The sequence below is a fragment of the Pinus tabuliformis genome, chromosome 3_2 (genome assembly GCF_031772625.1).
Source record: "Pinus tabuliformis cultivar Carrire ecotype Pingquan chromosome 3_2, CPIR1, whole genome shotgun sequence".
Classification (NCBI taxonomy): Eukaryota; Viridiplantae; Streptophyta; class Pinopsida; order Pinales; family Pinaceae; genus Pinus; species Pinus tabuliformis.
This window is the reverse complement of record NC_142302.1, coordinates 160311877-160456055: the sequence shown is the minus strand read 5'-3', so window position 1 is coordinate 160456055 and position 144179 is coordinate 160311877. Positions and strand designations below refer to the sequence as shown.

The 144179-nt window shown below is 38.5% G+C and overlaps 1 pseudogene across 1 annotated transcript; it reads right to left on the bottom strand.

Moving 5' to 3' along the window:
• Positions 1 to 45840: 45840 nt before the first annotated feature.
• LOC149180298 (ketol-acid reductoisomerase, chloroplastic-like) lies at positions 45841 to 111317 on the bottom strand (annotated as a pseudogene). The gene is made up of 10 exons (XR_016256909.1): positions 110777 to 111317; positions 110568 to 110660; positions 81619 to 81684; positions 58726 to 58866; positions 58343 to 58570; positions 58104 to 58221; positions 57873 to 58012; positions 57524 to 57691; positions 57231 to 57386; positions 45841 to 46032 (listed from the first exon to the last, which is right to left on the bottom strand). The product of XR_016256909.1 is annotated as a ketol-acid reductoisomerase, chloroplastic-like (transcript).
• Between the last annotated feature and the right edge of the window lie 32862 nt (positions 111318 to 144179).

Sequence of the window (144179 nt, the reverse complement as noted above, 5' to 3'; positions counted from 1 at the left end):
GGCCACTTTACTGGCTTAGGTGTTTCCTTCCATCCCATGGTACTTTTAAAATCCCATTTCCAACAATTGTAGACCCATTCATACATCAATTGTAGACCCATTCATACATCAACCCCAAAGGTTTGGCTTAAATCTGAATCTTTTGTGTTGTTTCAAGAAAAATTTCCAACTCATTCATGCTACTAGAGTGAAATGTCGAGCTCTCAAACCCAATTTCCAATCATGACTAAAGATCGGTGTTCTTCTCAGATCCAAAAACTCATCTCAACACAAGCTCAAACTTTTCCCTTATTCCTTAAACCAGAACCACCACAACATAAACATTATTAGCAGAACCACCAAAGTCAATCTTGGTATAATAGCCACCGAGACCAAGCATGCACATATATTAGCTCTCAATGCTTAATATGTTCTTCTTGTCTCACACAACATGACCACAGCACAAGACCTAGTCTTTCTTCTTTATTTTTGTTGGTGTGTACGTGTCAACCTGGGCCCTTATGTTCATGCACAATTCTTTTATTGCTAAGACATGTCATCCCATCGTTTACATCACCCCAGCCTCTACAACTATGCTTGTAAAGGGAAACCTCTAAGAGACAGATTCCGGGAGTTTCCCATCAAGTGTTGATCCCAGCTCCTGTTAACTATCATTCGTGGCACCTTTTTCAATGCGTGTGATACTTTTGCTTTCGGGCAGAGTCAGAAACAATCATGGGCCCACTTTACTCCGTTAATTTCACACAAATACTTCCACGTCATCCCATCTCTTTCCTTATAGGCCAACCTCACACATCAACCCAGCATCCAATCAACTTGGCTATTCTCATAGACACTCCTCTTTTTTACCTTTTAGGATAGAATCTTCTAGCTTGGCACTATCAAGTGTTGGCTTTTCCTAACATAACTCAAGTTTCATCTCCTAGCATTATTAATTGACAGACTCTCATCAAATTCTAAATAAAATTAAGTGTTGGTTGCCCGCCTCTATAGTTCACCTTCAACTCTATTAATTCTCTTCGATGCTCCTTGGTCACTCTTGAAACCTCTCACTCATGCAGTCATAATACAACTTAGTTGCTCTTTCTCTAGTTACGGGAATTTATACAAGTTTGGGCATTATATGGATCCTCTCCATGCTTTTGTTACGCTTACTCTAATCACCTCCACTGCGCGACTCTGATCACTTTGGATCGTTGATCCTATATACTGATCAATGATAAATAAGATATTTCTTTCACTATAAAAAGACTCTTGACCTTATATTCATAAATCGTTCTCCCTCTTGAACTTTAGTAGATTCCCTTGTTATCTTTGTTGATCCACTACAGGCCATTGTACACGATATCTCCTGAGATTAACTTTGTCTGGCATGCATCACACTTGTATATGGAAATAAAATTCAAATTGACATTATCACAACCAATAGACAAGAACTCGTTTACACAGACTTCAAACACTCTAATAGAGTTTCTCCATAAATGTACACACATACAGGGATTTACAAAGGCCTCTCTTGGCCCAATTTACATTAATTTGACACTCATAGCCTCGTGGCCTTACTTTGCCTCTAAGCTTCTCAACTCTCTCTCTTTTATCACTCTTCTCTATCACACACTCATTCTTTTTGGCTACAGAATTATACAAAGGATCCTAAACTGAATTATGGTTCAGATCCACAATTTCCTCAACAGACTAACCACTATACCTCTTAGATATATTTTTCCCCAAGAGATCTAACTAACCCTATGATCCCTCTAACTCTCTCAAATATTCTCAAGAATTGTCCTATTTACAATATTCATCACTTATATACATTTTATCATGAAAACATAGGAAAATACAATTAAGTAAGCAATTAGGGAACAACTCCCTTGGTAAATGAAATACCCTTATCTCTAGTCAAAATGTATTTTGACTTGGAGGTAAGATGCTCTTGCATCATACTCCCAAGGTAGAAAAATTTCATGGACTCTTGACCATGTGCTGATATGGACTGATGAAAATCCTCATGGATCCCAAATTTTATTTTGTAGTTGATAATTTCCGTTGTCATGTTGTTGCTACTCTTTTGTTGTCTTCTTCATTCTTCCATACTTCCATACTTTATGTTGCAATTCTCCTCCTTCCTTCTTGACGTAGACTCGCTTAGTCATCTACAACCTGTTTTCATCCATTCCTCTCTATCTAAAATACCTCCTTTGAGGCCCTTTCAGCATCAACTTCCTCATTTCTTCAATTTCGCTGTCCAATTTTTCCTCTGACTAGTACAAGTCATCGCTTCCATGCTAAATTTTGTTGTTGTTGTTCTTTACTGCCACTGAAGCATTCTTGGTCACCACTTGTGTTCCTTCATCCTTCCAAAGATATCATATTTTTGTTGGTACTTATTATCGTTGTTGTCCACTAGTTGGATTTCCTACATGGAAAACTTGCCCTTATCTTCCTTTGAACTGTTGCAATCAATCATAATTTCATTTATTTCGTACTCCATCTTCGGATCATTCAACCAGTCTTCTGAAATTTCAGTTATGATGCAACATTTTCCATATCTACATCTAATCCTTTTATTCAATGGTCCTTTTTCATTTCATCTGCACCATTACTTTCTTTCACAACAAATTTCATTATTTGTCCATCTTTGACATCTTTAGGAAAAAAATTCTTCCTTTAGCAGCTTCATTTCTTTACCAATTTGTTGTCCATCATTTTTGCACACAACAAAGTTGATATTTTGGTTATCATCAACAAAAAGTCTTGCATCCACACACCAATTATCATATTTAAAATCAGTATGGCATTTATCTTCTATCAATAATCTAGCCATCATATATTGATCCTCTGAATAATACGTAAAATTATCAAATGGTTTCTCCTCATCATCTTCATCACTATCACTCTCCTTAATGATTGATCCTTATTTTGGTGCACAAATATGTCCTACCTCTTCCTCATATTTAGTTGTTTTGAGATTCCTTAAGAAGGTTTTGATCAAATTCCTCATCTTTTTCCTCTCTTTCCTCCCATACAATTTCTTCAGTGGCCATTGTATTGGTTTCCTCCTTAATATCCATCCATAACTCTACTCTCTTTCTCTGTCTTGAAACCACTGCTTTATCCTGTTAAACTCTACTCTTATCTCATCCATTTCCATTTCTTGTTTACTCCTTTTCTTTCAAATTACCTTGGCATTCTTTTTCTGATTGTGACCTTCCTCTGAATCCTTCAAATAACTACCAACAATGGTCTTCATTTTTATTTCAGTGAACTCTCTCCTTGTCCACTTTTGAGCTGCAATAACCCTTCTCCATCTATGTAAAAATTATGTTACTTGTCACCAATACCAAGCCCTAGTCCTCCTTCTTGGTATCCTCTGCTTTCTTCTCTTCCCTTGGAAATTCTACCCATACTCACTACGAAATTTCCTTTCGAAACTTCTACCCAACTTTTTCTATTGGAAGTTGTCCTCTTTCTGGTCCTTTGTAATATAACCTTGTCTCGAGCACTCCTTCTCCTTAGCTTTCAAATCTATTAGGCTTCTTATTCTTCGATTGATCACTTCATTTTTTGACAACTTAGGTTGTCCTCTCTCCTTTTGCAATTCAATTTGCTACTGGGGTTCTGTCACAATTCCTCTTCTCCTGAGAGATATGCCTACTCCCTCTTTCTCTTTTAGAACATTGTTGGTTGTTTATCTAATGTCAACTTTAGTTGTTGATGTCTGCTTTACCCTGCAAACATATTCTTAATCCAAAGTTATCATTAAAACATTAATGTTGACTACAGTCCTTTTAAGACTTTTCCCTTTGAAAGTCTTATGCCTCCTCCTCGTATACTCTTCTATCCATATTCTTCCTCTTAAATAACAACTCAATTTGTTCTAAAAACTTCTCTTCAATCTCTATCTACGAACTTCTTCCTAAACTTTCCACTTCTACAAATCTATTCTTCATCTTAAAGAAAAAAATTTCCAACCTTTCTTGCAAAATTCTCTCAAACCTCTGCAAAAGAAAAGAAAAAATTACCTTTGTATTTCAAAACTCTTCATCCACTGGTCTTCCTCTATAAGTTTCCTTACTACTACCTGGGTCTTTTATTCCTCTTCCAAAATTTATCCTTTTTTAGTTTCATGGTTCAGAGCTTTTAAAAGCTCGGATACTAATTGATGTAGGCCTAACCACTTAGCAGTGATAAGCTCGCTTATTTGTGCCTAGGGTCACTTTATCGAGGCTTAGGTGTTTCCTTCCATCCCATTGTTCATTTGAAGGCTTATTTCCAATAGTTGTCGACCCGTTCCTACATCAAACCCAAAGTTTTGGCTTAAATCCCAATCTTTTAGGTTGTTCTAAGAAAATTTGTCAATTCGTTCATACTGCAAGTGTGAAATGTCAGGTTCTAAAACCCAATTTCCAATCATGATTAAGGACCAGTGTTCTTCTTAGATCCCAAAAAACGTCTCAACACAGGCTCAAACTTTTTCCTTAAAGAATATTAGCAAAACCACCACATCCCAAAGAATATTAACAGAACCACCACATTCGATCTTGGTATAATAGCCACCAAGACCAAGTGCACATGTATATTAGCTATCGGCACTTAATATTTTCTCCCCTCTTCACACAACACAACCACACCATAATACCTACTCCTACTTATTTATTTTTTCGGGTTGTACATGTCGGCTCGGGCCCTTTCGTCCATGCACAGTTCTTTTATCCATCATGACACATCATCCTAATGCTTATGTCACCCCAACCTCTCCAATTATGCATGCAAAGGGAAACCTTTGGAAGATAGACTTTGAGATTTTTCGTCAAGTGTCAATCGTGGCTATTGTTAACTGTTGTTTTCAACCCATTTTTCAACATGTGTGAGCCTTTTGCTTCTAGGTAGAATCAACAACAATCATAGGCCCACTTTACTCTGTTAATTTCAAACATAGACTTCCACATCATCCCAACTCTTTCTTATTGGCCAACCTCGCACATTAGTCAAGCATCCATTCAGCCTAGTTGTTCTCGTAAACGCTCCTCGTTTCGACCTTTCAGGATAGAATCTTCTGGCCCAACGCTATCACGTGTCATATTTTCCTGACATAACTCAAGTTTCATCTCCCAACACTATTAATTGACGAACTCTCATCAAATTTTAAAAAAAACAAAGTGTTGGTCACCTGCCTCCGTACTATGGCTTCAACTATGTTAATGTTATTTGACACCCCTCTGTCACTCCTACAACCTCTGACTCATGCAGTCATAATACAATTTAGTTACTTTGTCTTTGGTTACAGGAATTTATACAATTTTGGGCATGATCTGGATCCTCTCCATGCTTTCATTACGTTTACTCGGATCACCTTTGTTGCATGACTCTGATCTCTTTGGATCTTTGATCTTGTATATTGATCAATGACCAATAAGAGCTTCCCTTCCATTGTAAAGAGACTCTTGGCCTTATTTGCATAAGTTTTTCTCCCTCCTGAACTTTAGTTGATTCCCTCGTTGTCTTTGTTGATCCACTACAGGTCAGTGTGCACGATCTCTCTAGAGCTTCATTTTTATTGGCCTGCATCACTCTTGTATAAAGAAATAAAATGCAAATACACATTATCCAAACCAATATAGAAGAACTCATTTACACCAACTTCAAACACTCGATCAGATCTTATCCATAAATATACACATATACAGGGATTTGCAAAGACCTCTCTTGGCCTAATTTACATTAATTTGTCCCTTCTTGTCCTCGTGGCCTTACTTGGCCTCTAAGCCTCTCGACTCTCTCTCTCTCTCCTATCACTCTTTTCTATCACACTCTCATTCTTTTTGGCTACATAATTATAAAAAGGATCCTAAACTAAATTCTGGTTCAGATCCACAATCTCCTCAACAGTCTAACCATTATACCTCCTAGATCTATTTTTTCCCAAGGGATCTAACTAACACTATGATGTCTCTAACTCTCTCAAATATTCTCAAGACTTCTCCTATTTACAATATTCATCGCTTATATACATTTTCTCATGAAAACATAGGAAAATACGATTAAGCAGGCATACAGGGAACCAACTCCCTTGGTAAATGAAAGACCCCTATCTCTAGTCAAGGTGTATTTTGACTTGGAGGTAATATGCTCCTGCATCACAAGATATGGCCTTTCATAGATTAACCATTTAATTAATGTCACCTCACCAACCTGCCATGTGGCACCCATGTGGCAATCTCAGTCAGTCTCTATGCCATATGGTTGTACTACCATAGTTGTCGACCCATGCATACACGTTGAACCCCCTTATGAGGCCCAATGCACAATGCACATATAATATATGTGCATACTTCTAATACATATTAATGGGCCCCTCTCCCTACCACCTCATCCTGGAACAACCGTCTTGGAAGTTTATCTTGTCGACCCTTGCCTTATCTTCTAAGGACGACCCTTATGGGATTACATGGAACCCTGGCGGTCCCCTCTCCCACCATGTCCTCGCTTCATTGGCAACTTCTTTGCACATTTAGTCCCACTCTTGCCACATCCTCCCGGAGATAAAATCACGGGAGTTCTCCTCAGTGCCCCATTTTAAACCTCTAAGGTCTAAGGTCTAGGGTGACATCTACTAATCTTGGTCCAACCTAGTCCTTTGAGGCATGATACACCCGCATCCCGCATTATAACTGCTTTGGAGTTTTTCACCACGACAAATTGGCAATGAATGACAACCAATCCCACTGCCATGTTTTCTCAGCTCTTTTATCCCACTGGAAATTTCCGCACCTCCCTTTGAATTCTCTAGGGAAGAAGTTCTGGGGCACATGGATTGTTCTCATGCTTCCTCTTCCCTACAACCAAGATCTCTTTGCTTCACACTCAATTATAGCTCCTAGCCACTTGGCCTATCGGGCTTGGGTCTCCCAATTCTTCCAAGCCCTAAACTTCTAACTCCACAACATAACTAATATAAGGATTACTTGGGCCCTTCCACCCTCATAAATCAGTTAATGTGGATCTATTACACAAGGGCCTGTTACGGCTTAGTGCCTGATCCCTTATTTCCATTGAGTCTCAGCCCCCGCCTGATGCATGTGTGCATAGATATACTCAGGGATTGAACCCAATGGTTTTTCAAAGGACTTAGTCCAAGTCTTTGCTATGTAGGCTCTGATAAAACTAGAACATGAGGCCAATATCTAGCACATCATATACATGGGCTTGAAAGCTCCTCGACCTGCAACCTACAAGGTATGCATGCATATATATATATATATATATATATATATATATATTATATATATATATATATATATATATATATATCAAACTTTTATTTCTCCTCAACTTAAATGCAACTAATTAATAGAGGTGTTCTACCTCTTCATACATATATCACATAGGAAACCAATAGACTCAAGATAATTTTATAAATAAACTATTCATGAAGGTGGATATTCTATAGCATTTCAACACAGGAATGTTACATTCCTCATTTATGCAAGAGACAACACTCCTCAAGAATTAATATAGCAGTAATTTGATACAACAGACATAGATGTAATATTAACAAGCACAGAACATAAGAGTGTACTTATCTTATAAGAGATCTAGCAACTGAGAGTGGGACTCTAACTCTCCACCCAACCATAGGAAATTTACAGTCATTGTTACTTGTGGTTGTCACCCCCAAGCCATATTCCATTGCTTGAGGGGAGTGCTTAGAGAAGAGTTTTAAATGACACCACAACTGAAATAGGATGCACAGGGTGAAACTACCTTCATCCACCAGCTACACATGCCTTCACCTAGCGTTACCTGACTTTACAAGCATGGTTTGCCTTCATGCTAGGATATTGCAATATAGAGATTACAACTCATTGTCAAAAGAAGGGAGTTCTCTTCAGGGGGAGGTTCCTCCACTTTTAGGCAAGCCACTACTCTCTCTATAATGTTCACCTAGCGATCCTTCTCAGAGTTCCTCAGTTTATTAACTCTGTAGAGATTTCACCTGCTCTATGTCCTCTTACTTGCGTTTCTCTAGAGGATATTTATTTTCTCCCTCTTGCTCGAGCACATGTGTCTACCCACAAACCAATTGTCTCCCTGCATGAGAGCGTGAGAGCGTATATTTGCCTCTATCTATCTGTATATGCATGCTCGTGTGGGAATTCTTCCCCCAAATAAACTAATCATTTGTCCGCATCCCAGTTCCACTCCAGTCAACCATCTAACATAGTGCAACCCATGTTATCTTTATTATTTTATCCTTTTCCTTGCTTATGGTTTGAGCTAAAGGACACCTAGGTTTGTCCTCATTTATTCAGTTAAACGTGTTACACAGTCAACTCATTAAACTTCTCAGCTAACCAGGATTGTTATTTAAAACAACAATTCCCTCAAGAAATCTCCCTCCTAAAGCAACTAGAATTTGTGTCCCTTTCTATCGTCCCTTTAATTAATTACAATTTATTTGTAATGAAGGAATATTAACCAAGGGATGTCACATTATGCATATGAACCAAATTCCACTACAAATGTATTATTTGGCTTCTTTCATGGTAGGCATACGATTATATCCAAAATACTATTTGTAAAGGAGTAGTATCCCTTCCCTACTACCTCATTCAAGATATCATCCATGAATGAAGTGGGGAAAGGATATGTCATTGTCGCCTTATTTAAGCCCCTAATTTTATATGTATTATTAAAAATTTTGGTTCCTTATTTGGTTGATACCCATTGCTCTTAACCATTGTCATTTATCCAATGGACTAATAAAGTAGCATCCAACATGCTTTTAATCTCTTGTTTCATTATCTCTTCATCATCCAACATGTTTTTATTTTATTGTTTCATTATCTCCTTATATTTGCAAACCATTTTAGTGATTTTTCATTGATCATTTTGTCACCTAGTGTAAGTTCAACCGTGATATCTCCCATCTCCACATCAAGGTATTTCAAATATATTTAATCTGGGATAACCACATCTTAATATTCTTTTAGTAGGTTCATGATTCCATGTCTCCTTTCCACTCCAATAATCGATGATTGAGACCATTTTTAGTTGATTGTTGGTTAAAATATCACTATTTTGTTTTAATTTGTGCATCCATCAACAAGGTCGATATAGTGTTGAGAAAATTTGATCATGTGATTTTTACCTATAAGTACTTTATGTTTTTTTTTGTGTTCCTTCTAATTTATACAATATTTTAAGTGATTTTTACTTCTACATAGTTTTACTTCCAACAAAAGCATTTTCAACCATACCAAGACTCAATATAGAATTGAGAAAAACCAATCATGCAATCTTCACCTATAGATGCTTTATGTTTTTCTTTTCTTTTTTCCTTTTACTCTATATAATGCTTTTAGTGATTTGTGCTTCCACATGTTTTGCTTCCAACAAAAACATTTTCCATGTAATATTCCATCTCATCCACTATGTCTTAATGATATTTCTTCAACTCCCAACTTCCCTTTTTGGTTTAGGTCATTTTTGATCGATTATTCAATTTACTTCTTCATGTTCTCCACCATTCGCACAAATATACAAGTTTTCATTTGAAATAAAAACATTTTTATTAAAATTGTTTCATAATACCTTCTAGTCGCATGTTTTCTCTTTATCTTCCTCAATTGTCTACCATTATTACTAGCTAAACTGATGTTGTGAGTGTTTGTGTCATTGGATGCTTTGTCATGGAATAGATGGTTTTAATATTCACATCAAACCTTCAAATAAAGTTATGAGTTACAATTTTGTATATCTATAATCACCCGACGTGGATTCCATCAACGAGTTTCTTTCCCTATAAAGGTCACTAACAACAGTTGAAGTCTTCCATGAATATGTGTGTGTTTTGTAACCACGCTTGTTTCATAACCATGTCTAGATGCACTATAGTTGAATGTGCTCCATAAACCTCCTAGAAAAAATAGTAGGTTGGCTCAACCTTGTGGGATAAAAGTTTGACTCATAAAATTTGCCTTACCCTCGGTGCTATTCTAAGAACAAATAGATTTTAGGAAATATTTTAATGTTTAAGTAATTTTTAATTCTTCAGTAATTTTTGTTTACTAGGTTTTGAATTCATTGTGAATGGGTGTATTGTTATGGCATTTCTTGTGAAAGGTCATCACTATGAATAGTCCCACCTACCTAACCTTACCAAGAAAAAAATTACTCCACTAATTCTTAAACCTCTGTTTCATTATTTTCTTGTTTCCAATCCCCCTCGCCAAGAGAGAATGGACTCTTTAATTTCAACTATGCACTTAATTAGATTCATACTACACATATTTCGAGTGCATAACTTGGTACATATTAGTTATCAATTCTGGAAAGACTCATCCAAGTTTTCTGAACAATGTTTTTTCATAGTCCGCTCTATAGAAACAATGATTTTTTGTATCCCCTCTCGTCGTTTTTCTATCTTTCAACAAGGATATGGTGGCCTTCATTTTAGCATTTTCCTCCATCCACCAAAATATAATCTCTATTATCTTGGTCTACACGCCTTTGAAAACTCCAATTGGTTCTACAAAAAATTGGTATGAAAATTTCAAATTCTTTCTAGAGTTCATTGAATTCAGATGACCTATGGCAACCATGGGGTCTTCATTTAGTGAACATGTATTATAGTAGAATACCTCTTTTTTCGCTATTGATTAAAAAGTCCCAAAATCTTTTTATTGAACTCCCCTCCCAATATATCTTTCTAATAAAAATAACCTCTATTTTTAATAAGTATCCCTTATTTTTACCAAATATCCCTTTTTATATCCCCAATACCTATAAATCTTCCTTATATGACATCTCCAACCCTATATTTTCAATATATCGACTTTATCATTCACAATTTTAAATTCTCTTTTATAAATAAACTAGGTAAGATATTGATCAACAAGATGAAGCCTCATGATTACAACCAAAGCCTTTTTGACAAAATGTAAAAAACACCATTCCAACATTTAAACGAATTTGCAGGTCTTGATAGTTGATCAATCCATCAACATGCATCAATCTCCAAATGCTTTATTTGTGTCTTTTAGTTGAATCCTTTAGTAGCATTGTGTCTTTCGAGAGACGTTTAACCAATTCCTCAATGAATTTATCCCTCCTTTCTAAATAAGGTGACTTGATTCTATACTTCATCCACTTTATTTGCAATCTCCTTGAACATCCTTTATTATCATTGAATAATCTTCATTGTTACGTCGGTCCTAACCACACAATGGCATTTTCTTTTGCTATCTTTTAATGATTGTAGGAGGAGATTTGTTTAATGGTGAGTCACCACATTTAGATTCTTGAATGTATGCACTTATGTTCAAAGTGAAAACGACAACGTATTGGTTGTCAAGTTCTATTTGATCTTCTAAAGCATGATGGAGCATTCATCAATGAAGTGTTTTTCAATGCTACAACAATTGCAAATTTTTAAGCAAGGTTATCTTTCCAGTAGCACTGTAAGTTCAGGTGGTTAGTTTTGTAGCATATAGATTATAAGGGTTTCAAATTCCACGGGGACATCTCTTTGTCCCATTATAATAAGGCTCAAGGTGTAGGCTCTCCCATCCTCATGGGTTCATTATTGTTAAGTCATAAATTACTTGTATTTCTGGCTATTGGGTTGCTAGATATACTCTTGGTGTTATAGTGCAGCCCCTAGGTTTGATCTTGGGCATTGCTCAAATTACTCTAACAAATTACCAATTCACCATGATAAAAAAATAAAAAATCAAAAATCAAAAAAATCATATAAAAAATAATATTTTCCAACTACCACCTTTAGTTTATCATTTTAGTGATAAACTCTTCCGATCAATTTAATATGACAAATTGTTTTGATATTAAAAAATTTATAATAATAATTACAATCTAATTTAAAATATAGCTAAATTAAATATCAAATTGATATATGAAATTCCTTATAAAATTAACTTCAGAAATGATATACCATTTCTTTTTATTTTTGAAGTTGTGAAAAATGCTCAGGAAGGTGGTTCTCCAGACATTCGCTCACAGCAGCATTCTGATCCATTTTCAGTGCATGTTTTGTAGTTGTACAGGTCAAAACGAAAGGTATCCCCTGTATGGCCAATCGAAGCATGCTTGGTGTCCCATAATTTCTCTCTTCTTGATTACAGTGACGTTTCTTGTCGTAATTCGAACTTTTGCTCCAGTGAATAATTTGATGTGCTCTCTACCGAATCCTAGTTCCCCTCCAGCTGTATCTTCTTTAAGTTATTTTTCATATAATTTCGCATCGTCCTCACTGAGTGGAATTCTAGTTTTAGGAACGAGTCTTGGAATGAATAATAGCAACAAGTCTTGACCTATACTTTTTTCCATTCGACTCAATAGGTTCTTAAATTTCACTAGGAATTTCCTACATACTCATGTTGCTAATGTCAAATATATTCAAACTTCATGCAAGGTGCTTTTTAAACTGTTTTAAAGCAGAAGCCAAAAATAGTTTTTGACAAGTTATTATTTCCTCTGTAGATGCGATATAATACATTTATTTTTTCGATGACCTAGTAATTCGTGTTGATTGTTTCTCATTTTATGATTTGTTTGTGTCTTACTTTATGATCTTGTAAACAAACCAATGTCTTATTGGATATCCATTCACCTCCAAGTATGGGTAATGTTAAATAATATAATTGTTCTATATATGTTTAGTCGTGTTATAGATGGTGCATTTCAACTTGCGATCTTCTAATTTTAGGTTAGTTTCTTCCTGGAAAAGTTTTGATTTCATTTAGGTTAATTTGACAACATACATCTATTATCTTTATAAAAGTAGTATATTTTATTATTAGTTTATTGTTTGTTTTTATGATGTCTTTATCCGATTTCTATTATTGTTACTTTTTCATTTAGTGAATTCAACCAGAGGAGTACTTTGCAAAATTTTGGATAGATTATTATTTTTTCATCCTTATATTTTGTTTATATACTCTAGATCATTGTGGATCATGTAGAGGTAACTAGATCATGATCTCGTTATAAAATTCGTCATTGTTGTCCAATCCACTCTAACTCATTATTATATCAAATTCTATGTTTAGTCTTCGTTAAATAATGTCAATTGGTCTTCTTTGTTAGGCCTCATCAAAAGCTTCCTCTATTCTCGTGCACACTACAAATGAATTTATATCAACTATTCCCCTCTTCTGATTATTGTTATTATTGATGCCAAGCACCTCAAACCTAAGCATTGAGGTTCCATGCTCCAATTCATACATCAATGTTTCAGTTTGTCCATGTTGACCATCTCTCAGTGAGTCTTCATGTGCCTCATCAAGTTCGTTGATAGGAACAAAAGGCAAAACATTATTTTTCACTCATCAATTCAACATGTCATGGTCAACATTGATGTACTCAATTGGTTATCAAATGAAAAATGGACCTCTACTAATGTACTCCCTCTAGTTCTTTGTGTAAACACAATCTTCAAGGATTCTCTTTGTTCACTTCTCTTTGACAAGTTTTTTAACATTGAGGTATGATTTATATGGTCTTTTTTATTGCTTTTATCTTCTTTTATATTCATCATTCATCAAGGGTTTTTCTCCTTTCGCAAGTCCATTCTTCTATCCTCATTTACAATGTCTCTCATTTGAATCCTTGCACTATTGAGCATTCAACGACGAGGTGACAAGGATGTGCAAACATTTGTGTATCAAAATGTCTTTAGGTTCATTGTATTCAATGCATTGTCGATCAAAAGGTTGCGTTGGTTCCTTCTATGCAATCACAAAATGTAGTTTCTGTAATGGAATTCCATTCTCCACATTGTGGTCAACACCCCTCTCAATTAAAAGTTTATACCATGATGTTAATATAGTACAAAATAATTTAGTATATATACAAAAGAAAACTTCATACAAATTCACGTAAAAACTTCGTGTAATGTCGTTTATCGATGTTCTCTCCTCAATATTGATCTTCACAATATTCTTTCAAAATTTACTCCTCAATGTTGATCTTTGCAATATTCTTTCAAAATTTCCTCCTCAACATTGATCTTCACAATATTCTTTCAAAATTTCCTCAACTTCAATCTTCACAATATTCTTTCAAATTTTCCTCAAACCACTCATAGATATTTCTCCACCCATAGTCAATTAGGCGTGATTTTATCTCATATTCCTCTAACGTATTCATTTAGCATTAACATTCAACAATTTCTTGATTTCCTCTAGATTTGATTCAAGGAACTTCTAATGGATTCATGAAAGAATTTTTCTCTAGCATGTCCAAGAGATATTATTTTTGTGTGAGATAAGTTTTATATAATTTTCAACTTTTTTATTCCATTACTCTTCATCTCTCTTTCACCACATATATAAATATATACATGTTTTCTCTTATTCTTTTCCAAAATTATCTTCAAATAATCTCATATATACCAACAGTTGAACCAATATTGTAATTGTATAAAATCCAAAGAGAACTAAACATCAATAATATAAATGATTCTCTATTATACAATATCATACACAACTACATTCAATGCACATAGAATGCGCAGAGCAAGATAGATACAGCGATGAATTGCAACATTGTCGTATCAACCCCAATATTAAAAGAATATCCTCTAAGTATGAATATATGTGAATATTTATAGTGAAGAACATGAACATTGACCAAGTCATTTGTCGATGTTGCTCATAGCAACCATCCTTACAAGGGGACATGTCAATGAGAAGGCTATAGATAAAATATGACACTAGTTATAAATTTAGGACCATATTGGTGGAATGTGGTTGTAATTTATTTATATAATATATAACTATTTGAATCCACGTTGACCCACTTGGATGTTGATGTGTATCAAAATTGCATCAATTATATTTTTCCTTCTAAGTAAAATGGCTTCCAAGTTGGAAAGAATGGAAGTTGGAGAACAAATCAAACTATAACACAATTTTCCACAAAGAAATATGACATGATACACAAAACAAGTCATAAGTCATAATCCTTGACTTTGATGGTGTTAATAATGTAAACTTTGAAAGGGGAATCGATAATGTTACCCGTTTTGTAGAGATAGCAAAAAAGTGACCCGATTTTGAAAAGGGGTGATGCAGAACACACATGTTTTTTTAGAGCATAGTTTTTGGCACTATAAAAAAATTTTATGCACATTGCGTTTTAGATTGGTAGTGATTTTGATGTTGATTTTAAAAAGTGGTAATTCTACACCGGACCCTTTTTTTAAAAGGTTTTTTTTTTTTTACTTTTGATTTTCTAATATATAAAATGTAAATAATTATTTTGTAAATTTAATCATTTTGAAGTGGTCTTCTTCATATTTTCTTGTTTTTATTTTAATTTTTTTCTTTGTAGTGAGGTTTTTATTGTTTTGCATATTTAAAGAAGAAGGTCGATATTTTGAATTTTCGATATTCTACATATTTATACATTGTTAATTAATTTTTCAATCCACATGAAATAATTGTCTCTAAAAAATAATATTTTTTAGCAATTGACATAAAAATAACCATTTTTTAACATAAATATAACTAAAAAACTACATGTTTTGATAATATTTTGCTAGAAATGACATGTCAAAATCACAATTTTTATAGGAAATTTTTAACTAAAATGGTTAAATAATAGTTTTTTTTATGAATTTCATGTCAAAAAAATAATAATAATCACTTTTTTTCAAAAAATAATGATTAACTTAAAAATTAATGCGAAAATCACATAATACAAATATTGAACGCATAACAACCTTAATTGAGTGTATATTCTTCTCATAAAATGTGAAAGTCAGAACATTACAAGTATAACTAATTAATAGTTACAAAAAATGAGCTTGATTTCCAAGCATAACTTAAATTTAATCAACAATGTCACGTAATCCAAACTCTTCGTCCTCCAGAGTTTCATCATTGTCTTCTTCCACAATATTTTCTGTTTCATTTTGCTCATTTTCCTCTTCTAATGGATCTTTGATGTCTACGAATCTCCCAATGTATACCTTTCCAATCATTCCGTGTAATGGTGGTTGGGGTTCCTTTACCTTTTTTGCCACACGTGATTCACTAAAGTCCCCTTTATTCAACCCAATTTCTTGCATTGCATGTGGAAGAAATTGAAGAGCATTAATTCTTTGCTGAATGAAATTGCACTGTATTGAATCTTTTTCAATTGCAATGCAATTTTTCCTTTTTTGAAGGCAGCATGCTAGTGTTGTACATAATTATCAAGCACAAAGGAAATAATGAAGTAAATTAGTACAATGACATATTAATTAAGAAATAACATATTGAAATACAATTCCATATAATAAAACTTACCTGAGCCAGAAAATAAATCCAGAACCCAATCTCCTTCATTTGAACATATGTCTATAAGATAGTTAATCAATAACTATGGTTTTTAATAAATGTTAACTATCTCGCCTTTTGCTTCTTTGTCTTCCTATGTTAGTTTTCTCACAACAGCATCATAAGTCAGTATTTGGCTATGACTCTTTCCATCTACCCGATTAAAAATCATAGACATATAGCTATCATCTTTTGCCCAACTATCAATATGGATGAACTCACAATCATTTATAAATAGTTGATCTTCACGGTTAAGAAGATTTGACTTTTGCCTGTAACATGAAATAGTAAAAGTTCAATTAACTTGTACATAAATGAATTTTTCAACATTAATCAAATATACATTTTAAACGTCTTACCATGTAAGTTGCATCCTTGAATTTGTTTTCCCCTTGAAGCTTGACAATAACATTGTCAATTGTGTGTCTGAATGAAATGTCACAAATCTCCATAATGGTGATGACGTGACTTCTAGAAATCCCGCAACCACTTTACTAAGAGCTTGATAAGTATAAGGGTCACTATCATAGTCAATGTTTGGAATATTGAAACCATGGGGAATATCTGCAATAACTAGGGAATAATCCCTTTTAGGTATGAGTTTAGCAATGTCTTCACAATCACCTTGTATTACTTGATATTGAATAGTGTCTAGCCCATTCCAAATGAAATGAGTAAGAGTTGGATCAAGTTCAACATTCTTAATATGTTGCTTCTTTAGTCTTTCGATCTTTATTTTTTCAATAAAGGTTCTGAAACTATCTGATGCTCCATTATCATTTTTCTTCATTTTTTATAAAATAAACAAATATATGTGTAAGTTATAAATTAAAAATAGTACACAAATGAATAAAAATGAATGTATAAATCAACATACCATTTTAAATGCAAGATAAAAAACTTTTAATGTTGATATAGAACTTGAATCTGGATAGTTGCGTATAACATCATCCCAACTATCTTCATTCAACAATTTAACCATTTGTTCTTGAATTTTCATGTAAACTTTGTGACTGCATAGATAAAGTAAAAAAAGTTAATATAATGATATGTATAACAAATACTACCAAGAAAAATATGTTATATTTAAAAGAAAATTATAATCTAGAAATAAATAAAAATAATTCAATAAACTTACTTTTGAAATTCCTCGGACATTTCCTCCAATGATAATTCCCTTGACCTCACACGAGATAATATTGCTTTGACAATTTTTTCATCCTTCACTCCTTGTAATGCTCTCCAAGGTGTGATAGTCATATCTTTTGGAAGTTGCTTCATTTCAGGACCTGATTTACTGTTGCTACATATCAATGGCTTAGACTTTTTGACCTTCTGGTTTTTAATGCCAATGTTTTCCCACATGCTAAAAATCTCATTAATCAACTCCCATATCTCTCCAGTTCTAAATGCCAATTGGAAAATGTTATCAACACCTTTGAATAAATCACTAAATTTGCCGCCTTTTTCACCTTTTGAATTGATTTTTCTTCAATTGGATAGCCTATTTCCATACAACATTCCTTTCGGAAATCTACAGTAGCATTTATCCTATCCCCACCAAATTTTTCTTCAAATTCACTATGAATAAATCTAACCCTCTAGCTGAAAGTCATAGACACACTATATTCATTATCTGAATTATGATCCCATGCTACTAACTTTGCTTCTGTATCTAATAAACGAACATAAATGATACATTTCATTGTTTCAAAGCGTGGGTTATTGGGATATTCCTCCATCAATTTCCTTTGAGCTTCTACAGAATGGTTCCCCCCAAGCACATAATAATTGTATTCAAAACATTTTGACTTATCAAATGCTTCTTTGTTGGGAACTTGAACTAGATCAACAAGAAGCACATAACTAACCACATGAGCATATGGATTGTACCTCATCAATGTCTTCAAGTTGTGAACATGTAGATGATGTGGCTCTCTGATTTGATATTGACATTGTCCTTCACTTGCCTTATAGATTTGTCTGACATTAAGCTGAAATGTACGACCATCCTCAATTAAGTTTCTCTTTGCCAAAATTTTTCGAATGGCATTTTGTTTTGTTTTGATAATGCCATCCTCTATATCAGCTCCTGGTGTAATGATTTCTCTGATTTCTTTTGAAGTTTCACTAGGTTCTTAATTGTTGGTAATGACTACTTCAAAATCTTCAACTTTACTTTTCTTCTTCATAACATTCTCATCATTAACTGTAATAGATTTATTCTTGGGCATTGTTACTTTTGGTCTTTTACGGCTCTTCTCAGTTCCAATGTTATCTTCAGTAACAACAACATATTCTTCACTGTCAGTTTAAACTTCATCGTCTTCAAAAGTAATTTGTCTACCCTTGCTAGATTTATCCACTAGAGGCCTTTTTTTCTGATCCCTTAGATGTAGTTTTGCAGCATCATCAATTACTACATTTTACTTGTTTTCCGTATCTTCTTCTGACACCAAGTAAAAACTGCTGACAACTTTCATAATATCATGCTCTATGAAATGAATGCCTCCCAACCTAATTGAACAACTTTCAACAAAATGTTACCAAACAAAATATCATATGTCAATAAAAACAAAGTTAAAAAATATAGTGAGACAGTTACAAGAACGCAAAACACAAATATAAATAACAATACTTATGATATTTTGTTTCATCTCATTTACAATTTGTTTACACAACTTTGTAGATACCTCTTTCGTGTCATACAATGAATATGATAACTGGTATTTAATCCTTTCATGTGACTAGGGCGGTTTTGTAAGTATGTAAACAACTTCACTATCCGGTACCGAACACATGTCTATGACTCTTTCCATCACGTCATAAATTCCATTATCATTCGGTATATCAATATATAGATATATATTCACATTTTGGATTTCTCTTTCTTTCACACCAGAATCTTAATGGAAGTTTCACTTCTTTTGATTTCTTCCAGTATGAAATCATCTTCTTATCATTTGAGGCACTTGAAATATTTGTAGCCATCAGCTCAGATGGAGTTCGTTCACCAATGTTTTTTGAAGATCCACCTTTAAGAGTCTTTGGTCCAGAAAGATTCACAGAAATCTTCTTTGATGCCATTTTCCTGAAAAAAAGAAACACATAAATTAGTAAATGACGAAAACATATTAACTTAAATTAACAACGAAAATGATAAATGATAATTAATTTTATAAATCATAACAATTTCGAAAAAAATAAAAATAAAAAAATACATCGCCTTGCCGCCGCACCTTGAAAATCGGTCGGCCAACCGAGCCAGTCATTGGGTCCGGCCCCCTAGCCCACCATAGCGGCCCAACCACTGCCCTCCGCCCAACCCCTCCCGTGCCACTCGGGTGGTCCACCCGCCATCCCCGCGGGCCATCGGGGTCGCGCGAGGGGCAGCCCCCCCCCCCCCGCCACCCCGCGGGCGGACGAGTGTCCGAGGTGGCGCAGGAGGGGGCTGCCGCAGCGTCCCCCCATGCCACCCCAACGGCCCGCCTGCTCGCGGGGTGGCGAGTCGACTATTGAGTTGCCCCGCCACCCCACAGGCGGGCGGGTCGACTATTTAGTCGCCCTGCAACCCCACGAGCGAGCGGGTCGACTGTTCAGTCACCCCACGAGCGGGTGGGCCGTCACGGTGGCACGACGGGGGCTGCGATAGCCTCTGCCCGCCCACCGCAACCCCCGCCACGCCACCCCCCGGCGGGCGGGTCGACTCAACAGTCGCCCCGCCACCCCGCGGGCAGGCGGGCCGCCGGGGTGGTGTGTGGGGGGGGGGGGGATGTTGCCACGCGGGCAGGCGGGTCGTTGGGGTGGCGCGATGGGAGGCTGCAGCATCCCCCCCCCCTCCCGCGCCATTCTGCAGCCCGCCCACCACCCCGCGGGCGGGCGGGCCGCCAGGGTGGCGCTAAGCGAGGCTACGATAGCTCCCCCCCACCCCCCCCACAACGCCACCCCAGCGGCCCGCCCGCTCGCAGGGTGGCGTGGCGATTCTGAGAATTGCCTTGCCACCTTGCGGGCAGGCGAGCCAGCCATACTCATCACCCCTAACCTATGGGCCTGTTTGGCCGTCGTGAGCATTACCAGTCCCGTTTGGTCGACGTGAGCTTCACTGAGCCCACCATGCTCACAGCGGATGTAGTAGGTAAATTTGACACGCAAAAAGTTTTAATTAAAAAAATAATAATAATAATAATAATATATATATAACTCTACTTCATTAAACTTATTTAATATTAAAATTTGTAAGGAAAAAAAATTTAACTAACATTTTAATTGCGAGAGTTCTCCGTTGAATATGTTGTTGATAGCAATGTAGCTGCTCCACAAATTCACTCCAAGTCTTTCAACGAACCTCAGAAAACCTTGATGTGATGTGAGTAATAGTGATAATGGAATTTATTATATAGGTGAAATTATGGAGATGTTTTACTGTACGGTTAATGTGGGATTAATTTGTTTTAAAAAAATTAACATGTTAATTTTTTTATGGCGATATAGGAAATTATGATAAAGCGAATATTATAGAGTCATTTTACAGCGGGGTGAATGTGGGATTAATTTATTTTAGCATATACTATAAAAAATTAAAAAAACATTCAATTGTTTAGTAATTATTATATGCTTTAACTATTAAAATAATTTAGGTAAAAGTTGTAGTTTACAATTTTAACTTTAATTATCTATTTCATAAAAAAATAGTTTACATTTTTCAATAAATTGTAGAATAAAATAATGAAGGGAAATAAATCTAACAAAATTTTTGGAGGGAAATATTTTGGCAAAACTTTTTGGAGGGAAAATTTCATTCTCTAAGCTATATAATATCTTTAGGAGACTCTGCATTTGTATCATTCAACCTCTTCTATTTGAAAGGGATGGATTCTCCTGATAGTGAAGTTTCGCTTTGTACAGCATCAACATCTTCATCGCGTAACAACTCTATTCATATTGATGAATATAACGGGAATTCTTCCACTATGAATAGAAAGTCAATTCTTCCACTTAGTCCTAATCCTAAGGACTATGAGAGCAGCACTAATGAAAGAGGGGATGGAGAATTTCAAATAAATAAAGAGTCATGGATTCCACTTAGTCCTAATTCTAAGGACTATGAGAGCAGCAGTGATGAAGAGCATGATGACGAATTTCAAAAGAATGGAGTGTCACGGTGTCCACTTAGTCCTAATCCTATGGACTATGAGAGTAGCAGTGATGAAGATCATGATGATGAATTTCAAAAGAATGGAGTGTCGTGGTGTCTACTTAGTCCTAATTCTAAGGACTATGAGAGCAGCAATGATGAAGAGCATGATGATGAAGTTCAAAATAATGGAGTGTCACGGTTTCCACTTAGTCCTAATTCTAAGGACTATGAGAGCAGCAGTGTTGAAGAGAATGATGACGAATTTCAAAAGAATGGAGTGTCATGGTGTCCACTTAGTCCTAATTCTAAGGACTATGAGAGCAGCAATGATGAAGAGCGTGATGACGAATTTTAAAAGAATGGAGTGTCATGGTGTCCACTTTGTCCTAATTCTAAGGACTATGAGAGCAGCAGTGATGAAGAGCATGATGACGAATTTCAAAAGAATGGAGCGTCATAGTGTCCACTTAGTCCTAATTCTAAGGATGACGAAGTTCAAAATAATGGAGTGTCATGGTGTCCACTTAGTCCTAATTCTAAGGACTATGAGAGCAGTAGTGATGAAGAGCGTGATGACGAAGTTCAAAAGAATGGAGTGTCATAGTGTCCTCTTAGTCCTAATTCTAAGGAATATGAAAGCAACAGTGATGAAGAGCGTGATGAAAAATTTCAAAAGAATGGAGTGTCACGGTGTCCTCTTAATCCTAATCCAATGGACTATGAGACCAACAGTGCTAAAGAGCATGATGACAAATTTCAAAAGAATGGAGTGTCATGGTGTCCACTTAGTCCTAATTCTAAGGACTATGAGAGCAGCAGTGATGAAGAGCGTGATGATGAATTTCAAAAGAATGGAGTGTCACGGTGTCCTCTTAGTCCTAATTCTAAGGACTATGAGAGCAGCAGTGATGAAGAGCGTGATGATGAATTTCAAAAGAATGGAGTGTCACAGTGTCCTCTTAGTCCTAATTCTAAGGACTATGAGAGCAGCAGTGATGAAGAGCGTGATGAAAAATTTCAAAAGAATGGAGTGTCATGGTGTCCTCTTAGTCCTAATCCAATGGACTATGAGACCAGCAGTGCTAAAGAGCATGATGACAAATTTCAAAAGAATGGAGTGTCACGGTGTCCACTTAGTCCTAATTCTAAGGACTATGAGAGCAGTAGTGATGAAGAGCGTGATGATGAATTTTAAAAGAATGGAGTGTCACAGTGTCCACTTAGTCATAATTCTAAGGACTATGAGAGCAACAGTGATGAAGAGCGTGATGATGAATTTTAAAAGAATGGAGTGTCACGGTGTCCACTTAGTCATAATTCTAAGGACTATGAGAGCAACAGTGATGAAGAGCGTGATGATGAATTTCAAAAGAATGGAGTGTCACGGTGTCCTCTTAGTCCTAATTCTAAGGACTATGAGAGCAGTAGTGATGAAGAGTGTGATGATGAATTTCAAAAGAATGGAGTGTCATGGTGTCCTCTTAGTCCTAATTCTAAGGACTATGAGAGTAGCAGTGATGAAGAGTGCGATGATGAATTTCAAAAGAATGGAGTGTCACGGTGTTCTCTTAGTCCTAATTCTAAGGACTATGAGAGCAGCAGTGATGAAGGACAGGATGATGCACTTAGTCCTAATTCTAATGACTATAAAGGTAGCAGTGACAAAGGACAGGATGTAGCATTTTCAGTAAGTAAACAATCACATTTTCAACGTAGTCCTAATTCTATGGACTATGAGAGCAGCACTGACAATGCACATGAGGAAGAATATCCAATAAACATTGAGTCAAATTTTCCATTCAGTCTGAATTCTAAGGACTATGACAGTAGCACTAAAGAAGGGGAAGATGAAGAATATCCTCCAAGTCAGTATTTGAAAAGCACAGCTAATCATAGTGTGGATAACATTCCTCTTAATGATGATGAAAACCCTTATATAAATGATGATCCAATGATGGAGATGTTGCCAATAAATATTATATCAAGGAGTAGGAGCAGACCTTTCCGTATCAATGCTAGTTATACAAGGGGTAGAGCAGAATATCTGACGAGAAGAAGTTCTATCAGCGCTCTCATTTCAAGTGAATGTTGTCAAAAAGATTGCTTGAAACATATGTATTTCAAATTTTCATTAGAGAGTAGGAAGAGATATTTGTCAATGAATAAAAGCATGCAAAATTCATATTTAGTTGGGTGCATGCAATCTACATTGTCAGGTTATGATTATCATATTGGGTCTTTATTTATCTGTAGAAAGGCTTTCAAAATGTTTCATTCGATTGGGAATTTTCGTCTCTTGAGAATTCAAGAAAATTTGGAAAATGATCCCACATTTTATTAAGAAGTACGTCATAAAAGACAGTTTGAGCCATTATCAAATACTGCAATGTCATGGATGAAAGATTTCTTTTCAAAGCATGGAGAGTGTATGCCAAATAGAGAGACAATACATATTCCAGATAATTTTTCAAGACGAGAAATCTACAACTTATACAAAGAATATGCAGAAGGTGCTGAGTGACATGGCCGGTTTATTAAATATCAATATTTTGTGAAGGTATGGAAGAAAGAATTCAACAATGTCTGTATTCCTAAGAAGACAAGGATGGGGATTTGCAGTACATGTGCTTCTCTTAAATCAAAAAGGGAAAAATGTGAAGGGTCAGAAAGAAGTAAGCATTCATAACTTTAACTTTTAAAATTGTATAGTCATCAAGTATGAAAACATATTTCTTAATGGATTTCTTTTATGTTGTGTAGATTCAATTGTCAAAGAACTTCAGGAGCATCGCGAACAACAAACAAGTGAAAGGAAAAAGTTGTACAAGCATCGAAAGAAGTGTTATGATAATCCGAATAAATATTTGGGTTTGATAATTGATGGTATGGACCAGAATAAAACACTTTTACCATGTTTTGTTCGCATACCCAAAAATTTACAGGAGGAAAATTTTATTCAGTATCACTTGGAAAATTTTATTCAATATCACATGGTATTTTGTATGGCCTTCAATGGGAAAATGTTGCCAAGGGTGTACTTCACAGCTCCAAATATTCATAATGACACAAATCTGACCATAACCATAATTCATGATGTGCTTTCTCATTCGTCTGGTAATCTTCCTAAAGTTTTGTATCTACAATTGGACAACACTTGCTGTGAAAACAAAAATCAGGTTGTTTTTGGATATCTAAACATGCTTGTTGAATTGAGAATTTTTCAGAAGGTAAAGGTTGTTTTCCTTCTTGTTAGGCACACTCATGACCATATTGATCAAATGTTCAGTCGTTTTTCAGTCACATTGAGGAGGAAGGAAGTTGGGAGCTTGCCATCATTAATCGAATGTATTAAGAAATCATACATGCCGGACCTACTTTTGATGTGTTAGAAGAAACTATTAACATGCGAAGGTTTATTTTGGGATCACATGGTGAAGGGAAATGCATTGAACAACTTAATGACATTATCTTCCAACATCAATTTCGTATCAAAAAAATTGATGGGAAAACACTAATATGGGGCAAGAAGTATTCAACTACTGCAGAATGGGCACCGTCATCAGGTTTGGAATTTTTGAAGTTCATCCCAGATCATCCAATATTTGCATAAAAAATATTGCTATTAAATTAGTTGGTGAAGTTCATAATGCACGCAGACAGAATAGAGATATAAATTATTCTGATTGCCTAGAAGAAATTAAAAAATGTATTAGATATACATATGAGTACTTTGGCATTGCTGATTCAGTTTGGTGGGAGTCATTTTTCAATAATCAAAGTGATATCATTTCAACAACAACAAATGAAGATATACCTTTGAAAAATCCATTTATTTGGCCACAAAATGTGTCGAATGAACATGAGGAAATAAACATTGTTGAACAGCAACAGTCTCAAGGTATTATTAATTCTTCACAGGCAGAGGAAAGAGAGATGTATATTGGTTCCAAAAGATCTCGTGCACAACGTGAAGCCATGAAAGACCTTTACAGGGGTTCAGTACAAGATATTAAGGAGGGTTACATGATCGCAGTGCTAGCAGATGGAGATCCCAAGGGCTATCCATTCTGGGTTGCTAAAGTTATAAAGGTGTTTACAGAAAATGAGAATGTTACAGGTGTTGAAGTACATTGGTATGCCACAAATACACACCCATTTAATGGTGTGTATAAGCCAGAGATGGTAGTTGACAAAAAAAAATGGCGGAAAGAGAAAAAAAAAAGGGTACAAATATAAATCATCGCCGCACAGACATATTAAAATTGGAGGATGTTGACATACTTGTTTATGACTTCAATTTAACAAAGAGAGGAACTCTTCGCTTCAAGACGATAGAGATTCTGAAAAGGTTGTTACCAAAAGGAACAGTGTTGAGATGGGAGTCTGCTGAAACCAGTCGTAGATCTAGAAGAATTTTGAAACCTGAAATGGTGGGCATGCATGTGGACTCAAATGGGGCACTAGTTGATGAAAGAGAAGAATATGGAACATCTTCGTCAGCATCCAGTCACTCATCTGAAGATGTGAATTCTAATGGTGTGCAAGAAAATATGAGTGATTTTGAATAATTGTTTAATACAGTTTATATAACTGATGTTTGCATCGTATCTTGAAATAAAATTTTTGATTTCCATATGGTGTTAAATGAGAAGTTATGAGTCATTTTTATGTTGTTGGATTATATGTCTTAATTATGATAATTTTTATTGTTTAGAATATCTACAATGCAACATTAAATTAGAGATATAATGTATGTTTCATTCAATATACAAATAATGACATTTGAATTCATTTAGTCATGTAATTTGTTCATAATGTCATGGTTTTTTAATTTTATGGTTGAAAAAATTCCAATTTCTTTTGTATCTAGCATGTTATGATTGAAAACATGTTGAATTTATACTTAGGAAAGAAAAATGTTATTCTACCAAAAACATTAGTGTGTTTTTTTTTTCATAAACAACTTTTTTGACACATAAAAAATTCAGTTTTACTAGCATTTTTTAAAAATGTTGAAAATTGACCCTAAAAAAATCATCGTTCCGGTATCATCACTTTTTCGTTTTCAAGGTGTTTTGTGAACGAAAATTTCGCTTTCACTGCCATTTTTAAAACATGTTCAAAATTGACCCTAAAAAAAAACCGTCATTCCAGTCTACACACTTTTCGTTTTTAGCACTGTTTTTGATATTTTTTCGGGGTTTTTTTTTGCTAGAGTTTCCATTTTGAGTTTATAGTTCTCGTTTCAAAACTTACATTGTTTGTTGTTTTCTTCACATATTTTATGAATTTAAAATAAAATTAATTAGAATGAAGGTCAAATACCCTTAACCTCCCCTTAAGACACAAGGGCACAATTCAAACACTATATGCACTAAACTTAACCCACAATGAATTTTCAATACATAAAAAACATCTTGTATGTGTAAAATATTTGTGATTATACAAAATAAATAAATATGTGAAATTGAAAACCTTTTAAGAAATGGGAAGCTTTATTACACCGTAACACAATTTAAAAGGTTTGGAAGCTATGTTTGTCCCACAATTAATTTTGATTGTAGAAACATCTTGTATTTGCAATAAAAATGTGCTTAAAAAATGCAGTTGAAACTTTTTAAAAAGTGGTAGGTTTCAATACTAAAGGTTTTATTGGGTTAGTTTTCTAAATTGTAAAGATAATATTGTAAAAATATGCAAATTAATAAGACGTCACTTATAACATATACGCTAATGACATGAAAAATGATAAAATTTTAGGTCAATGATGGTTATTTGAAGTAATACTTGATTCATTGTGTTGGTTTTCTTAGGAGTTTTCATGTTCTTCTCTTTCCTTCTTTTTCATATTTTTTATATATTTAAATAATTTTTTATTTTAACTTATTTAGATTTTACAATTCCAATATACGCAAGAGCATTATCTATCAATAAAGGTAAGATTCAAACTCAATTCATTTACTCTAAAACAAGTACAATTTAATCAAAATTGCAAAAATTTATCATGTTTACAAATTATATCAGGTTAGATATCTCAACAGAACTTGCATGAAAGGTAGATAAGTGTAATAAAGCAATAGAATTTAAAACAAGTACAATTTAATCAAAATTGCAAAAATTTATCATGTTTACAAATTATATCAGGTTAGATATCTCAATGGAACTTGCATGAAAGGTAGATAAGTGTAATAAAGCAATAGCTTCCCTTTAATGACATGCACTTCAATAAGAGACTTAAGTATATACATTTCATATTAAAGATAATTTTTTATGGCTATAGATACTAGGTTTGTTTGTTTGAAAAAGTGAAGAAAATAATATTAGGATCATGTGCACTTTGGTTATCAATAACAAGAATATTAATATTAATTGTGTTTGAAACCACCTCTATATATAGGCAATCTCTAGACTTCAAAGTATTCCAATTTTCTATGAAATGGAAACAAGGACAAAGTCATTCCCCAAATAAATTGGAGAAGATTCACCAAACCCAAAGCACTAGGGGTCTAGAAATTATAAAAATTCACTTCTTGGGGAAATCCAAACTATGGAAATTTATGGTGATCACTTAAAATTCCAAATTTCTAGAAACTGGAAATTAAATCACAATATATTTATTTGCTATGTGTTGAAAATTGGATTAGGCGAAAGACTAAATATTATTAAAATGCTTTCACTATAAGGAAGGTTTTATTTCAGGTCTTTCCACTTATAGGAGATAGGATGGTTTTGAAAGTGGAGAATGGAAAAAGTGTTTAGGTACAAATATATCTATGCGTAGGAAGTGATGATTCATATAGAGTAAATGAGGGGCTTGTTGAAAAGTTGAGAACAAGAAATTGTATATTTTGTAGAGGTAGCAATGTTGGGCAAAGGAAAATGGATGGAAAGAAGTAGAGAATTTAGGGCTATAACTACATCATGCAGAGCAATGGAATTCCTTAATTAACGTATTGAAGATTAGCTACATATACTTTGATAAACAAAAAATGGCTCACCAGTTTGATCGTGCAGCCCTAAGGTGATTTTCTACAAAGTTTAGGATAAAAACCATTTTTTTAATTGGTGTAAAAATATTGGTGGTGGGAGCTATTGTAGAACTTATAATCTCCTAAAAAATAGGTTGTTTATTTAGCTACACCTAAACAATAAAGAGTTGACATGGAAGGTTTTCAAAAGAGAGCTTACCAAGGACCAGTTGATCTAAGCTTCGTTAGTGGATATGCATTCACAAAGGAAGTATCAAAGGAAGCAATGACATTGTCAAGGGTCCTCGGCAAATAGGATGGACTTTCTCTACTTGGTTAAGGACTACAAAGCTATTGTATGTCTGGTGTCAAAAACACTCTAGATTACCAGAAAGACCATCTTATTTCAAGGCATGTATTTTTCTTCCTTGAAGAGATTCCATAAGATAAAGCATGTGTTTGAAGATCTAAAACTATCTCCCAAATAGAAGCTAACATTAAATCCCCAAGCTCTAAAATATATAATAAAGTTCCAATTTTTTTGATGGAGCACATCGTGTTAACCCCAACCCTTAATCAAAATATTTCTCCTTGAAATTGATTTTGGTTAGATGCATCAACATTTGAACCAAATTTATTGAAGATTGATATTGAAATTGTAGTTTCTGGTATAAAAGTGCTTGGAGATTCAAACCTTGTAATAGAATGGGTAAAAGGTTCTTTCAAGGTAAAAAACATTATACCAAGATCAAAGTTGAATCAGATTCTAGCATTGGTTGATCAATTTGAGGACATTTAGTTTTCCCATGTAAAAAGGACTTCTAATCACAATGTTGGTAATCCTCTCATAGGTGCCAAAATGTTTTTAATGTAATAGGCTAAATGCGAGGAACCTCTAGCACTCATGGTTTTAGGTTTATTAATATATATTTTCACTTTTATTGTAATGCAGGGCATCTTTAAAATGTACTAAAAGTTGACATTTTTCGTATGAGTTGAAAGAAATATCAATGGACTAATATTTTTATGCAAATAAATGGTACTTCTCTTAGAGATATCATAGTCAATGAAGACCACTAAATTTGATAATGATCCATTCGTAAAGTTAACTTAGGCATATTGTAAACGATAATATGTATCAAAATGTATATAATTAAATAAAAACACTCTAAAAGCATATTCCCCAATAATGGGCTCAACAATATAGCTTTTGAAAACAAACTCTTTTCTCTCAAAGTCACCACCTATCTCACATACCATTGGTTATGGTGTGATTATTCGAGTACATCCCTTAACAATGCATCAAGCCACTTGGATGATTGGCTTGACAACATGCCAAATGATAAGGGAATGACATCCAACTTCATTCCCTAATCTCCAATGTCGAGACTTGAGGAATCGTAACTTGTGAAGTAGGGGGCACTTTCTCTTATAAGCTAATGTGACCCACAAAACCATTAAACAAAAACAAAACCTTCATTAAAAAAAATAATAATAATAAATAAATTAAATTAAATTAAATTAATATATATCATTGAAAATATTGAAACAATTTTCCCTTATTTTAATATTTATTTATAATCACCCCATTTTTATAATATATATATATATATATATATATATATATCATTGAAAAGATTGAAACAATTTTCCCTTATTTTAATATTTATTTATAATCACCCCATTTTTAATCATGTTTTCTTTTCATATCATCAATCTTTACATAATGTTGCATTCTATAATAATTACCCTAAAAAAAAATATTTTGAAACAAGGTCGGGTAGTTGATATATTACCAAAAGTTGTATTGGAGCAAGCTCCTATTACAATCGACTATAGCATGATAGTAAATTAAGCAATGAGATGGGAGCGCAATCCCCTCTCCTATGCTTGAGTTCAAAATTTCATGTATTTTTATGACTATTCTTGAATACTGCCTAACAAACTGACCTACTAGGAAAGTAAATTTACAAATCATAGATTCACTGTAACTTCTTCATGGCTTGTAGATTGATTGTTCCTGAGTTGGCTGGTTCTTCTTGTCGTAATTGACCGAGTTCTCTCCTTCATTGCTCATTGTGTTATTTTTGTAGTATGCCACTGCTTCTTCTGAGATCCTTGAGTGACTCTTGCAGTCGATGAATCATTCTTGATCTTCCTCTTGTGATGCTTACTGTTCCTTTCTCTGTTGTGCTTCCTGAGTCTTATTTTGCCTGAGCTACTGCTTCCTTCACTGTTGTTGTCCACGCTTCTTTTGTTCTGCGCTTTCCTGACTGCTATTCTGAATGTGACATAATAGAACTGAGGTCGAGTTCTACTTAATGCCTTCCGTGGGAGCGCTGCTCCTTCGTATTCTCTGATCTCTGATCTGCACTTCATCGGCCATCAGAGTATCGGCCCATCGCAAATCGGCACATCCATTCCCTGCCAGCTCTCCATTCCGACGGTCCAAACTTCATCGCATTTCCCTGCGCCGCTCTGATCTCTGCCGTCCATTACTCCATCGGATCTAACTCTCCGTCGTTGATCTGATTTTAGATCCGACAGAATTGACTTCACCCGGTCAACAAAATGTTCGGCGTTCCTCCACCATTGATCATCACCACTGGATCCGACGATTGACAGTGATTTCAGGTGGACCACTTGCACAGTGGTTACCTGCCCGAAAAGTTGTTTTTTCCTCTCTCCTCCGCTGCTACGTGTCGAGCAGTTAATGGAATCGGGTGCCCAACCCGAATTACCACTTACTACTTTTTGCTCGCCCGAAATACCATTTCCTGTATGAAAACCACCTTTTCGTTGGCTATCTTCCGCATGCCTTCCCCATGCGATGACCGTTAGATCTGTCGATCTATTGATCGAACGGCTCTCGCTCCCCTTCAACAATCTGATGCGATATGAATACTCTGCTCCAAGCCATTGATCTGATTTTAGATCCAACAGTAGTGACTTCACCCGATCAACAAAAATATCGACGATCCTCCACCGTTGATCATCACCACTGGATCCAACAGCTGACAGTGATTTCAGGTGGACCACTTGCACGGTGGTTACCCGCCCGAAAAGTTGTTTTTTCCTCTCTCCTCCGCTGCTATGTGTCGAGCAGTTAATGGAATCGGGTGCCCAACCCGAATTACCACTTACTACTTTTTGCTCGCCTGAAATACCATTTCCTATAGGAAAACCACCTTTTCGCTGGCTATCTTCCACGTGCCTTCCCCTTGCAATGACCGTTAGATCTGTCGATTTATTGATCAAACGGCTCTCGTTCCCAAACTCTGCTCCATGTGAATTAATTCATAGAGAGGCAAGGAAGGTAATAGATTTGCGCAAAGGGCTTGGAGAGGGCGATGGCCCTGATCGCTGAACTGGGGAGCAAAGAAACTCTGAGTGAGCACAAATTTGCATGAAATGCTTGCTTGAAATATTCGATTTCCTTCTGCTTTTATAGCATTTCTGAGCACTCCAGTGACTGCCTCCGATGGGATGGTCTGCAGCATGATTCTCGTGACCAAGATTGTAATCTTGCTGCCTTCCTATACTCATGCGAATTTCTGAACTACTGAGTTGTTTCCATTGCGTTCTCGTGACTTTCTGCCTTTGTCTGCAATGGAGTGTCCTTTGATGATTTTTTACTATTGATTTATTTTTTGTTTCTTTTATCATTGTGCTTTGTTCCTTATTTTTGAGGATCCTCATACTTATGATCTTTTGTTGATTATTATGGGACTGAGTTGTGATATTCCTCCTGATTTTCACGAATATTCCCTTCAATTTTTTCCACTGCTTGATTTGCAAAATAATCCGCCTGTTGATTATGTGTTCTCAAGACATGTCTGAAGATTACATCGCCAGAGTCTTCAAGGTTCTTCCTGATTCTTCTGAGAATTCTGTTCATGAACTCATTACTTAGGCTTTTATTTCGTGCCATTGCCTCTATTATTATGGTTGAATCTCCTATTATTATAGGATTTTGTATTTCTTTTTTTTTTATCATTTTTGATCCCATCAACAGGTTGTATGCTTCAACCTTATTATTTGAGGTTTGTCCAAGTCCCCATTCATATGTGACAATTTCTCTCCCATTAGGATCAAGGATTAATCCCCCTGCCCCTGCCTTTCCCAGATTATGCTTTGAGGCCCCATCAAAGTAGAGGCAGTATCTGTTCTGATTTTTTTTTTCCATATTTCTAGTTCCTCTTCACTCATTCTTATTTTCCAAATATTTCCTGAGTTTGCTTTCCTCTGTCCTTTTTGTCCATTGTTATTTATTATGGCTTTGCTGAGCCAATCTCGCTCTTCTTGTTGTAGAATGTTGTGATCTGTTGGTGTTGTTCCTTTAACATTGAGGATTTCAAAAGTTAATCCCCACGTTTTTTATAGAGTTTTCCCTATTCTTGGAGTTTGGTTTTTGAAGATGCACTTATTTCTTGTCAACCAAATTTGCCAGCATAGTACTACTGGGATGCATTTCCATATTCTTTGAATTGTGACTTTCTTCTTTGTTGTATATGGATAGGCCTTCTCTAGTGTTTGTAGAAAATCCGGCAACGACTTTTCAAAATTTATTCTTATTTCCAAGGGGCTTATAAGTTGTTGCCAACATTCTTTGGCAAAAATGCATTCTTGAAATAAATGTTGAATGTTTTCTTCAGCCTGTTGGCATAATGGACATCTTGATGGACCTTGGAAACCTTTTTTTTTAAGTTTTCACTGGTTAATACCTTCCCTTTTAAAAGAGTCCAGATGAACATTTTGATCTTAGGAAAGCTTTCAGATTTCCAAGCTATTTTCCAAGGGTCCCAATCTTGTTGGTTTGGTTGTTCTTGTAGGATTTTGTATCATGTCTTGACTGTGTAATTCCCACCACTAGGATCCCAGAGGTATCCATCTTCTTCATCATAGTTGATTGGTGTTGCCCCTTTTAGGAGCTGCCTAATTTTGCTCCATTGCCCTTCTAGATTCGCAGGTATTGTTGAGAGTTTCCAATCTTGCCAATCCTTTTGGTTCCATAGAGAAATTGAGAATAGAGTGTTAATACCTTTTCCTTTCATCCACTCTTGGATGCCTTCTATTTCTGGATGAGTATTTAGTGGTTCTTTTCCCATGATTCTGTCCTCCCATATCGATATTGTTTTTCCATTGCCTACGGTTTTAGAAATGTAGCTACTCATTAGAGGAATTGTTTTTTTTACTAGCTTCCAAGCTTGAGTACATTGTCTTGTTGGGATATTTCCATTAAGCAATCTCTCCTTTGAACCATCCATGTATTTTGAGATGAGAGTTTTTTCCACCAGCTCTCTTTTCCTATGATTAATCTCCATACTATCTTCATTCCCAAGGCTGCGTTCATGAGTCCAAGTATCCGAATAGAAATGCCTCCTTGTTCATATGGTAGCACTACTTGCTCCCACCTCACCAAACTGAATTTTTTGTTTTCTTGTTTCCCCCCCTACCATAGAAAGTTTCTTAAGATTAACTCCATTTGTTTGTGTGCACTTGTTGGGGCCATGATTATTGCATATTGGTAGATAGGTAGTGTTGCAAGGAGTGCTTTGATTAAAATAACCCTTCCTGCCATATTTAACCACATCATACCCCAGCTCTGAATTTTGTTTTTCATTTTTTCAATTTGCTTAGTCCATATTTCTGCCTTCATGTTCTCTTTTGAGATTGGAAGTCCCAAGTAAAAGAAATGGGTCCATTTTTCCTGTACTAGGATTTCTAATATTTGTGAAATCATTTGCATGATTCGGCGGGGTGTTCCATCCATATATTCTACATTTTGTGTTATTTAGAAGCCCACCTGAAACCTGTAAAAAATCATCTAAATTTTTTTTTAACCTTCTTGCTATTATTGTTGATGCCCCTCCCAGCAGCAGGGTGTCATCCGTAAAAAGTGAGTGGTTGATTGTTTTTACTCTTTTTGCTATTCTGAGCCCTGTAATGTTTCTTTCTTTTCTTTGTTTTTCCAAAGCTCTACTTAGAGTTTCAGCGATTATAATATATAGGAAGGGTGAGAGAGGGCATCCTTGCCTGAGTCCTCTTGTGCTTTGAAAAAATTCACTTGGCCTTCCATTTATGAGGGGGGCAATCCAAGGGGTGGAGATGCATGCCTGGATGACTTCTATTATTTCTCTTGAGAAACCCAGCACCAAAATAACAGCCATGAGATATGGATCGTTGACCCTATCAAATGCATTTGCCATATCTAATTTAATTATCATGCATTTTTCTTGCCATAGCATACTAGAGTGTACAGCTTCCTGTACAATAATTACATTATCTGTGATTTGCCTATTGGGCACAAATCCTCCTTGATTTTCAGATATGATTATTGGTAGCACTGCCTTGATTTTATTTGCAATTATTTTTTTTATTATCTTATAAGAGGAATTGCACATAGATATAGGGCGATACCTGTTGAAGGTGGAGGGATTTGACTCCTTTGGGACTAGAGCGAGGTAGGAGGATTTTGTGTTGCTTACTATTTTTTTTTTTAAACGTTCTTCACCATTCTTACGAAATCTTTCTGATTGTATACCAATGAGATCTGAAGAATGCTATTGTAAATCCGTCGGTCCCTAGGGCTTTATCCGAATGTAGGCTCCATATAGCCGCCACTACCTCTTCTTCTGTGATTTCTTTACACATTTCTGTGTTTTGATCTCTTTTTATTTATTTATTTGTGTGCTGAAGGAAGTCTTCATATTCAGCCATTTTATTATTTCGCTGACAGTAAATTTTTAAGTGCTTGTGGGCTGCTTTTTTTATTTCCTCTGCACCTTTTACCTCTTGATTTTCCACTTTGATTTTTTTTATTTGATTTCGTGCTCTTCTAATCTTCATTGAGTTATGGAAAAAAGATGTATTTTTATCCCCTGCCTTGAGCCACAGGGTTCTAAATTTCAGTCAAACCTCTTCTTCTTCTTTCCTGTTTTCCCTGTATATTTCCCAAAAGATTTCCTTTTCTCTTAGATAATATTGTTTGCCTTCTTCTCTGCGTTCTTTTTCAATTTTCATGCTGTCAATTCTCTGCTGTAATTCTTTTTTCTTTTCTTTTTTTAAATTTCATTTGCTTTTGCCCATTCCTTCAACTTGATTCTCGCATTTTTCAATTTTGTCTCTCAAATATATTGTGGTGATCCTGATACTCTTGGCTCCCATGCTTCCTTAATTCATTGATTTATGTATTGTTGTCCCAAATTGAGTTGTATCTAAATGGGAGCGGTCCTTGATTTTCCATTTTGCCCATGACTATTGCCACTGGTTTATGGTCGGATGTCGTGGTGTGGAGGATTTTTGTTTTAATAGCACTGTACACTGCTGCTATGTTTTCTTGTATCAGGATTCTATCTAACCTTTCTTTTATGTTGCTTTTGCCCACTCTTTTATTGCTCCAGGTGTATTTCCCATTGCTTGGGGGGGTGTCTAAAAGATTGTGTTGTTCCATTATTTCTTCTAGTGCATCCGTGGATGGGTCTGTGTGATATGTGCCGCCAAACTTTTCTTCTATACTTCTTACCAAATTTTAGTCTCCTCCTAGAATTATTTTTCCTATTTGTGTTTCTTTTAGTTCTTCCTTTATGGTAGCCCAGCATTGCTCTTTTTCCTTGTAGTGGTTTGGGGCATATATATTGATGACACTATACTTCTCTTTTGTACTGATTTGCATTAGATCTATTTGTATCCAATGCTGATCTTTTTTGTGGTGTATTAATTCCCATATTCTTTTCTTCCATATTGTGCAAATACCACCTAATGCTCCTATTGCCTGTATTGCTTCACCTTCATAATTTCTGAAAAAAAAAAATTATATTTTCAGTGTCTTGGCTATTTGTTTTTGTCTCCTGAATCATAAGGATGTCTAGGTTTTCTTTTGCCACACTGTCTCTTGTGGCATTTTCTTTAACAATTGATCCCAATCCTCAGCAATTCTAGGAGACACTATCATTATTTGCTTGTTGGGTGGTGCATGGCTCATTTCCCTCTTTGCTAGCTTTTTTCGTTGTTTCTTGTGTTCCTTCCTAAGAAGGTTTCCATAGGTTGTTGCGTTCCTAATGCCATTTCCTTTGCTGCTGCTTCATCCCTCAGCTCTTTGTTTGTCTTTCTTCCTGCTTTTTTTTATTTTCTACATTTGGGAGAGCTTCCTTTGACTGCTTTCTAGTTAGGATTTTGTCTACTAAGGAAGGGGGTGAGATTTGGGTGGTTGGGGCCAGAGGGGATGGGGTGGGGGGAGGGAGTGTGGAGAGGGGATCTAGATCTGGATCTAATTCTGGGTCCCAGGGATGGGGGGACAGAGGGATCCAATGGCTCAAAAGGGTTGAGGCTAGCAAGAGAATTGTTGTTAGCTTTTGGTGATAGAGGATGGAGATTAGAGGATATGGAGGGTTGCATAGAAAAAAGATTTGGTTGTTTATGGACTGCGTTCTTTCTTTTGACCTGTTCCCAGTTGTTTTCTGAGTCTTCAATCTTTTCGTTTTCATTATCTTTTTTTTTGTACATCTATTAGCAAAATGACCATATTCATGACATACTTTGCATTTGAAGGGGATTTGTTCATAATCCAGCTGTTGTATATGCGTCCACTGATCCACTTTGATTTTGATGTCTTCTGGAAGCCCTTTTCCTAGATCCACCTCTACACAGATTCTAGCACATGCGTGCATGTTTTCCTTTGGCTCACACCTGTCTATGTATTTCCCAGCAACATTTCCTATGGCTTTAATTGAATCGTCTCCCCAACAATGGAGGGGCATATGCGGCTATCTGACCCAAACAGGGACGACATTGGGTATATCCATTTCTAGGTCGAAATCCGACGTCCATCTGTTTAGATACAAACCCCTTGATTGAATGGGCCGGTCTTACTGGGTTGGGATAACCCTTCTAGCGCATCTCCTACTTGCAAGTACTTCTTGAGAGAATCCTGCTCAAATTATGGCTCTCTCGATCACTCTGCAATCCCTTTCTTCCTTCCACAGACAGACAGTCGGTTCCGGGTCAAGGAGAGTTCTAACCGGGTCAGGGAGCATGAGCAAAAGGCCGGGTTCAAATTATATGCTTGCTTGCTTGCAGAAGCAAGGCACTAGCACTGCAAGCTTCTGGGAGTACGTCACCCAGCCAGCTCATCATGTAGAGCAAAGCAAAGTATCTATATAAGGAAGGTAGCACCCCACTAGTTGTGGTGGTCGCACTGTAGCTCTACTTGCTTTCAGTATTAACACTATAGCTCTACTTGCAGGTAGAAAGAGTTGGTGGTGCTTTCACGCCTCAAAGTGCACACAGCAGGAGGCCCCTAGGGGAGCACCCTAGATATCGTCCCTTGGGTATGCCCCTGGACCAATCATAAGTGAGATCAAACAGCCACAAGGCTGCCCCGTTAGATGATAATGGAGTAGAATCCATTCTATCTTCATTGATACACATTCCGCGGATGGTGTGCTTACTTCACCGTTAGTCAGTGAGGCTCCCTTATATATTAATATGTTACATGCCTTCTCCTTGTGTTCGCATAGCCAAGTCAGTAGAAAAGAATAGATATTACCCTCCCTTCCAAGTCAGTAAATGAATAGCGCTTCCCTATCTTGCCTAGCTGTATCGCCTATCTCACCTAGCTGTATTCCCTATATATAAATAAAGCTTCCAGAGGTATTGGTACAGCATGCAAAGCCCCACACCAGCTCTACAGGGCAGCAACAAGAAGGATAGATTGATTCTCTGGGCTGGAATAGAGGAAAGAATCGAGAGTGGCAAGACCAAGGAAAAGAGACGAAAAGGGCCAACCCTAAACGGTTGGAAGGAGGAGGGTCGAGGGATTTATTTCTCATCCGCCTTAATTGAGAAATATGGATACATGGATGGATACATCTCGGGATTCCAGCCACACCTGCCTTCAACTTTTGCTTTTCACCAGAAGCCTTTCACAAATGGCCTCTCACCTTGCCCGGTGCGGACAAGCGACTATGTTCCTTGCTTTCCTAACGTCAAGCAAGCAATAAATTCATTTGACTTATTTGGTGGGGGGGCGTTGGTCAAGCCCCTCTCCTTAACAGTCGAGCGTGCTTACGCATCCATAAAGTACGAGCCATTCCTAAATGTTAGGTCTCAATCCTCCTTTGTTTCAAAGTGGAAGGTGTAGTATCCTCTTCCACAAAACCTGATTGAGATTTTTCCATTTATTGTTGTAGACCAGTTCCTTTCTACCCATTTTTGGACCGTTTTGGGCGATGGCCATAACCCTGTAAACTGCCCAACTAATCCACGTTCCGCCAGGGAGAGTGCTGCTTTACGAGGAAGAGCTAGAGGGAGTGATATTTCCGGGATGTCTTCCAATCTTTTAACAAACTTGGTGACTGATGGTCGGTTCTTTGTCAGACCCATTGCAGAAATGAGAGAAGCGAAAGCTTTTGTTGTTCCTTCATTTTCTCGCTGGTTATCTGAGGGAGGCTCTTCGTCCTCTGATGATTCCATGTTGATCGTTCCTCAACAGCAGGAGGCCACTGAGGGCAGTTGCGTGTTGTTGCATGAGCTTGCTGCGATTAGGCCTGCTGCGCGTTGCTGCGAACCCTAACACTATATTACCCTAAATTTAAATAAAATAAAATTACTTTATTGTTTATTTATAATCACCTTATTTTTATTAATGTTACATTTTCATATCATTGCATACTATAATAATCCCCAAAAATTAATATATATTATTTAAAGATTGTATCAATTTTCCCTTACTTCAATATTTATTTATAATCACCGTATTTTTTAATGTTTTGTTTTCATATCATTAATTTTTACATAACATTGCAAATTACAATAATCATCCTAAATGCAGTATTCATTTACAGCTTTAAATTCTTAAAAATTGGACTGATTTTATTTATCAAGAGAAAACATTTTTTCCAATTTGTGAAACTTAAAAACCCATCACATTATTATTGTTATATCAAAGTGGAGAGATGTCAAACAAAAACATAAAAATGTCAAACAAAACACAAAAATACACACATTGTGTTTACTTCTATGCTCACTAAAATTCAAACTTAAGTTGTTTGCATAATAACATACCATCTAAACCACAATGCAATCATCTCAATCGCTTATATACGATGAAATAACTCTTACAACATAATACACTTACAATTTGATCACTTTTTATGAGATAATACAAAGAAAAATAATATTGTTAAAAACTTGTATACAATGAAATAAATCTTACAACATGATCAAAACCACAATCCAATCCATCTCAATCACTTACCCACATTAGAATAGCACTTACAATTTGATCACTTTTTATGAGATAATACAAAGAAAAATAATATTGTTAAAAACTTGTATACAATGAAATAAATCTTGCAACATGATCAAAACCACAATCCAATCCATCTCAGTGACTTACAATAGAATAGCACTTACAATTTGACATTCTTTATGAGATAATTGTAGAGAAAAATAATATTGTAAAAAATCTATATACAATGAAATAAGTCTTCCAACAATCCAACCATTTCAGTCACTTCCCCACAATAAAATAACCATTATAATTTTATCACTCTCTATAAAATAATAAAAAGGAAAACAATATTGTAAAAATTTTAAACCTATTGTTCTATATTCATCATTGATGTACATGTATTTTTCATGTTGTTATACCATTACTTTGATTTCCTCTTCCAACAATCCAACCATTTCAGTCACTTCCCCACAATAAAATAACCATTATAATTTTATCACTTTCTATAAAATAATCAAAAAAGAAAACAATATTGTAAAGATTTTAAACCTATTGTTCTATATTGATCATTGATGTACATATTTTTTTTCATGTTGTTATACCATTACTTTGATTTCTATATACATCATTCATGTACATACATTGAATTATACCACTGTTTTGAAGTATACCATATATTGAATTATACCACTGTTTTGAAGTATACCTTGTTTGAATGGTTATCCTTGCTCATTGTTTGAATTGTTATCTTGGAATTCATGCTTGAATTGTTATCCGGGTAATTATGATATAGTTTGATAAGGAGATTAAATATTATTGATTTTGGCTTGTTAATTTAAATAATAATTAAATTCTTAATTTGATAAAGATATCAAATATTATTAATTTTGGCTTGTTAATTTAAATAATAATTTAATTCTTTTTTGTGTAAGTGAGAAGATTATATTATATAACAAGTATAATACAAAAACCTGCCGAAGCAGTGTGAGCAGGGATGTACAATATTCCTGGGCTAATCGCCTGCTCAGAAGAAGTGTTACAGATAAACCAAAACGAAGCACACCACGCAGGGTGGCGATGGACAGAACAAAACATTGCTAAACCACAGGAACTACCGTGAGTAGATAGTAGAAGTAACAACCGAGCAACAGACACAAACTAAAGCCGAGATAACAGAGTGAAAAGATAACAGAGAAGCAAGAACCCGAGTCGGAAAAAGAGCTAACATGAAGACCTTAGAAGTGGTAATTCCCCATCTGGGCGATGGTGTCCAAGCCGCTGTTCCTGACGTGGCTGTCGACCTTCGCCTGCAGTTCTTCCAGGGATGCAGGCTGAAACGCTGCAGAAGTAGCTGGCTGAGCAGCATGGTTCGCACTGGAAGTGGCTGGCTGAGCCGCAGGAGCAGTATTAATGGAATTTTTGAGAAGCTGGATGAGCAGCATAAGCAGACGGTTGTGGGTTTTGATCGATTCATTCACCGCGGTTAATTTGCTGTCCAGGGAGCTATTGTAGTCTGTAATCTTGGCCATCTGTTCTGTGGTGAGATTAACCTGTGTAGTGAGATTTACCTCTGTGACGGATTCCAGCGCCTTTGCAATTAAGGTTTTCATGCGCCAGCTCTCCGCCTGGGTACGCACAAATTGTGTGGCCCTCTTCGCGGGAGTGCCGGGGTCTGTTACCCAGTTGACCTCAGCAGCAATTTCCATATCCGAGCGGCCATCCTCCTCAAGCTTCGCCTGAGCCTCCAATTCTGCAATTTTGCGCTTGATCCTGGTCGCAGTCCTGGTTTCGTAGCCACCTCTTGCTGCCTGAAGTTCCCTATTAGCTGCCTCGCAGCGACTACTTCCCGCTTTCATGGTGAACCTCTTGTGACTTGCCCGAATTGAACCAGAATTGTAAGCGGAACCACTCTCAACACGAACGCTAAGAACAATGGGGAGAACAGGGCAATTGCCCATGTTTTTATAATGAAAGCAATGATGCTTCCTCAGGAGATTGGAGTAAATGCCTCTGAGAGTGGTGGTACCTTGCTGATGGGTGATCTGAGGAGTCGCACAAGCGAGCCTGTCCCTGGAAGAATTGGAGCTCATGATGTAACTGCAAGGCTGACGAGCTGGGCGCCAAGTGTGTGGTGAAAACCTTCTCAAGGGATGGTGGCGCGTGAAGGGAGGTATGCCCCATATGCTAGCATGCCTGATGCTGTTCCTTCGGGCCTTGTTCCACCGTCTTCCACTCAGAATTGCCATTAATGGTGATGAAACCTTTCCATACGGATCCTCTCCATGCGTGCTGAGAGGACGGTGTCTGATGTGCTGGATCTCGTCGCTTAATTCGTTATGATCTCCAATCTCCAAGAGCTGCTGCCGCCCGGAGCTCCACTGCCCCCTGTGTCCCATCAGCCCGTTGAGGGCATTAGGTTGATAATTCTTGCCGATCTTCTCGTGATTTCGAGACTGTGGCCAGGTGCCGTCCTCGATTAAGGTTGGGTGATCTGGATACGATCTTTCGCTGCCAGTTGTATGCATGCTTCCTTTATGATTGGGTCATCAAACTCCTGCCAGCATCTGTCAATGGCAATGTTGGGGTTGTCTGCTCCACAGTTTGCCAGATGGTCAGCAAGACCATTTGCCTTTCTTTTGGTTGTTTGAAAGATTAGACCTTTCATCCCCATAACTAGCTCAGCTATGTTTTCCGTAGCTTTGGCAAGCCTCCAATGCTTGGTTGCTTTGCTTATGGCCGTTCCTGTCTGTAGGCGTTTAGCCGCCAAAATAATAATTTAATTCTTAATTTGATATCAAATATTATTAATTTTGGCTTGTTAATTTGAATAATAGTTAATTTTTTGATTTCATCTTTATTTCATTTGTTTTTTAATATTAAATTTGTTTTTTAATATTAATTTTGGATTGTTAATTTAAATAATAATTAAAATTTGTTGATATTTATTTCATTTGTATTTCTTTATCTATAAAATAGGGAAAAATATATTTGAGTTATACTATTTCATTTGTATTTCTTTATTTCTTTATCTATAAAATAGGGAAAAATATATTTGAGTTATACCATTGTTTTGACTTCTTGTTTTAATCTTTATCCTTACTCATTGCTTTGACTTTCCGAGACTTTATGTTTGCGTTTTCAGTGTAATTTGGTAAAGATATCAAATATTATTAGTTTTGACTTGTTAATTTAAATAGCAACAACAACAACAACGACAACAACGATGACATAAATAATAATAATAAGTAAAGCAGATTTGAAAAAAATCAAAACCAATAATATGAAAACCTCACTTAAAAATTTTAAAAATAAGAAGATTTCAAAATAAGAAGATTTCAAAAAATAATAGGAATAAAAGATTTAAAAATAATTAGAAAAAAAGAAAATGAGAAGTAGTTCAAAAGGTAATAAGAAAAAGAAAAAAATGATAAAATATATAAAACTGTTTTTGTTTGGTTGAGAATATGTTAACGGCCTAGAGACAACTAGGCAGAGCAAAAGTCTGTGCTTTACAGAACACCAGCAGGTAATTCCAGGTGGTGTTATTTTTCTTGAATAACAGCAATGAGTCACCAATGATCACTATTTCCACTGTTAATTTGACAACTAAGTTATGATAAGCTTTTCACTGTTTAAAAAAAAATGTCTCACTAATAACAGCAAGTGATCACTATCTCCACTGCTAATTTGACTGTTAATTTGACAACTACAAAATATATTAAAAAACTGTTTTAAAATTGCTTTTGTTTGGTTGAGAATAGGTTAAAAGACCCAGAGACATCTAACAAGAGCAAAAATCTATGCTTTACAGAACACCAGCAGGTAATTCCAGGTGGTGTTATTTTTCTTGAATAACAGTGATGAGTCACCCTGAATTTACTAATAACAACAAGTGATCACTATCTCCACTGTTAATTTGACAACTAGCACTGTTAATTTGACAACTAAATTATGATAAGCTTTGCACTGTTTAAATAAAAATCTATAAAACAAATGAAAATATACCATACAAATACTGTGACAAAAAAAAAAAAAATATATATATATATATATATATATATATTTCATTGCTTTCCTCTCTTCATCCATGCTCCTTTCATCAAGTGACCTCAGACCAATGCTCCTTTCATCAAGTGACCTCAGACCAGATTCTGGTCTGTACGCTTTTCTTTCTCCATCATTAATCACTCAGACCTATATATATATTTCATTGCTTTCCTCTCTTCATCCATGCTCCTTTCATCAAGTGACCTCAGACCAATGCTCCTTTCATCAAGTGACCTCAGACCAGATTCTGGTCTGTATGCTTTTCTTTCTCCATCATTAATCACTCAGACCAGATTCTGTTCTGTATGCTTTTCTTTCTCCATCATTAATCACCCTGACCTCAGATTCTGGCCTGTATGCTTTCTTTCTCCATCATTAATCACCCTTCAGCGTTTATACCCAGCATCGGATTAAATTTACCTCCTTGCTCGTATCAGCATCCCATTAGCGTGTTTCAGAACCTAGAACCTCTGCCGATGACAGGCAACTATAGCAGCCAAACCAATGTCTCCGAATTGGGTTTTGCTAGATATTTTATCTTTCCTAATGAGGCCCCATTGTAGAAATGATTTCCTTCTCGATGTGAAGAAAAATCTACGGCTTCATATTGCTACTTCACCCAAAACTGGGGATTCACCTGGACTCACGCGGCGAATGCCTTGAGAGAAATGGTTAGTGATCTTGTGGTTTTCGGGCTACGAGAGCTTTGCCTCCACATGGTGGTAGCGCTAATCTCAGAAATTTGGTCTAGCAGAAAGTCGTAAGAAATCTTGTTTGTTTCGCTCAGGCCTCTAAACGCATCACCCCGCTTGCCGCCCAGTCCAATTCCTACAGCAGGAGGCGGGGGAAGACTCTCCATATGAGCTACCACTAGGTATCAGTTCATGTCCATGTTTCCTCTAGCCTTCTCCAGGCTTCTTTCGAGGGCTAAAATCTATTGTCATTCAAATATCCTAACTGGGTATTGACTGATACAAGGCAAATTTCATATAAAAACAGTGCTGGTTAGAAATATGTGGCTCATATCGTGTGCTATAGCTATCAGTAACATAGAAACAAAGGTAATAAACTTTATCGTGACCGTAACTACCAAGATATTATTGATTTTAATAACCATATCCAATTGATCTGAAAAGGTAGGCAGATAAGACATTCGTGAAAGTGTTTTAGTATCAGAGAACAGAACCAGTGGGGTTTATGCCGAACATTATCATGGCCAACCCTGTCAGCCAATCACACAGATACCCAAATTCTAAGGGCTAGTTTGCATTTAGTGTTCCTGTCAGATATGGTGTCTCATCCAGATAGTTATAAGTTAAAACTGTCTTCACTCATTTATCACATCATATATACAGATGAAACGATAGCTTATCCACCAGCAAGCTCTTCTGCGCACTAACTTCACTGGGCTAAACATGAAAAGTAGGAACTTCACCGAAAACATACTTTTGAAGAAATACACTGGTCTATGACCTTTCTTATTACTCCTAAAAGTTTAAAAAACTCTTCAGAGGGAGTATCGTATTCGTACCTCATACAATACTTCCTTTATCTACTCAATGTCTGTTAAATTAGAATAACAATACCAGTTTAGTACTAGTAGCACATTAACTACTGTTAACAAAGTTCGCAGGTCCAATTAAAAAGACCCGTCTCAGATTGATAAATTGATTGCTAAAGAACCATAATCGCCAAAAACGATCCCTAACATACACTGCATTGGAGTGTATAGCACTTTCCACTAAGTGTGACATGCAGTTTTCCACCAAATATGACATGCAGCATTCCAGAACCACTCCACACTTTTTGGTCAGTACACTTTACTGCCGTAATTCTGGCCTTACATAATCCGCATTGGCTGTGACTGCTATGTCAACAGTCGGGCGTAATTTTGCACATTGTTCTATAGCATTGTGCACAGGGTCAGAAAGAAAGTTACTTATGAGATCTCTGTTAATGGGTGAGCCCGCATCGATAGCCACAAAAGCCTACAAAGACAACTTCTTGTCAGCACTACACAAAAACAGCAATCATACAATGACGCAACTACCAAAAAAAATGGAAATGAAATGTGCATGCTTACAACCATAAAAAGGTAAAGAAACTGACTTGTTGAGTTAAAATATAATCAAATCGAGGGGCCCATTTTCTTGACCCAAGCCGTGCTGTTGTTGAGCAGTTGTCAACCATGAAGGAAACACCCCGTGCATGCATGAAAGGATTTAAAGAGTCCACGGCTTCAATCACACTCTCATTAATTATCTCCGAGTATGAATGGCCCTTCTTCCTCAAGATCTCAATCTGCAACCACAGATTCAATTGATGGTTAGTCTCTGTGAAGTTAGATACAAAACAACACAGAAAAATGAATGACAATTGTAAATTAAATTAACACCTAAATTTTTTCTTTCCACGTAATTACTTTGGACCAAGGACAGCAGATAAAATTCAGATTAAAGACATTCTCGGATATAACTAAAAATGAAGTTTTCATTTGAGATGTATATACACATTTAATTTGAAAAACGAATGCCAATGTCAGCAAAACACAGAAAAGCTAACAAAAGTAAGTAATGCTCAGCAAGTCATAGCAAAGAAAATAAAAACATAAAAACAGCTGCCCATGATAAGATAATGGATGTGATATTACATGTCAAGGGTAGATAAGTATTGTAGTGTATGTTTCGTAGTGGGTAATGTGGTAAGAGTACTAGTAACAGTCGTAGCTGAAGTGAGCCGGTGGAAGACAAGGAACTATCAAAGAGAAGAAGCTATGCCAGTCGTAGCTAGTCCCCATAGTCTCATAGAGTCATCATAGTATCAGAGTGACATGAGGATAGTCTCATAGTGATCTACGGAATTGACAGTTGGTGGCTCATGAGGTTCAAATCCTATTCATCACATGTAGGTCACATCTTCAAAGTTGCAGCTTCCTGCCAATCCAATCAATATCAAACTCTTAGACTTCACTTTACTCCTAGACTTAGACTTTCCTAATTATCAATCTATTTAGAAATACATAGTAAAGGCCTTTCTTTCAGAGGCAGGCATAAAAAGATTTCTTGTCTATTTTGGACACAGAGGCACAAAACAGTTTCTAAGCCTAGGCTTTTGGGCCGCCTCCATCCACAGGAGGGCTGCTTCGATCAATCTGGTCCACTTGGTTAATAACCTGGAAATCCTTGTATATCTTTATTGCATGCCATGATCTGTCAAACCTAAGTGCTCCCTAAGCGCTGGACCGTATCAATAATTAGCAACCTACTAGGGGAATCAAGTTATTGTTGATGAGAGTAGCTCTGACAGGTACTCCCGCACAAACTCAAGTGTCTAGGCACATGGAAGTCATCAATTGACCCATAACTTTAGCAATTGATTTAGTTATTAAAGGAATTGACTTGTATAAGATACAAGAGAGTTGATCTAATCAAATGCAAAGGTTATCTACATTAATAAGTTAGATAAATCTCAATTGTTGATCACCAGTGATGTTGATATCTAGTCGCAACCATCAATCAATTTGAAGATTAAGGCTGTGGATTCGGTCAATAACTCAAACTTACAAAAGGGAGGCTAGGCTAAGGAAGAAAACACAACAATACATCTTGAGCACAAAATATAGTGAGAGTGAGATCTTAGTGATTTGTGTCAAAAGGACTTACATTCAAGTATGCAAGGTTCAAGGAAAGTGCAAGAGGTGGCAAGTGTGATCCATATCAGTTGAGCAAGATCCAAAGACAGATCTAGTGCTTGATCAGTTGGATCAGTTCTAGGTTCTTGTTGTATGTATTTTCTTTAGTGGGCCATTATCCTATGAAGCGGAGTCCTTGTAAATTCTTAAGTTATTTAATAAATGAAGGACTGATTTGAAGGGCAGAAATCTTGTGTGCATGTGATTGTGAGATTGGTGTTTAAATTTTGCTTCCACTGTTGTAATTGTTAAAATCCTAGCTGTGCTTTTATTCAGTAGATCTGCATAATAATTGTTTTACTGCAAGGAGATCTGCTAGGTCATAAACTGCCAGGCTGCTAGAGTTAGAAAATTAACAGTTATGTGAATGACTCCATATGCAAAAGATGTAAGTATGCCCATATGGATTCCTAGCGCATATATATATATATAAGATGCATTTATAAGGATCACATGTTAGGCTTAAGATTTATAATCATACATGTTGAAATATATATACATATATAAAGGTCGAAGGCTATGTGAGAAAAGTACCCCAAATCTATGAGTCCAGTGGAGTGTAACAGGGGAGGGAGTCCAGTGGAGGGTAACAGGGGAGGGAGTCCAGTGGAGATTACTTGTTAATTTTTGTTATGTTCTGTGCTTAAGAGCAACTTACTTCAATTTTCTTATTAGCTCAATATCAATATCCATTTTAGCAATCACATCAGCGTGATAGTAAAATGCAAATAGAACATAAACATAAACAGTAGAAGACCAGCCAAGACAAGAGGACACAAGATGTGGCACCAGCTAGGGACAAACCCCAATGTGGGGAAACCCTTGATCAATTCTTCTTATATTCTTCAATAGTTCAAAAAAGAGATAATACAAACATACAAATCTGATATTTTATGACCGCAGCAGCAAAGCCTTGACCAGAGAAGTCAATGATCTGAAAATCACCCTATGAGTGATCTCAGTTAAAGAATTATTAAATGAAAGTATTACAGACTCATGTGCTGGTGTATGTCTATGTTAGTTTAGGCAACGGATCGATCAGATTGCAAAATACACAGACACTGAAAAATGGAAAACAGCAGAGAAACACAGTAAGCAAATACAAGAACACAACAATTAATAAGGAGTTCACCCTATCCTCCAGAGCTACATCTTTGGTCCAGCTTTCAGTGGTGGCCTTCTTTTATTGTGTCTTTAAAGCAAAGAATTACAATGAAGGAGCTCAGTATGAGTTTCTTGAAACAGAATTTGCTTGGCAGGGTGGTTCTTGGATTCCCCAAGCCACTAGAGTGCACAGACTCTGTTCCTTACCAGCTCTTTGACCCCTCTGGTCTTTAATGGAAGGAGCCCAATGTGGTGCTCAGTCCTGACAAATCCTCTCAAGGATGGCTTGAATCTCTCAAGCTCTCTGGTGCTCGACGCTGCCTTTGGTCAGCTCGGCCCTCTGTCTTCTTTCTGCTTTTTGCTTCACTGTCTTCTTCGCTTTTGCTCTCTCTGTCTTTTGTTTCCTTCTTTTCTCTGTTCTTCCTCTCCGTGTCTTCTGCTTGTCTGTTCATGGCTTTAAAGCCATTCGATCTCATGGTTGTTCGATTCCCCTTCCAACTCCGTCGGATCGCCTGCTACAGCTTCGCTTGGAGTTCCCTGTCTTGGCGTCATCATCAGGCTCACAGGGAGTGGCCACTTGTCCTCCTACCAACTGTGCCAGCTTGCTTCGTCGGTTCAGTTTTTCAGTTACGTCGTGGAATGAGTCATCCGCCACCTTGGTGGTCAAATCGGACCTCAAATTCTTATAGATCGCGGCTTAATCCCCTGTCAATTCTAGTTTCCCCATCGAGCACAATCTCAGTCGTTAGATCTGGAGCCCCCAGATCCGACGCCATTTGCTCATTTCGCGCGGTTGACTTGCCCAACCGTTAGCGTGCTATGACCGGCGCTTTTCTCTCTCCTCCGCTTGCCACGCGTCGAGCGTTGAGTGGAATCGCTCTGTTTTCGCCAAATCTGCTTACCGCCCAAGGGTGCCCCTGATAAATACCGCCGATTTTTGGAGCATGAGTCTCGCCCTAGCCTTTAGCCTTTTCCCCACGGTTTTCCTGGCTCCCATGCGACCGAGCGCTCGGGGCCTCTCCTTCTCGAGGGGTTTTGCCCAACAATGCGCAATTAGCGCTAAGCGCATCAAACACTGCCTCCTTTTCCCGATCCGGGCTTCCCAGGGGCTGGTTTCGCCTCCTGTGCAGTCTCCATGGGCCTTCGTCAGCGCTTTTTGACTGAGGTCCTCGTCGTTCCATGCTGGCTGCCAATTGCCATTGTTCAAAGGTGCTTCTGATCGCTGCTCTTAATTCTTTGAAGTCTGTCCCAATCTGATACCGTCACGGTTATCTGATAACTCTTCATGGATCCAATTCAGATCAGTCAATACGGGTCAAATAGGACAGAATCTTCCTTTGAAGATCATCCATATTGCACCAACAAGATGCTCATTAAACTAAGCCAAACATGGTCAAACCTTGACCCAATACATCTCCCAAAACTCTGATGTCTTCTTGTTGCACTAGCTGTCACTGCTTCATGAGATAGGGCATCAACCTTCAGTCCTCATTCTCCACACAGTCAATAAAGCAGACCTTCTAAGGCTGCAAGTGTACCAAGGAGAGACTCCACCACTGCCACGCTGTCCAAGTCTGGTTTGGCAACCCTTAGAACAACCTTTGCTGCTGGCTATGGCCTGCGGCCTAGCCCAGCAGCAAGTTAGGCCTACGATCCTTCATCAACCAGCGTCCAAACACCATCAACGCAGCAATATTTTATCCTACAAGAACTTGACTTTGCTGTCAGCACTTTCTAGCACCCAACTGTATACATACGTTGATCTATAGGGCAAATCTCTTCAACGCATTACTTTATGACTATGGCTTACCAACCTTGCAAATAGTCCTTAAGGCATGCCTAGGAACAGCCTCTATCACTGCGTTGTCACCTACAACAACCCGAAATTCTCATGCTTCTTTCACGCTGTCAACAGGCTTCTTCTTGCTGCGTTAGGGCTCCCTTCGCTACTGCTAGGGTCTCCTTTAGTTGCGGCTGAGGCTCCTCCTCTTGCTACGGCTTAGGGTCTCTCCTTTAACTGCGTATTAGGGCTCCTTAGATCTGCGGCTAGATCTACTTCATCATGACTGCGACTAGGGCTCTCTTAGATGACTCTTTCCACTACGTCCTCCTTGAGAGAAGACAAACCCAAACAAGTGGAGTGAGATCATGAGATGTTGTGTGCCTCAAATGACTTGAGGTCTCCTCTATTTAAATGCAACGTTGAAGTTGAGCTGGGGATAATTTGCTTGTTGGCCAACCTTGACAAATTGTCAATAATACAAATAAATTCATATCTCTGTAAATACATGTCAGAATCGGATGATCTTTAGATCAATCCTACATTGTTGGCCGACCTTGACAAATTGTCAATAATATAAATAAATTCATATCTCTATAAATACATGTTAGAATCGGATGATCTTTAGATCAACCCTATACCTCTCAGAGAGAGGAATCCAGGAAAAATATCAACTGCCATAAAAAAGGTGACCCACATGGAGTTTGGCCCTAGTTGCAAATTTTAACATTACTAATCCTTGCAATCTGTGTCTCTTAACCTTGCCTTATTGTAATTTCCACGCACTTATACTAAAACCCCACTCTTTTAGTGATTGATGATAATTACTCAAGATTTGCTTAGTTTAATGGAAAGCATAAAAGTGGAGGAGGTGAGGAGTGGAAAGACTCCATGCTTATTGGAGAACCTAACCACTACCTGCATTCATGCAATCAAGAGGAGTTTGAACAGGACTCTTTATTTTCCCTCTCATGACACATGAGAAAGAAAAAGAAAACAATTTGAATAGAAAAAAGAGAAGGCTAGGAGGATGTACTCCATTAGGTAAGAGAGCCTATTATCCATGAAAGAGACTAGTAAAACCTTAAGGTAACAACAGAATGACGAGGAGAATCACAGAGATAAAAACCAAGCTGAGTAGAGAAAACAAATCTCCATACCAAGTAGCTTGCCATCCATAAAATGTTCAAAGAGACAAAACTCTACTAGAATCTGATATGACAGTAAACAATGAATTGGACTCATGATCACCATCCTTAAGAGCACTGAAAAGGAGAGCAGTTTGAGTTGAAGCGAGCACCCAGAGTTTTAAACTATTTTTCTTCACCCTGGTGGTTTTATAGCCCCGCTAGGGGGTGGCATCCACAGCAGATTGCTTATTGCTCACACTCAGTTAGTTGCTTATACCAAACTGATGCAGGAGCATTTAATTTCCAAGTCGAAACTCTTTTTGACTGGGACCTAGGGGTTTCATTTACCAAGGGAGCTGGTTTCCTAATTGAGTGAAATTATTTAATTTAAACGTATTTCCTATGTTTTTAGAAGAATTATACATAAGTGATGACAGAGAGGAATATTATAATCAAATCTACTCATTAGGAAAGATCTCGAAAATGTTTGAGCAAGTTAGAGATATTTTAGAGTTGGTTAGATCTCTTGAAGGATATGTAGATCTAGAGGATCTAGAAATAGGAATAGTTGAGTGATTAGTGAATCTAAACCAGATTATGGTTTCAGAGACCTTTTGTATAATTATGTAACCAAAAGCATGTAATGTGTAGGTAAGAAGTCTGGAGAGGAAGGTCGAGAGCAAAGGAGTGAGGCCAAGTGGGCCAAAGAGGCCAAAAAGGGGCCAATTCATTGTAAATCAGGCCTAAGGGAGGCATCAAGGCCTATATAAGTATCTGTATATAATATGAGAAAACATTGTTCGAGGGGAACCATTCACAAGTGTATTTGATAGAGGCAGACTGAAAGGCACGCGGAGATAGGGTTTTTTCTACTACCCCTGTTGTCGCCGTTGGGAAGAGGCGGCAGGGCCGCCCCTGGTTCTGGCGGCCCTTCTTCACGCCTTTGTTTGTCGCCATTGCCGAGCTGCCGGAGGTCTAATCGGTTTTCGCAGTTTTCAGTTGGGGATTTGAACGACTATCGGTTCCTGCTCAGCCTGAGGCAGAGCTTCATCTTTCGGCCCCTGCCTTCCCCATTCCTGCTAACCTGAATCCTTTTCCTCGGCTTCGGCTCTGAGATTCCGGTTTGGAGGCCCGCTCGTCTTGGGCTCTGAACGGAAGAGGTCCGGGGCACCTTGCATCGCTACTGTCGAGCGGTTGAGGCGAGACTCAGTGCCTTGAAGACTTCGGCAGCCCCTGCTTGAACCTTCCGTGCGGCTCTGCTTGGCGGTCAAGCAAAGGAGTAGATTCTTTTGGTGTTTTTGACTGCGTGGCGGAGCGGGAGCGAGATTTTATTTTGGTCTTCAGATCACTCTTCGTGGGGGCGAGGTGGCTGCCCTAGCCGCCTCTGCCCCCAGACCTGCCTCTACTCTGGCTGGGACCAGATGGGTTCCTCTGTTGTGGCAGTTGGTGCTTTTTTGATGGCTCGCTAGCATTCCATTGCGGTTTTTTGAAGCGTTGAGGGAACAGGGGTGTGGAGGTGTATTTCTCTGCATTGTTTCGTGCCGCATCATCATAGCTGTTTTATTTGCTGGGGTTTCTGCAGGCGGCTGAGGAAGTTTGGGCAGTTTGGTCTCTACCTCTGGTTTCGTCGCCTTCAGGAGGAGAGTTTTGAGGGGGTGGGGGAGGAGTGGCTACCATAGCTGCACTTTCCTCATTTTGTGCCTCCTACTTGTTTGGGCAGCCAGATTTAAATGTTTTACTGTTTCATTTTCTACCACAGAAGCTATGTTTTTGCTTTATTTGTTGTTTTTGCTGTGACGGGTATGGGTATCCTCCACAGTTCTGTTTTCTACAGACTGGTTTGGGGTTTACATACCCTTTACTTGCTGCCCAGTTTGTGGGCTTTTCTGGAATACTTCTCTTGAAGTATTGTTATTGTATGTGGCTTTGCCCACACTTCTGCATATGTGTTAAGCATCTACAACATGTAATTTTCTGAAATTAATGGAAATTACGGATTTTCTCCTCGGAAAAGAGAAAACATTGTTCGAATTTTTGGAATACGTGTGTGCCAAGCTTTTCTCTGTTATTATATAGAATTGTATTTATGTTGTTAAGCATGAGTGTGTGTTGCAGGATTGTAGCACATGAGCTTAGGTGTGTGCCAAGCTTTTGTCTATTATTATATAGAATTGTATTTATATTGTTAAGCATGAGTGTGTGTTGCAGGATTGTAGCAGACGAGCTTAGGTGGGAGAGCGTCTCAAGAATGCATATCATAGTTAATTCAAAGGAGGCCGAAACTCTTTTAAAACAAAGTTGAACCCTTCCCTTTACAGTTAGACCGATTAAGACTGTAATCATTGATCAACAGCATGATCAATGATCTAGAGTCAATAAAGAACCAAAGAGGAGCGCAAGTCTACAATAGAGATGTGACAAAGATGGTAACCCTTGTGATAGAGCCGGTTGGAGAAAAAAATCAGAGTGGCACGACAGAAACAATGGAATCCAAAATCCAGAAGACAGAGATATGAGTGCAAGACTTGAGTGGAGCTTGCAGACAAAAGGCCAAGGTCCAAGTATAAAGGGACAAGGACCAAGAAAGGGAAAAGACTTAGTTTTATTAAGCCTTCAACGAGAGTACGTTAATTAACAAAGGTCGAGGAGACAGAACTGAGTTCTGCCAGAATAATTTTGATGGTGTCGGGGTGACATGTTCCAAAGGATCTACCCCGGGAGATTAAAAGACAAGCGCACAAGGAGAGTTCAGATGACTATGTGCAAGGCGGACGTGGCAATCAACCAATGAGAAAAGCGTCGGGGTGACATGGCTTACTATGTGTCGGCAAGTTGTTAAAAGATGGAGACGAGAATTTTCTCGTTCCCCAGGTTCTGTTTCCCAGAGGTTAAGTCCTCGCGCAACATTGAAAAAGGCCTGCAAGATAAGGACCGGGATGACATGTTAAAACCAGTGATATGGAATAGGTCGGGGTGAAGTGGAGTCCTTTCATTGGGGCAAAAACTGATAAAAGGCCATGGAAGAGTGTTGACTCTTCCCGGAGGTAAAAGGGTGTGCATACTTCGATAAAGGCCACTTTAACGGAGATTTGGAGTGCGACAGGGAACGGGAAATTTCACTTCCCGGAGTTTGTGTCCCAAAAGGGAAAGCCTTGCACGCCATTTGGAAGTGTCAGTAAAGCAATCACGTGGAAAGGCAGGAATGAACACCAATAGAAAACAAGGAAAGCAGGCCATGTCCGTAAAGCGTGCGACAACTGCTGAGCTGTCCCGGGCGATTGGAAGTTGCACTCATAACAAAGGTCGGGAATCTTGCTCATAACAATGGTCAGGGAATCAAAGGTTTGGTTATATGTTGCGGTCGCGAGGCAGATATTACAAAGGAGCTTCAACGAAGGTAAAGGGGCTTTACATTATATCTCCCCGCTATTATATAGTGGAAGTTGAGGCTACAATGGTTCTGCCTATGGTTTGGGCCCAAGCATATATATATATATATATAACTCTTATATATATATATATATATAAGAGTTATATATATATATATAACTCTTATATATATATATATATATATATGAGTTATATATATATATATATATATATATAACTCTTGGCTCTGGTGGCCAGTGGTTTTGTATTACCCGTGAGGCTAACACTTAATTTTAAAAGAAGCTTTAAAAAAATGGATTTACCTCCCTAATTTGGGTTAAAGGAAGCGCCTTTGACCAGAAAGTTTGGTACTGTGGGATTTTATGCCGGCCTAATTGGCACAGCCAGCATTAGCTCGGCATCACAAACTATTGATAAGAATAGTGGTTTATCCCCCCTCTGGAACTTCTCTGTATTTCCTGTATGTTTTGATGCTTAATCTATATTTGCTGTCTGTTCGTTTGGAAATATTCTTTGTATTAGTCAAATTATATTAGCCTTCTTATAACAAAGGAAATGAATAGTTGACAGTTATAAATAGTGGAACTGCACTAGTTTAAATTGATTGATAGGGAATGTGTATCACTCCTATGTAGCATATGTACTCAGCATTGTTACTGTTCCATTTTGATCTCCGGTTGACAGGAAGCCAACTCACCAACACGACTTCATGATTGTCATTTCAAGTGTCCCTAGGATTGACTGTTTGATTCAAACGTTAATCCGGTTCTTTGAAGTTAAAATCATTAATTCTGGAAAGTCAATCTGGTCGAACTCACACTCAGGGAGTCGCAGTGTGTTCCCTTCCGAATAAGCCTTTGCTCACTCTCTTTTTGGTCTGAATTGTTTATTTGTAAGGGATGGTCCGGATAACCCCTTAACAAACCTGAGTTCTGCATTTTGGAAAAAAAAATAGGGCATGCTTGGCGGCCTCATATTTTCTGGACTTTGTATAATAATATCCATTGGCCGAAATGAGAATAGATTCTAGAGTACTCATCTGGTGTGTTATCAACTGCATGTCTAAGTTTTTGAGGGTTCTGCAAATTTTATTTGTGAATCAAAATCAAGAAGTGACAACATGCAAGGGTATTAATCAATAGCACGTTTGAGGCTGCAGTGGCAGGTTTTCATATAAGACTCTGCTCTTTGCCTCTGCATCAAAGAAAAATATGGCTCAGAAAACTGGTATGAGGATGTTTCTCTTATAGACAATCTGTGAAAGACACTTTGAAGTTGTCACTGATCAAATCGCTGAACAATTTGCTGAGTAAAAATTGAAACACAAATTCATCATTTCGATTTGCTTTGGTTTACAAGCATATGGAAGCATCTTAGAACTTGACTTTCTTCACAGTTCAAAGGAAAATAATCTAAAACAAAGAAAAGGAGGGAAAATTCTGCAATTCATAATGGTAACCTTGCACCAATCAATGTGCAAGGATAACAGCCAAAGCTTGTGAATCTTTTGCAGCAGTTCAGCACACTCTGAATTCCATGTCAGAAGATAATTTTGCTAAAAAGAATGAATGTTCTCCAAAGAAGCATTATGAACCATGCCAAATTACATCTCTATGCTATCGGACATCCATATACATTTCAATTTGCTCTGGTTTACAAGCATATGGAAGCATCTTAGAACTTGACTTTCTTCACAGTTCAAAGGAAAATAATCTAAAACAAAGAAAAGGAGGGAAAATTCTGCAATTCATAATGGTAACCTTGCACCAATCAATGTGCAAGGATAACAGCCAAAGCTTGTGAATCTTTTGCAGCAGTTCAGCACACTCTGAATTCCATGTCAGAAGATAATTTTGCTAAAAAGAATGAATGTTCTCCAAAGAAGCTTTATGAACCATCCCAAATTACATCTCTATGCTATCGGACATCCATATACATTTGTAAAGAGATACTTGAAGGCAGAGGATCCCAGTCATGTTCAAATTTTTTGCTATATGTTGAATGAGGAAGGAATTCCTACTACAGTTGTGTTTTCATATAATGTTCAAAAAGATCTTGCTTTTCTTAGTTTGTTGCATAACAATTCATTGAGTCCCTATAAATGATGTCACTCTTAAATCAATATTGGCCCATTGGACCCTGTATGGTGGGTAGCTGCAGGAAGCACATTACAATGGACATTCATAAAGTTTCAAAAACCCTATGTTTCAGACAGTGAAATGCGCCTGGAGATACATATACTGTTGACCCAAAATAGATGATAATTCCATACAGAAGTTTTATAACCATTTAACATAAATCCAGGTCAGTTTTGAAAAGTTAAATATATACTTTTTCTGAGAAGTACAATACATGTAAGAAGCTTTCTATTTGCTACATATTCTAAGGAAAAAATTATTTCTACCTGTGCCATCATTAATGCCACATAAACACCTGCAGTAAATGGATAAAGAGGACCCAAGTCCCCAGCAGGCCGCACTGCACGAACACGTTCGCCAACTTTCCACATTCGTGTTTGGTCAATCTTACCCATGGGAAATGCTGGTAGCCCATCCTTCTCCTGTGGGTGGAACATAAGCAATTAAGTGGTCTGATTCAATATATAGATTTGCTCAAGCAAATTGACAGACCTAAATACCATTGACATAGACCAACGAACATCAATAAAGTTACAGCCAAGCAAAGAGCAGAGCTTACAACAAACCGACGCCCTGCCAATACAACACTCCGAATCTCGTTGCCAGAAGCTACATCCTCATAGCACTCGTACAAAATTTCCATGGAAGGGTAATATGAAGCACTGTATGCCATCTCAAAATCCCTCTTTTCTTCTTCGTTCAGAGAATTGTATATAGATAGCATTCCCTTAAAATGGCCATCAGAAATTCAAACAGTTTCAAGGGCAATAAAGATGAATAATACAGCTTATAACAAATTGAAAATGTTCAATGTTTCACAATTCAAAATGGCATCCTATAACCATTCTATAAACAATGAACAGAGAGCCCTAAAATTTGGTTTTAGATTGACCAAAATCAGAAAATACCTTTGTTGAGATAGTTTTTGATATGATCCCAGTTACCCCTTCCACTGTATTTTTGTAAGCAAGTTCTTCATCCATTCCACCTTCAGTATATCGTCTGAACAATGCTTCAACAATACCATGTACAGCTCCCAATAAGATCCCTGTAAATCATCAAAACACCGAGTCAATAGAATACAAGCATGCCAACTATAAAGAGAATGGCACAAAATGTCCTCAAAAACATATACTTACCACGTTCCCCAAAAATATCACTCCTGTATTCATCCTCCAGAGTAGTTGCAAATGTAAAAGGTGAACCCAAAGCTACTGACCATCCCAAAGCAACATCTGTTGCTCTCCCATCAACATCCTGGATAACATCACAGAAGAAAATCCATAATTGAAAGAGCTATGAATTGGATTTCATTAAAAGCTACAGCAAAGAACTTTTTGAAGCAAATCACCAATAAGATATTTTAAGGCACAAACACCTGATGAACAGCAAAACTAGAGTTTATTCCTGCACCATTAATCTGCTTGCCCTGGACATACAAGCGCCTCACAGATGGCCCCATGCCCTTCGGACACACAGCTATCACACTAATGTTCTTTGGGAAGTCATCCCCACAAGACTGCAAATGTCCCAGTAAAAATCCATGAGAGAGACCAAGAATGCTGTTTGGTTTCATGGCGGAAAATATTTTTGTGTAATTGTCTGCCTGCAAGACCAGAAATCAAATTAGAAGACTTGGTATAATTTTACAGACTGCCCATCAATCAATAGCATTCGCAATAATTGCCAGTGCGGTATTATCTCTGAAATGAAAAGATTCTATACAACATGTTCCACTGTAACAATAAATACTGTGCTGACCTGTGCAGCATCAGATATCAGGAGTAATACAAGGTCACTGCCAGATACAGTCTCTATAATTTCACCAAGAGTTCCATTTTCTTCTGAAAATCCTGCTGCACGTGCCTCAGCGAAGGATTTGGAGCCTTTCCTCAAGCCAATCTGGATACAAACAAAGCCCTAGACTGAGATATCTGGCAACACCAAACTTACAGGGAAAGATTGCAAATACAAGATGAATTCAATCAAAGTAATATTGTAAATGATAATCCAACTGACATGCATTCCAGTTATATAATAATAGAACAAACCTATGATTCATAAGAATCCTACCAATGGTCCAAGCAATCACAAGTTCATTGCATGGAATCAGGTTAAGTCAACCTAACTAATGAGGTCATAGTTCGAAACAATAAATGCATTTTCAAGCAGATTCTTAAAAGCTAAGTTTCATCAAATTATATCACCTAAGTAGCCGGGGTTAGTGGGTGCAGGGTTGGGGACGAGTAGAAGTGCAGGTATGGGGATGCTATTTTTGAAATTTGATACATAGGGATGCATCAGGGTGTAGTGGGGGTGCATCACAAATATAAACATAGACCCTGTAAACTGTACTGTAAAACAAAAATCTATGCCACTGATGAACAGAGCTCTTTAAATTATATGGCTCTGCCAAAACGTGGAGGAATGCTACACAGTTGTGGAAAGTGTCAATCTTGAGGAATGTAAGTAGGTACACAGTCTATATTTTAGCACTAGCCCAATGGAATGGATCTCTGTAAACTGTTGCCAAGCAATAGAAAACATAAATCCTACATTTGTAAGCTGCTGGAAACACAGACAGATTAAATCTCTATATCAGCTAACTGAGCAAGAAATATGCAAGTCACACTCTTCAAATAGTTCACTGGACAGATTCATGTATCAGATCCTAGTGCGTGGAAAATGCTAATCATACATCAAATTGGCGTTTTGGGCATGGAAGATGTTTGGGCGTGAGATTAGCCCATACAACATAGAACTTTTGAATTGTTTCAAGAGGACATGCCTCATGTTTGGGTGGGGACATTGTCTGGCACCCAAGATGTGAGAAGCATCTCCTAGGGCCAGGATGTCTCCTCTGGGAACTAAGATTACCACACATACCAAATACCAAGGCCTAACAACTAGAAAAAAATGTGCTGAACTTCCAATAATTTCACGCAAATATATTTTAGTTGCTGAAGGCACTTGTTCCCAGTCTTCTCACAAATTAATAGCCATTTCATATTTTTAACTTAATGCACTAAAACAACTTGTGTATTGAAGTTCATTTCAACTGCATTGTCTAGCTCCAAATGAAAAGATGATCCCTGCACCTGCAAACACCTGTGCATGGCATGTTCAATAGAACAATACTTTTACATCATAGCCACTGCCATTTAATGAGTTCAATGAAGACAAATTGCACAGTCAAATCAAATAAATACGACATCAATGGAAGCCAACACTTATCAGACTACCTTGCCATTACCTACGCAAGAATAGAATGATGGAGCAACAAGCAAAGTTTATCCCAATTGTCGATCCATGAGCTCAATGAAGCAACCAGGGACATAAGCAACCATGATCCATGACGGGCATTAATGAAAAAGATTGCTTCATGTTGCAACCAGGGACACAAGCAGACATCAAGATTGAGTCACAGGAAAAGACATTAATGAAAAAGAAAGTATGATTCAATAAAGCATCACCCACAATCATGTCTATTCGAAGTAATAGGTTTAGACTGGCCAACCAATCAAAGAACTTGAAATCATCTAGGTGCACCGATTACATCCAAAGCCTAAGCCAATGGGCATTAAGCCACAATCAGAGAGGCCTCTAAAGAAAATTCAAGGGGCACAACGATTATAGGATTAAGCCAGTGGATACCTCGATAGACCCTGTTCCTAAACCACAGTCTTAAACAATATTGATCCTTCTTCGGACTGGGTTGTGGAGACATAGCAAGCAGCATTTCACAAAGAAAACCGACCTTCAATGGACTTGGACCAACTTCCATGGCAAGAGATCTACACATTCGTGCTGGACCTTTAGGCCTAGGGTAATTGAGTCGCAATCATGCATCTACCAACAAAAATGTGTAGAGGAAGAAGATTTAGATAAAAGTATCATATATTTACACTACAGACTTTGGAGTCTAAAATATAGCTATCAGTATGCTTATTTTTGCGCTCTTCGGACTGGGTTGTGGAGAAATAGCAAACCGCATTTCACAAAGAAAACCAACCTTCAATGGACTTGGACCAACTTCCATGGAAAGAGACCTACACATTTGTGTTGGACCTTTACGCCTAGGGGAATTGAGTCATGATCATGTGTCTACCAACGAAAATGATGTAGAGGATGAAGATTTAGATAAAAGTGTCATATAATTACACCACAGACTTTGGAGTCTAAACTATAGTTATTAGTATGCTTATTTTTGCACTTTAGGCCATTTAGAACCTCTATCTTTATATGTTTTAGTTCAAATATGGATTGCACTCAGCATTATTTTAGTTAGATACATGAGAAAACTTTGCATGTTTGTCTAATGGTTTGGATTTGCACTGATGCACATGAATATATATTTTTGAATCAAAATTTGATATTTAGATGAAGTTTTTGGATCAAAATTTGATATTTTGATGAAATTTTTGGTCAAACAGTTCTGTGTTGTCCGATATTTTAACCAGATCCAATTTTTAGGGTTGACTAGTTTGGCCCTAATAACAATAATATACTAACAATCTCAAAATGAATAGTACTATGCAAAAACTTGGTAGAAACGTGGAACACACCATCCATAATCATTGTAGAAAAAACAAATCCACAACTAGTAAAAACAATAAAAACTCATCTTTTCAATAGCTAAACATGAGGCCCTCATTGTCTATTATTTGTAACCATTATACACAAGAAGCCATCCTTGTTCAACATTGTTATGCAATATGTCTAGGATTTCTTTGGAATCAAAAGAGAAAGCTTTGCCCTTCTGTATTAATTATTCCTAGATGATAAAGGTGAAGATATATGCATGCATAGAATACAGGGAAAAGAAACAAATGCATAGTGAAATCGCTAAATGATCAAGTTGTCCATAAAAATCCCATAAACCTTGCTCTAAAGTAGCCTTTAGCATATGTAATAGTTTAGGATTTTTAAAACCACATGATGATGAAACCCCTTTATTCTTCTTATTGCAATGATTTAGCAATTACTAATTATTCAAACATTTTTATTCAAGTGCATTCACATTAGTTTAGACTTTGAAGCTTTGCTCAAAGGACATCATTATGGTCAAAATCAACCAACCTCTCTTCAAACTTGGTCACTTTGTGCCAATCTAAGTTGCATGGCAGTGGTCACACCCGATACAGAAACACAAAAATGCATTTGGCAATTTTTGTTTCTTTTATTTTCCTTTTCTATCCTTTACTTGATTTTTTAACATTACCATTAATTGTTCTAGGATTCCAACTTCATATGACACTTTTTACATTACCACCAGCCTAGATCCATCTTTACTGCGGATCTACCAAGCACCGAGAGGGGATCAAATTGAAATTTCTTTTCACTCTAAAAGAGGTATTTCAAGATATTTGATCCCTCTCAATGTTTGGTAGATCTGGAGTTAAGATGGATCTAGGTTGGTATAATTATTAATTATAATTATAATTATTAATTTTATGTTTTTTATTTTATATTTTATGAAGAATTTCAACCCCCACTCTCGTTATCAGTTTTCCTTATCAATCCATGCATTTATTTTTAAATCCAAACATGATAAAAAAATTCTAAAATTTGGAAATGACAATATTTTCTGAAAACACAAATTTAAAGATTTCACAACTGCTGAAATTGCAGAAATAAAACACAACAAAATTATGATAGCGACACAGAAAATAACACAGTGATTTTTTGTCAATGTGACCTTGGAAAAACCCCCTACAACTCTTGGGGAAAACCAGCTTGAGAGCTCTTCTTTATTTCTGAAAAATGCTTTTACAGATAAACTGAAATACACAGTAAAAATTCCAGCAACCACAAATTACAATTTATTTCGATTTTCGTGCTTGAACTCCATCTTGAAAATCGTGCCAATCAACGAACAGCCAAAACAGAAATTTTCCAGCAATAAAACAGTGTTAAATGTTGTACGCCTGCCTCGAAAAACATGCCCAAAACTTGTTGTACATACCGTACAGATTTGAACAGTATGGCTGCCTCGAAAATCGTGCCCAAATCTGCCTCAAAATTCATGTCAATGTTGTCCCTCTTCCTGGATTTCTGTGCCTTTCTCCTGTTGTACAATTTTGCCTTGGGATGCGTTCCAATAAATGTTGTTGCCCAGATTTGTTGAAATGTCTTCTCGTTGCTCTCCTTCACTTCCTCACTACTCAAAAATTTTCTCCTTGCTCTCTCTTCTCTCTCTCAAATGCTCATGAAAAATGAATTGATTTTTTTCTCTTCTCTTCTCCTTTTACTCTCTAAATGACCTTTTGGGTTACCCTAAGATCTAATGGCTGAGATTCATTTAGATCTAGGGATGAGAATAAATGTGCATTTAATTTTCACTTTCTATTTTTTAACTCACCCACTTAAATAAAGACCCACCTAGCCTTTTATTTCCATAGTCCCTTTTTACTTTCTAATTCTTCATTGACTTTAATAAAGTCACTTTTAAATTAAAATGTAACTTTACCACTTATAAAGTCACTTTTAAATTAGATTGTAACTTTACCACTTATAAGGTCAATTTAGGAGAAAAGTACAAATAAATTTGGACACTTTTCCCTAGGCCAAAAATCAAATCCTTAGGGAACCACTTGTCCTCTGGTACCCAAATTTTAACACCCCCTCTACCCGAGGAAAGTGTTCCTCACCACTCCCATCTTGTCTCTGAAGTAGACATGCTTTCCCCGTGGTAAGGCTTTGGTGAAAATGTCTACTACCTATTCATTTGAGGCAATGTACTCAAGCTTGACAGCTACTTTTGGACATAGTCTCTAATTAAGTGATACTTGATCTCAATATGCTTTCACCTGTGATGAAAAACTGGATTCTCTATGGGTTTTATGCAACTCTGATTATCACAGTAAATTACTGAAGGTCTCAATGACTGAGCAAATGGACCAAACAACATCTTGAGAAGCCATATGGCCTCACAACTAGCCAAACTAGAAGCCATATACTCTACCTCAACTGAGCTCAATGCAACTAACTGTTCTTTCCGGCTGATCCACGACACAACGGTCGAACACAACCCAAAGCAGCACCCAAAAGTACTCTTCCTATCTGAAGCACAACCTACCCAATCTGAATCCGTGTACCCTGCTGCTAGTCACACTCCATCACCCTGTCGATAATCCAAACCAAAATCCACAATCCCTTGCAAGTAACTAAGAATATGTTTCTCAGCCACCCAATGCACTCTCCTGCCTGGGCTCACACATGAACTGACTCATAGTGTTAACTGCAAAACATATATTTGGTCGAGTGTTGACCAAATACATCAATTTACCAATCAGTTATCTGTATAGAGTAGGATCCACCAACTCGGAATCAGAAGCATGAAGCTTCTTCCAGTTAGTGATCATAGGTGTAGACATGGGTTTGCAGTCCTCCATGTGAAATCTGCTAAGAATATCCACAATGTACTTCCCTTGTCCCAGGAAGAAATGCCCCTCCTCCTGCCACACCTCCAATCCTAAAAAATAATGCATGAAGTCGATATCCTTCATCTCAAACTCTAAAGCAAGATCTCTCTTGCAACCCTCAACAAGTCTCTGTGCATCAACCTCACTCTTTGTGAAACCAAACTGCTGCAAGTATGTATCAATCCTCGAGTACCAAGCTCTAGGAGCTTGCTTCAGGCCATAGAGTGCCTTTTTCAATCTGCACACATGGGACTCCTTCCCATGCACCTAAAAGCCCCGCGGTTGCTCAATATAAAGTACCTCCCCCTGAATGAAGCCATTGAGAAATGTGGTCTTCACATCCATCTGGTGGATCTTCCAACCCATCTCTGTTGTAATTGATATAATGGAGCGACTAGATGTATACCGAGCTACGGGATCGAAGGTCTCCTCACAGTCAACTCCCTCTACCTGTGAGAACCCTCTCGCCACAAATCGAGCCTTGAACTTCTTGATGATGCCATCTATAGCATGCTTTATCTTGTAGAGCCATCTAGAAGTAACAATTGATTTACCTTCAAGCCTCGGCACAACCTCCCAAACATCGTTCTTCATAATAGAAGAATACTCCTCCATCATGGCCTCTCTCCAAACCTGCTAGTTGGTTGCCTCCTCATAACTAGAAGGCTCGAAGTCAACAATGCTTGTTACCAATGCCATGTAACTACAGAATCGCTCAGGTGGTTTACTCTCTCTAACTTGTCTCTTTGGCCCAGCAACTGATGGGGCCTCGCTGAAGCTTGGGCTTCTTCTTCCCTGAGCATACTTCTCCCACCGGAGTGAAAAAATCCTCATCATCAACAAAATCCTAAACTCCTGAAGGCCTGACAACTGACCTCATGCCTAAATCTGTGCCTGTAGATGTTGAAGTACCATGCGAACTGTCCATTAGTGGACTGTGAACTGCTCTGTAGACTGCCATTCATGTTGCCCGAAGAACCACCCACCTGACTCTGAGAGTCACTACTCACTGATGGATCTGACACTGTAATCGATATACCTCATAATCCCTGACCATTGGATCCCTGTGACTGACTCAGTTGCTCCTCAGGGTCTGGTGACTCTAGATACTCTAACTCCCGTGACCTCCTGAAAGCTCTCTCCTCCTCGAACTTCACATCCTGCCTAACAACCACTTTCCTCTACACAAGAATATAAATCCGATAAGTTTTCGAGGTCTTGCTATAACCCACAAAGATACCCTTATCTGCAGTGGGCTCTAGCTTGGTCTTGTTCTCCTTGGGGACAAAGGAATATGTAAGGCACCCAAAGATATGAAAGTGCCGAACATCAAGCTTCTTCCCAGAAAAAGCCTCCTCCAGAGTCACAATCCCCAAGGCACGATGTGGACTCCTATTCTACAAGTACACAAGAGTGTTGCAGGCCTCTGCCCACAAAAATAAAGGTAACCCCTGATCATGAAGCATGGTTTTGACAGCCCCTACAATGGATCTGTTCTTCCTCTCCGCAACCCCATTCTGCTAGGGGTTGTAAGGAACTGTGAACTCCCTCCTGATGCCTGCCTCATCACAAAAATTAACAAACTCACAAAGGGTATACTCCCCTCCATTGTCTGACCTGAGGACCTTGATCTTCCTACCTGTCTGGGTCTCCCCAAGAACTTTGAACTCTTGACCTTCAAGAAATAAATCCAGGTCTTCCTGGAGTGGTCATCAATGAATAAAACATAGTACTCATAGCCACTCAAGGATACATGAGACATCCGATCACTCACATCGATATGAATCAAGTCAAGGATCCCAGTCGCTCTTTTGTCACTGCTAGGAAAGGGGATCTGGAAAACTTCCCCATAGCACATCCTCTGCATACATCAAGGTGATCAGAACTAAAATCTGGCACACCAGTGGTGATCTCCCGCAATGTACTCAAGGCCCCATGATACATGTGCTCCATCCTGCAGTGCCAAATCTCAAACAACTTTGAACTGCTAGATCTATTGTCGGTCCTATCTCGGGTGTTGCTACTTAGTGCCATCAGGGGTTGGAATGAGAATTTGTAGACCTTGGCATGGCGCACACTAATCACTCTAGCTGAAGAAGTTGGAGTTCCCCTAGGATATCTAAGCACCTGCCCTCTGCTGAACAACACATCATGCCCTCTGTCCTCAAGTGCTGAGACAGATATCAGGGTCTTCTTCAATCCAAACACATATAGAACATCTGACACTTTCAACGGCGGTTTGGGTCCCCTATCAAATGTCAATGTCGCCACACTGACTGCTCTAACAATGCTGTGATCACCAAATACTACCTACATTTCAGTATCATCCTCTGCAAGCTCTGAGAAGTACTCTCTGACTCCTATTGAGAAGCGCCACTGTCAACATACCAAATGCTAGAAGATGCTCTGCTAGTAGCGGGGAATGCACACTCCCTCTGAACTTGTATGGTAGGTGATCCTGCACTAGTGGCTTCACAAGCTATGAACCCAAACTCCTGATCAAAGCTCTTTGAGAAGCTCTCTATCTCTGTAGAAGTTGCCATGGGTTTGTCTCTCCCTTTCTTGTTCTTCTTCTCCGGACACAAAACAACATAGTGTCCCAACTTTTGACAATTCCAACATTTGACTTTGGAATAATCATTCTCCTTGTTCTGTTGTTTGCCTTTACCTTTGCCTTTGCCTCCACTGTTGGAAGCTTGTTTCTTTTCTCTACCCTTCTTGCCTCTTGCTAACAATGCCACATTGTCATCCTCCTCCACTTGTTTGGCTGCCCCACGATGGTTCTTTCTGATCTCATTCTGAATGCAATCATCCCACAACCTCTCCCAATCGGGAAGGTTTTCTCGTGGAACAATGCCATCCACAAAATTCTCTCAAGTCTTGGGAAGACCATTCAAATCAATCCTCACCAACTCAGTGGGTGCAATGATCTCACCTACCACTGCCAACTCATCTCTCACTTTGTGAGGTATGTTGTAGCACAATCAGTGTTAGTCATTTTAATGGCCTTCAGTTTCTCCTTTAGGACCATTTTTCTGTTTTCATTTGAGCTCTGGTAAAGACTGGTCAAAGTTGTCCACATCTCATGTGCATAAGTCTTTCCTCTCACATGAGGAATGATATGATCTTTGATTCCTTCCAGAATCAATCTTTTTGCCTTAGCATTCTTTTTGTTAAACTCTGTCAACTGTACAAGGTCAGCAGGTACTACCACTGGGTTCTGTGTGGTATTTACCATAATGCCCCAGACTTCTGCTTCCTCAAAGATGCTCTGGATTCTCTCCTTCCATGCTCTGTAGTTGTTCTGCCCATCCAACCTGCCTTCCACTCTCAAACCCAAATACATGTTTCACTGTCCTACCAAACTGAAATTTTCAAATCTATGGTAAAGGTTTATGTTTTCTGTGTAAAAATCAGCTTGCTATAATTTTCACTTTGTTGTCCCAAACTGCACTTTTCAGCCAACCACGCTTTGATACCATGAAGAATTTTAACCGCCACTCTGGTTAAGAGTTTTCCTTATCACTCCATGCATTTAGTTTTAAATCCAAGCATGATGAAAAAATTCTAAAATCTAGAAATGACAATATTTTTTTAAAACACAAATTTAGAGATTTCACAGCCGCTGAAATTGCAGAAATAAAACACAGCAAAATTATGGCAGCGACACAGATAAAATAACACAATGATTTTTGGTCAATGTGACCTTAGAAAACCCCCCTATAATGTTGGGGAAAACAAGTTTGAGAGCTCTTCTTTATTTCTAAAAAATGCTTTTATAGAGAAACTGAAATACACAATAAAAATTCCAACAACCACAAATTACAACTTATCTCAATTTTTGTGCTTGAACTCCACCTCAAAAATCGTGCCAATCAGCAAACAACCAAAGCAGAAGTTTTCCAACAACAAAACATTAAATGCTCTATGGCCTGACTCTCAAAAAACGTGCCCAAAACTTGTACAAACCATACGGATTTTAGCAGTACATTTGCCTCAAAAATCGTGCCCAAATCTACCTCAAAATTTGTGCCCTTGCTGCTATCCCTCTTCCTTGATTTTTGTGTCTTTCTTCTATTGTACGATTTTGTCTTGGGATGCGTGCCAATTAATGTTGCTACCCAGATTTGTTGAAATGTCTTCATGTTGCTCTCCTTCTATTTTTTAGCTCACCCACTTAAATAAAAATCCACTTAGCCTTTTATTTCCATAGTCACTTTTAAATTAGAATGTATCTTTACCACTTATAAAATTACTTTTAAATTAAATTGACTTTACCACTTATAAAGTCACTTTAGGAGAAAAGTACAAATAAATTTGGATACTTTTCCCTAGGCCAAAAGATCAAAGCCTTAGGGAACCACTTGTCCTCTAGTACCCAAATTTTAACATTATATTTTTATTTTTTAATGTAATTTGACTGAGTCAAAATGTTTAAATAACATAACAACATCTCTTCCATAATAGGTTGGAGAGCACCTCTCAACGCAATTAATTGTTTTATAGGATGTTTGAGAGTGATTCCAACCTCATCCAAGCTCATATTGAGAAAGTAGAATTTCTTATCTCATTCAAAATTTAACAAACTTTAACAGTTTTCAAGATTTCAAGATCGATTGCTTCATTTTCATTGGATTTTATCAAGTATGAGGGTCTGGGATTAGTATTTAATCGGATCACCAAGCCCTTTATGTAGCCCGAAGTTGGTGGCTCTAATTGTTGAACTCCTATGTCATAGCCTTAGCAAAAACATACCCTTCACTCAAGCCAAAATCATTGATTATGCATGTTGAGCTTTTTCTACCATATTTCAAGGCTTGGATTAGGCTATTTCATCAAGATTGGATGGTGTTGACTGATGTCCTTAGAGGATCAAGGTAGAGGCAAAGGCTAAGCCAAGAGGTAGAGGATCATACTAATTATGACAATCCCAATATAAGTGATGGTACAACATTACTTGTGATTTAAATGCTCTTAATCATTTATACATGTAACATAATGTTTTCTTGCAAAGTTCCAACATAATATGCTATTTATAAAATCGCACATTATTATTATTATTATTTCACTTTTCAGTGTCTCCAAATTTTTGAGGGGTCACATTTCCAACACGTTTATGTTTCAGAAACTCATACTCATTTCCCCATATCATGCAACTTAGGCACCACTGCATATCTGATTTTACCAGTTAAGCACTAGACTAGATTTTCAAATTTCCATATTTGAGTTCCATGAATCTCAAATCTTGCATCTACTTTCAAATATAATCATTAGCATATCCATAGCAACTTCAAATATATTCACCATACGAAAACAAAACAAAATAATTGTACAAATATTGTTTCCATATTTTAAGTATTCTAGAAATGAGTTACCCTTGTATACACCATTCTCCACTACCTCATTCATTGGAAAGGAGTTATTTACAAGGATCTATGGATGGATAAACAATTTGGCAATAAGTACATGGAAGACCACACTATTGGCCAGCATCCCTTTTCTATGGAAAAGTAATATCTATGCAACCATTTGTCAAAATGATTTCCCCTTTCATTTGGGTAAAGATTGCAACTTTTAAATCAGAGTTGCAAATCCTAGTTTCAGCTAGAAATGGCATTATTAGAATAATGTTGACTATCTTGAGATTTGGGGCCTAGGCAGACATGTTGAAACTATTAGAAAATGTAAAGTGGTAGCTTATTATATCCTATTTTCTTAACCTTGATACTTGCTTGTGAATCTTATTTATCTTCTTTATGTTCTTTAGTTCGATCCGTTCATCAAACAATATCAAGAAACTGCAACAACAAAGGAGGTCACAAATATAGGCTCTTAGCCAGGGCAAAACCCAAAAACTCTTCTCTTCTTAGAATCTATTTCAAATGAGATACAATGACCCAATCCCTATACTGCTCCCAGTACCAAGTCGGCGCTTTCTCAAGTCCTTCCTTGATTTTGTATCAAACTACTTCTTCCTTGCAACTTTGCCCCACCACCTTCAACAACTTCAACTTCCCAGCTACTGCTATTCGACTTGCAACTTCGGCCCAACTACTTCATCCTTGCAACTTCTTGGAAACCCTAATACAACCTCCTTCTAAGACCTACTTAGAGTAAGACAACTCTCCCAAGGTCAACAAGGTCTAGACAAGGGTTTTCCCTCTTCCAGCTACAGATTCTGCACTTCGTCCTCTAGCAACTCGATCTTGCAATTTCGTCCTTCTACTGTAGCCCAGCAACTCCAAAATTCCGCACATGTGAGAGAGATAGAGCCCAAAGACAAGATATTTTGGCCTCCCAACTTCTTCCAGAACTTCGCTCTCCTTTTTCCCGGCTTCGCAGCTACAGATCGAACTTTTTTCTTGATAGATCGAACTTGTGAGTGAGTGTCTTCAAATGAGATCGAATTGCTTCCTTTTATAGCCTTCTCAAGGGGTCAAATTCCCTCCTTTAGGCCGACTTGTATTCTTGGAGATTCCCGGACTTTCTAGACTCGAAAATAATTCTTTTTACAATTACAAATTGCTCGAAAAGGGTCTTATAAACATGATGTTGACTCCTTTGCCTCATGACAATAAATCCTAAGACCTAACAAACCCTAAAAGCACAAAGAACATGCTTTTACCTAGAAGACCATCAATAATGAGCATGAAACCCATGCTTTAATAATAATGGTTTTCTTGCTTCTCTTCTTGTTTGTTACATAGGATACATATTGAAATGAGTACAATAATTATGAAGACCAAAACTAGTTACATTTCTCAACAGGGACTTGGCACTAACTACCTATTGAGTGGTCTCACATTAGTGAATAGGTTGCATCATATTCACATCATATTTTATTAGTTAGTCATTGGACTGCATTTTCAATTTTCTATATTTGAGTTCCACGAATCTCAAATCTTGCATTTACTTTCAATCTTTCAAAAGACAATTTCCAAGTTGTGTATATAGCAACTACAAATATATTCATCGTGTATTCTATAAACATAAAAACAGCTCAAATGATGCTAGAGTATTGTAGGAGTGGGTTAACCTTGTATGCCCATTCTTCGTGACCCCCTTCATTGGAAAGGAGTCATCTTAGAGAATTTATGTATGATCAAATACTTTGTCAGAGGTATATAGAACAACAAAGATTCGAAAGCATCTTTGTTTTTTATAAAAAAGGAAAATCCATGCAACCTTTAGCTAAGACACTTTCACCTTTCATTTGGGTTCGATCTCAGCTTTTAAATCAGAGTTATAAGTCCCAATTTCCGCAGAGATGACATTGTTAGAATAATGTTGACTCTCTTAAAATTTGGAGCCCAAGCAGCCACATTAACACTTATTGCCTATTGAGGGAGGAGCATTCTATATAAATATATCTTGGACCAATTAATGCATTCTTCTTGTCGTCTCTTTATTTTTTAGCATTGAAATATAAGATGCATTTTCAAGGAAAACAATGTATTTTCATAATGCTTTCCAGCGCTCAAAATAGAAGACAAATGCTATTCAAGAAAAGGAAAGAGAAACATACAAATGACACTAGTGCAACAAAAGATAAAGCAGAGATGACATTGTTAGAATAATGTTGACTCTCTTAAAATTTGGAGCCCAAGCAGCCACATTAACACTTATTGCCTATTGAGGGAGGAGCATTCTATATAAATATATCTTGGACCAATTAATGCATTCTTCTTGTTGTCTCTTTATTTTTTAGCACTGAAATATAAGATGCATTTTCAAGGAAAACAATGTATTTTCATAATGCTTGCCAACGCTCAAAATAGAAGACAAATGCTATTCAGGAAAAGGCAAGAGAAACGTACAAATGACACCAATGCAACAATAGATGCTATGTCATACATTCCCATTGGAAAAAAGAAATTGACCTTACTCATGCAACATAAATTTTGATGAACTTATGAGTTATGGAAAATTAGTCTATAGCTCTCCTCAACATAAAACAAATGCAAATTGCATGCAAAAACCCCTGAAATCCTACTACTAGGAGGGTTGCTTGACACCTTGATGACGAAAGTAGTCGTATGAGTATTGTTGATCCAAGCATAGAAACAAATAGTTATGCGCAGACCACCTCAGCAACTCTGTTTAAGATAATGTTGACTCTCTTGAGATTTAGGGCCAAGGCAGACATGATGGCACTCGTTGCTTATTATAGAGGGAGTATTAAATATAATTACAGCTTGGCCCAATGATGCATTCTTCTGAATGTCACTTTATTTTTAGTAATGAAATATGGGATATATTTTCAAGGAGAAGAACATAGTTTCATAACGCTTATTGAACTTCAAAATAGAATACAAATGTTATTCAGGGAAAGTCCCAGACAAACATACCAATGTCGCTAGTGCAATAATGGATGATATGTCATACATTTACATGGGGAAAAAATCGACCCTACTCAAATTAATAGCAAAGTGCATGCAAAAACCACTGCAGCCCCATTACTAAGAGTGGTTACTTGGAGCCCTAGCTAGCCAAAATGATCATGTGACTAACAATGATCATGCACAGAGTCCATAGCTCTCGTAGATATAAACAGGTGCAAAGTGCATGCAAAAACCACTACAACCCCACTACTAGGAGGGTTACTTAAACCCTGGCTAGCCAAAATGATAATGTGACTTGCATAGTGACCCATCTCACCACACATAAAGCATTTTATCTTCAAGATGTCCTTCTTCCACCTCCGCTGCTCTTATTGCCCCTTCGATGCAAGGGTTGCATTTGCGAGAAGAACATAGTTTCATAACGCTTGTTGAACTTCAAAATAGAAGACAAATGCTATTCAGGGAAAGGCCCAGACAAACATACAAATGTTGCTAGTGCAATAATGGATGATATGTCATTCATTTACATGGGGAAAAAAACCGACCCTACACAAATTAATAGCAAAGTGCATGCAAAAAACCACTGCAACCCCACTACTAAAAGTGGTTACTTGGAACCCTAGCTAGCCAAAATGATCATGTGACTAACATTAATCACGTGACTAACAATGATCATGCCCAAAGTCCATAGTTCTCGTAGATATAAACAGATGCAAAGTGCATGCAAAAACCACTGCGACCCCACTACTAGGAGGGTTACTTGAACACTAGCTAGCAAAAATGATCATGTGACTTGCGTAGTGACCCATCTCACCACACCTAAAGCATTTAATCTTCAAGATGTCCTTCTTCCGCCTCTGCTGCTCTTGTTGCCCCTTCGATGCAAGGGTTGCATTCTCATCCTCCTCCTTGGGCTTCGAGCCCCTGTTGCTGCTTTCGTCAAACTTGCACTTGACTAGATGTCTCCTCAACTCTTCCTGCTTGAGAGCTGCCCACATATTATCCCAGTCGAGCAAAGCTGCCCTACCCAGGATGCTCTGGACAAAGACTTGCCACTCTTCTGAGACTAAGTTTAGGGCAAGTCTCACCATCTAGAAAACTTGAGGTGTAGACCCCACAGTTGCTAACTCATCCCGAGTCTCCTGAAGCTTTGTGGGGAACAGATCTATGTGCTCCTCCTTCTGCATCAATGCAGATCTCAGTTTTTGCTCTAAGTACATCTTCCGCTGCTCAAAAGACCCTTGATATACCGTAGACAACGCATCCCACATCTCCTTAGCAATCCCTCTGCTAGCTATGTGACAGACTACATTATCCTTCACTCTGTCGAGGATTATTCTCTTTGCCTTCGTCATTTCTTACTTGTAATTCTTCAGCGGATCTGGATCTCCAGGCTCAGCCACCACATTTTCGACATATGTCTTGAGGGAATGCTCATCTAGAAGGAATGACATGCTTGCCTTCCAGATGATATAGTTGGATGCTCCGTCCAATCTATCTAGATCCCTCAAACCACTAGTTGCCATCACTGCCATGAAAATTGTCGAACTGCTCCTCTCTGCTTCTTACTGTTGTTGCTTAGCCAATAAGAACACGGACTTCTTGGCGGGAAGTCAAATAAGGAAAAATTCCCTCACTATGCTTCTCTTCTCTCTTCTCATGTCTTTTTGCCCAGCAAAACGGCCTGCAGAAAAACTGCGTCCCACCTGCTCTTCCTTACAATGAGGCTCAACATTGCTCCCTCTGCCACAGCAAGGTTTCAATGTGGAAGCCCTTCTCTCTGTCAACTCAGTCAGAGAGAGACTGCCTCAAAATTCAGCCCTCCAGCTTGGACTGCGCAAAACCCTATGGGGATTCGAACTGCTGCCTCCTACAACTATTTCGATCTCCTTCTCTGCTCAGCGTTGGGTTCTCTGGCACTGTTCTTCTTGCTTCACCTGCACTCCTCTGATACCATGTGAAAATTCCTTAAACCCAGGAATTCCTACTGCAACACTGATGATATTTCTTCTACTTGTTAGATTTACATGAACAAGTTATTTGCAGTTTCCTATAGCAAACATCGAAATACATACGTTGCAGCCTACACCATTTAATTAATATGCCAAAACAAGAAACTGAACAATAGAGAAAGATATACACAAATGACAGTTGTTTTTGGACAAATGTCCCCGGACAAAACCCAATGTAGGAAAATCAGCGCAGCAGATCTAAGGGTTTTTATTATTAAGCTGAAGTATTTCTAAATACAACTACTAGATACCTCCTCGGCAATCCAGTTACAGAGAAAATCACTTAGCATAAGAGACTGGTGAGAATACCTCAATCTACACTACAAGTCTCGGTTAATCCGACAGTTGAACCAACGAGTTCCCCGGCTACTTTTGCGTTGCCCCTGTGTGGGCCTTGCGTCAGCCTCCAAAGCCCTGCGTCAGTTCAACTGAGAATCGATTTGCTCTCAGAAGCCTTTTCCAGCCCTCCCGACTCAGAAACGTTAGCCTCCTCAGCAAACTCAGACTTCTGCGTTGGAGGCCTCTACACTGCTCTATGTGGGGTCTGATTGCCCTTCCTGTCTCTGTGTCACCCTCTCTGCCCTCCGTGTTGCCTCCTTTGTGTGTCTCTCTACCTCCCTGCTGAGTATTCTTGGCTTCGGACAAGATCATCCAGCCAAAACTCAGTCCGCCCCTCTCCACGTGATCACTACAAATCACTGCATTGCCTCTAGCTTCAACAATTCGATCTCACTGATCAACTCTCTGTGTCTCTTCCAAATGACCCTCTAGCCTCCTTAAATAATCTTCTCGTTCACATTCAACAACCCAGATTAGAAGCTAATCAATGGCTTAAGATCATTTCTACTTGATTCTCGTCTTCTTCTAGAAGTTACACCCACAGTTAATTTAATACCCATTAATTATTTTATTTTCCTAAGTTTAGACTTAGGGTCCCATTAAAAATAATTAATTATTTTAATAAAAAAAATCTGGGTGGAATTTCCCAAAACGCTTTCTGGGTTCTTTGGAATACATGTGCCTAAGCCTCCTTACAAAATTTGAAACTTAGAGCACATCCGATGCTACTAGAAATCAATGAATTTATCCTGATAAGCTATCACCTTTTGCACATCGGAGTATAAAAGTTGCAAGATTGCCTCTCTTTGACCTAGAAGGCTAGCGAAGTAGTATTTAGGCCTCCTTGACCAAGAACCAAAGGTCGTCAACCTTATTCATCATAGACTCCATTCTCCCAAGGCTAAGGCACCGATCTACCAAAAGGTGGTCACCTTAAACCAACTTCTTTCACCTTTTCCTAGGTCTAGCCAAATTTGGTCACCTACAACATCATTTTCCTGATGAACTAGCCCTCCAAAAAGTTTGATCTCCAAGCCCCTCCTGCGTTGGTGTTTCTGCAAGACCTCCTCCAAATTTGAGGCCATTCCCATAATGGAGCTGTGAGAAAAGACAAGCCCTAGCTCTGAGATTAAACTTTGTCCTAACATCCCCAACGCTAGCACTTTACTGGATCAATTCAACACCTTTAAGTGAAAATTCTTTCTTTGATCCTTTCCCCCATCTTGTCTAAGGTAAGAACATCATTGGTTGCCATACTCCTTCCGCCTACCCTAGGCAGAGTCCACTCGGTCATGTGTGTCTCTCTGCCTCCCTGCTGAGTATTCTTGGCTCCGGACAAGATCATCCAGCCAAAACTCAGTCCGCCCCTCTCCACGTGATCATTACAAATCACTGCATTGCCTCTAGCTTCAACAATTCGATCTCACTGATCAACTCTCTGTGTCTCTTCCAAATGACCCTCTAGCCTCCTCAAATAATCTTCTCGTTCACATTCAACAACCCAGATTAGAAGCTAATCAATGGCTTAAGATCATTTCTACTTTATTCTCGTCTTCTTCTAGAAGTTACACCCACAGTTAAATTAATACCCATTAATTATTTTATTTTCCTAAGTTTAGACTTAGGGTCCCATTAAAAATAATTAATTATTTTAATAAAAAAAAAAAATTTGGGTGGAATTTCCCAAAACGCTTTCTGGGTTCTTTGGAATACATGTGCCTAAGCCTCCTTACAAAATTTGAAACTTAGAGCACATCCGATGCTACTAGAAATCAATGAATTTATCTTGATAAGCCATCACCTTTTGCACATCGAAGTATAAAAGTTGCAAGATTGCCTCTCTTTGACCTAGAAGGCTAGCGAAGTAGTATTGAGGCCTCCTTGACCAAGAACCAAAGGTCGTCAACCTTATTCATCATAGACTCCATTCTCCCAAGGCTAAGGCACCGATCTACCAAAAGGTGGTCACCTTAAACCAACTTCTTTCACCTTTTCCTAGGTCTAGCCAAATTTGGTCACCTACAACATCATTTTCCTGATGAACTAGCCCTCCAAAAAGTTTGATCTCCAAGCCCCTCCTGCGTTGGTGTTTCTGCAAGACCTCCTCCAAATTTGAGGCCATTCCCATAATGGAGCTGTGAGAAAAGACAAGCCCTAGCTCTGAGATTAAACTTTGTCCTAACATCCCCAACGCTAGCACTTTACTGGATCAATTCAACACCTTTAAGTGAAAATTCTTTCTTTGATCCTTTCCCCCATCTTGTCTAAGGTAAGAACATCATTGGTTGCCATACTCCTTCCGCCTACCCTAGGCAGAGTCCACTCGGTCATGTGTGGTCTCGTTCCTTTAAAAAGACAATTCTTCAAGAACCATCAGGGTTACCAATTTCAATAAGGATTTTAGGGATTGGGAAACTCTTTCACAAATTATATCCCCTAAACCTAAAGCCTCAAATCCTCTCATTCCTCTCCTAGAAGTAATTGTACCTTGCTTAGAAAGCAAGCAAGCTCCATCTTTCAAGCTCTTCTGGAAAGGGAATTATTTGGGTCACTCCATATCCATTCATTGACTTATCCTTCATCGATGACTCCATAATATATCAAGTCTCCTCCCATCAATGAAAGTTCGTAAATAGTAGGGAGCCTTAGCTAAGGTGACAATGGGCTAAGTATCCATTTGTTGCCCCTGGTCTAGCATTTGCCCTTTATGGATCCCCTTTAAGTCCCCTGCTAGTTTGAGCCATAACATCTTGGCGTTGTTGTCGGGGACACAGAACGTGTGTTTTGTTCCCTATACGACATGTTGACATATCATTATTGGCGACTCCATTGGAAGAACGAAGCCCTAATTCTTCATGGAACTTTAAGGTCAATGCTTGCAGGGTGAAGCAAGCATTTTTCTAGACATCTTTAATTTCACCCTAACGACTCCTACATATTTTTCATCCAAGAGAAAGACTTCATCGAGCATCATCAAGACATTAAAAATCTAGGTAATAAGCAAGAAGACGAGTCCTCTTTGTCTCTACATGATGAAACTAATGATTTTGAGGACACGTGTTGGAAAGGATGAATTTATGAAAAGTGAAATTGAGACCAACCTCACATTTTTCAACGATATTACTCCTTATGAATCATGTTTTGAAAACCCTAAGAAAGATGATCCCATTAGCCCCTTGGATCATCTAGATTTTGTTGTTGACATCTTTATATTTTGGTTGCAAGATAAGATCTCATGGACTAGATTACATTCTTTTCTTACCTCTTCTCACATAATCATCCATGTGAGGGCATCATATTTTCCCACCTCCCACCCACAGCACCTTCCATGTGTTTGGGTTTTGCATTCGCTTTGGGATTTGCTATATGAGTAATCATATAGGCAGGCATATTTATATTGACTTGATGATATGTTGGTTACACTGCCTTTAAGATTACACTTAATAATGGCTTTGTCATATGCATGTTAGGGTAGGATGCATTGCATGCTCATTTTTGCATTAGAACTAGCGTCATATGATTTTTCTCATGGTAGATAGATGCATATTTGCATATTTTATTTTTTTATTTATTTTATGGCCTTACATGTCTCAGAAGCATGCTGCCCCGTGTTTTTCCATATATTAGATGTGCAGGTGACAGGTCTACAGTGACCAAGAGATTGCTGGAGTTCTCGTGACCTCCCATTCGAGTAGGTTTGCCCACTTTTACGAGAGATCACATCCCAGTTGGAGCCAGATGTTACCCACCATTTTCTAGGTGATATCCCTAAGAGAAATTTTTTTTGTCCAAGATGGTCCTCAGTTAGCAGCGCTTTGCAGCCACCAGCTAACTCATTGTACCATTTCTCTGCCACCTGAGCCAACCATGTAGTCCCTCGCCCATCTGACATGATCATATGTTCGAAGGTGGGCCTCTCTAACCTAAAAGGTCCTTGTCAATTGGTAATTGAGTATTGTAGTTTACTTATCATGGACACTTCTGGGCATGGATTAATGGGGGCATTCAGTGGAAAGAATGGATTAGGTTTGTGCCCTTGTCCCCTAGACCCCTTTGGATATTAACCTTGCATTCTAGTCCCATGGAATCTCTTTTACTGACCATTTAGCTTTAGGGATGGTATTTCATGGGCAACCCCGACTTTGGTTGCATGGTCCCGCTCCCTTATCCGCTCATATTATCCCCTTTCCACTCATTATTACCCTATTCATCATTTCTCTCGCATGGGTCCACATTTCTCTACTGGGTCCACATAAGGTTAGCTCGTCCCTTCCCCTTGCCCACACCTTGGGTCATGGCCTTTAATGAAGCCCGAAGGTTGCTGCAGCTAAAAGAAAGATAAACGCATATTTGGCCACATTCAACAAGAAAATGTACCACAAAATGCAAAAGATGGTCGGGACAAACACATCTAGCACGTGGGCAGAAGCTAATACATGAGCTCTACCCCATTATCATGGCCACCACTCTGGTTCCTGGAGGTTCTATGAACCTCCTTAATCATATAGGAACCCATGATTGTTCCAAACTCTAGTGGGCAATGAACCGCCCTACCTTTAAAGGGGATATTCACTGTTATATCTTATACATCACGCTATTACCCGTTGAGCCCCGAGGAGTTAATCAAAGAAAATCATAAAAAGGCATATAAAGAAGGGTGGAAAAATCAAGATCGAGTCACCTCATGTACCATGATTGCTCCCTCCTATAAATTATAAACCCAAGTGTGGGATTCCCTCTTATTAGCTACCTTTGTACCCCAGCATGTGACCCAAGGCTGCCACTTCTCATCACCCTACTTCATTCACCTATCTGTCACATGCCACCACCTTTTGAAGAATGTACCTTAAACATATTATCCCCTTTAGAAGTAGAAACTACCTAATAAGATACTTGGTTAACCCCATTTGGAATTTAGGAGACATTGGCACATCCTGAAGCCCACTATGGAAGGGCAGGCCATTATGAAGTCCCCACCTATGGTCCATGATTGGTAAGCTCATTTACTCGATTTCTCTAATGACTTGTTGCACTGGAAGGCTAGGGGGCGCATTGGATCTTATACAGGATCGCAAATGGTCTCCATCGTGGGTTTGGTTTAAGGTGACCACCCTCAAATCCTCTCATCCCTCTCCTAGAAGTCATTGTGCCTTGCTTAGAAAGCAAGCTCGCTCCATCTTTCAAGCTCTTCTAGAAAGAGAATTATTTGGGTCACTCCATATCCATTCATTGGCTTATCCTTCATCGGTGATTCCATAATATATTGGGTCTCCTCGCATCGTTGAAAGTATGTAAATAGTAGGGAGCCTTAGCTAAGGTGACAGTGGGCAAGTGTTCATATGTTGCCCTTGGTCTAGCATTTGCCCTTTAGGGATCCCCTTTAGGTCCCGTGCTAGTTTGAGCGGTAACAAGACTCAAGTCAAATCTAAGGAAGATATTGCTATTGAAGAGTGCCACACTCTGCAATACTTCAATGGGTTGAAGTTAAGGGTTATAAGACTGAGTTCCTTCAGCCAAATGGACTGCACACTCAGTTTATTTGAGGTCAAAGTTCCATTCAAAAGAGGACGAGTTTCCTTCTACCTAAAGGGCCGAGTCACTATCCTTTCTCTTGACCAACTTCAGACTATTAAAGGGCCAAGTTTTTACTGTTTGGGGAGCTCACTTTTTCCTGTACGTTGCTGGCTGAACGTATTTCATAAGGGACTGAGTTTAAAGTTCTTTCTTGGCTGAGTTAGACGCAGAGACCAAGACACCCATTCCTGTGCGTATTTATCAGTCCACAGGTTACACATTTTCCAGGAGTGTTGAGTTTCATGGAGACATTGTACAACTGCTTCTTCACATAAAGATAAAACGCTGATGGGATCACTCTCTTGGAGCATTCACAACTGATAATGCTCAGAGATTGAGCTTATTCTGAAGAATGCCTAGCTGAGCCATTTATACCAGGTTCCACTGTTATTTTTCGAAGTTGTAATTCTGTCATGTATTTAATGAAAGTCTGAATATTGTTGGACCTGTGTTGTATGAATCTGGGCTGATATTTAATAAAGGAAAAGTGATTTTTATATGCTGTCATGTGGTGTTAATCTTTCCTGAATTGTTTGCTGTTATTCACTGTAGTTTGGAACCCTCATTTGGAAAACAGTTATTATTGTGTACGACTGTTTGGGAATAAGAATTGTTCAAATACAACTACAGCAGTATGCTCACAACATGTTTGACAATATTTCTCACTGAAAAGGTTCATTAAAATCTCACAAAATTTAGTGGTCATTTTGGGGCATTTCCAAGTGGGAATTTTACAATCATTCACCCAAGCTAATCTCATGAAGTTGATGAGCCTAGAACAACAAGCAGTTTGATGCAGGCATTCTATTTAGAAGAGATGACATGAAGACAATAAAAAAATAGAGTTATGATATGCTATTCCCTTGTTACAATACAAAAAAACATAAATTGATTGAGACTCACATCAAAACCTTTAAGAATTAGAATTATATATTTTATTACTGGTCTAAATAAGTACATTACCTTCACTACAATGTCTGATTTTGCTTCTACCAAAGAATCCCTCAAATTTTGAGCTTGGGCGGGACCCTGCCATTAAAAACATATAGGTCATGCAATGCAGAAGTTAAAAAGATACACTTGAATACATCATCCTGCATGAAAAAGAATATATGGAATATAAAGATGCTTGAAAGTTTAACCCCTTACCATCATACAAAGTTCAAACATAAAAGAATAAAATTCTAATAGATTTAGAATATTTATTTGGAGAATAGTGAAAATATATATGACAGAAACGTTTGCAATTATAAAAGGAAACTTATATTCCTAGAATGCTAGTTAGAGACCAATAGCCAACAAAGTTCACCTTTTCTACTCGTTTTCATAATCTTCTTCGTTTCTTCCATATGCACAATTTAAATTTCACTCGTGACCTCTTGAAAATTGTTATGTTTTTATCATTAACTCATCCACTAAAATTATGTACTGCCTAAACGTGATCCATTATTAGCATTTATATTCTTCATTTATTGCAGATACATTATCTTTATATTCTAATCAAAAAAAGAATTTATAAGCACACATCATATTTATCATGTGCATTTCGGCTATCATGTTCTTAAAAAAAACACTAATTTTAGTAACTAGGTTTGAGTGCAATGGAGAAGCATTTACTTAAAATATCAACAGCCTTTTTAATGTTTGCTAGTCATAACCATACAGTCTCATGTGTTCCTTTAGTGGCCATATAATCACAAATCTGTATTTAATAGTCTTACAATATTATCAACCACTTGACCATTCCAACGGAGTTGCAATGAAATATCATGCATTTTCAATGATAACTACCATACTCCTACTCATTGAGGAACTTTACTTGACATACTTGATATTCAATTTCATACTACACATACTCAACAATGTGGAAAAGTGTAAGAAAAGTACAAGACTTTATCATCAATTACTCAAGCTGCACGATTATGCACAAAAGCAAAGGATGGAGAATGCTCTAAATACTCACAAGAACAATGAGTATTAATTGCCAAACACCTGGTCGAACAAGTTTTTTTAACGAAGGATCCAAGTGTGTGGCCAAATGCTATACTCAACATACTTGCCAGTCATTCACTGATATGGTCATTGGTGATTATGTTTTGATATGGTATCACAGCCTCAAAAAGTAGCCAATGGATAGAAATTTTTAATATTGTTGTTTTACACAACAAACATCTATACACAAGACCAAACCACCTAAGGCCTATACTTGGCGACAAATTTTGATTTCCACAATTATATCTAGCTTTCAAAAGTGTCATATAATACAATTGGGATCCATGTAAGCATTATGTCCATAGAAACTTTCAATCTTGTTGTTTTACAAGAAAAACATCTATACCCAAGACCAAACCACCTAAGGCCTATACTTGGCAACAAATTTTGATTTCCACAATTATATGATATATCTAGCTTTCAAGAGTGTCAGAATACAATTGTGATCCATGTAAGCATTATGTCTTGCCTTATCTTATCTAGTTTGTTTAAGTACGGAGCCAAGTTATTCTCACCAGTAACTATGTTTTTAAGACGGTAAGATAGCATCAGAAATAGCCAAAGGATAGAAACTATTGATAACTATGGCTTTACTGCACAAACATTTATACCTAGGACCAACCACACATAACCTGTAAGGGGTGACTTCAACAATTATCTCTACCTTCTTAGATGGTCCTAGAATATAAATATGTTCTATGAGCATAATGCCCTGTTTTAGAACTAAATCACTCAATGACTTCATGATTTCTCTCATGTACTCTACTCTTTTTTTCCTGCCAAACATGGCTAACAGCATATTCCAAAATCTCTTACCTGATTACAATATTACCTAAATGGGAAAAATATCAAATGCTCCTCTCTATCAAATTATTCCAGCATAGATCTAGCATATGATTGTGATCTATATAATCATGGCGTCTTGTATTAGACCTAAATCCCAAAGTGACTTTACGGCCTCTCTCATGCATTCTTCTCTATATCCATGTTTACACCTACAGCCGCCCTCTACAAAGTACCCTAGCAGCCCTTCATTCTAGTCGTATCCCCCCAGTCATGTCACATTCAATATCAGGCAAGCAATTCGGGAGTTGAATACCAACAAGGCCACAAAAAAGGAGTGATTATGGGTCAAATTCTTCAAACATGGCTTACATTCTCCTGTTGATGACACTACTAACTTATTTAACCATGTTGCTTGCTCCAGGCTTCTACTAACATGGTCCCAACTCCCACTGTACCATTCACCCAATTCACAAATCATAGTTCAGTGCTCATTTGAACAATTACCAGATGATCATGGTAAGCCACACATTCTATAAGCTCCATGCCAATGGCCCTCATCTACAATTATCAAAAAGCCTAGAGAGGACACATCTTTAAGCCAATGGATAGGCAAGCTTCCAACCAAAGCCCAAAAGCCCGAATCATGTTCTCACCCTTTGAGCCCTCATTGAGCAGGCGAGACATCACTCTTCAAAATTCTTATGTTGTTTTCTTATCATTCAAAAGGCATTTGACTCGATTTTGAAGGAGATATTATTCCCGCGGCTTAGAGGCATTGGGACCTTGGAGATTTTTATCACAACTATCAGATGTCTCCAAGAGACCTCCTTGGCTACCTCCCCATAACAAATTAAGTGTCAAATTTTATCAATAACAGCATTCAGGTGCAGCAAGGGTATCGTCTTACCCCTACATTATTTCCCATCAACACAGATGAGCTAGAGTCTTCCCTTCATGAGCATATCTAGCCAAATTGTCTCCTTCACCGGGTATTGATCTCCATTATCCTTTTGCAAATGCAGTGGTCCACTTGGCCTCCACCACAAAGGCTTTGCAAACACATTTGGATGCCTTATCCTGCTTTTGTGATCTTCAATTGTTAATGGCAACTTGGGTAAAACCAAGGTTATGATCTACAAATTGAAGGAGGTCCTCTGAAACAACCACTTCTTTCAAGGAATGGAGATTAAGATAACCACAGCTTACACATACTTGGGGTTCAATTCTCAAGACCTAAATCTGATTTGAGGAAGGCACTCCAACTACCAATCAACGAGGGCTACAAGTCCCTCACTCTTGTAGATAGATAGGACAAGATAATTTTATTTATGTCCAGCAAGTGGATCCAAGGGACTATTGGCAGCAGTGCCAAGAGGTCTCCCATAAAAGGCAAGATGCAAAATGCAGAGTCTGGTAGAATAGAAAATGAGATCTAAGCCAAGGCATGAGCAACCCTCGATCTCAAACCCAAAAACCTACATCAAAGTGGAGATGCATAGGGGAAGAGGATTCAAGAACAAGGAGAACCCAAAGTAAGGAGGTAGGTCTGTCATGGAGTAGACCCATCTCTCCTAAAGTCCAAGGTTGAATGAAGGAAGCTCAAAATAGTAAGATGTCCAAAAGGAAATATGGTGGGTTGTTTGGACCATCTACTGCGCTACTATCTAGAAAAGGTAGCTCGTTGCTAAGGCCTACGGGATCTCATCCATCTCCTAGGAAGGGATCTAATCCAATCATGTTGCTAAAATCTCATGAGACAAGGGAAGGCCGCACGAGTCCACATTGGTCTGGAATTTAAAGTTATGCTCATAGCAGGCTATCTCTTAGTGCCCCCATAGAAGGGCAGCACTGTAAAGAAAGAATTGATCTATTATGTAGAGTTTGGTCAAATAGGGAGCTAAAGAATATGGGCTCAGAGCTTGATGGTCCCCTACATGTATAAGGATAAGCAGCATTGTTCAAAGAATCTAAAGAAGCTAATGAGGGTCTAGGTCCCACGAATAGGCAATGGAACCTCCCCTTGATATCATGATATATGGGAAAATGGAAGATGAAGTGCTCCTCCGTCTTGACCTCCTAGCATATAGCTAGCAAACCCTGACAAATCGATTAATCTGTTGGTCCATCTCTACCCAAAGCTTATGACAACCCACTCTTAACTAGCTAAAGGGAATGCAAAGAGAATGCACCCAATGGTGGAGTGTATATTATGGTCAAACTATGAGTCGTTCTCTAAGCTCCAAGAAGTGCTCAGTGTAGAAAACCATCTTTGGGCATAACCCACCATGAGGGTTAACCCAAGCGATCTAGATAAACTATTTGTAAGTGTCATCCCTAATGATCATTTTCAACTCTTGTCTAGTGAGAGCAGGTGGCCAGGTGCATCCAAGAAATATCTAAACAAAGGGAGACAGTCCATCTGAAAGTCCACTAACTTTAAAAGATCTTAAATCCCTGCCAACCAACCTCAAGCTCAACCCAAGGGCTAGAGAGAGCAATGGTCTCCAAAGAGAAATAGGCCAAGTATGGATATCGATCTTGCCATTTCATTGAGTTAGTTAAGCTCCAGATCCAATGCAGAAATGAGACCAATCTGAACATTGTCTCAAGTTAGAAGGGCCGAGCCCGAAACTTTGCTAGGATGATGTGTAGAGGGATTGTGTGCTTGCAACTAATGATGCATCGAAGGAGAAGGGTCTTGACTCTATCAGTTGAGGCCCAACCAAACTAAAGTAAGAAGGTCCCCAAATCTCTAAGCCATAGAGACCAGCGGGTCAAATAAGAGAACCCATGAGAGGCATCTTTGATGAGATGTCTTCAAAATGGTGTTGAAATCATTGCCTCTTGAGGAGGGCTAAGGATCCGTAATTTTTACTGATCCAACGTCGAAGAGACAGTCTCAAACTAAAGCAAGATCCTAAGAATTGCATAACAAAGTATGTGTACTAGTTGGTGTTCTCTATCTCCTCCCCTCTTAAGAAAGGATGAAGGTCCTAAATCTTCTTCAACCTGTTGAAGATCATAACCTTGGTTCTACCCAAGTTGACCATCAACTACCAAAGGTCACAAAAGAGAGAGTGTTTTCAAGTTAACCATCAACTACCGAAGGTCACAAAAGAGAGTGTTTTCAAAACCATTACTAACATAACAAAGATAGACATCATGGACAACATTCTAAAGCCCACAACTCTTTATGGTATCGAGGTTTGGGATGTAGTCTAGTAGTGTGGGACTAGGCCTTGACAAAGAGCGTTTAGGCCCTCATTCTCCACTAAATCATCAAAAGTAGTGTTGCGAACATCTCGATAACATCCCGATTTTATCTCGAATTTTTTGGCCTAGCTGATGTTTGTCGATCTTTAAAGATATTTTTATGGTATTTTAATTTTGTCGATGTATGCCGATTTTTTATCGATATTTTCCCGATTTTTATGATTTTTTGGTTTTCCAAACCCTTGCCAATTTTTTCTCGATGCTAATATTTGCAACATTCATCAAAAGCAAGAAAACAATTCCCCAACCTACCATTCAAGTAGAGTTCATGACACACCCTTTTAGTAATGAGACCATTTTCTGATAGGTTTCACTCTTGTACCATGTCCAAAGATTTGCTAAATCAATTGTTGACAGGGATTGTTATATGTTATGAAAACCGAACCATTCACCAAATCAATCCACCCCCATAAACCAAAATCAAACAAAATCTAGAAACATAATCAAATCACGACCAACCAAACATAAAATACAAAAAATATCCATGTTCATTCATGCTAATCCAAATCATTATACACAAACATGCAAATTTTCTCACGTACATAGCAAGGGTGCATATACCCAAAATAGCATTGAGTGCAATCCATATCTAAACCAAAATACATCAACAAAGAGGCTCTAAATGGCCCAAGAAACTTAGCTCAAAAATTCCAAAATCCAAATTGCTCAAATGAATTGTTAGAGTACAATGGAGGGTGGGGACCTCTTTAATAAGTATTAGGTGAGCCTAGTGTCAAGTTTAATGTTTTAATTTTTCTATGTTATTGATCTTTTTTAAATTAAGTTCAAGTAATCCCCATCATTGATTGTATCGACAAAACTAGTTAGTTTCAACATTAATGACGAATTCTAGTACAAAACCAACCTTTTCTAATTCAGAACATTTAAATAAAGTAGCACAACCCTAGAACCAATCAAACTTGCCAATTTTTCCAAAATCAGTCCAATTTTGTTAACATTGATCACTATCATTATCTTGTCACTATTTCTATATAGTCATTGCTTCGACAAACCCTCTCCAGTGAGTTCACTACTAGTTCACAAAGGCCACATGTCAACTATAGTCCATTGATATATCGATGCACTACCCCCATGGCCAACTCGTATTAGGATTATTTGAGAGGATATCTGCAACCGATAAAATCAGATACTTGAATCATTCCCCAATTGATTTGAGTCCAATATGGCCACTTCATGGAGTTGAGGGAAAGTCGCATTGTTCAAACTCCGTACACACTTCCTCATTAAATAGATGCTCTTAGGATTATTGAGACCAGTTTCAAGTTGGATATCACTTGCTTCAACTCAAGGTCAATCATCACATCACCATAAATATGCTATCTTCAAGGGGCGAAGATCAAGTTGCACTTCATCATTCCCTACCCCATCTACTATGATATTCGGTGATGGCTTTCATAGTAACACTTTTTAAGGGGGTTGCAGAACTTCCTCTCCACCTTCTTCTAGTATCCAAACCAACTATGTTTGGCCTTGCTCACGAAGGAGGACCTTGGACTCTATTCTTACTCACTCCAACCACCCCTTTAATAAGATACTACCAGGATGATCACATCTTTCTTTAAGGTGATCCCAACAAATAAGAGTACCAAGAAGTAGGGAAGTGCCACCACCATAATAGCAACCAAATATATGACAAGACACAAGGCCCTCAACACTCTACTAGAGAGACTCCTCCTGCAATGTTGTTCCATTCTAAGACATTTCTCCAATTACCAAAAAGAAGTTAACTTCATATATCAACTACTGGTTGCATCCTCTAGAAAGCAAAACACCGTCTTCCTATCAAAAATTTCCTATCTACAATTTTGGATGTTAAGAGATATCAATTAATGAGATTTCTACCCAAGGAAGAAGTTGTCCTTCCTTATCATCCTCAAGCGATGGAAACAAGGAGTCTTGCCTTCCATGTTTCCCAATGCAAGGCATTCTTCCTATGTTTTTGGCTCTCAGCATTGCTAGAACATTTGTATTCCACTATTTGCTTATAGATCCTAGATCTTTTAGATTAGATATCATTTCATCTTGCTTTCTTAGGAGCAACCTTTGCCCTCCCACTTTGTATCAACATTAATGTTCTTAGCAGTCTCGTTAACATCTTTTGGTCATTTGTTAGACATTGAATAAAATTATCTTATTGTATCTTATCTCTCAAATGATTCAAGTATGGGCTTACAATACTTGCATGGAGTCAACAAGTTCCATAGAGCATACCACTAAGGACACATTCCTTTGCTTGAATTCTACCTTAACTTATAATGTGCTTCAATTTCATGGGATAAAATATCACCTATTATTTGCAACACATGGATGATAGAAGCCATGGTTGGTAATCAACTCCTTGAACTACCTGTAACGCTTGCCAATTAAAGCATTGTATATTGATGTCTTGCCTCTAACTCATTACAACTATGCTATAATCACATTAGACTAAAGTTTGCCTCACATTATTATCAAGCCCCAAAGACTATCAAACTTGCCTTGGTTTCAATATAAGTGCAGAAAGATTGTTTTTCTAGCCTTTTCCCCACCTCATAATACAATGGTGTTGTTTTATTTTCAAAAACACGCAATGTGTTGTTTTATTTTTACAGGCAATCTTACTATGACGACATTAGCATGCGTTCATCGTTCCCATTCGAAGGGAAATTAGATAACAATGTCTTCTTCAAAGGGTATGCTAGAAAACAAGGGATCTCTTTGTAGGTAAATTTTCTAACCACCACCATCATCCCCTATTGCCAACAAGCTACCCATGCAAAACCCTTGAAGGATATTAATAATTCACACTACTTAATACACTAATAATTGTTACATGCATAAACTATGAATAAAGACATTTTACATTAATAAGTAATATTAATAATTTATCACAAAATATTGTAATCATTCAATCTCAAGGCCAGTCAATGAGTACTTATGAGGTATACCATCACAAGTGTTCTCATAAAAAGTCACATTCATCATTGCAAATTTATACATATATATTTTCTCTCAAATTGATTTCCTTCCCCTCTCCTATTTGGATTGGATGCTTATATAGTTATTAAATAAGGTTGATCATAATGGTGGTATCATAGCGATTTTCACTCAAGAATCAAACTTCTATTAAGAGTCATAATAATAATAATAATGATGATGATGATAATGATAATAATTAATCACCAAGAGTCATAACCCATCAATCCCTTGACCAATTAATGAGTACTTAAACAATCAAGAGAGCTCTTATAAATAATCACATTCATTGTTACAAATATATATTTTCTCTTATATGACATAAGACCTAAAGGTCTAAGGTAAATTAGGTGAAGTAACTTCATGCCTAGGTTCAATTTTCATTGAGGTTAGATACTATGGAATAGGATATTGGATTCCCTCACATATCCAAGGTCATTACCCACAATAACATGTAACAAGATAGGTATTTTTGCTCGAGCATGTAGGGTGGGGCATGATTGTTGCCAACACTTAAGCTCAAACAATTAGTTCAATTGGTAGATGATTTTGGGTCAAAGTTCACAAAGGTCTGAAGATCAAATTGATCAAATGTCAGTTGACCAAGAGTTTATTATCCTCTATCTGAAAAATTGGGGAAGAGAGGGTGAATCTGTGGGTGACTAGCAAAGCACCATTGTCCTCATTTTGAACAAATATTACACAAGCAAGCAAGGGACTATATTTCTATGGAAAAAAATATATAATTGCTCTCCTTCTTTCCTTCTCTCTCCAAGCAGAGCCAATATTCACTTAGGTGAGAAGGATCCTCGAACCAATATCCACTTCAATGAGGAAGATCCTCAAGCCTTACTATACCACCTTTACTAGACACTTCCCTCTATACCGAATTTTTGTCTCTTGAGTTGGCCTCTACTAAATATGCTCAACTTTCCTCGGCCATTTGGGAGGCAACCTTTAAATCTACTCTCGCCTCACATGGTCCCCCTTCCACAAACTCGATTACTATTTTGTGTGTGGATGCAATCACAAAGGCTATAAGGCCCTCCATAGCCAACTTGAGTATGCCTTCACTCATGCTTACACTTCTTATCCCCTTCTCAATAAATCCTAATGTCAATTCCTTTGCCACAAGAAAACCTATTGTTGACTCCATCACCACAAGAAATGTCTTTTCATCTCACAGTGGAGACCTGAATTACGCAAACCTTTAACATTCTCCCAAAACCATCTAGTGCATCCTTTTTCCTTGCCACTCCCATGCCCCCCCCCAACTTTATCCCAACCCTAACTTTATCCCAAGATCTCCATGCTCTCTCCACATTATTATACTCAACAATTCCATTAACCTAATTTTGTGGTATTTTGTTGGACATTGATAGAATTATCATATCTTATCTCATACATCCACTACTATGATATCTTTGGGCAACTCCTAAGCCAGGTCATCTCTTTACCCACCTCTTACTATTTACTCAAACATGAAGATATCTAAGAGGCAATTAGAGAACTGAATATCAGCAAAGTAACAAATGGGGAGGGGTTTCCCATTAAGTTCTTCAAAGATAGCCTTTAACCTCTTGATTGTCACATTGTTGATCTATTTAATCATGTTGTCAGCAAAGGGTTTCAAAATACAATCTCATCACACCACCCACCTAACCCACAAATTTGTTCAAGTTCTAATCCTAACAATTATAGAACAATCATGGGTTCGTCACACGCTCTCGAAGCTCTATGCTATTACCCTCCATATGAATATATTTTAACATCTTGAGGGAGATGCATTCAAGCTAAACGACAAGTTGCATTCCAACCTAGGCTTATGATCAATGATCATATCCTTGCACTCTAAACCATTATTGAGGAGAAGGTAAATCAATCTTGAAAGTTTCTTATTGTTCATAAACTTTAAAAAAGTGTTTGACTTAGTCTCGCAAGAGACCTTGTGCCAAAGGGTCAAAGACACTGACATTTCTTAGACCCTCCTCACCACTATCATGCATTTCTTAAACACAACACATAGGATGTTAAATTTTATTGAGAGCATTATTAGGGTCACATAAGGGTGTTGATGTCCCCCACCTTGTTTAGGATTTTGAACCAATGAGATAGAGTCCTTCCTTCATAAGCATATCAAAGACAATGATGGGTGCCTTCTCCACTAGATTCTAATATATATTCTACTTTTTGTTGATAATTTGATTCTCTTAACCTCATTCCTAGAGTACCTACGACTAGATGCATTGGCCCTTATCTGTGATCTTCCAAAACTAATGATCAACCTAAGTAAAAGTTTAAAACCAAGGTTATGATCTTCAATGGGTCAAAAAATATCCTCACAAATCATCATTATTCTACAAAGGGGAGGTGATTGAGATCACCAATGCCTATACATACTTGGGGATACAATTTTAACAATCCCAACAAGCCCTATGAGTCCTTAGCCCAACTCCAGAGATCGTGTGTCCAAAACCATGCTGAGACATCTAATCCAAGATGTCTCTCATGGACAACACATTCCAACTGACAGTTCTTTACAGTTCGAAGGTTTAAGGGCCTTACCTATTAAGCTATGACTAAGCTATAGCTCAATGAGTTCAAAGCCTAATCCTTCAATGCATTAGCAAATGTACACAAACAGTTCCTCCACTAATCATTTTTGTAAATTTTGGTAGCTTAAAACTATGTTCAACAAAATCTAACTCCTACATCGTGCTCAAAGTTTTGTTCACTCAACAACAAGTCTACAAACTCTGCACTGACATCCATACCTAACCTATTGTTCTTCAAAGTACATTGCTTTGGATAGCCACCCCCCAAAGGCAGCACATTGTTGATTTGTGAGGGCCTTGGATCTTTTGAGGTCTATGAGTATTTCAATAGACAAACCCCCTCTACTCAAATACTTCCTTAATGCACTTGGCCACTTCTTACGTACTAAGCAAGGGTTGAACAAGGTCACCCAAGAAGACATATACAAGTCACTTGGAAAACCCCAATGAGCAAGCTACATCCAAAAATGACCTTTGTGGAAGGCACTTCATGTGTTGTGTAACTAATCAAAATTTAAGTAATATCTTTATAGTACAGTGATATTTGTACAAGAGACCTTGTCTATATACTAAAGGCCTATCCATGTGGCACAAAGATAAGGTTGGGGTTTATGCATCTTATTGTTATAAATTGAGATTCCTCCCTATCTTATGTATCTTTATCTTTACCAATATAATAACCAACATCACATTGTTATTCATAGATATGTCTTCCTCCATTTATCCAATTTTGCAAGGACTATCTAACCCTCAAGAATGTAGGTACCCCCATTGTTAGTATTTATATGTTTTATTATTTCCATTCATTAGTAAGTGTTGTTCCATTTAGTATTTAGGGATGCAACATGTAGTAAGGCGTCAGCCAACCTTTGCTAGTGGTGTGCTCAAGATCGTTTTTTTCAAGAAAAAAGAAACGCAAAAGAGAGAAAATGCAAGAAGTCATTGTCAGTTTGTAACTGAGGTTGAGTTCGTGGAGTGCTTCAAGATCTTCCCTAGTAAAATAAGAGAGATGTAGTGGTTGCAATTAGTGTAGAAAATTAATGATCTGCACCCCAACCCCAGTTTACAATTTTGCAAGTGTTTATTTGACCCAACCCACATGTTTTGTCATGCTAATATAATTTTCAATATGCATTCATTGTAAACATTTAATGTGTGCTTCTACTATTTTTCACATTTCCTATCAGCCGTAATTAAATTAAAATTTATAAAACCATTCAAGCATGAAAGACATTTTTTGGTCAAGGTGACCCCGAAAAAACCCCACAGCCTTTTGGGGAAAACCGGTCTTCAAAGGATGATTTTATTGCTTGAGAAAATTAGTCTAAGTACATAAAATTAACCACAATACTTATCTCCTTCAGCTGAAGCATTTAATTCAATTTCTGGAAATTTGTGCCCACTAAAAATAATTTACAAATTTCATGTCCATAAATTTTGCCTTGATATTAGTGCCAAATCTATCTCGAAAATAGTGCAAACTCAACCTTGAAATCTGTGTTGTAGATGCCTCAAAATTCGTGCATAAAGGTGCCTTAATTTTTGCATTGGAGGTGACTGTTGTCCCTCAATTTTCGTGTCAAGAAACTACTTTGAAATCAACATTGCCTGTAGTAGCAAACCCAAGATTTTTGCCTCAAATTTTGGGCCCAAACAATGGAGGAACAGTCCTCGAATTTTGTGCACATCAACCTTGAAACTCGTGCCTATGCCCTGGATTTTTGTGTTGTTGCTTCCTTCAACTGTGTGCCAATTGTCCCCTCGATTTTTGTGCTTGTCTCCTTGAAAATTGTGATTCTCAATGGCTGCCTCCTCCTAGTGCCAAATCTGTCTCAAAATTAGTGCAAAACTCAACCTTGAAATCTGTGTTGTATATGCCTCAAAATTCATGCCTAAAGGTGCCTTAATTTTTGCGCTAGAGGTGACTGTTGTCCCTCAATTTTTGTGCCAAGAAACTACTTCGAAAAAAATGTTGCCTATAGTAGCAAACCTGAGATTTTTGCCTCAAATTTTGGGCCCAAACAATGGAGGAACAGTACTCGAATTTTGTGCACATCAACCTTGAAACTCGTGCCTCTGCCCTTGATTTTTGTGTTGTTGCTTCCTTCAACTGTGTGGCAATTGTCCCCTTGATTTTTGTGCTTGTCTCCTTGAAAATCGTGATTCTCAATGGTTGCCTCCTCCTAAAAATGCGTGCTTCCTTTCTCTCGCTGCAAACCCTCCTTGAAGATCTCATTTTCTCCTCTCCCCTTGCTCTCTCTATAATCTCATGAGTAAATAACGAAGAATGAGCTCTCCCTTTTTTGTTTATCTCTTAGAAAAGATGGAATCCCTAAACCTAAGATCCAATGGTTGAGATTTAATCTCCAAATCTCAAGATGTGTGGTTGAGATCACTTTTCCCAAATGACCCCCCTCATACATTGGCCCCATTACTTAAAAGCTTCCTAGTACCTTTTTCAAGTCGTATACATTTTTCTAATTTTCACATAAAGTGATTTTCTCAACTCACTTTAATATTAGAAAAGTGAACTTAGTACTTTATACATAAAGTCAATTTATAAAGTGCAAGTGACTTTAATATTAGAAATGTACACATAGTACTTTACACATAAAGTTACTTTATAAAGTGCAAGTGATTTTACTATTAGAAAAGTACACGGTACACCACTTTTAAGTATCTCTTCCATCCATGACATTAATATAACTCATAAATGTCACCAAGATAAAAGTCATTAATGTGTCTACTAGGCTAAAAGGTATAATGCCTAGTAACACCTCTCCTTGGTATTATTTTCAACACTCCCTCTTACCAAGGAAGGTGTTGTTCACCACTCCCATCTTGTCTATGAAAAAGACATGCTTGCCTCTTGGCAAAGACTTGGTGAGAATGTCTCCTACTTGCTCATTAGTAAATATATACTCAAGCTTCACAGCCACTCGCTAAACCCAGTCTCTGATGAAGTGGTCTCTATATGTTTTGACCAATCATGAACTACTGGATTCTTAGAGAGTTTAATACAACTCTGATTGTCACAGTAAATCACAGTTGGTCTCAACGTTTGACCAAATAGTCCATGAAGCATCTTGTTAAGCCATAATGCCTCACATCCTACCTGACTAGCTGCCATGTACTCTACCTCTGTGCTGCTCAACGCCGTGACTTTTGTTTCCTACTGAACCATGACACAACTGTCGAGCCCAATGAGAAACAACATCCAGAAGTGCTCTTCTGGTCACTGACCCTACCAGCCCAATCTGACTTTGTGCAACCAATCAATCTGACCCCATCACATCTGACATAATCCCACCCATAATACATTGTACCTTGCATGTATCTCAACACACATATTTTGCAGCGACCTAGTGTACTCTCATGGGCTCCATCATATACTAACTCAATGTATTGACTGCAAAACAAATATCTGGTCTATTGTTGACCAGGTACATCAATAAACCGATCAGCTGATGATACAAGGTGGGATCCACTAACTCGAAATCAACATCATGCAGCTTCTTCTAGTTGGTGATCATAGGAGTAGCCATAGGCTTGCAACCATCCATATGGAACCTCCTCAAAATATCTCCTGCATACCTGCCCTGGCCCACAAAGATGTGCCCATCCTCCTGCCAAACCTCCATTCCCAAGTAGTAATGCATCAGCCCCATATCAGTCATATCAAACTCTGAAGCAAGATCTCTCTTGCAATGTTGGATGAGACTATCCTCCCCTGTAATAAACAAGTCATCCACATATAGTACCAGAATGAGTGGATCGTCACCTACCAAAATAAAGTATAGATTCGGATCTACATCACTCTTCTGGAAACCCAGTTGCTGCAAGTAGGCATCTATCCTCTTGTACCATGCCCTCGATTCCTGCTTCAATCCATACAAGGCTTTCTTCAGCCTACATACATGAGAATCACTCCCATACAACTCAAATCCCTCTGGCTCCTCAATGGGTACACCTCCTCTTGTATAGCACCGTTGAGAAAGGCGGTCTTCACATCCATCTGGTGAATCTGCCATCACATCTCAACTGCTATAGATATAACTGCTCTAATGGAAATATAACGAGCAATTGGTGCAAAGGTCTCCTCATAATCAACTCCCTCTACCTGTGAGAACTCTCGCGTCACAAACCGAGCTTTGGACATCTCAATGATGCCACCTGTAGCATGCTTGATCTTGTAGAGCTACCTGGAAGTCACAACTGACTTCCCATCAGGACGTGGCACTACCTCCTAGACATCATTCTTCATGATAGAAGAATATTCCTCCATCATGCATCCCTCCAGATCTGTTGTCTAGCGGCCTCCTCCAAACAAGTTGGCTCTATGTCTACAACCTCTGCCACGACGCCACCCAACCTCTCTAGAGGATTGCTCTCCCTCACTCACCACTTGGGTCTCCCCACTGCCTCCTGAGCCTCCTTTAGGGTCTCCCAAAGCCATCTTGGCTTTCTCTAATATGGACATTTAAATATTTTACAAAATATGTTTTGTTATTAATATATTTTTGTTTTAAATATCACATGTAAACTAACTGTAGAAAGAATTACACATCATGTAATATCAATAACACTATTTCATGTCATCTCCATATTAAGTACCGAAGAAATTACATTTCTTCCTTGTAAAAAGTAATACTTCTTTTTACTCATCTCCATATTAAGTAGTGAAAAAATTACATTTCTTCTTCATACTAAAAGGTAAATTATTTTATTTTACTTTTGGTTACTTTATATCTCTATACAAAGTTATGTAAAATTAAGGTGTAAATTTAAGTATTTTAATTATGGCCGACATTAATTTATTTTATTGTTATTATTTTTAATTTGTTAATTTAAATTATTATTTTAATATTTTTAAATGTAACGTTACGTGACAAAATCTCTCCCATACTAGGTTGCAGAGCGCCTCTCAGTGCAATAAGCATTCTCCCTATAATAAGGGTTCTCCCCATCTTTTATATATATATATATATATAACAACTACCTTCAAGCATTTAATCACAGAGATGTCTTTCTCCATCATCCAGATTAGCAAGTGTTATCCAACACTCAAGTGTGAAGATGCCACAATTGATATTATTTATGTTCTATCATTTCCATTTATTTGTAAGTGTCATCCCATTTAGCAATTACAAATGCAACATGAGGGAATTGAAGGGTACCCTCATTGTCTAACCTACATACATGCATCATCACTAATGTATATTCTTCATATTCCTCTAGACCATTTCAAAATGGGTTCACATAAACTTCAAGTGGAAACTAAGCACCAAATCGACCACTTTCTCATCTGTTGCCCCATTTATTACAAGATCCAATAGTAGTTCCACTATTTAATCAAGAAGTCGTCGACACTCTCCAATTTCTTCCAATATACAACCAAAGAAGTTTGGCTTTAAACTTAGAGGAGGGCCTTGGCCTTCATTCACAAAATCTCTAGCCTCCCCCTAAACTTAAGGGAGGTCCTAGGCCTTCATTCATAGAATATCTAAATTCCCCCCTAAACCAATGTCCATAGAACAATTATTCCTTTCTTCCAACACTCCAATTTATGAAGGGTATCAAAAGAGAAACTGATTCCAATTCAATGAGGGCCAAGGGGCATCTCTACATCCTTAGCAATCAAAAATGTTCATTGAGGACTTAGCAACAAGCTACCTCTTCCAAGTAGCAATGCATTACCTAGATTAAACTTGATCTTGACCAATTGTTAACTACCCCAAACTTGGTTTGATATTTCTTTATTCTATTTTAGCGCAATCCACTTATCAATCTAATCAATAATTATGACTTAGTGCAATCCACCTATCAATCTAATTAAGAATTATGACTAATCACTTAAGATTTAGGGAAAAGAATCAAACACTTATAAAAGGTTCTAGTAGGGGGACTTCACTAACGGAAATCCACACAATAATATGATCCATGTTTAGTAGTGATAGGCCAGAGACCAATTTGACAAAATAGAATACCCTAACCAAAGATATGCTTAATTCGTCACTGAAAAAGCCCTACACGAGTTCATACTAGACAGTTGCCTAGGACCCGCAATTGGATTTCCTCCTTCGTATAACCTGTTATTGTATCTTCACACTAACTTTGAGTCTGCTACAAGATCTGAACTTCAAGAATCTTCAAAATGGATTCACATAAACTTCAAGTGGAAGCTAAGCACCAAATCGACCACTTTCTCATATGTTGCCCTATTTATTACAAGATCCAATAGCAATTCCACTATTTAATCAAGAAGTCTTAGACACTCTCCAATTTCTTCCAATATACAACCAAGGAAGTTTGGTTTTAAACTTAGGGGAGGGCCTTGGCCTTCATTCACATAATCTCTACCCTCCCCCCCAAACTTAGGGGAGGCCATAGGCCTTCATTCACTAAATCTCTAAATTCCCCCTGAGCCAATGTCCATAGAACGATTATTCCTTTCTTCCAACACTCCAATTTATGAAGGGTATCAAAAGACAAACGGATTCCAAATCAATGAGGGCCAAGTGGCATCTCTACATCCTTAGCAATCAAAACAGTTCATTGAGGACTTAGCAACAAGTTACCTCTTCTAGGTAGCAATGCATTACCTAGATTAAACTTGATCTCGACCAATTGTTGACTACCCCAAACTTGGTTTGATATTTCTTTGTTCTATTTTAGTGCAATCCACTTATCAATCTAATCAAGAAATATGACTTAGTGCAATCCACCTATCAATCTAATTAAGAATTATGGCTAATCACTTAAGATTTAGGGAAAAGAATCAAACACTTATAAAAGGTTCTAGTAGGGGGGCTTCACTAATGGAAATCCACACAATAATATGATCCATGTTTAGTAGTGATACGCCAGAGACCAATTTGACAAAATAGAATACCCTCACCAAAGATATGCTTAAATCATAGCTGAAAAACCCCGACGCGAGTTCATAGTGGACAATTGCCTCAAACCCACAACTGGATTTCCTCCTTCTATAACCTGTTATTATATCTTCACACTAACTTTGAGTCTGCTACAAGATCTGAACTTCAAGAGTCTTCATCCTGTTACGACTCAAACTAGCAAGGTACCTAAGGGGGATCCCTAAAGGGAAAATGTTAGGCCAAGGGCAGGAAATGGAGACTTAGCCCACTGTCACCTCAACTAAGGCTTCCTTCTATTTACGGACTTTCGCTGATGGAAGGAAACCCGATATGTATGGAGTCACGAATGAATGATAAGTCAATGCATATGAGTGACCCAAACAAACCCTTTCCCATAAAAGTTTGAAAGATGGAGCTTGCTTGCTCACTAAGCAAGGTATTATGTATTCTAGGGAAAGGATGGGAGGATTTTGAGGATTAGGTTTATGGGAATAGGCTTGTGAAATAGTTCCCCAATCCCTAAAATCCTTGTTAGAATTAGTATCCCGAATGGTTCTTGAGGAACGATCTTTTAAAGGAGAGGGACCACACGGGGCCAAGTGGACCCGATCTAGGGTATGAGTAAAGTATGAAGCAACCAATAATATTCTTACCCTAGACAACGTGGGGAAAGGATCAAGGAAATAATTTCACTTGAAGATGTTGTCTTGACCCTATGAGGCACTAGCCTTGGGGATGGCAAGGCAAGTTTTGATCATGAAGCTAGGACTTGACTTTTCTCCCAACTACATTATCGAAATGACTTCAAAATTGGAGGAGAGCTAGAGGAAAAGCCAGCGTAGGAGACCCTAGGAGATCAAATTTTTTTGATGGCTAGTTTGTCAGAAAATTGATGCCCTAGCTACCCTAATGTGGCTAGGTCAAGAGGAAGCAACCTTGCAGCTTTTATACTTCGATGTGCAAGAGGAATGGCTAGTCAAGATCAAATTTTACCCCTAAGAGATTTCGTTCACATTACATGGCCCATACAATGAAAGAATGCTATAATAGAGACAAATTCCACGATATTAAGCAGTAAATGCATGCAACAATTAGCCCTAGAACAGTGAAAATCCCAGTCCAACATATATGACATAAGTAAACAAGAATAACATCAAAGGTACATACTTACATGTAATAGAGTATATCCAGCCATTCATAATTGACAATAAAGAAGCTCCAAGAGAAGATTAGGACCCCGTATAGGGAGACCAAACCCAAAATGGAAATCATCTGCAATCTTGCATAAGATCCAATGATGCATCCCCTAGCCTTCCAGTACAACAAGTCATTAGAGAAATCAAGTAAATGAGCTTACCTAATCATGGACCACAGGGGGGGACTTCATAATAGCCTGCCCTTCCATAATGGGCTTCGGGATGTGCCAATGTCTCCTAAGCTCCAAATGGGGTTAACCAAAGTATCCTAATAGGTGGTTTCTACTTCTAAAAGGGATAATATTCAAGTTACATCCTTCAAAAGGTGGCAGCATGTGACAGATATGGTGAATGAAGTAGGGGATGAGAAGGGGCAGCCCTGGGTCACATGTTGGGGTACAAGGGTAGCTAATAAGAGGGAAGCACACACTTGGGTTTATAATGTGTAGGAGGGAGCAATCGTGGTACATGAAGTGCCCCGACCCCTATTTTTCCACCCTTCTTTTATGCCTTTTGCCTTTTTATGATTTTCTTTAATTAACTGCTCGGGACTCAAAGGGGTTAGAGCATGATGTATAAGATATAGCAGTGAATTCCCCCTTTTAAGGTGGGACCGTTCATCGCCCACCAGGGGTTGGGACAATCATGGGTTCATATATGATGAAGGAGACTCACGGAACCTATAGGAACCAAGGTGATGGCCATGATGATTAGGTAGAGCTCATGTATTGGCTTTTGCCCTCGTGCTTAAATGCTTTTGTCCCAACCATCTTTTGCATTTTGTGGTACATTTTCCTGTTGAATGTGGCCATATATGCTTTTAACTTTCTTTTCAACTGCATCAATCTTGGGCTTCATTCCAGGCCATGACCCAAGTTGTGGGCAAGGGGAAGGGACAGGCTAGCCCTATCTGGACCCAATGGAGGAATGTAGACCCAAGGGGGGAAATGATGGATGGGGTAATAATGAATGGAAAGAGGGTAATATAAGCGGATAAGGGAGCACAACCATGCAACCAAAATCAGGGTTTCTCGTGAAATACCATCCCTAGAACCAAATGATCAGTAAAAGAGATCCCACGAGACTAGAATCTAACGTTAATTCCTAAAAGGGGTCTAGGGGACAGAAGCACAGACCTAAGGAAAAATGATGGATAGGGTAATAATGAATGGAAAGAGGGTAATATAAGTGGATAAAGGAGCACATCAATGCAACCAAAATCAGAGTTTCTCGTGAAATACCATCCCTAGAACCAAATGATCAATAAAAGAGATCCCACGGGACTATAATCCAAGGTTAATTCCTAAAATGGGTCTAGGGGACAGAAGCACAGACCTAGCCCATTCTTTCCGCCAAATCCCCCCATTAATCCATGCCCAAAAGTGTCCATGATAAGCAAACTATACAGTGCTGAATTTCCAAATGATAAGGCATCCCTTTAGATTCGGGAGGCCCACCTTCAAACATACAATCATGGCAGATGGGCGAGCGACCACATGGCTGGCTCAGGTGGCAGAGAAGATGGCACAATGAGCTAGTTGATGGCTGCAAGGGGCTGTTGGCTACCGGTTGACGACCATCTTAGAGAAAAAAAAATCTCCTGGGGATATTACCCACAAAATGGTGGGTAACACATCCTATAGAAGGACACTTTGCATCTCTCACATGATTGTACAGGAAGTCATTTCTTCACAGAAGATAAATTTGTTCTGCCCTGAATGTCACAATGTCAGCTTCGAGAGGTCTCACCTGGCCTTAGAACTTGGACTACCTAGCCACAGACCCTAATTCGGTGATTATAGACTTTGCTTTTAAGCGACAAAGGACCTCAACTGCCCAAAAGGTCCATTAGTATGCCGTAAAGAATTATTGGAATTCTCTGCCCTGCTTCTATTATGTACTAGAAATTTTTGAAAATGCTTCAGGATAAGAATACGGCCTCGATACAAGGGTATATTTGTACTTTATCAATCTCAAACCAACTCCACAAAGAAATTTGGGTAGTCTTCCTCAAACTTGGGTCTGTTACCACAAAATATCTCGGTTATCTCAAGCAACCTTGCCAATCCACTACAGAATGCTCAAGATTGTTTTCCATAGATGACTTCACTAGTACCTCAAGCTTAGGTTTGTGTTATAGGAGGCCTCAACTACTTCAAAATGAACCACAATTCTGGCCTAGGGTAAATTTCATCCAGCTCAAAGAGGCTAACCTTTCTTTCCCACAGAATCTTTCCACAAATTGATCTTGATGTTCCTTGTGTAGAGAAATTCTTGTGCCAAGACAAGATAAAAACAAATACAAGATGAAAAGAAATTTATCCATTGGAGTGGAATCTTTCACCACCGAAATTGATAGGAGGAAAGGGATCTTAAAACCCTCAGAGCCTCAAGCTCAAAGACAAAAAGAGATGAACATTCCAATTCAATGATGATTCAAACAACATTGGACGAAGTGGGGACGTTTTTTGGAACCAAGGATGCAAAAGCGTCATTTCTAAAAAATATAGGAAGCGAAGCATCTCCGAAGCGTCTACTATATATATATATTAAAAAAAACATCCCAAATACCAAATTAGTTGTAGAAGACATGAAAACATGCATATTTTTACATAAATCAAGATAGATATGGCATCCATGATTCCATTGTACATCAATGATTAATTATTCGAGCATCAACCATCTAGATTCTAGCAATTACAAACATACATCAAATTTTTAAGCATATCATAAAACATAAAACATTTAGAAGATAAAATCATCAAACATTCAAGTAACTTATCTAGCAAGTGAGCAATTGTCAACATGAGTCATATCCAAAATTCAAATAATAATGTTTACAAAATAGGGCAATAGGCCACCACCAAGACTCAAGTACACACTAAACTAGGAAGAGTAAGACAAAAAAAAAGTTCAAATTCACAACAAGACTCCAAGTCTAATCTATGACAAAAGTAGTAAATTGTGAATATATCAAATAATCTCTCCTACTTCCACCACAAAGGGGATGTGAGCCTCCACGTGGTGGCAATGAAGAAGACAGTGGCTCTGGAAGTTGTGGCAATAGAACTGATGAAGATGAAGCCCATGTTGTTGGTGTTGAAGCATGGAACCTGGGAACCAAGGGATCAAATGGGGGTTGCATCTTGACTCGATCATCATCATCTTAGATAAGAGCATCCTCCAACTGCTATAATCGCAACACTCCATCCTCCAAATTGGGCTCCTTTGGATTTTTGTCCCAAACCTTAAGGTTTTTATTTATTAGTCTTTGAATCATCACAGTAATGGGACAACAATCACAAGTTGTAGCGAACATAAACCAATCTCTCTGCCCAGTCTAAACTCAACATTCCTTTTAACGCAGTGGATGAAATAATAAGAGTTTCAACACCTCTCTATAGAAGAAGTTGTTGGACACCTGATCCTCAATGGGTTAGTGTGGAAGCCGAATAGACAAAAGCAGTCCAAGAGACCTTGGGATGTGAAACCCAACAGTCACAACATGTACTATAGATGTAAATCATTTGTTAATAAAAATTGTACTCTCATGTTTTATCTTTCATATTTCTCTTGCTGCCCATGTGTGTTTAACATGGTATCAGAGCAAGCGTATTCCTGCCCTATGTGCAGATCATTTCTGCCATCTCTTATGAATATTTTCTCCCCAAAATTCTCGCTGCCACCTCTGTCTATCAGATCTGCTACTTACATGCACCAAACCGTTTCATCTAAAATGTCTGCCATTCTGAATCTGCTCAGTGGTAATAATCTGCTCTCTGAGTGATAATATGGGTAACGTTTGGTATTCCCATCGAATACCTGCTCCTACAGTGTTGTCAACGTTCCATTAGCGTTCCTTTGCCAGCTACTCTACTCAACGTCTCTCTGACTTCTGTTGCTCAGACAACACCAAAATTCTCCTTGCCACCCTAACGTATCTGACAGTTCTGCCTGATTCTCTCTGTGTCAAATTAAAACCCATTTTTGCATTGAGCGCACTTCAAAGATGTAGCAACACCCTTTCAGGTTTACTCTTGTTCCAGAAGAATCGAGAGAACAATTGGTACTCGAGAAGCAGCTCTACTTGGCCGGAGATTTCAAAGAATTTTGATTCTGTAACGATCGAAAAAGGCTCTCACCGTGATTATAATATTGTTGCTGAAGAAAATGGCGGTCCTCTCGTTGTGAGCATGCTGCCACCGCCATTGCCCAAGTCTCCTACTGATTCATGGCTCCGACGAGCAATGCCTTTAGTCATTGCCTCTAATTCCATGAATCATCGCCATTAAATCGAGGACTTCGCTGAGCAACAAAAACGCGTCCAGATGAAGTCGACGCCACGTGGGAAGCCATGTGATATATCAAAATATCACAACATGGAAGATTTTTGCATTTAAAAAAAAACAAATCGAAGATTGCGAAGATAATTGAAGCCTAGTCGTTTTCTACTTCCTGGACATCGTATCGATTCTGCAGAAAATTGGACCATTATCGCGTGCGTTCGAAAGCTTACAATCAGCCTCCAAAGATTGTGAGGAGTTAAGAGCGTTTAAGGAATTTTATTGGGAATGCAATGAAGATGTCACAGTTCGATGGTAAGAGACCTTTAGAATATTCATTATGTGCTTGATTTTCATTTATTATCTGATGGGCATGGAATGTAAGGTTACGGCAATATGTATTTCAATACAAATGTACCAGTTTCCACTATTTCAGAAATTTACCTGGATTTAACCACCTGCGGGGAAATTGGGTTTGAATAAATCAATAAGATCTGCAATGTATCAAAAATTTGTTTATTAGAGATACCATTGAAGAAATTTACCTTCTCTGTCGTGGGCAAATGGGTTTAAACCAAATCAAAATGGTCTGCAATGTGTCAATTAACTAGAATTAGGCTCTAAGAGCTGAGGTTGGCTGGGAATTAACCACAGTCAGTGTCGAAGGAAGGAAGGAAGTAGGCGTGTGAAGAGCACGTCTGGTCTGGCTCTCGCCCTTCGCTTCTTCCTTTCTAGGTTTCATTTGTGAAGCAGAAAACTCCCGGGATTCCAATCCGAATTCCTCCAAGGCAATGGTTCGGCATTGACATTGAGAAAAGCTACCGACATTCGTTTCTTGTGTGCGGTTATAAATTATCATGATGACTCGAAGATATTGACACATTATGCTGATTAAAAAAAATGAACATCAGTGAATGATCCTCTTGTCCTAAGTCGCACAAGCTGCATTTTCAGATCACTGATCCAGTTGTCCAAACAATATAAATCACATTGACAGATGTCTTGGATGTTTGCTCCAATTGTATAAGTAATTTACGTTAGGCGGCTTCCCTATAGGCTGGTCAGTTTCCACTTTCGGGCGGAGCAGTGGCCTTTTGGGATTAGACAATGACCCATAAGGCTCTGAAAGCATCGTAATAACGTTAGCCATTGATGGGCGAAGATTTACATCGGTTTGTGTACAGAAAACCAACATGAATGCATCTAGTGGCTTCCTCCATATCGCATGATTGAATTACTGTTGGATTGAGGACAGACTGATAAAGGTTTTGTGGCTATAATAATCTTGTGTATTGATGCCATGAAAAGGCACGGTTTCTCAAGAACAGAAATGCCACATATATATTGATGATGTCTAGTTAAAATAATTAAGGAATACTCAAGTTGTATTGGTACAGTAAGCAAGGTTTCACAATTGCATTTCCTTGTCACTGTGTTCTTGTAGCAGTACACTATAACTCTGTCACTGGAACAATCACTTCACCTTTGATACAGTGTTTTAGCATTCAAGTGCAGTGATATCAAATACTCATATATTGTACTGATCATTATCAAATACACAATTTCAGTGATATCATCATAGCATCAAATTTAAGGTCTTCAACAATAACGTAGCTTCATCATCTCATTTTTTATATGGATTGTAATAGGTGCTTGTTGGTTGCACACTGATCATTTGCTGCACATTCATAAAGGATATTGCTAGTGGGTGTCACTTTTTTGCATTGAGTAGTAGTTGTGATCAGTTTTTAAGGTGTAAATATGACATTAAAGAAAAAATGGCCAAAATCAATGAAGTATTAGAGTTCATCAAAACTCTGATATTGTCTACTACTCATGATACATTAAAAATCAGCAAAGTTTCTCGCACAGACATTCAGGTCTGTCTACAAAATGCACAAGAGAAAATTGATTTTTTGCAGCTCGAATCTCAGCGACAACAAGAAGACTTAAAACAGAGGAATCATTTTGAACATGTTTTTGTTCAGAACATTGAGACTGCAACCCATTAGAATCAAGTCAATAATGTTACAATTGGTTCAGATTTAGTACCCAAGAAAGCAGCAATTGTACATGCAGATGCAGAAACTCAGTCTGCACTTCCCAAGCCCATCATCAGACCTTGGGAACAGCTTGTCCACAACAAGCACAGAACTGGTCTTGGATATGACAAGGACTTGTCCTTTCATATTCCAGACTACTCAAAGCCCATTCAGTTTTAGAGTGTTGGATTCCTTCATGACAGTTCACATCCAGCTATTCCAGATGCCCCTCTTCCACAGCAACAACAACAACAGACTGTGAAATGCCAACACTGTGACTGAGTTGGCCATTTGAAAGATCACTGTTTTGATCTTCATCCATGTAAGCACCGTCATAAAACCACCCATTCTTCACACAGATGCTTCAGAAACAAACATCCTGCAAGAACAAATATTCATCTTGGATGGATCGCTTCTTGGCAATGGGCATCAACAGCCAAGAGGATATTCCAATCACATGTCAAAACTTGTTCCAGAGTATTGAACAGTCTTACAGTTGAATTTGCTCCATCATCTCACCTTGTATCTGACAGGGGGATGCGAAACCTAACAGTCACAACATGTACTATAAATGTAAATCATTTGTTAATAAAAATTGTACTCTCATGTTTTATCTTTCATATTTCTCTTACTGCCCATGTGTGTTTAACAGAAGTGTTTACCACCTATGATAGCACCCGCAATGCCAAAGTTTGTAGAAGTGGAGTAGCACCTCCATGCATGGTCCACCACTCAAGAAAAGAAAAAATCTCTCAATCTCTAATTGTATGCATGCTCCCAAATGGACCAATGCTAAGTGTATAGTTGCTCAAATGTTTTCGTAGCATGGTAGACTCCTCATTAGGAACTAATTTATCCAATGTTTTCATATAACTATTTAGAACCTATGGATCTAAGTGTGGTTTTCTCCTGCTCCCTCCCCCAGGTGTTGGTGTTGGTGTTGAAAACCATGATGGATGATACTATTTATGTGTCAGAACATATGCTAAGGCATGCAACGGAATGTTTAGCATATCCCATCGTTTTTCCACGTCTACATGAATATAATTGCCCAAGGTGATATCTCTAGGATCAACAATGTCTTTAATCTATCCCAACATGCTATCCATTTGCTCATAAACCTCCCCAATTATTGGCCGATTTGAATCTACAAACTTGATCATGTAATAAATTGGTTTAGTGAATTGCAAAGCATATTTAATCTGTGACCAAAAGTAATTGCCAAGAATAGTGTCCTTGGCTACATTAGCACCATCTCTATCAGTGTTGATTTCCTCCCATGATTCAGAGGTCACCATATTAGTTAAAGTTTGGCTCACCTTCACCAGCCGCCTAAAGGTGAGGTAATAACTTGCAATTCTTGCTTTTGCAAGTTTAAGCAACTACAACTTGGAGTTTCGAGTAAGTGCCATAAAAGTAGTTCACCCTTGTATGCCCTATGATAAATTTAATGAGTTGATTCCCTCTCTTATAAAGCTCATTAATCCATCCACATTCTTTTTGCTTCACAATATCATGAATCAAAAAGCTCAATGTGTGCACCAAACACCTGAACCAAAAGATGTGTGGACGAGTACGCTCAATAATTTTTCCTGTTGCGTTACAATTTGTTGCATTATTAGTGATCACTTGGACCGCATTATTAGGACCACTAATGGAAGAGTCGTGACATGTAATAAACACTGCACCACTAGTAGAAACACCACAAAAAGTTAGATTCTAACGTTTGTCCACCCATCTGATACAGTGGATACCCCCAAAATCCACCCACTCATTTGTAAAACTTGTTAAAGCTCTTTGAACCTTTGCTTTTTCTATTTCTAGTAACTTTGTTCTCATAGTTGGGGCTCTTGTATCCTTTTGGGGATTCATTGATGGCCTTAACCATATCATGCCAATAGGGAGAGCGAAGCACATTCGCAAGCACAAAGAAATTGGACTATCTTTCCATCCACATCATCCCTCCCAGCAGCATTCAAGAAATCCCCTATTGTTCTTCTACTTCCAGAGGTTGAAGAAGTACCATGAGGAGATGAGCTACCAAATCTAGAGGTTGCACTTGATTCAAAATGAATTTTTTGTTTCTTGTATTTCTATTATGCAACCTCCTCTATTTGGATGTATTTTCTTCTTTGTTCAACAAGAACCTTTGGGCAAATTGTTATCCCCACGACACACCTTTTGTCATCACTATCCAACACCCCACAAAGATGCCTCCTCACATGGTATATGAACCACTATATGGTTTGCCTCCATGACAACCATGAGGGCACAAAAACTTGTAGCTTCCACCACCTTTTTCCCCTTGAAGTTTGGTCACAAAATCCCACAAGGGTGTCAATGCAGCTTTCCTCTCTAGCATTTCAGTTATCTTCATCCCCTTCCTCTTAAAACCATTCCTCCTCATCATGCATTGGGTCACTCATATGGGGACCACTATCCTCTTGTTCTTCTTCCCTTTTATTCCTACTCCCCCTTGCCATCATGAAAACCAAAAGCGGAATGATACATAGAAGCCAAAAGAACACCATTTTGGAATATGAATATAGATGGGCAACCTGCAATTAAATGAGCAAGAAGAAAGAATGGGAAAGAGTAGCAGAGGGAGGAGAAAAAATACAAACAACCACAGAAAAATGAGGGAGTTTGGGGTTTGCACTTACCTCTTTATCTCTTGTAGATGGAAGCCCTTCTTTACTCCTCTAAGCTCCTCCTCCTCCGCTACTCCTAGCTCCTTCTCCTTCACTCCTCCAAGCTCTCATCGAGCTTCTCTTCTCCAAGCTCTCTTCTCCTCTCTTCTCCAAGCTCTCCAAAAATAGAAGAGTGATGAAATGAGAGGAGGAAATAAGTGGGGGAAATAAGCTTATCCCCATCTATCATTTCCTAACTCAAACTAAATCCGCCCCAAACTTAATTTAGACCCAAAAAAGGACTCATGAGTTTGTTTGGCATCATTCCTGACTATTGTTTATCAACACATTATAAACTGTGAGCTGCATGATACAAAACAAATATATATATATATAAAGCACATAGATCTAGAATTAAGTTGGACCTTGAACTAATGCCAAATTACCAACTTCTTGAGGCAAGATGGTTTAAATATGTGCATATTGCAACTTCAATATAGCTCACGTTTTAGTCGGCAGTGAGAAGCCCCAAAAATAGATCATTTTTTATAACGAGCGAATAATACATCTAAAACACCAGACTCTGCCACAATTTGGTTTCTAATGTGCAAAATGTGAAGCCCCATAAACCAAACTGTTGAATAAATCTGCCACTTAATTTCCTAACCCTCGCATATGCGGTTGATTGCTTGGACTTTGTGGACTTTGTGATACTCTGCAAGACTATGGATTCCCTTGGTATAGCAAGGCAAGGATGCAGTCTCAAGGTGTCGATTCTCGAATTGCATACTACAAAGGGGTTTTGGAGCCATTTATTCCAATAATTTAATCCCTTGTTGTGAACAAACATAACAATTAAAGGCCTTATAAGAAAGCTTGAGTAAGGACAGAGATAAAATCTTAAGATTAACATAAAATGGAACACCATGACAATAAAAACATGGAAATAAACTTGAAACGTTGAATTAGAAATTCTGGCCTAGCTAGCACCAGACTCAAAAGTTCGTTTTAGCTAAGAGCAACCTTTTAGCACTTAGAAAATGGGAAAGATGGCAGATCTTTCAAAATGCGACAATTGGACAGTTGGAAAGGGTTGACTAATTAAAATAATAAAACCCTTTGTTATGCCTCTTCGCGTAAGGGAACCTGGCCGTGACGCAAAGCCTGTAAAGAGTTTCCTGGGTTTAACTACCAAATGATATGATCAGCTACATCTTTTACACAAATAGGTAGACGGGTGTCAGTGAGTGAGTGGATGTGTGTTGTGAAGAGGGTACGGTGGAAAATTGAAGAAAAACTACCTGAGAACCCCAGCCAATGACTCCGATCTGTTTGATGCCTTTGAAAGCCTTGGGGAGCAGCTCGAACAGATCTCTCCCTCCTCTCACAATATACTGTGCACACACAACAATATACAGAGCGACGACCACATTATATATAGAAAATATATCCGTAGAAAATTATATAGAAGCTATCAAACATAACTTTGTTTAGATGTTAACAGCAATACCTCATCTTGGCCAGCAAGCGTGACCTTCTCTTTCTTGAAAACATCGGTTTGGAAATCGATGCGCGAAGGCGTTTTGGTGAGAGGGGCGGCCACCATGTGAGCACCCAGGGCTCCCCCTCTGCCGCGGCCCCTGGTATTTAACCCCCAGTTTAACTTAGTGGGGATTTGCACTCCCTTTAACGACTGTGAACAAAACCCCAAATTACAGGGGCCGTTGCGCTTCTCGGCCTGGGCGCTGCCATTGCCATTAGTCACAGCAGCAGCGATGCCGATCGATGCACCCACTGTCACAGCCGCCATCACCACTGCACACTATCTCCCAGCGAACAAAAAGACAAGCACGCGCACTTGAAAGTGGCAGAAGAAATGAGGGAAGGGAAGTGAAAGGAAGAGTTCCGCTCCTTTCTGTGAGTCCTTGTATAGATCACGATTGCCCTCCTTTCTCTCCGGTCACCTTTGGGTAGCGACGGGATGGAAGGTCTAGGGTTTAGGGCTTTCCTCCTTTGACAAACACAAGTTCCAAAACGCTCATCCTTATCCTTGCCACCATATGTATGGTGTCATGAAAATATTTGTAAAATTCTTATACATGTGTAGTGTTCTAAAAATATTTGTAAAATTCTTATAATCGAACAACCCACGCTTCAAAACACCTATCCGGTCAACTACACGTTTCCAATCACTTTGCCATACTGATTGCCACGTCACTCCATACATTATTTATAACGTATAAACCAGGAGAGGAAATCGGAAAAAATTCAAGCAAATTGTTTTCCAAAACACATAAATTATTCATGGCCCCTCATTGTATGGAAGAAGTGGGAAAGAGTTAACCAGCCATCCCCAGGGTATTTAATGTCTGGGGATATGTACGCAGGTTAACGCGATAACACACGAAAGCCAAATTTTAACATTAATTAATATTTTGGTTTTCGCGTGTTATCGGACTAAGCTACGTACATATCCCTGAACATTAAATATCTTGGGGATGACTGATTAGCTCTTTCCGAAGAAGAGTGCACTCATGCTTAAGTCTCTTGTTAGAGCCAAGCAATTTGTTTTACGAAAACACACATAACTTATTCATGGCCCCCCCCATTGTATGGAGGAAGAGTGCAATCCTGCTTAAGTTTCTTGTTTTACAACTATTAGCATTTATCTTAAGCCTACACTCTTGTATACACGTTTTCACATGACGGAGAAACTCAAGGTTTTACAATGGTGTAACGAAAATAACTATTATTTAAATGATTTTTAAAAATAAAATGTTTGATATTTAATTAAATAATAAATATAAATTTAGGTGAGGTTATACAAGTGTGTAAATATTACACTCTTGTATACACGTTTTCACATGACGGAGAAACTCAAGGTTTTACAATGGTTTAACGAAAATAATTATTATTTAAATGATTTTTAAAAATAAAATGTTTGATATTTAATTAAATAATAAATATAAATTTAGGTGAGGTTATGCAAGTGTGTAAATATTACACTCTTGTATACACGTTTTCACATGACGGAGAAACTCAAGGTTTTACAATGGTTTAACGAAAATAATTATTATTTAAATGATTTTTAAAAATAAAATGTTTGATATTTAATTAAATAATAAATATAAATTTAGGTGAGGTTATGCACGTGTGTAAATATTAATGGGGTTTTTACCGAAATTATAAGGAAAATGTTGAAGAAAATATGGAGAAGAAAATTTTGAAAACTTATAGACTTTGGTGAAACCATTTTTTTTTGGGGGGATGTGGAATTGATGTTGCTTTTGAATGTAATGGTTCTGGACAGAATTAGTAGAAATATAAATGCTCTTTTTATAAAAAAAAAAAAATATATATATATATAAACATAGGTAGATGAACAAGGAGGAGAAATCCTTAATCCATTGTACCAAAATATTTAGTTGGTTAATTTTCAATGCACAAGTCGTGAGGGTCAAAATGACATACTTCCCTTTGAAGATGTTTTGACACGGAAAAAATTTAATCATGGAGGAAGAGGTTGCATCAAAAGAGGAAGAGGTATTTCATTCCCCTAGAAACACCAATAGTTATCAAGGATCTTTGGTTTATGGATCTACGAACAAAAAATCAAAGTGTGAAAAGGTAATTCATGAAAAACCACATAAGAAAGTAGGTCGTCGCACTAATAGAGATGTTAGAAGAACACAAGCAAAGAAGGATAAAGAGTTAGGCTCTCAAAGGTTAATGGAAGTGGCCTTTCAAACAAAACCAAGACAAGACTCAATAAATCATCCATAAATCTCTCATGTTTTTTCAAAGTAGATTTGCTTTTGCTTTATGTACAAAATATCACCTATTCAACCCACTCGGAAGATGGAGCGAACTTTCTGCTCTGAAACCCTAGCTGAGAAGGGTTAGGGCACTCCCTTTGCTACAAACGATCTGTTAGCATCGCCTTCCTACGTCGAGATTATCGCTATGGATGACAGCCTACCTCGTCACCTCATCTCCTGCGTTGTCAACCCGATTCCCTACCTTCTCGTGTCGTCGTTGTTGGTTGTCTACCGAGTTTTGGCGATGGATGTCGACGTGGTTGACTATTCAGAGGATCCGCACACCAAAGGGTCCATCTGGACTACCCCGAGGTTTTCATCGGTGAGGACGGATAATGGAACACCAGGCATAGTCGCTCCATCTCTGCAGTATCTCTCTTGTAGTCGTTACAACCCTGGACCCTCCTCGCTTCCTACTCAGTGCGCCGATTTTTCCATAGGTTCGTCGGGTCTCAACTGCCCTCCCCACTCGCCGGCAACCCTAACTTATCTCATATCTTGCATTCCCTCGTATCCTACTTTTGATTTCGCCCCCGCGGACTTCCTCATCTGAATACCCCCTCCACAAACCCTCATGCGGTCGGACCTTCCTCTGGATTTGTTACTCCCCCGCAATCGGTTGTGCCACACCTTCTGTCTCACTCCTTGGTTACTCCTGGCCTCTCCTCATCCTCATCCAGGTGCTTTGAATCCCCTACTGTTAACCCTCAAACCGACACCCCTTTATCTCGAAGGCATAATACGGGTTCACAAGACCCTCTATAGGCTCATCCGACTGCTCCGCAAACACGAAAAAAAAAAAAAAACAAAAGTGTGTAAAGGAAACACATAAGAAATTGGAGCTCAGCTTTGGGGTGGATGTGCACATGGCGGAGGTGGTGGATACTGCTAACTTGGTGTTGGTTGGAAGGGTTCAAGGGCATGCCTACACAGTTGGTCGTCTACGCCAATGGGTCATGGAGATTTGGGGACATATCCTGACGGAACTCCCATCTGTAACCACCTTGGCCTGAGGATGGTTCGCGCTGAGTTTCGCTAGAGAAGAACAGACAACTTGGGTCCTGTCGTGATACTGGCATATAGAGATGGCACCAGTCCTGCTCAAGCGATGGAGCCCACTTTTCGACCCTGAGCGTGAACAAGTGGGAGTTGGACCAATTTGGGTCAGGCTTTTGGGCCTACCCCTACATTTTTGGTCCGAAGATGTATTTTCGCGCATCGGGAATGCACTTGGCACATATCTGGATTTTGACAAGTCCTATGAATCCTCAAGCAACAAGTCTATGGCTTGAATTTTGGTTTATTTGGATATTAGGGAAGGATTGGAGGCTCAGATCACTCTGCATTGGCGAAGATTTACTAGAATTCAACTCCTGGATTATGAAGGTGTGCCCTTCCGTTGTCGAAGGTGCCATAAGGTGGGGCATTTATTCAAAGACTGTCCTTTGGTTAAACTTGTCGGATCTCCAACCAAAGAACCAGATGCAGCGGCTACAGGAGTTCCATCAACTGCAGAAGAGTCGATCTCTCGATCTCAGGGGCCGAGTCTCACAGGCTGCGACGATGCTCAAATCCCTGTTCTGATTGCTCCCAGGCCTCCTTCACCACCCATGACAAGATCCAGGGCTACAGTTGTGGTTGCTCGATCATCAGGTACTACTTCTCCCCTCTGCTCTGCATCTCCTATTATTTCTTATGTTTCTATTTTGCATCATCATGTTGCATTTGCATCCATTCCCGGCATCTCATCGTCCCCGTTATCTTGCCCATTAGACTGGAACCCTTAGACCATCGCCACTATTCCGCCTTCCATACCTGATATACCCTCTGGTCCCCTCCTAGAGGTTCCTACCTCTTCGGGTCTCTCACACTCTTACAATCTCAGGTCTCATTCATCCCTCCCACCTGAACTACCTAGGATCAAGCTGATTTCCCCTCCCATATCCACCAAGTCCACTAGAGGTAGACATGCTTTCATCTCCAAGGCAATCATACAAGTTGGGGTTGACGTTGTTATGGGCAGGCAATCCACACTCGACAGGGTTCTTAGAGCATCGAACACCCTACATCGGTTTTTGACATGAAATGGTTATCTTTCAACTGCAGGGGCCTGGCAAGCCCTGCCAAAAAATCTACCCTCCGAAGACTGTTGGAATCTGAGACCTTCGACATCCTTTATCTGCAAGAGACTCTAGCCAATGCAAACCAGATTGTCCCTGTTCTTCAATCACTGAAACCTTGTTGGATCTTCCATGCTCATGATGCTATTGGAAGATCTGGTGGTATTGCTTTGGGGATTAATCCTCGCACCATTAAGACTCTCTCCACTTGGGGGGGAGCTGGATTCATTGGTATGGACATCTTCTCCTCTGAATTAGGTCTGGAGATTAGAATTTTGAATATCTATGCCCCCTGCCTCAACCGAGTTGAATTCTGGACTCATCTACTTAACCTATCCCTTGTCAATTACAACAATCTCATCATAGGAGGGGACTTGAATTTCTCTATTGGATTTGGGGAATCCTGGGGCAGTAATGCACAGATTGATCCACTTTCAGACACCATGTCTCAACTTATGGAGCAACACCATCTTATCGATGTTCCTATGCACAAACTGATGCCTACTTGGTGCAACAGAAGAACTGGGGATGCTGCATTAGCCAGGCGATTGGATCGATTTCTCATTAAAGAACATTTTATTCAGGCTCTTCCTAATTATCGACAATGGGTTGGTATGGGTGGAATCTCATACCACTCTCCTATCTACCTTGAGCTCTCAGGGCCCTTCCCTAAACCTAGGGCTCCTTTCAAATTCAATTCCTCTTGGTTAATGAATCTAGACTACATCAAGTTAATCACTGATTATTGGCTTTCCCACCCACCTTCTAGGGGGAGAACCATAGTTGAGGGATTCTGTCAGAATCTTCTCGAGATCAAGAGCCTCACTATAAAATGGACCAAGGAAAAAAGAGATAGGGATGAAGGAGCCCTCACATCCATTGAACTTTAGATGGCAGACCTACTAGATGAGCATGGCAGAGGTTTCTTATCGGATGAGGCAAAAACTCACCTCACTGGATTAGAGTCACACAGAGCCAAGATTCTAAAAGACCGTGAGGAAACTTGGCGCCTCAAGAGTAGAGCCATTTGGCTAAAAGTCGAGAATGATAATACAAGATTTTTCTACACTTTTGCTAAAGGCAGGAGGGCTAGCAACACTATTTGGAGTATGCCCACTAAAGATGGTCAGCCTGCCACTTCATTTCATCAGCTTGCCCACCTTGGGAACTCACACTTCCGGAAGCTATTCAAGGCCCCCCAAGAGCATCCTTGGCTAAAATTATTCGCATAGCAGGGTTATTCCCTCGATATGTGGATCATGAAGACTCTGAGGAGCTTGTCAAACCTGTTTCCATGAGCGAATTAGAGGGCACTATAAAATGGTTCAAGAAAGATAAGAGCCCTGGGTCGGATGGGTGGACAATTGAATTCTATATTGCCTTTTTTGACATCATTGGACAGGATCTGCTCAATCTGGTGGAGGAATGTAGACTCACTGGTCATCTATATGAGGCCATCAACTCCACCTTCATCGCCCTTATCCCCAAGGTGGACTTGCCCAGTTCCTTTGATGACTTCAGGCCCATCTCTCTCTGCAACTATCTCTACAAAATCATTGCTAAGATTATTGCCAACCGTCTTAAACCCATACTGTCTAATCATATTCTCCCTGAGCAGTTTGCCTTCCTTCATAATCGACAAATCCATGAGGTTGTGGGCACTGCTCAAGAGGCCCTCCACTCTATCAAGTTGAAGAAGCTCAAAGGAACCTTCCTCAAGATTGATTTATCTAAGGCATTCGACAAGGTTAGCTGGTTATACATCAAAATGCTCCTCACCCACTTGGGCTTCCCGGTATCCTTCATCACCTGGACCATGTGCTGCATTACATCTGCATCTTTCAGTGTTCTTATAAATGGCTCTACCTCCTACTTCTTTCATGCAGAACATGGGTTGAGGCAAGGATGCCCTTTGTCCCCTCTCCTCTTTCTACTTGTCATGGAGGGCCTTAGTAGACTCATGCACCAAGCCAGAAGGGAGGGGAGAATTATGGGGCTAAAGATCACTGAACAATGCATCATCACCCACCTCCTATTTGTGGATGATGTGATTATATTTTTAAATGGAGGTATCCAAGACTCCACTGCATTCCATGAGATCTTGCTACTTTTTTCAGCAGCTACAGGTATGGAGCCTAACAGGATGAAATCCACTATCACTTTCTCTGCTTGCTCAATTCAGGAAATGCAGTCAGCCTCTCAAAAGTTTCCCTATCAACACCTACAATTGGAGTTTGGACTTAAATACCTAGGATTCCGGATCAAACCCCATGGGTACAAGATTGTTGATTGGACATGGTTGGTAGCCAATATTGAAAGGAGGTTGCACAATTGGAACCATAGATTCCTATCAAGGGCAGGGAGACTGGTCCTCATCAAATCGGTTCTGGAGGCAACGTCAGTGTACTGGATGTCATTAGCATGGATTCCTAAAGGCATCCTAGCCCGGATCCAAAAATTATGTTGCAGATTCCTTTGGAGTGGACATAAGGAAGGGAAACCCTTTGCATGGGTGGGATGGACCCAAATCACACTACCAAAGAAGTGGGGGGGTTGGGGACTTAAAGATCTATCAGCTTTTGCCCATTCTCTTGCTGCAAAAATGGGTTGGCTCATCCTCACATCTAATAGTCTATGGAAGGAGGTAGTGCATTACAAATACATTTGGCCATTACCAATCATGGACTAGATCTGGCTTCCTACTTGGAATAAATCAGGCATATCATCAATTTGGAGAGTTGTCCTCCATGCTCTACCCATTGTCAGAAATGGTCTAATCTGGCACATCAGTGATGGTCAATTAGTAAGGTTAGGCATTGATCTATGGACTGGATGTGGGAACCTATATCGACTCCCCCATGATAACATCTTGCATCTTAAACAAAATGAAATTCATAGGATTGTGGACATAACATACATGGATAACTCCACCATTTCGCTCAAGCATGGAGATCGGCTGGGGATTTAGGCATCCATGCTCATTGGCATTAGGCATGGGATGATTATTTAAAGGCTCTATTAGAATCCCACATCCGCATCAAAGAAGGGACAGATGAACTCATTTGGGCGCATGCTGGGCATGGTATATATACACCAAAAGATGGTTACCCTATTATACAAGCTGCACATACACCTCCTGTACTCACTAATTGGTGGCAACATATTTGGAAACTCAAAGCCCCACCCTGAACCAGATTATTCACGTGGAACATCTTGAATAATAAAACACCTACTAGAGTCAATCTCATGCTAGGTCATACCATGGTCCTTCCAGATGTGTTTGATGCAAGCAGGCAAAAGAATCAAACGACCTGGCACCTTTTCCTTCAATGCGGCTTGGTTATTGAGTTATGGAATGAAGTCCTCATTGCACTTGTTATCACTGCCCGATGGGTCGGGACTCACGTAGTGGATGCCTAGAATCACTGGTGATTGGAGACCATGAATAAAAAGCAATATTGTATTCCATTAATCATTTGCTGGTCTGTATGGCTTAACTGAAACGAGGTTATCTTTCGTAACAAAGCTATCAACTGGCCTTTGGCTATCGCCTGAATTATATCTGCATATCATGACATTCCGGAGGACGATAACATAGCCCCTGTACGTACAATGATTGTCGAGGTCATAAATCGGGGTATATCATTGGCCTACTTTAATGTCACCGCTTAGGAACAGGGCTATGGTGGGGGAATTTTGTTGCATAAAACTGAAACTCACACTTTTTCATATTCAAATGGGACTGGGCACAGGAACAAATAATTCCGTCGAATTAATCACTGTTCGTCACTTGCTCCACTTTGCACTTGCACATGGCTGCAATCACATACAAATCTTTAGGGATTAAAAAATCATCATAAACTGGTTCAACAATGCATCCTTTTGTCATATGCATTCACTCAGAAACATTTTGGATGAGGCATTGGTTTTCAAATCACAATTTGAATTTATTTCTTGCCATCATATTTACAGGGAGCGCAACCAGGTTGCTGACAAATTATCCAAGGAGGCGACCAGCCCAGGGGAATCTGGATCATAAAGGAACAATAGGGGGATGAGCATTTCCAGTATTATCATCATCCGTACATAGATCAACACTATATGAGGGCCAACAGGCCCTAATTTTGTAGTAAAATTTTTGACACAGTTTTTGATATAGACCTATGATGTATATATGACATAGACCTATGATGTATATATTTTTTACAGCACTGATTACAGTCCACCCTTTCAGGTTTTTTTTGGTACACTTATTTGACGGCCACGGGCCCAATTTTTTGCATATGCCACTCAGACATCTACAACATGTAATTTTCTTTATATATAATAGAAAATTGCAATTTTTCCCGGGGAAAAAAACCCAAGACAAGGACTCAAGGGCAACAAAATAAGTCACACCTGCAAAAAAGGAGAAAAAGAAGGAAGGTGATATTGCCCCTACAAAAAGGGAGAAAAAGAACAAAGATGATATTGCACCTTCAAAAAAGGCTAAAGGCGACAATGCATCCTCCTCTCCATCATTTTCAAAAGTGTTAAAGAAAAATGATGTCACTTCCCTCCTTTGATAAGAGGTAAGAAAGATCACAAAGAAAGAAACTCCAACTCCTATAAATCTCCAAGCTTCTTGGATTTGCTGGGAGTGTCTTTTCATAATTCTTAATCATGTTTTTTTTTGTATCATTTTGTGTAAAGGGCCTATCAGTTAGTATTTGTTGTAAATTTTGGCAACTTTTGCAAGTATTTTGGTGTATTTATGCATATAGGCATAATGGTTTAGATATCAAGAAAATTAAACTTTTTTATAGGTTAATATCACAATTTTAGAGGTTAATATCACAAGCGGGCTAATTTTCCATGTTAAAAAAGAAAACCCATTGATTTCCATTTTTCCTAAAAAGTGTTCACCCAAATTTTATAATATGAAATTATTTTACTTTAAAAATCGCAAAAAAATATAAAGACAATGTAAAAAATCATTAGAAGTTTAAATGTTTTACAAAAATATCACCAAACATTTTACAGTTTGCATATTAGGGACTAATAGGATTTGCCAAGGTTTCTAAACTTTAAAATAAAGTTATATCGTTAAAATTTTATCTGCCACTAGGAATCATAAATAGTGGCGTGTATAAGTCAAATAGCTCAAATAATTACCCAGTAAGGCATTCCCCTATGATAACAACTCCCCTCTCGCCTTTCTGTCCTCCATATGCGTTGTTCGATTCTTTGTTAAATGATTCAATGATTCTCAGTCGTTGATTTGATGGCAGTTGTGACTGGCTAGGTCGTTTCTATTTTTCCTGATTCTTTGTTAGATGATTCAATGATGCTCAGCTGTTGATTTGATGGCAGGTGTGACTCTGCGGTTGTGACTAGCTTGACCGTTTCTGTTTTTCCTTTGCGCAGATGTAACTGCACCAAACTTGTTTCTTTACCTTTAATTTCTAAAAGATGGTTTGATTCAGTAGACCATATTCACGGTGTAGGGTTTCTGTATTAAACAAAGAAGTTAGGGTTTCTTTCCCATTTAGATCTATTCCAGATCACCCTGCTAGAGTTTTTTTTTTTCAAATTTTGATCGATTTCAGTGGACCCAGTTAACAATAATTGGTTATGAGGCAACCAGTTTTGATAATATAGTTTCGAACCGAAATGTATAAACCATTAAAAGATGAAAATAATGAATTATTGGAGGGCGAATTGGAGCTGCAGGGCAATGGCGGAAGGAACAGCGCATTCTGGAGAAAGCGTATGGATTTCATTCGGGATCTGCAAACCCAAAGAAGGCTCCCACATTGACGATGTGGTGGCGCAGCTAGTGGGAGCCGCTGCCGCCTTTGATGGGTGTGGCAGTAGCAGCAGTCTATCAGATCTTAGCATGACCATCGTCAAGAGTATTCGTGGGAAATGGGCTGCGGTGTTTGCAGAGAGAAAGGGTGGGCAAGATGCGCATCCATGGGAGAAGGAAACATCTCCATTCAAGGAGCAGGCCGACATGCTAAAGGTGGATCTGGGTTTATTTCCTCAAAACCCTGGGTTTCTCGTTTCAACACAGCTCGACTATACGCAGATCTGGGTATCTGAGCTAGCACGCGTGGGGGATCCAGATCGGCAAGGCAGAGATGCCTGCGCATGGTGGAAAGCGAGATGGCTGACGTCTCCTCTGCATCCTCGACTTGATGGAGCTGAGCAGCCCCTTCTGCGTCCCGCTTCAGTCAAGATTCTTGTGGGCGATGCCATTTGGCTCCGATTCCATATCAGGGGCGGCAAATCACTGGGGTTAGGGCCGATTTATTCAGTTATAGATCGTTGGCTGTTCACTAGGCCAATCGATCCATTGCTGTCTTTTGCATGCAAAGAGGGGGGACTGCATGTTGCAGATCCAACCCAGTTCAAAAATGCATGGCTCAAATTCCACAGATCCAGGCCGGATCCAATAGATTGGAGCAAGATTCAAGACAATACGGAACCCAGCCAACAGATCGGAGGGAATAAGTATCGAATGATTAGAGGGCACGCTTTTCTCGTCACACAGAAGGTAGATCGACCCAATAAGAGGCAAGATCTGGAAGAAGGCACACAGCTTGACCATCCGGCAACCAGCATAGACACTGGTTCAGGCAGAGCTCAGCCAGACCGCAGAAAACAGGTAACCAAAAATAGCTTCCAGATTTTTATTAAAACCCCTGAGAATAAATCTCTCTTAGTATGGGTAAGTGGAAATAGCACTGTTTTGCTGTTAAAGCAGCAAATTAGTGCTTTGACTGGCTATCCTGGCCAGATCCAGCACCTAGTCAGTGGAAGATGGTCTCTCCAGGACCACAGAACCCTGGGGAGCTACGAGATCAGGCCAGGAGAAACCATTGCCGTGAATCTCAGGCTGAGAGGAGGGGCACCTTTTCAGGGACAGCCAAGCAGTTCAGGAGGGGAAAAGGGGAAAACAGTACCCTAGCACAAACCTAAGGGAGCTCCATCTTATAAAAACATTCTTCAAGGCAACAGAGAGTCAGGACCCCCACCAGATCAAGGTGGATATACACCTCGGCCATACATAGTAGAACAGCTAGGGCAAACTCCAGCCCTTAATCTTGATTCCACAGGGATGGATGACTATGTTAAGTCATATGAATCGCAGGCCATAATATGCCGATTCAACAGTTTCTGGCCAACACCATCGAATCTATTCCACTGGATCTTCAAAAACTGGACCATGGAATGCGATATACACCTGTGCTCCAAAGGGTTTTTCATAGTCAGATTTGCATCCATGGAGGTCAGAGATACAATCATCAACACCGGGCCTTGGTTCTGGGGAACGACGGGGCTGTTTATAACCCCATGGTTTACAGACTTCGATCCAAACAAAATGACAGTCACCAAAGTGCCGGTATGGGTTCGTCTTCACAACCTCCCCTTGCATTTCTGGAGCGAACGAGTCTTGGAAGGAATTGGGAACAACATCGGGAAATACATCAAAACAGATACGGGAAGGATTGATGAAAGGATCTTCACTTTCACACGAATTTGTGTGGAAGTGGACTTAAGCAAAGGGCTGCCTGACAATATAAGGCTGATATACAAACAGCAAAGTTGGTTGCAATCACTAGACTATGAAAATACTGCCTTTAGATGTAGACTCTGCAGACAAACAGGACACCTGCAAAGCACATGTCCAGAAGCCAAAAAAGTGAACAGCAAAAGAAAGCAGAAAGGGAAGCAGAAGAAAGGTTGGTTCTTTTCCCCTCCGGTCTCAGAAGATGAAGAATCAGAAGCTGAAGAGGAAGACACTACCACAGAGAAAGCTGAGGCTCACCAGGAATCGGGGAACCAGAAGGAAACCACAACAGATACCAAGGTCGTACAGCATCACCCAAATCAGGCAGAGAAGACAAATGATGAACAGAACATGGGAGGGATAAAGCGGCACCACCAATCAGATACATCAGACTCAGACAAGGAATTAGGCACGCAGGAAGCAGAAACACAGTTAGTTATTGCCTCGATCGAGCCCACTCAAGGAGTATGGCGCAAGGTCGAAAAGAAAAAAGGAAGAAAAACCTGAAGCGTGAGTCTTACTCACAAATGTAATTCAGTTTTTTCTTGCTCTCACCTCTCTTCCTCTCTCTCTCCCTCTTTTCTCTCTCTCTCGCTCTCTCTTTTTCTCATCATTTTTGCACGTTAGTCCTGTAACGTTGCGGAGGGTGCCAAGGCACCCGAGCCCACCTGGGCAGCTATGGAAATGCATCAGCATCTGCAATTGTAACTTTTCATTTTTTAAATAAAAGGTTACAGATTTTTTCTTCGGAAAAAAGAAAATAATGAATTATTGGTTTGATATTTTGGATGTCCAATTAATTGTTTGGGTAAGTGAGTCCTTTTTTGTTCTCCCATGCTCCCACTAAAAACTGTGAAGTCTCTGGTGAGACTTGAATAAGGATGGATTCGCTAGCTTCCATGCATCTTTCTCAAACAATTATAATAACCCAAATTTGTTGTGACTTGTATTTCATTTTCTAGTGAGCCATAAAAAATTGTTCAATTTGTATATACATGATGAAGCACAGGTGCATGGTTTATCACAACATTTTGAAAACCATTATTAAGTATATATTTTTTTAACTCCCATGCAGCTGTGGTGCCTTCCTTTTTAAGTAACTTGATGGGGGAATTCTTCTTTTTTTCTTTTTTTTTAAAGGGGGGCCAGTCCCCTTGCAGAATCAATATATTAGGCCATCTGTACAAATATTTACATATATTTATGTCACATCAATCACATCCATCAAATACACATATAGCTGCACAATAGCAACACAAATTGTGGATCGAACCTGGGCGGGGAGCGAGTCAGCCGTCAGCCCCGCCGTTGAACCATGCACTCGCGTGCCTGGTTAATTCTTCGTTTTATTGTTAATTCAAATTTGACGGATTTTCGAAAAACGCAGAGATATAATTTAGTGTATTGCCGCCAATTTTTTTAGAACGCATTTTGAAGAATTTTCTCTAGATCGTTTGATAGTTTTTATTTTATTTTAGGCTTTTAATGTGTTTTTACCCCGTATATATTTTGGGTTTTTAAGGATTTTCAAGAAACGCAGATATATAATTTGAAAATTTGCACCCCAAATTTTTCCATTTTAAAACGTTTTTTAAGAATTTTCTCCACACCTTTTGACAATTTTTTCATTTTATGTCTTTTAATGTGTTTTCACCTGTATTTTTCATGGTAATGTAAATCAAATCTTTCCATTTTCAAGTTCTCCACTATGTTTTTTTAAATGAAACGAACAACTCTCATTTATGTGTGTTTTTTAAATATTGTAAATAAATATTTTGGGAAGTCCTCTTCTAATTTTAGATTTTCATTTTAAAACTCTTTTGAAGAACTCTTTTTAAGAGTGTCTTCTAACCTTATGGATGGATTTAATATTTCACAATTTTGGTTTTTTAAAGGTAATATAAACACAAATTTTACCCATTTTCCAACTCTCTAATATATGTGTTAAAATTTTAAGTAATGTACTTTGTTTATGTATTTTTTTCGTAATGTTTATTATATTTTATTGGTTTGTGGTTTGTGAATTTTTTTATTTGAAATGTTAAATTTACATTAATTTAGAAAAATAGTCCACTTAGGGAGGGTGGTGGAGTTCATCCACATGTTACAGTCATAGATATTAAAAATAATTAAATGAACTTTAATTTTAATAATAATGTAAATAAATTCACCATATAAAAAAAAAAAATTGCTGTGTTGCGCCGAACGCCGCTCTGCATCTGCGCCTGAGGTTCTCGGCCCTGTGGCCGCCCGAAGGCTCTCCCGAGTGGTGCATCATCCAGCAAGGAATACGCATCCCCTGCAAGCAGACTGATCGCATCTCTAAGCAGGCTAGATCGACTATGCCCGCCGTGGCTTGTGTGAGCTCGATCCAGTCGAGCTAAGGCTTCTCTCATGGAGTCTTCATCACCCTCCCCTGCCGAAGCTGAGGCCTTTGCTAAGCTTCTGAATTCTCTGCCAAGAAAGAAAGCAACATAGGTTTCGAAATTTGTGAAACGCCTGGATGATATCCCAGAGATCTCGCTCCCTCCTGAGAAACCGATCCAGGTTTCCCTTTCACTGTTTGAGTGTTCCTTGGTGGGACAGTTCACAGGACTCTGGCCCTCCCCCAAATCCACAGAAAGCTGGGTCGCGAGGAACTGGGCGCTGCTGATATCGGGCAAGGTCACTTCATCTTTCCTGGGGAAGGGTTTCTTCCTGTTCGAATTTTCTGAAAAGGAAGATAAGGATCTGATCTTCTGTAATGGACCCTATTTCATGGGCCCCCAGGGTCTGTACCTCAACAAGTGGACGCCCGACTTCGATCCAGCAGTTGACGTGCCCACTGCCGTCCCTGTGTGGGTTAGATTACCCAATCTGCCAATGCACTGTTGGAACTGGGAATCCCTTAAGCACATCGGAAATACCCTGGGTAAATTCATTGATCGAGCAAACAACAAAGATCAATATGACTGTGCTAGAATTTGTGTTGAAGTTGACCTCGAGGTTGGCCTACCTGAGGCAATAAAGATCAGAGTTGGAAGCTGGATGCATGTTCAAAAGCTGGATTATGAACAACTTCCGTTCAAGTGCAGGAAGTGTCAGGTCTATGGTCATTTCGCTAGAGGATGCCCAAAATATACTGAAGCGGAGAAAGGCAAAGAGGACGGATGGACGCAGGTTAAAAGGACCAAAAGCAAAGCCCCTAGAACAGGAAATACTAATGGGAAAGCTCTCCAAACAGGATCAGGGTTTCAAAATCCGCACATGGAAGAGCAAGGAAATAAATTTATACAGCTAAGTTCAGCAACAGAGGAAACCCAAGATCTGGAGACACAAAAGGAAGGATCGCCCCAAAAAGAGCCCCCCCAGGGACCAAAGCAAGCAGATAGTAAAGCAGACAGAATGGAAGATACACCCTCAGAAGAGGCTGAGGAAGTACAAGGCTCAGAGGACTCAGAAGAAGAAGGTGAAATAGGTGAATCGCAAACCTCGGCCAAAAGATCTTTGAGGGGCTGAAAATCTGTCCGTGAGAAAAGAGAGCAGGAGACCTGCGAAGACAAACTGCAAGGAAGCCAACCCACCCTCGAGAAACTCCTGGCTAAAACTCCGAAGATGAATAGAAACCAGCCCCAAAGCTCTAAAGGAGCTCTCCATTCCAAAAACAAGTGATGAGGATCGTCTCCTGGAACTGTAGGGGTATGGGGAGCAAAATTAAAGAAGAAGCTGTCAAAAGTTTGATAAGATCTGAATATCCTGACATATTCCTCATCCAGGAGACTAAAATGGAGGACAAGGCCTTCCTCCATATCGGCAAAAATCTGTGGAAAAGAAGTGAAGGGCAAGCTGTCTCAGCCAGGGGTGCCTCAGGAGGCCTGGGCACCCTCTGGAATGCAAACAAGTTCACAAGGGTGAAAGAGATCGCCAACACTCATTGGCTGTTCTCAAAACTGAAGCACGTTGACTCAGATGAGACCCTCTGTCTCTTCAATGTGTATGTCCCAGTCAGCGCAGGAGAAAAAAAGAATTGCTGGGATTCTATTAGAGAACTGGCAGACTCTGAAGATTTAGCAAATATCATCATCGCTGGGGATCTAAATCTCACTTTAACTATGGCTAAAAAACGTGGAGGGAGCATTGTAAGGGATCCAACGCGAGAATGGGTTGAGGATCTGCTCCAGGCCTGGGACATGATTGACATCAAACCTTCATCGGGAAAATACACCTGGTCCAACAAAAGATTCGGTCCGGGCCATATCGCTACAAGGTTAGACATATTTCTTGTTCAAATTTCTTTTCTTCTTCTTGGTCTAGATTCTAGAATGCATATTCTTCCCTGTAGTGTCTCTGATCATAGGCCCATCAAGCTCGATCTTTTGGCTTACTGGGATCAAGGCCCCGTTCCTTTTAAATTCAATCCCCTATCGATCAAGGAACAATCCTTTATGCATTTAGTAAAAGATACTTGGAAGCAACCAGTCAATGGATCTGCATTCTTTATATGGGAGGAAAAGCTCAGGAGAGTGAAGGCTACATTAAAAATTTGGGAAAAATCTCTCCCAAATCCTGTAGTGGAAAGGAAGAAGTTACAAGAACAACTAGAGATCCATCATCTTAAGTCAGAAAACAAAGAGATCACAAAAGAAATTCTCGGAAAAGAGGCGGACCTCCAGCAAGAGCTGCTTAAAGCAAGCCTAGCTGAGGAAGAGTATTGGAGGACCAAATCTCGCAGGCTTTGGCTTAAGGCAGGCGACAGGAATTCATCCTTCTTTCATAAGCAAGCCCAAGCACGGAAAAATTTCAATTCCATCACCGAAATCAAGGAAGAGAACATCACCCATAGAGACATTCAAAGCATAAAAAATGCGGCCTTCCTCCATTTCAAAAATCTATATAGTGAAATAGAGGGGCAGGGTCAAATTCCATCGATTGTAAATGAGGTTCCCACGCTGATATCTATCAGAAAGAATCAGTTCTTGGAAGCAGAAGTCACAAATAATGAAATCAAATCCGCCCTCTTCTCTATGGAGCCGGACAAGGCCCCGGGCCCAGATGGCTTTACTGCCAGATTCTTGCAGAACTGTTGGCAGATAGTCGAAAAAGATTTATGCAGAATGGTCTGGAAATCTCAAACCTGTCAGAAAATATGGGGAAGCACTAACTCGGCTTTCCTGACCCTTATCCCCAAGGAAAGAGGCGCCAACTCCTTCTCCAGATTTCGTCCTATATCCCTTTGCAATATAGGCTATAAACTGATAACAAAAGTGATTGCGAACAGATTGAAAACAATTCTCCCTGACATTATTCCAGAGAATCAGGGGGGCTTCATTCAGGGACGACAGATTGTGGACAACTACATCCTGGTTCAAGAGGTGATTCATTCAAGCTTGGCCCGGAAAGAGAAAGGAATGGTCGTCAAACTCGATCTTGAAAGTGCCTTTGACAGGGTGAGGCATAGATTCTTGCTGGATGTCCTACACAAATTCGGGTTTGGGCATAACTTTATCAAATGGATCAAGGCTTGCATCAGTGAGCCATGGATTGCCCCTCTGGTGAACGGGAGAGCCACAGACTTTTTCAAAGCCTCAAGAGGGCTGAGGCAAGGGTGTCCTCTCTCCCCTTTGCTCTTTGTCCTCCAAGCCTCAGCTCTAAGCTTCCTCTTGAATAGAAAACAGTTAGAGCAAGAAATAATGGGAATAAACATCGCAAGAGGAGTTAAAAGCATAAATCATGCGCTGTTCGCAGATGACTCTCTGTTGTTGGGTGTTGCCTCTTTGGTCTTGGCTAAAAGATTTAAAGAAGTAGTGGACGCCTATTGTGCAGAATCAGGAAGCAAGCTCAACAAAGGCAAATGTCATGTCTTCTGTTGGAATACCTCTGTCATAACGCTCCAAGCCATTTCTAATTGTTTTGGCTTCGCAACCACCTCTTCTTGGACATCATTCAAGTACCTGGGGCTCCCTGTCTTTCAAAAAAAGGCTCTCAGCAGAGAATGGCTGCCTCTGTTGGAAAAATTCAAAACTAAAATACAATCCTGGGGATATAATTGGCTCAATCTAGCAGGTAAGACAGTGCTAATAAAAGCAGTTTTGAACAGTCTACCCATTTTTCAGGCAACAATGATGATGGCTCCCATTGGCATAATGAGGAAGATGGAGGCTTACATAAAAAACTTTTTCTGGAAAGGTGGCAAAGCTAACGAGAAGAGAATCCCCTTAATAAGCTGGAACACGATTTCTCTACCCAGAATGGAAGGCGGTTTAAATTTTAAAAATCTCAGCAATCAAAATATAGCCATGGGTGCAAAATTGGTATGGAGGATCATCGCTCCAAAACCGGGTTGGGCACAACTTGCACTGTGGAAAAAATATTATGGTGGGCAGAGAACACGCTACTTGAACAATCCAAAGATAATTGCAGGTTCGATGATACATAAACTGTGTGAAAAAACCTCAACCCTGATCAAGCAATATGCGCATTGGATTCCAGGTAATGGTCAGCGCATTCAAATTTGGGACGACAGTATCATGGGCAGTGAGCCGCTTGCTGAAGACCGATCTTTAGCCTCTCTGAAAGATTGGATGGACAGTGTAGGTATCAAAACGTTGTGGGATTTATCCCACTGGGAAAATGATGAATGGCAGCGATGGAAACACTTAGAGGTGCCACCGAACCTTGTCAATGACTACGTTGTTTTTCTCTCCCATTTGAAAGGCAAAGCCCCAATGAACAGAAGGAAAGCAGACAACCGAGGTTGGGGCCCCATCCCTGGTAAATACACTGTCTCGCAGGGATATATCCAACTCTCCCACTATCCCAATGCACCGCCCGATCCGAGGCCCTGGCAGGGGATCTGGTCAACAACAACGCTGCCCAAAATTGACTCCTTCTAATGGCTATTATGTCATCACAGAATTTTGACAAAATATAGGCTCAGGAAAAGAGGATATTTAGGGCCATCTCGCTGCTCGCTGTGTGAGGAACAAGAGGAAAATGCCTCCCACATGATGCTGTCCTGTAAATTTGCTGCAGATCTGTGGAAGGAGGCTTTAGGCCCATGGAGCATGAATTTCGCCCCTCTCAATCACTGCTCAGAACTGTTCTCTAATTGGAAGCGAATGTACCCTGGTGGCACTGCTCAGAACCCCCAAATCAAAGATGCATGGCTCGCCCTGCCCAAATTAATCTGCTGGCATATCTGGCTGGAAAGAAACCAAAGGATTTTTAAGGATAAGAAGAGCGCTTCTAAGATAACCTGGGTAAAAATTAAAAGCCACCTCAAAGATTGCATGGGAGACCAGATTGACATGACGGATCTCACTGAACAAGAAATAGTTTGGGGAGCCTCCCTGGATCTCCAATTTTCAGATAAAGTAAAGGCCCCCGCTCCCCCCCTAAAACCTTGGCAAATCCGCCTTAAAGACACAGAATTTGCTGAATTTTGCATCAAAAAGGCGAGGAAAGCTCTCTTTTTTGACGGTGCAGCTAAAGGCAATCCAGGCAAATCTGGAGCTGGTGGTGTTATCAAAAGTGCAGAGGGTAGAACAGAAGCTAGATATGCTTGGGGAGTGGGCATTAATACCAGTATTCAAGCTGAAGCACTAGCTCTCCTCCAGGGACTCAAGGTGCTCAAGACCTTGGGGATCAAAGATGCAGTTGTTTTTGGGGACTCCCAGATTATTATAAAGGTCATTGTGGACAACTCCTCTCCCTCAGATTTAAGACTATCTAGATTGCTGAGCAGAATTAACTCCCTGACATATTCCTTCCAGAATTTGGAATTTCTTCACATAAAGAGGGATAAAAACAAAGAAGCAGATGCCGAAGCCAATAAAGCGGTTCTTCTTCCTCTCGAAAATTATATAAGAGACGGAGAAGAAGGCTGGGATCCCATCCATCCCCTAGCTGTCCGATAAAAATGTTTTACTGTCTTCTATTAAAGCAGTTTGTTTGCATCTATAAATTAGGAAAGATAGAGAAATCTGCAAGAAATATAGAATGCAAAATTTGCAGGATCATGAGGAGGATAGTTATACGGTTCCTGGATGAGGCGAAATCTGAGCCCTTCCTCCCTTTTTGTAACCTAAATTGAGGCATTTCAGCCAAGAAGTAATATATCAGTCTAACCGTTCTTGTTAAAAGAAAAAAAATTAATAATGTAAATAAATATTTTAAAATATTTTCTTATATTTAAAAAAAAAAATTAAATTTTTTATATAAATAAATATTCTATTTTTTATATAAATTTTTTTGTTTATTTATTTTTAACTGTAACGGGTTTAAGATTTTATTTATTTGAATAAGAGAGGTGGGGTCTTTACCGAGGCAGCCCCGATTACACAGAAAACAACAAGCTTATTCTGCTTGTGAATTACAGACTTTTCAGGGAATTTGGTGGAAGTTTTCATCATTGATATACAATTGTCCTTTCATGAGCGGGCATCCTTTGTTCGCCATTTGATCAGCTTCGCCATTCAGGTTTCTAAGAATGTGATAGAATTTATAGGAGGTGAACTCTTGGATGATTCTTTTCAATCTTCCCAGAAGTTTATTAAGGTTTGCATTGTTGAAAATATCTTCAGCATTTAATAATTTGATTAGGATCTCTGAATCACCAAAGGCTTGGAAATCTTTAACTCCCTTTTCTCTTGCTATTAGACAAGCTTTGAGTAGGCCATAGATCTCTGCCTGATTATTAGATTTCTGGCCTAGTCCCCAGTAAAAGTTGTCTCTTGAGGTGCCGTCCAAAGAGTAAATGACCCCTCCAGCTCCAGCGTTCCCGGGATTTCCTTTGGAGGCTCCGTCAAAAAAGATGGTGGTGAGTTTTTTGGATTTCCACCAATTTGTGAAACTTTCCTCAGTTTCTCTTATTCTCCACTTCAGATTCACTGTTTGAGGGACGAGATGAAGCTTACGAGGAGAAGGCTCAAGCGAGCGAAGCCATCTCCTTTCTTCAGGAAGGAGCAATGGATCTTCTTTATGAAACTGTTGTTGCGCTGCTTCCAAGAGTAATGCTTTAGCTTTGGCTGCAACTTGAAGAGGAGTGTTTCTGTTTCCATTAAAAATTTGATCATTACGAGCCAACCATATCTGCCAACAAACGAATTTTGGAATTGCTGTCCAAATTTTTTTCCAGAAGGATTTGTTGGGGATGCTATGAGGGTAGATATTATTCCAGGAGGCAAACAGTTCTGCTACTGTATTTTGGGGAAACGCTGGAATCTGCAGGTCCAAAAGGGCGTGCTCCCATGCTTCCTTGGCAAATTTGCACTCTAGGAATAAATGTTGGGCTGTTTCAGAGTAGCTTCTGCATAACTCGCACCTGTGTGGTCCTGCAATATTCCTTTTCTCTAGATTGTCTCCAGTGAGAAGTTTGTTGTGCACCAACGTCCAGAAGAAGAAGTTCACTTTGGGAAGAGCTAGATTGTCCCAAACAGATTTCCAGAAGGCTGGTGCATGACTGTTGTTTCTTGAACTCTGGAGAGCTTTATATCCTGCTGTTGTGGTATATGTTCCAGTCATTCCCCAAGCCCAGCTGTCTCTTATGTGCCGATGTTCAGGAGAGGATCCTTCCAGCAAATCAATAAGACGGTTTTTTTGTGGTATTAGCCAATCTGGGATACCATTGATATCCCAACCGGCCCATTCTCCTCTGCTGTCCCAGTTCGAGATGTCATAAAGTCTGGTTTTACCTGCATGCAACAACCACTCTCTGATATCCGTTATGGCTTCATTTTCTTCCAATGGGTTGTTCCCCATTATTCTATCGCTCCAGATGTTGATTCGTTTGCCATTTCCAGGCACTCTGTAAAGGTACTGGTTAAAAAATTTGCTACTTTTACAGCAAAGCTTCCATATCTGCGTGCTGTTGGCAGAGGAATCGAACTGCAAGCCTCTGTATGTGGAATCAGGAGTATTTTGACATCAACGTGTTGCTGGTCTGATGATTTGGTTCGTTGGCCATTTTCCAAAGTAATTTCCCACCCATCGCCAGGTTTACGAGTGAGGGATCTCGGATTTGAAGGCCCCCCTCTGTCGTCGGCCGTCTGACCATATCCCAGCTCACTAAATGCAATTTGTTTTCATTCCCTCTCCCGCCTTGCCATAAGAAATCCCGTAACAATTTTGAAATCTGCTCCGTGACGTTCCTGGGGGCCAGCATGAAGGCGGCCTGATAAATTGGAAACGCAGATAGCTGGGTTTTGATTAGGACAATTTTTCCTCCTTTGGTTAGCCAATATCCTCCCATCGCTTCTATCTTGGATTTAATTTTACATATTATTTCTGTCCAGAGCATTCTCCTGTTGGCACCATTGATAATTGGAAGGCCGAGGTATTTAATTCGATCCCAATTGGCATGACCTCTAAATCCCATGATTGCCGCAATGCTGTTGGTCTCTTGTTGACCTGTGTTCCAACTATAAATTTCGCTCTTTTTTTCATTGATGAGAGCACCTGTGACCCTGCAGTAGCCTTTCAAGATTGAATCGAAGCCTTTGGCGATTCTGGGGGATGCACCTCCGAGGAGAAGTGAGTCGTCGGCAAAGAGAGCATGGTTCTGGGGTACTTCATCAGAGGATGATTTGAGTCCAGGAAGAGTACCAAGAATTCTTTCAGCTGTGAGCCTTCTACTGAGGGAATCTGCCATTAAAATGTACAGGAAAGGGGAGAGGGGGCATCCTTGCCTGATGCCTCTCCGGGCTTGGAAGAAATTAGAGGGGCGGCCATTGACCAGGGGAGCGATCCAGGGGTTATTTATGCAAGCATTAATAAGCTGAACAAAATGAGGCGAGAAACCAAAGGAGAGGAGTACCTTAATGAGAAAAGAGCGATTGACTCTATCAAACGCATTTGCCATGTCTAGTTTAATCAACATACCTTTCTCATTTCGCTTCACGCTAGTGTGGATTGTCTCCTGGACTTGGATTACATTGTCGAGAATGTGTCTGCCCTCCACAAAGCCGCCTTGAGGACCAGAGATCAACTTCTTGAGCAAGGGCTTGATTCTGCTTGCAAGCAATTTTGCCAAAATTTTATAGGATGCATTACACAGAGATATGGGTCTAAATCTGGAGTATGTTTCTGGGATAGATCCTTTGGGGATTAATGCTAGATACATAGAGTTGGTTCCTCCACCGATCTTAGCTTTTCTCATGAACCCCTTTATCATTTTTTGGAGATCTTTTTTGATGATGTTCCAGCAGACTTTGTAGAAGTGTATCGTAAATCCGTCTGGGCCCGACGCCTTATCTGATTCCATGGACCATATAATTTTAATAATTTCCTCCTCTGTTACTTCTCTGGTGAGGGCAACGTTTTCTTCTGGACTGATTAGATGAGGGATGTTGGAAAGGAATTCTGCTATTTCCTCCTCGGAAGCCTGTACTCCACTAAAAAGATTTTGAAAATGGCTGTCTGCAGCAGCTTTGACTTGGGCAAAGCCTTTGCTGACGTGGTCCTCTGCTGTCCTTATTTCATAGATGTGATTCCTGTTCAGCCTGGCTCTATATTGTCTGTGGAAGAAGGAGGTGTTCCGATCGCCTGCCTTTAACCACAAACTCCTTGATTTGATTCGCCAATATTCTTCTTCTTTTCTGAATGATCTGTATGTAGCAGCTTGAGCCTTGATTTCTTGTTCCAGAAGTTCTGCTGTGATCTCTTTGCTCTCTAAATCCGTTTGTAAAGTCTCCAATGTGCTTACTGCCTCTTTCCTTATGCTGATTGGAGTAGGGGCTGGTTTCCTTATCCACTCCTTCAGCGCTTGTTTGGTGGCTTTTAGTTTTTGTTCCCAAACAAAGCTTGGGGACCCTGAGAATGACTTGGCCCAGGCTTCTTTAACAGTTTCAAAAAAACCCTCTCTCTCAATCCATAAAGGGCTGACGTGGAATGGTAGAGGACCTAGATCTTCTTCATCTTCAAGAAGCAGTTGGATCGGCTTGTGGTCAGAAGCTAGCTTGGGTAAAATTTTTGTTTTGATTATCTTTTTATCCATGATCAGAGATCCTTGTACCAAAAATCGATCCAATCGAGAAAATATATGTTCAGACCTAGATCTGTTGTTGGACCAAGTATATAGTCCGCGAATGGGCTTGAAATCTAAGAGGTCCCATTGCTGCGCTAGCTCTTCCACGAAGGCCAGCATAGGGTCTCTGTTGATGGAGCTGCCCCTTTTCTCTTTTGATTTCAGTACTATGTTGAGGTCACCTGCTAGAATTATGTTGCTTGGGGTATGCTGGTCTAAAAATGTTGAGAGAGAGAGATCCAACATTCTCTTTTTTCAAAGTAAGAAACAGGGACATAGAGATTAAATAAAGAGAAAGACAACTTACTTGAATATTGTGTAAGCTCCGTGAATATCCAGTGCTGGGTTTCATAAGATTTTTTGAGTAAAAAAGATTCTTCTGACCAGAGGGTTGCCAGTCCTCCGGATGAGCCCCTTGAATTTACTGCTTTGCCTGCACTTTTCTTCCACTTTGACTTGCTGATATCTAGAAGCGCTCGGGCTTCTATATTCGTCTCTTGGAGCATGAGAATGTCTGCTGATTCTATTTTCAGGAGATCCATGACTGCTTCAACTTTGGAGGGGTTCCCCAAACCTCTACAGTTCCAAGAGACGAGCTTCATGATTTACTTGAGGAGGGGGGTTGGGCCTCCCTTTGAAGGCCTTGGTCTTGTATTTCTTCCAATGGACATTTCTATGGTGGACTGGCTGCCTTGAACTTTGAGTCTCTCAGCTTCCTCTTCCCTTATTTCTTTGCGGGATTTCCTTCCTGCTCTTCTAGAGGGGCGTTCAAAGGCTTCATCCTCTGAAGAACTCGCATTGTCTATTGGTTTTTTCCTTGTTACTTCTGCATAAGATGGATTGGAGGGGCTACCTTGCACAACATTTTGTGTAGCTTCTCCCCCTTCTTGGTTTAATGGTGGATCTTCTGTATTTGCCTTATTTTCTTGTGTCTTACCTGCTATGACGGTCTGATCTTTTTCATTGTCATTCAGGGTTGTATCCATTTCTTGATTGTCGATCTGGTCTTTTTCAGTGTCTTTCGGGATTGCATCCATATCTTGGTTGCTCTTGGAGCTGCCTGGAACTCCGAAGGTGTGCCCTTTTCCATTTCCTTTTTTTTGATGAGCAGTCTTTCGAACTTCTGTCCATTGGTCCTCTTTTGTTTTGTCTGTTTGGTCCTCTGCTTTTTTCTTGCAATGCTTCGCAAAATGGCCATGCTCGTGGCAGTGTCTGCATTTGAAAGGGAGCTGTTCATAATCCAGTTCCTGGATGTGAGTCCACCCAGCGACAGAGAGCTTTATTGCTTCAGGCAAACCCTCTTCTAGGTCAACCTCTACGCAAATTCGGGTGCATGTGTACTGATCTTTCCTTGCTGCCTGATCTATGTATTTTCCTAGCGCATTACCAATGATCTGGAGGGTTTTTTGATTCCAACAGTGCAGGGGTAGGTGGGGGAGTCGCACCCACACTGGGACAGCGAAGGGGACATCCTGAGAGGGGTCAAAGTCAGGAGACCATTTGTTAAGATACAGGCCTTGTGGTCCCATGAAGTAAGGGCCATTTCTGAAGATGAGACTTCTGTCTTCCGGGTTCTCAAAGACAAATACGAAAAACCCTTTGCCCACAAAATAGCTCTTGACCCCGTCTTTAATCAGTGGAGACCAGTTTCTTTGGGTCCAGTTCTCGACCGATTTTGGAGAAGGCCAGAGGCCCGTAAACTGTGCTATTAATCCTCTTTCCGCTAGGTTCAGTGCTGCCTTGCATGTTTCTTCTTCAGGGAGGGCAACCGTAGGAATCGATCCAAGTTTCTTGACGAACTTCTGCTGGCTTGCCGTGAGGGGGCGTTTCTGGCTTGCGGCTATTAATGCTTTGAATGCTGATATCTCAGGAGGTGGATTGAGAGGAGGGGCAGAGCCCCCGCTGGATTCCATGGCATCCGCAGGGCCGCGCTGGCTTGCTCCCAACAGCCCCAACTTTCCAGTTCAAGCAGACGGATTTTGCCAATATTCCAGATGCGTTGAGCTCTGATTCCGCATTAGGGACAGAACCAGGTTTTAGATGCAAGTTCCTTTCTTGCAGCGAGGAGGCCTAGGCTGGCCTGCGGCCAGAGGTCGGCGCCTAGGTTTAGTCTTCGGCGTCTCCACAACGATCCTAATCCCAGAAACTAATATAGTCTTACAGCTCTTCAGGGGGCCCTCCTGTTGAGTGCAAGCACAAAATTGAATATCAAACTACTTAGCCATGCATTTTTTGGTAGATAAGCACCCACGAGGGTTTTGAAATAGTGACCTATCTCAAGGAGTGCCTTAACAATGCACCCATTCACCGTCAATCCAAAGCTCCGTGGGCCTAAAATATTTAATTTTAATAATTAAAAAAACAATGTAATAAAATTTTTGAGGAGAACAACTCTCTTCTCGCTTTTCTGTCATCCATATGCTTTTTTGTCCTCCATATGCGTCATTCGATTTGGATTCGCGGTTGTGACTTGCTTGGTCGTTTCTGTTTTCCCTTTACGCTGATGTAACTGCATCGAAGGTGTTTCTTTACCTTTCGTTTCTAAAGGATGGTTTGATCAACCGACCATATTCATGGTGTATGTTCAGTGGTTATGGCAGTTGTGACTCACTCGGTCGTTGTTGTTTTTCCTTTGTGTAGACCATATTCATGGTGTATGCTCAGCACTTGATTTGATGGTGGTATGCTCAGCACTTGATTTGATGGTGGTTATGGCGATTGTGACTGGCTCGGTCGTTGTTGTTTTTCCTTTGTGTAGATGTAACTGCACCAAACATGTTTAAACGAGTTAAATGGATTTAATAATGTTGGTCTTAAAAGACTTTTACAATGCTTGATTAATAATGTTTATACATTGTTTTATATATACAATGTGAGAATTCTCTCTATATGATACCATGTATATATGATTATAATTTCATTAGAAAATATTTTGGATTTAAACTAGTTAAATGGATTTAATAATGTTTGTCTTAATAGACTTCTACCGTGTGTTTGATTTAATAATGTTAATACATTGTTTTATTATATACAATGTGAGCATTCTCTATATATGATACCATGTATATATGATTATAATTTCATTAGAAAATATTTTGGATGGCGGAGGTAAAGTATTTATGAAATTGTTAGTGTATGTTATTTATGGAAAGATAACATGTTGCATGTGTTGGTATATATGTGTTGTTTACGTATAGTTTTAATGAAAATTGATATTTTTAATTTGTTAGGTGGCCATTTGTTTAATTAGTTAATTTAAAATCTATTTATAAAGTGTGTATGAATGAATATGATAATTGTTAATTATTTGTTAATAAAGCAATGACAAATAATGCAGTTGAAAACAAAGTGAGTTTTTCATTTTGTTTAATAGAATTCTTATATAAGAGAACCATTGGTAACATCATTAGAGATGATAAAGGAAATAGACACATGTAGTAGTGACTTATTGTTTTATTTTTATTTTGTAGAGCATGTATGGGTATGGAGGGTGCTAACTCTATGCCTCAATTTCTGAGCAACTATGGTTGGTTGCCAACTATATTGGCCCATGGACTTAAGGGATGGACATCACATGGGTTGTGTGCTCCAATCTTGAACTAATATACTCAACCTTAACCTATTAAAGTAGTCTAAATAAAAAAAGGTTGGCAACAAGAAAAATACTTTTTATGATTTCTCACATCAAGTTTTAAGAATCCATAATTATACTCAAATTATTTACTAAATAATAAATATAAAATTTAATTAATAATACATTTATATAATTTCCTTACTATAAATATGTGATGACATTTTAGAAAAAAATATTTTGTCTAAAGTAGAGTGTAAATACCCATATTATAGTACATCATTTTGATACTTATGATATACATATCAAATATTATACATCATGTAAGAGTAATTTCTTTTATTTTGTATATATTTAACATGTGTAATAACATATTAGTGATTATTTAAAGTCAAGATTCCTCTGTAATAATACATTTATATAATTTCCTTACTATAAATATGTGATGACATTTTAGAAAAAAATATTTTGTTTAAAGTAGAGTGTAAATACCCATATTATAGTACATCATTTTGATACTTATGATATACATATTAAATATTATACATCATGTATATATTTAACTTGTGTAATAACATGTTAGTGATTATTTAAAGTCAAGATTCCCATGTAATAACATGACATGTGATGGGTTAGAGATGTTGATGTCAAAAAATTATTTTGATGAATACTATGTAATTCAAATGTAAAAGCCAAAATTGTTTTCTTGTTGATATCAATAATTACAAGTTAGTAATGCAATATCACATATTTGTCATATAATGAAACATGTGAATAAGAAAAGTGCATAAAGGATCTACCTTAATATAAAGTACAACAACATTTTAAAAATCTCTTTCTTATTTTTTTTGTCATAAGAATAAAAATATGAATTAAGAATCTATATAAATAAATGTTAAAAAATATGAATTAATTTAACGCATTTACTTTAGTTAAATTCAAGTGAATTTATGCATTAATGATAGGAAAGAATTAAAATTTATTTGTAATGTTTAACTTCATTAATGAATTATTATCACACCTTTATAACACATTCCACCTTTATTGCACAACCTTTTTCCATGAACCTAGATTTATGCTTGTAAAGTGAGCCATTTACTTTATACTTGTTCTTGAAGACACACTTGCAACCAATCGATTTGATTTGGTTCCCAATGGAGGGTCCACCATCTTCCATGTTCCATTCTTTATCGGAGCATCATACTCTTTTTGCATTGCTTCTTTCCATTCATCATGAGAAGCAACTTCTTTGAAGGAATTTGGATTGAAATTTATAGAAAAATTTAATTCAAAATCATAAGAAACATCCATATCAATAGTTGAATTAGAATTGTCTACATGACCTTCATTATGTGTAGTAGAGCTTCTTGTTTCTGTCTTTGTAATCTCATCAGGATAAACACTTTCAAGTGTCTTAGTGAGCCATTTTGGAGGACCTTTTTGAGATGGCCCAAGCGGTTCAATGGATTGAGATGGGGCTGAATCAAGAGTTAGGCTTTAAATTCTGTCAATCATATCACTCAAAGTGTCTTCTTGATTAGTGGCTCAAGCTTCATGAAGGGGAGAGAGTGCTTCAAAAGGAGATTCCACAGATTGATTCATAATAGGGATCCCTACTTCAGGAAGTGCAATCTTATTATCAAATTCCTAAAAATATTTTGCATGCCCGAATTTGACCAAGCGATCAAGCTGTCGCTCAACAACATTGTTAGACAATATAAACTTCTTATTTACTTCATGATAGAGATGATATGCTTTGGAGGTATTCAAGTAACCTATGAAGACACATTTTCAACTCCTTTCACAAGTTTGTTTCTTTGTTCCTTAGGTATCAAGGCATAACAGGTGGAACCAAAAACCCTAAGATGCCTCATCGAAGGAATGTGGCCATACCACGTTTCATAGGGAGTCTTGTTTTTTTAGAGCATGAGATGGACACCTATTCTTAATATACAATGCGCATAGAATTGCATTAACCTAGAACATCAACTTAACATTTTTTAAAAACATCATTGAACGTACCATATTTAAGATTGTCCTGTTCATTCTTTCAACCGCACCATTTTGTTGAGGATTATAGGGCACAATTGTTGATGTTGGATCCCATAACGAAAAAGATAGTTTTTAAATTCATTTGAAGTATATTCTTTTCCATTATCAGTAAAAATAGAGCCAGTATGAGATTGTGTATTGTTTTCAATCCATGCATGAATGTTTTTGAAAGTTTCAAAAGCTTTAGATTTGTTCTTCAATAGATATACCCAACATATTCTGGTTTAATCATCAATAAAAGTCATCATGTATTTATTCCCATTTGCAGAAGGAACATGAATAGGGCCACACAAGTCAGAGTGAACCAGTTCAAGCTTTCTATGTGCTTTGGAATGAGAATCGTGAAATGATTGTTTGTTATGTTTTCCTTAGAGATGAGCATCACGTTGCTTAATATTCCTAGGAATGGTGGGAAAAATAGTAACACTATTTCTCTTCAATAAATGAATATTTCCATAGTTCAAGAATCCAACTCTAACATGCCATAAGGGACTCGATGATAGTGGAACTTCATCATATTGAGAACTGAATCGAAATTTATGTGCAGGAGCAGAGGTTTCTTGCAACTTCAAGAGTCTTTCTTCTTCTATCTGAGTCATGACAAGTGAGTTATCTGATGCTTTTATCACCTCAACCTTGTTGGGATTGTAGTGTTGGAATTGATGTCAACAGGGTCATGTTGTTGCTTTTCATAATCCTTGTGACAATCTGATGATGCTGGTAGTCCTCCTCAGGATGACTGTGATGAGTGTTGGGTTGTAGTAGTGGTCTGTTTGTTGGTCTTGTTGGTTGCCATTGATGTCAACTTGGTTGTGGAATGACTTAGTGCAGGATTTGGAGGCTGAGTAAAGATGGCTGCAGGGCATGTTATGATGGCTTGTTACAAGTTTATGTTGCTACAAGTATTGGAGGTGCCTCCACAAGTGTTGGAGGCAATTGGATGACTTGAAAACTATTGGGGGTAAACAAACCCAAGGATACTCTAGATTTCAAAGTATGCATTTTCAGGTTCAATGGACATGGCACGCCACCTACTTCAAGATGTGGATAACCCATCTATGATATTCAATCAACCCAACACAAATGGTTTGAAATAAGTGTTCACAATTCCCTTGAAGCCAAATTAATATGTTTGTTTGTAATAGCTATGTATAAATGTGTACACAAACTTATTGACAATAATGCCATTGCAGTAAAATAATTAGAATAAAATAATATCCACCTAGCAACATTGTACAATGGGTGCATATGGTTGGTCTTTTACATTTCAGGAACCAATATGCATCCATCAACATTATACATTTAATGTGTTGTTATTAATGTAAGCTAGTTTGAAATTTCAACTTTATTTGGGTCCACATGTTTTTTATTTATTTATTTTGTTTTATTTCATTTTATTCTTATTATAATTATCTGGTAATTGGTTATTATAGTTATTTTCTAATTGCTTAGGGTATATCCAATTGCACATAAGCTCAATATACTAGGAACTTACTACTTAGCAAGAGTTGAGCTTCCACAAGGGTGGGGGAGTCTTACCACAAGAATTTATGACTTACCAAGAGCAGTGACTCCAAGAGGGCAGGGAATTTGAAACCGAGTTGAGATTCATCCCATCAGTGGACAAATTTTAGTGAAAATGATAGCTATGGGATTTGAAACAATTAAGGGAGTTGTTTTAGTGGCCATATGATACAAGGCACTCAAGATGACAATTTCTTGATTACCATAATTTTGTTGTGGGCATTGATTAAAATTGACAGTAATGCTTCCCCTTATTTGGTTCAAAAATTTTGCAAAAAAAACATTCATTATGTTTCTTAATATTTTTGGATCACAACATTTTAAAATATATTTTGTGCAAATTCACAATATATTAATGTATAAGAAGAAAGTACTGGAGAACTAGATTTATTAGTGAAATTGTGATAAAAAACAACTTTCTTTCATGCAACCTCCCTTGCATTTATTTCTTAGACGCTAAGGTAATGAGAAAAATAATCACAATTATGGAAAAAAATATGAGGCTTCAACAAATCCTTAGTTTTGGAATAGTGTCCATTGACCTTTGAGGCTATTAAACCTGTAATTTAACTAGTCAATAATTTCTAATTTGATAAATTAATTGTTTACATATCAAATTTACAGTTTCAATTTGTTTTTATCCCTAACTAGTCAACAATTTATAATTATACAAATTAAAGATTTCAAATTTACAGTTTCAATTTATAATTATACAAATTACATATCAAATTTACAGTTTCAATTTGTTTTTATCCCTAACTAGTCAACAATTTCTTGATTACCATAATTTTGTTGTGGGCATTGGTTAAAATTGACAGTAATGCTTCCCCTTATTTGGTTCAAAAATTTTGCAAAAAAAAACATTTATTATGTTTCTTAATGTTTTTGAATCACAACATTTTAAAATATATTTTGTGCAAATTCACAATATATTAATGTACAAGAAGAAAATACTGAAGAACTAGATTTATTAGTGAAATTGTGATAAAAAACAACTTTCTTTGATGCAACCTCCCTTGCATTTATTTCTTAGAAGCTAAGATAAGGAAAAAAATAATCACAATTATGGAAAAAAAATATGAGGCTTCAACAAATCCTTAGTTTTGGAATAGTGTCCATTGACCTTTGAGGCTATTAAACCTGTAATTTAACTAGTCAATAATTTCTAATTTGATAAATTAATTGTTTACATATATAGTTTCAATTTGCTTTTATCCCTAACTAGTCAACAATTTATAATTATACAAATTAAACCTTTACATGTCAAGTTTAAAATCAAGTACGTTTCACAAAACATCAAATTCCATCAAACATCAAATTCGAACAAGGAATCAAAATATTTTTGTATAAATTTTTATTTAAAATATACTGAATGTATAAAGAGATTTAGTTATCTCAAAAATATTTCATTGTTTGATTGCAGGTTCTTTTCCATGTCAGTAAAAAAAAAGAGAGTTGAACTTGCACAACAGTTAGATGTCAAGTACAAGAATATTAATAATTATACTTGTTCTTTGTTCACTAGGTTTTGAGAATGCTATTGAATGTAATTATACTTGTTACTCATACACTGGATTTTGAGAATGGTATTGAATTTAGTACCACGTGGATTTTCATTTTGGACATGAAGGGTTGTTGTTATAATATCTACCGTTGTTGTTTTTGATGTTAGTGGTTCTATTCATTTTGATAAATGCAATGATAATTAGCTATTAATGAGTATTTTTTAGAAGTGTGATGTAGAGTTTTTGTATACCATAGAAGTTTAAGTTTATCATGAATCTATGGCAGTTTGACCATAACCTTTATTTTCTTTATCGTGGTCATGGTTTGGGTTATGTTGGCGATGTTAAGAATGTAGTATCTATGTCTTGTTTAAATTGGTTATGTGAACATCTGGGTGAATACCTGGTGAATACTTTCTTATCATGCTTATTACTACCAGTACGTCATCCATGTGTTTTTAGATATGTCGTTTCTTTTGGGTTTAGTGATTTATCCAGATATTTTGTATCAATTTTTGTTATGATTATATTATGATGAGGTAGTAATTTAGTTATTTATCCAGATATTTTGTATCGATTTTTGTTATGATTATATTATGATCAGGTAGTAAACGCTTTACAGTTTAGTTTTGTTACCATTTTAATTAAGTTTAGAAGATTGACCATGAGGAAACAATTTAAGATGTGTCAAAAGCACATACATTCTAGAGTCAACTACATTAATGGTAGCAACGGTTGAGAACCACTGAACACAAAATGAAACCATA